The 144,179-nt window shown below is 42.0% G+C and overlaps 1 protein-coding gene across 2 annotated transcripts; it reads right to left on the bottom strand.

Annotated features, from left to right (window-relative positions):
• Positions 1 to 81,216: 81,216 nt before the first annotated feature.
• On the bottom strand, positions 81,217 to 142,801 carry LOC115104440 (inactive phospholipase C-like protein 2). Of its 2 annotated transcripts, XM_029625844.2 has the most exons (8): positions 142,697 to 142,788; positions 142,438 to 142,495; positions 141,382 to 141,823; positions 100,288 to 102,771; positions 95,757 to 95,960; positions 89,242 to 89,317; positions 84,686 to 84,795; positions 81,217 to 81,848 (listed from the first exon to the last, which is right to left on the bottom strand). In XM_029625844.2, exons 3-8 carry the CDS (start codon positions 141,628 to 141,630, stop codon positions 81,642 to 81,644), a joined length of 3,330 nt encoding a protein of 1,109 aa, XP_029481704.2. In that variant the 5' UTR covers positions 141,631 to 141,823; positions 142,438 to 142,495; positions 142,697 to 142,788; the 3' UTR covers positions 81,217 to 81,641. The 2 variants fall into 2 exon arrangements, 1 of the variants encoding a protein (XP_029481704.2); XR_010461110.1 differs by lacking the exons at positions 81,217 to 81,848; positions 84,686 to 84,795; positions 89,242 to 89,317 and adding exons at positions 90,450 to 90,607; positions 91,361 to 93,022 and having other exon boundaries at positions 142,438 to 142,801.
• Positions 142,802 to 144,179: the final 1,378 nt, after the last annotated feature.

Genomic DNA, 144,179 nt, shown 5'->3' with positions numbered 1-144,179 from the left:
CTGAGTGTACAAAACATTAAGATCCTAATATTGATTTGACCCCCCCTTTTGCCCTCAGAACAGCCTCAACTCGTCGGGGCAAGGTGTTGAAAATGTTCCACAGGGATGCTGGCCCATGTTGACTCCAATGCTTCCCATAGTTGTGTGAAGTTGGCTGGATGTCCTTTGGGTGGTGTACCATTTTTGATACACACAAATGTTTAGCGTGAAAAACCCAGCAGAGTTGCAGTTCTTTGCAAAAAAACAGTCATATTTGGAGTTAAAATACTGATAAAATCTCAAAATGAATTTCTCGGTTTAACATCTTTGCTGCAACACAAAGCTACTTTCTGAAACAATACAAAAGCAGGACTATAGCTATGCTATTCGTTTGTGTTGGTTCTTGCGTGAGGTTACGTGGTGGAAAGATTTAATCTGATGCGTTATTTATGGTGTGTGATTATTTATTTATTTGATTATTTTGTAAATGATTTATCTATTGAATTATTAATTCATCTTCATGACATGCCTTACATTATTCATGACTTCATTTGAGATTATTGCATCTACATGCCACATTGTTGTAGTGTAGGATCGCCTTTTCACATCAAGTCAGACAAGGAAATTAAATCCACCTCTGAGGCTATTTTGTCTTGAACTGAGGAGAAGTAGAGAAATGATCCTGTAAAAGGATGCTATTTGCATACAATCTGTGGTCACACTGGAAAGAGATGGACACATTTGTCTTGTTCACATTAAGGTGTGATCTATATACTGTGTTGTTATATCCTTCTTTTGTGGCAATATTAGGTCACTATTTTCTTCATTTCCTGACTAATCAAAGTTTGTGAATCCAATATGGAAATGCAGGAAGTGTAGAATGTAACTTTAATGCAGAATGTGCTTACTTTTTTAAACACCTGAGGAAAATGAATATGATAATCAGCTGGTTGCGTGGTGTATTGGGTGCCATTTTGTTGAAGGCCTGTGTCCTGTTGCTTCCTGCATTTAAATGGGTCTCAACAAAACGACGAAAGCTGTGTTGTGTGATCAAGACAGCTGTCAGATAGACAGAATGTGGGGCATTCATTAATTCTCTATGCATAGAGCATGATTCTAAATACGACATGTTAGTCCCAAACTGTCAGTAGCCTACATGTAGAGAAATATTAGAATATTAGAGTCTGCTTTGGGAGGTTGGAATCTTTTTAGAAACTCCACATGAGGTGCACTGATGACATTTTGCTTCATATCAATTGACATCTCTGTACATGACATGCGGGATCATCACTAGCTAGCTAGCAAAGTACAAAATGAAAGAAAGTTGTCATGTTCTATTGAGAGGGAAGAGGTGCATCATCCCAGACTGATTTATGTGTAGCAGAGATAAGAGTCCCCTGACAACACACAGTAGCAACATGATGTTCCCGTTCATCACTTCTCCATTGCTGGGACTGTTGTGCATATATGAAGTATAAAATGCCACTTGATGTTAAAATCGTAAAACTGTCTTAACCATTTGTAACTGCTTACTTTTGGTTGAATTTGTTGTCGTGTTACAGATTCATTCTCTATAGAGACATAATTCCTTGTAATATAGTGTAATGGCTCACTCATTTGAGCGCAATTTTTTTTTTTTTTCGAAAAATACTTTTCTCCTTTCTCAATCTAAATTGTTAGTCGTTACTGGAATAGTTTAAGTTCCGTATGTGAAGCATTGTGAGATCAATACTTATATATTATATATAAACAATATATTATATACAGTATGTTCAAAATATATAATGAGTATCTACATACTGTGTATTTGTGTGAGTTGACGAGTTCACTTAAGATGAGATATGTAAAATACTATAGAATATCCAAAATAACAAATAAAATGTCTTGAAGAACATCTGCCTAATGACATTTCCTCAACTCTTCTCATTTGAAACTTGAGATTGACAGTAAAAAAGTAGATGAAACAGTAAATCATGCAACATATTGTAAAATGTATTTCTGTCTTCTCGCGCTCTATAATGAAGCAGTCATTATGATTATTTTATAGGACTGAAGTTTTTTAAAAACTACAAGAATGCATTACTCTGCATAATGAACAGATGTTGTGGCAACAAGCACATACATTATGCATAAAAAAATATTTCAATTTTGATTGTAGATGCTGATTTATTGAGACAAGTCTAGCTTACAACAGTAATGGATTTAGGATATGCTTTTGTTGTGTTATTTCCATAATTAATAATAGGGAGGCATAACATTATATATGCTTTGTATTTATAAGGATGAGAACACTTTAGCTATAATAAATAAAATGCTGCTCGCTAAACTTAAAAACCAAACCAAGTTAATTATACATAAAACCTAAACCATTCTCACAGAAAAAAATGCCTAGTTTTAGAAATGGTGTTGTTTGGGCTTTGCTTCCTGCTTTTTAAGGTTCGTTCTCCATTTCCGAATGTGATTAAGAGACTAAGTACAATCACGTTAAATTTGACAGAAATCCCTGCAATAGCTTTAGTGGTAAGATCATGGGGCAAAGTGTGTAATCTGTAGGGTACTTATGAGAGTGTGAGTCAGTTTGCCTAGAAGAGTAGAGAAAGTGTTTGATGTTCTGGTAGTACTTAAGGTCATCACCTCATCGGTGTGGGGTCAAAGATGAACATATGAGGTACTGCAATAACCATTATGTAGAGACAGAGTCACAAAATTCTTCCAGAAATAACTTGGGAAACAGTTCTCATAGTTTTTGGTACACCCAAATGCCACATGAAGTAGAATGAAGTTTGGCTTCACACAGTAGAATTAATGATTTGAAGGCACATAGTTGGTAAATAATTGATTCTAGCCCTGAGGATGGTTAGGAGCTGAGTAAAAGACTAATAAATCATTTGTGGTGCTGCCAGTTGTCACTTCCAATTATTTCTGGGTTTGTGATAAACTGCTGCACCTGCCAGCTGCTGGACCTGCGATCCCTTGGAGCAGAAAGGGACAACTTTGCCCAAACTTTGCACCCTTGCCTTGACACAGGTCCCCCCAGGCTACTGCTCTTGAACTTCTAGGAGCCTGTGTCAAAAGAAAGATGATCAAAAGAAAGATGCACATTATCCAGGATAAGTCATCTGCGATTCCAAAGTTAGTTTAGAGACGGCTTCATTTGTTACAGTGGTATGAGTTTGGGTACTCATTTGACATGCCACAGTCAGTTTGGAAAACTGTTCAGCCAGTCCAATATGTCTTAGGGATATAAAATGTACAGATTTTTTTGTGGAATTTGTGTAAAATATGTACCTATTCAGTCAGCCAGGGATGACACTGAAGTTTTCTGAGAAAGATTCGACTTTTTCCCACTTGATGATCCAGCTACAATAATGAACCCTCAAGCGCCCTCGATAACCCAGGAGCATTCAATCCCCCGGAGGACATCTTGTCATAGCATGGCTCACGGAATAGTATTCCACATTCCACATATAAAGAGAGAGTGATTCAAATGTTAATGAACTAGTCCTTAAAGAAGGCGACCTCCAACGCATTTGCCACCTGTGCTAGAGCGAGGCATAATGGCCCTTGAAGTCGGGAAGTGTTGCGCAAACAGTCCTCTACACCAGGTGCAATCAACACTCCGGGAAAGGGTCTCCGGTTGGGAAATATCCATGTGGGAGCCTTGTATGGGATCTTATTAGGTAATGACAGAGTAGGAGGTAATCAAGTTGAGATTGTTGTTCTTCCGAAAGAGGACAAAAGGAACCACTGGAGTTGAGTAGCTGATTCTTAAAAAAATACAAATATGAATATATATTTGAATTGAAAGCAGTATTTTTTTTTCTCGGGTACTGTGATGGATCTTATGGTGGTCTTAATTTATTTTGTTCGCAGTTGCCCCAAACGATTTTCTTTCAACCTGGTATTTGATGAGAGAAAACGCCCTTATGTATCTGAATTATTAAGCTTCTTAAAAACAGGTCTATCACCCCCCTCCCCCCATTTCTTGAACATATAAATTACACTGATTAACACTGTTGTACATTCACATTTATTTTCACTTTACTTCAATACAACAGATTGCATATTGTAGCAATGTGAGAATGTGTCTAGGTGTAAAAACATGTTTAATTCTGTGCAACAACAACACTTTGCCATTGTTAACATATCTGAGATGTGTCAAAAATGCTCATGTTTTGTCACACGTTCAAATTAAACTAATGCACAATGTAAAACAACGGAGAGCTTGTCAAGTGGATAATTACAGAGTTCCAGATCACAAGGTTCTGCAGACCCACTCTGAGGAATAGTGCTTAGAGCCCTGAACTGAATTGCTTCTATAGGAAGACACTGTGTTGCATCGTTGGATGTTTGAAGAAGACAGAGCTCTTACATTCTCTTTTATAAGATTTATAAATACATTTTTGCCTTTGCGATTAAACCTAATTTAAGTATACTGTATCAGAAGCAAAACACTATTATTGCTGTCTGTGGACAATAGGAGAAGATCTGCTATATAATTTTATATAAAGACAATTATTTGATATAAAGGGACAGTTTGAGTAGAATACACATCATGTTTGCCACATGACTCCTATGACTAAGTAATGTTGTCTCTTTGGTTGTAATGTACAATGCTAACATTGTGTTTGACAGGTGATAGATGGAGAGTAGGAGAGCGTTAAATAGACAGTAGTGCAGTGCAGTCCATCTGTGAGGCTGAGCCAGAGATGGAAACACAGAATGTGGTGGGAACCCCAGAGGAGAAGGAGCAGACTCCAACAGCATTAGCGAGAGGTGTCCCTGCCTTCACCACAGCTTTCACGCTTCACTCCTCCTCCAATGCAAATGAGAGGCAACACAAGTTATCCATTTGAGATATCGAGGTGGTATAGAGATAAAACATGCACTTACGCACCCCGGTCATGAGAATAATCAGCAAGGGACCGGCAGTCTGTTTATCTGTCACCCGCATTATTGCAAGCAGTCGCTCTCTGCAGGTGGCATCAAATATTAAAGTGTAACCTCGTTTCGCTAACTGACCAGAGCAAACTTGCCACTTGTGTGTGTCCTGGGTCGGGCAAAAGTGAATGATTTATTGATGTTGTTTTTTAACAAATGGGGTGCCTGTCCCCTGTTTACAGTGTGAAGGTCTCTGATTCTCATTCCTCTCTGTGCGCTTCCTGAGATTGGAGCTTTGACCTTGTTATGACATCATTGGGGGGGGGGGGGGGATCATCCCCTTTTCAAGCTCATTTAGGGCGCTTTCACATATCCCCTTATGATCCGGATCCTGGAGCGTTTGGTACCCTGTAAAGCATGTGTGAAACGCAAGCGAACCCTGGCTGAAATTAATCCTGGACCTGCGTGAGTACGGGGTGCGTCTTTCTTTTCCCCAATGCAGTTAAGCCAAAACCACGCCCCCGTTATTCAGCAGGGCATTCTACCATGCTTTGAGCGCTCTCCAAGTCTCCAAGTCCGGACGTGAATATTTCAGTCACTGATTAATAACATTTGCACTTGTATTTCAAGATTGAAAAATACAATAACAATGTTGAATGATTGGCTAATCAATATTTGAGAAATTATGAATAATACGCATATGCTTTTACCTGATAATAGACTACTAATGATAATATAACAAGTTCAAATACCGAGCTAGTAACATTATGTTAGCTGACCTTCAATTTAGGGAGACATTTTTACAACTCATTGAAACTGAAAATAAATACATGGGCAAATGTTACCAAACATGACAATAATAGGCCTGCATTATGGTAGGCAGCTAATTGTTAAATTACACTTTCCACCCTTACCTTACCACTGTCTCTGTGAAAACACCCTTAAGAATACCCTCAATTGTACTTTGAACAGTCAATCAAAAGAGGAGTTCTGAAAGTGCTACTAAAACTACATGTATTCTGTCTTTTAGAGGCATAACACAATCTAATAGAGGAGATAGATGTGTAGTTCTCACAATGGCAGTGTGTCACGTTTTTGTTTATTGAATAGAGTTTTGAGACAAAAGTAACCAACAGGTAGATAATAGCTGATGCCTAGTTAATCATTCAATTTGTTGCCATATTGTTCCCTCTTGGCTCCTTGTGGAGCAGATAGTAAAGTGTATCATAGGCCCACAGAAAACAAACCTGTTACAGCACTATCATAAATGTATACACTGAAGCACAAAAGTAAAAAGCACGTGGTCTGATTCTGAGCAGTGCTTCTCTGGCGCGGGACGTCAGCGCTTCATAGCTTGCCAGGGAAGCTGGACACGTCTGTGCGAGATATGTTGATGATTTGGAGTGAGTGGCGGTGAAGGGGAGGGAGGGAGGTCGGCAGGCAGTCATCTGGGATCTGCGAGGAACAACAGCATTGCTCCTGTGCGCCTGCTCCCTGACACCCCTCTAATCTGATAACGGATGAGGACAGGTTGCTTTCCCTGTACCTGGCAAGTACCTTCCCAACCTGCACAGGCGGATTTCTGTGGATAAGGCCCGGTATTGGCAAACGCAGGGATCCTCTGGAGAATAGTTAAAGGGTGATTAATCATTGTTTAGGCACGGAATGCGCCGGGAAGAATGGGAAAGCACCATTCCACACACTCGGAAGCAATTAATCCCTGTGATCTCCTCCAGGTTTGTCTTGTAGATAAGTCAGGGTACAAAACTGTTCCTAATTCATCAACCCACTCATGCCATCCGGCATAAAACACACCATTTATTTCCAATCATTTATAGTCAAAAACATTTTTTTTTTAAAGAGTGACTTTGGCACATCCAAGTGTGCCTTATATTAGCTTCATATAAACTAAGTACCCTAGATTACAATGGGAATCTTGTTTTATTGTGCACATCTGGTGGAGTCACAATGCATTTTCGGATTCGCTGGCTGAATTTTTTAGTGATTGTGGCATAAATCATTTTGCTAATCAGAAACATAAGTGACGTGGAGCCATCTCCCCTGTTTGAAACAAAGGAACAACATATGGCTCAAAAAGCACTCAGGCCTTTTATTTCCAAAGCATGTAACCTGTGTGTAAACCAACATTATTGGATTGATATACATTTTTCTTTCATTCTGGGAATTTCTTCCCTATCTCCTATCCTCACCAATGACTTCAATAGTGTATTAAGAAAACATATCTTCTCCGTCATTATATATTTTATTCACAACTTGAGTGCAGTTATATTAAACATAAGACATCCTCATGGTCTGTTTTAAGATGAATTAATGTACTGTACAATACATTTTCACTTAAATGTTATAAAAACAGATAGCATACTGTTTATACGATCCCTGTGCATAAATACATCGAACGTCACAAAGCTACAGTTAACTCCTTTAATAAAGTGCATTGACAGACGAATCTAAAACGACACTGATATGAAGAGATTAATTCCTTTATTACAAGTGTGCCTCTTTCTGGGTCTCTGTGCATAGTTTCCAAAATCAAATTTGCCTGTTAAAATGGGGGGAAAATAGACATGGGTGCCAATAACAGTCAAATGGCTCCTGTTTTAATTGCATCATTACATACCCAATATCAGCTGCCTGCCTGCCAATATCAATATTGCCATAGCATGGGTGGAATATAGATGACCCAGGGTATGCGTGGGTCTTCCATGAGTGCCTTCATGCCAGGCTCATCCCACTGCCCGCTGTGCAGGGAATGGAGAAGTAGGCAGGATTGCAGCTCGTCTTCCTAATGTCCCCCCATATTCCCTTAATTGCTGACGGATCTTGTTTGGATTTTGATGGCAGCTCGGAATCGCTAGTTGCAACACATAGGAATTGATAGGTCTGCTGGGAAGTATCATGTTACTCTAACTGTGTGTGTGTGTGTGTTTGATGTTGAAAAATACTGTATACAGAGCAAGAAGGTATGTGCCTCGTACAGGCTTTAAGTGTGTCCTGAACAGGGGTCTTGAGTGCTGGAGTAGTGTATGTTATCCATGCTGCGTTCATGTGTAGCCTACAGTGCAACATAATGGATGATGAGAGGACCACAGCCACAGAAGTGTTCCTTACCAACAACACCGGTGTTATAACAGAGTAGATGAGGCCTTTAGTCTAAGAGATCTAATGACTGTTATAACTTTCGACTTTCCTGAGAAAGTATTCTATTGCAGGTATACAAAAGGGCTAATTTGCAGTCAGCACAGCAACTGTGTAAATATGGGACAGTAACACAACTGCTTTGAGGAAAGCAAATTAGATCTTGGAGGTCCCACCACGAAGGCACTTCACATCTTCACATTAATGCATTCAGGACTGGAGAATGAAAGGTAATTTTCCTCTTTAAATATTACATTCTAGCTTAAAATGTAGACCATAATTAGAGCTCCCTAATGGCGAGAGCATCCAGTTTGTCCGTTTTAGTTAGGTTGTTGTTTACCTATTAATTATATATAATATCTCGTCATATAGTTTTGATGCTAACAGATGGCGCACGGAGCTAGCAAGGGTTAGAAGCAGGCTAGGACTTGGCAATGTGCTGTAGTTTATTAGTGAGATCCATCCCTGCTCTAATCCACTCCCAATCTCACTTCCTCACTATAAGACAACATGCTTGTAAAGTAGATTAGGCTATGTCACAATCAGTCAAATGTGGACACCTTGTCATTTTTGGAGACAAAGTTTTTGACTTAACATCACGACTGCAAGCAAAAAAGTGGTAGAAGCGTATTCTAACGTCACTAACTGTGTTCAACTTTACCTTGCTGGTTAACTAACTAGGCTAACTGTGTGGCAAAATAATGATTTACTTACTGTTAGTTAGCTACCACACAGCCAGGACTGGGAATTGCCAGGGACCTCATGATATGAGATTATCACGACACTTAGGTGCCGATACGATATGTATTGTGATTCTTACGATTCTATATGTATTCGATACTGCGATTTATTGTTCTAAACATATTGCTCTTTTCACACTGAGTATACCAAACATTAGGAACATCATCCTAACACCAGCCCTTTTGCCCTCAGAACATCCTCAATTCATTTACATTTAACATTTACATTTAAGTCATTTAGCAGACGCTCTTATCCAGAGCGACTTACAAATTGGACTCTACAAGGTGTTGAAAGCGTTCCACAGGGATGCTGGCCTATGTTGACTCCAATGCTTCCCACTGTTGTGTCAAGTTGGCTGGATGTCCTTTGGGAGGTGGACCATTCTTGATACACACTGGAAACTGTTGAGCATGAAAAACCAAGCAGCGTTGCGGTTCTTGACACAAATAGGTGCGTCTGGCACCTGCTGCCATACCTCGTTCAAAGGCACTTAAATATTTTGTCTGGCCATTGTCTCAAGACTTAAGAATCTTTCTTTAACCTGTCTCCTCCTGTTCATCTACACTGATTGCATTTTTCAAGTGACCTCAATAAGGGATCATAGCTTTCACCTGGATTCACCTGGTCAGTCTATGCCATGGAAAGAGCAGGTATTCTTAATGTTTTGTATGTCTGCTGCAGAGAGACAAGAGCATGAGAAAATGAGCTTTGATCAGTCATGGTAATTAAAGTGCTGAAAACATGGCTCACTATTTAGAAAGAAGATGGAGAACAAGCTATAAGATGAAAAATACTGGAGTTTTGGAGCAGGTACAGCCCACTAGCGTTAACTAACTCTACCTACTTGGAGTGAAATAAAGCAATAAGGCCCGAGGGGGTGTGGTATATGGCCAATATACCATGGCTTGGGGCTGTTCTTAGGGACAACACAACCCCTGAGGTGCCTTATTGCTATTATAAACTGTAATTAGTGCAGTACAAATACATGTTTTGTCATACCCGTGGTACTGTATACGGTCTGATATACCACGGCTGTCAGCCAATCAGCATTCAGGGCTCGAACAACCCAGTTTATAAGTATCAATATAATATTGTCCAAAATCATATTGTGATGCCTCCAAAACCAATAAGGAGTCTCCACTAATGTTTATATTTGTAACATCTCCAAGTGTACTAGGGGGTGCTTATATTTGTCAATTTTCACTCCATGTGTGGTTTTTTGTGTTTTTTTGCATATCCCAACTCGCCTTGAGACGACCTCAGAGAGTGGGGTCACAGCCAGCGAACCTGAAGCAATTAGGGTAAAGTGCCTTGCTTAAGGGCACATCAACAAATGTTCACCTTGTCAGCTTGGGGATTGGAACCAGCAACCTTTTCGGTTACCTGCTCAATGCTCCTAACCTCTAGGCAACCTGCCACTCTACTCTGAGGTGGGCCTTCAGTCGCAAATAATGATGCACCGATATGACATTTTTAGCCGATACCGATATCCAATATATTCCTTGACAAAAAAACACAATACCGATAACCGATATTTAACATTTTTGCTGTCTCCAGACCAGGGACTGTAGTGACGCCTCTTGCACTGAGATGCAGTGCCTTAGACCACTGCGTCCATGTGTGTGTATATTAATAAGAATATGTACATAAAAATATATGAATGAGCGATGGCCGAACGGCATAGGCAAGATGCAGTAGATGGTATAGAGTACAGTATATACATATGAGATGAGTGATGTAGGGTATGTAAACATTATATAAGTGGCATTGTTTAAAGTAGCTAGTGATACATTTATTACATCCATTTTTTCATTATTAAAGTGGCTGGAGTTGAGTCAGTATGTTGGCAGCAGCCACTCAATGTTACTGATGGCTGTTTAACAGTCTGATGGCCTTGAGATAGAAGCTGTTTTTCAGTCTCTCAGTCCCCGCTTTGATGCACCAGTACCGACCTCGCCTTCTGGATGATAGCGGGGTGAACAGGGAGTGGCTCGGGTGGTTGTTGTCCTTGATGATCTTTTTGGCCTTCCTGTGACATCGGGTGGTGTAGGTGTCCTGAAGGGCTGGTATTTTGCCCCCGGTGATGCGTTGTGCAACATAATCTGTTTCAGTAGCTATAGTTAGCTATGCTGCAAGGAGGCATAAGGACTGCAGATGTGGCCAGGGCAATAAATTGAGAGACGCCTAAGACAGCACTACAGGGAGACAGGACAGACAGCTGATCATCCTCGCAGTGGCAGACCACATGTAACAACACCTGTACAGGATCGGTACATCCGAACATCACACCTGCGGGACAGGTCAGGATGGCAACAGCAACTGCCCGAGTTACACCGGGAACACACAATCCCTCCATCAGTGCTCAGACTGTCTGCAATAGGCTGAGAGAGGCTGGACTGAGGGCTTGTAGGCCTGTTGTAAGGCAGGTCCACACCAGACATCACCGGCAACAACGTCGCCTATGGGCACAAACCCACCGTCGCTGGACCAGTCAGGACTGGCAAAAAGTGCTCTTCACTGACGAGTCGTGATTTTGTCTCACAAGGGGTGATGGTCGGATTCACATTTATCGTTGAAGGAGGCCTGTACTCTGGAGCGGGATTGATTTGGAGGTGGAGGGTCCATCATGGTCTGGGGCGGTGTGTCCAGCATCATTGGACTGAGCTTGTTGTCATTGCAGGCAATCTGAACGCTGTGCGTTACAGGGAAGACATCCTCCTCCCTCATGTGGTACCCTTCCTGCAGACTCATCCTGACATGACCCTCCAGCATGACAATGCCACCAGCCATACTGCTCGTTCTCTGCGTGATTTCCTGCAAGACAGGAATGTCAGTGTTCTGCCATGGGCAGCGAAGAGCCTGGATCACAATCCCATTGAGCACGTCTGGGACCTGTTGGATCGGAGGGTGAGGGCTAGGGCCATTTGCAGGTGCCTTGGTGGAAGAGTGGGGTAACATCTCACAGCAAGAACTGGAAAATCTGGTGCAGTCCATGAGGAGGAGATGCACTCAAGTACTTAATGAAGCTGGTGGCCACACCAGATACCAACTGTTACTTTTGATTTTGATCCCCCCTTTTTTCAGGGACACATGTTAAGTTTGCTAAGTTTGCTGAAAATAAACGCAGTTGACAGTAAGAGGACATTTCTTTTTTTGCTGAGTTTAGCTGGGTGCCATCATCTAAAATAACCCTAATCTATAAGACAGTTCATATTTGATTGATGGTGGTTGGACCCATTTATGTGAAGCTGGCCACAATAAGGATTAGCCACAATAGTGGACTTTGCGGTTAGCCTTGGAAATAACAGTTTAGCATAATTCTATGATTTGTATTCATTTACATCACTGTTAATGACATACTTTTATTTTCAAGGAAAACTGCAAATTACACTATTGTGCCTAATCCTTACTGTGGCTAGCTTCACAACACTTAACCCGGTCCGGTCGAGCCTCACTAGCCAGATGAAGCTAGCTGGCTGCTTATAACGTTAGCTTTGGGCAACAAGGTTAAATAGCTGGTTAGCTATTTATTTTCATGAACTGAAGTTCAATTTCAATAGGCGAACAACAAGTGGCAACCTAGCAAGTACTTGCTCACAAGGATTCCTAAGTCATTGCTAAGAATAATGAAAATGACTGTTGTTTCTACTGGTCATTGTTTTCAGGCTGGTTTATTTGGTGCTAGCTAGGTACCAAGCGGTATTGTAAACACATCGTTCGTAGCATGGGTTGCTTGTTTGCAGACTTTTTTGTACAGCTTTGACAGTGCTACTGTATATTTTTTGACATGCAAAGACCCAAACAGCGTTCCATAGTATGTAAGTTGTGAAGCTAATAGCAGTGACACTATTACTGTGTAACTCAGGTAGAGCAACATCTGAAAAATAGTGCACTTGGTAGTGTGTACCGGTGCTCGACCAGTCGTCTAAAGCCAACATCACCCACAACAGAGAATGGTTGATTGTCAAGGGCAAGGAAATCTATTATCTTGGTTTTAATGGATTTCGCCTTTGAGTTGTCTCACTGAAATGTTCTTACTCTTTCAAATGACTGCTCGACTTGTTGACTGCTTGATCCACACAGCAGACATTGTGTGGGCTAGGTTAGGAATGCTGTGTTGCACGTGTAGTGCAAAATGTTACATGGCGTTATTACGTCATATAGGTTATATAGGTACTGTATGCACGGTAGCTTTGACATCGATTTTTAACATCGTCGTTAAACTAGACATCTGCCGATATCGATGTTTGCATTTTTAGCTAATATCGGCCGATTCCGATATGTTCACTGATATATCGTGGATCCCTAGTTGCAACCAATAGCATCTGTCTGGCTACTGAAAATGCATTCTAAAAAGCTAGTTGTCCCTGCCATAGGGGGAATTGAGTGATTGAATCAAGTTTCTTGACTCACTTTGTTCTTCAGAGAAATGTATATTTCATTGATTTCATAGATCATTTGATTGGCATAACTAACTGCATGTTTTTGTAAAGGCCATTTTTTTATACTTCAGTTATTCTCTTCCATGTTTCTCTCTGCCCTGAGAGTGTAATAGGACTTAGGTGATGGATAGCTTTGAACCCTTAACAATGGCTCCAGAGCAATTTATTTACTAACAATCCCCATTCTTCATAATGTGACATGACATGCCTATTAGATGCATGAAGGCCTCCTTGAGTTCATGGGATAATCTTTTTTTTCTCAGTGGAGGTTGAAGGTTACAGTTTAGTCAGGAAGGACAAACATGCATGCAAATGCAAACTACTTTATAGAGCCATTTGTTCAGTAAAATTATGAATTCAGATTTACATCTAGTTGCCCAAGTGCTTTACCATTGACTTCTTTACCTATGACGGAAGTAACAGTTTGACAATAGTATGATAAGAATGGGGACTGTGTCTGTGAAGCATCAGGAGTTGAGTCATGTTTGTGTCTGGCTGTTGTTGTTGCATCTGCTTTAACTCTGGGGCTGTATATCTGGATCTGGCTGACTGTTATTGTTGTCTCTTGACGATGGTTCTGTGATTGATGGACGAGGTCCAGGACATCTCGATCGACAGCTGTTGATAGCTCTGAAATGGAGAGCAGCAGTCGGAGCGTAACAATGAGCTCATTGCTCTCTGGGCCTGGTTTGGTCGCCAGCTGAGAAGCCCCGGCACAGGGGCACCTCATGAATTTCAACTTGGGCCACAAGCGTGAGCAGTGAGCACACATGGCGACTACTGTGCTAGGAAAGAGAGAAAGTAATCAACTACTCGCTCTTCAACTACTCTCCTTACTCATCCGTTCTGTTGAAAGACACGAGATTGTAGTTTATCACGTAAGCATCTTACAAACATCGGATACAGTCAATGACCAGATCCCAAGATGAAGTCAAGACAGAGTTGGAGCCTGAGATCCCATTCAAGGAAAAAGCATTAGTCTCCATGGTATAATGTTATAAAGTCATACACTGGAGAAGACCTTGCAATAAGCTGTTGTTCCATGGATTTCATACTCTACATATCCTCAGAGGTTAGAACCGAAGCCAAATTTGTATTCTGGTGGAGTTGATTTCTCCCCAAGCTTAATTAAGGTACATTCTAAATTGCGGTTCATCATTTGCTTTATATAATTTTAAAACAAGGAATTATGTGGCAGCTGTTTATTTTTTATATTAAAAAAGAAAACATTACACTGGATGATTTGGCATCTCCGTATTTTGTGTCTTAGCCCCATATTATGGGAATTCTTGGTTTGTACAATGATTAAATGCTTAATAAAAAATTAATTGTTGTTGCCAACATCTGTATTGTAGGACTAACGACTCACTGGAGTGTGTGAGTATTGTAAAGTTTCCAAACACGTTGTTCAAAAAAAAACTGGAAAGTTCACCGAAGAGTATGCCTTCCTCATTACCAATCTACTTCTGCATCTGCGATTAGACGGAGAACATCTTTAATTGCTTTAAAATCTGAATGCATGATAAGAATGGATTAATTTGATTTTTCTTTTTCTACAAGTAGCAGATGGTTTATGTCTTCATAATGCTCATGTTGTAAAATGAGATCCCCAGCTTGTCTGTGATTGGTCACTGTTAATGAAGCATACTGTGCTGATTATTGATTTAGAAAATGAGGATGACACGAGTATTGTGTGTTGCTGTAATAAATTAAAGATTATGCTTTTTTTAATAGCCGGCAGAAACACAACTTAAATAACGTAAAATATTAGATTTTCCATTCAGGTGGTCTCTGGCACGTCAAAGTAATTTTATTGTTTATTAAAAAAGATGCACTTTTATAGTTGCCGCTAACAAGCAGATGGTCGACTTGACTTATTTGTGTTTTGTGTTTCTGAATGACCGATCAGATGCATGATGGGAAATGCAATGAGCTGCTTGTCAGGAGAGAAACAATTCACAGGAGAGGGGCCTCCAAAGCTGTGTACATTCCCAATTTACTCCCCAGTTTTAAGGTTAGTAATTTTTTTGCATTACTATTGGCTGTTGCGAGAGCAGCTGTTCCACAGCCCCTTCCCTTCCGAATTACCCTCCTCACACTGACAGACAGGCAGGCAGCTGATGGGGAGACTGTGTGCATGCGGAAATCCCGTTGAGCCATGGAAATAATGTTGTGTATCAGAGGGAATGACTGGCTGTCCTAGAGGATGGGCTGAAGGTCCAGCTTGGGCTTCAGGGGGTTGAAACCCAGTCTTTGTGAACACCAAGGGGTGGTCTGGGTTAATATGGAAAGCAGGTTGCCTCTTGTTGGCCATGGTTTGTGGAGTTGGATTGGAGTTTGCTGGTCTTTCCACTCAATAATCTGATTTAGTGTACAAAATAAGACCTGGAAGTTTTTAACTCCCTAAAGTGTATTGCCTTGGATGGAAATGAGATATTGAAATACAGACACTTATTCACAATACTTTTGGGGAATAGTTATTCTCTTGTTTGTGTAATTGAATTGGCAGGTAATCAGTGAGTGGCAGAGGTGTGAATCTAAACATGTTTTTTGTTTGGACCCAAACTTTAACCACTCGCTACCATGCCTAAACTTAACCTTACAGTAACCCCTAACACTAACCACTCGCTACCATGCCTAAACTTAACCTTACAGTAACCCCTAACACTAACCACTCGCTACCATGCCTAAACTTAACCTTACAGTAACCCCTAACACTAACCAATCGCTACCATGCCTAAACTTAACCTTACAGTAACCCCTAACACTAACCAATCGCTACCATGGCTCAACTTAACCTTACAGTAACCCCTAACACTAACCAATCGCTACCATGCCTAAACTTAACCTTACAGTAACCCCTAACACTAACCACTCGCTACCATGGCTCAACTTAACCTTACAGTAACCCCTAACACTAACCAATCACTAGCATGCTCAATACACACATATATAATCATTTAACTATGCACAAACAAATTTAACTATGCACAAACTCATGAAATAGTGTTGGTCAAACAACATGGACTTGTACCAGGGTAACACCAAGGAATACTCTTCCTACAGTAGGCACATATTATTTCAAAGCGAATTGCTGCATTTGCTTACATCACTGAAAACCAAAGAAGTGCTCATCAGCCCTGTCCTCGAGTAAAGGACGTCCCGCTGCTTGCTTAGCAAGTACCTCTTCCTCCTGATTCGACCTCTGCCTTGCTAGCACACGTGACCAACCTCCTGAAGTTTCTTGCCAGACGGTGCCATGCGAAAAGCTAGCAATTCGGTGGCGACACTTCAGGCTGAGGAGTGAGTATCACACATAACCATTAGCTACATTCACCCCTCAAACTTACTCAACAGCGACCCCAGCGTTGAGCTGAGTGCAACTGTAGATCCGGGTCACAGCATCACTGTAAAGGACGGCACGCTGCTTGCTAAGGTACAGTGGTGTAAAAAGGACCCAATTGTCATACTTGAGTAAAAGTAAAGATACCTTCATATAAAAGGACATTGAAAGTCACACAGTAAAATACTACTTGAGTAAAAGTCAAAGTATTTGGTTTTAAATATACTTAAGAATCAAAAGTAAATGCAATTGCTAAAATATACTTAGTATCAAAAGTAAAAGTAAATGCTATGAATCATTTCAAATTCCTTATATGAAGCAAACCAGACGGCACAATTTTCTTGTTTTTTTATTTACTGACAGCCAGAGGTACACTCCAACACTCATAAATAATTTACAAACGAAGCATTTGTGTTTAGTGAGTCCGCCAGATCAGAGGCAGTAAGGTTGACCACGTGTTCTCATAATAAGTGCGTGAATTGGACCAATTTCCTCTATTAGGGATGCACCGATTTGACATTTTTGGCCGATACCGATATTCAATATTTTCCTCGACAAAAAAAACGATACCGATAACCGATATCTAACATTTTAGCGGCCTTTTAAGCGTTCTAGTACAGTTAAATAGTTGAAACACACACACATACTTACCAGAAAGTTATTTTGTTGGCATTTACATATGTCCCCATTACCAGTATAACATAATCAAAACGGCAGGGTAGCCTAGTGGTTAGAGCATGGGACTTGTAACCGGAAGGTTACAAGTTCAAACCCCCGAGCTGACAAGGTACAAATCTGTTGTTCTGCCCCTGAACAGGCAGTTAACCCACTGTTCCTAGGCCGTCATTGAAAATAAGAATTTGTTCTTAACTGACTTGCCTGGTTAAATAAAGGTAAATTAAAAAAACTATTTCTTTCACGTACTTGCTGTGCTGTTTCTTTGTTCAGTTTCAACCAGGATTTCATCATACATGTCAAGCAGTGAAGTTTCAGCTCTGTCTGTCCTTGGACTCTCTTTCTCATTGCGCACTGTCACTGTGTCCATTTCCGTCTTGTCCAGCTAGGTCTGTAACATTTCACGTAAACCATGTTTCTTGTCTGCATCGAAGTAGCGGTCCTTGTACCTAGCATCAAGCATGGTGGTGACACAGTAAAGAGGCTCAGAGAGAATACCACCTAATCACTTGTTCACAGCCTCCAGTACTTTTGCAAGTTTTTACCCCACGGTCTGTGTCAGCAGTTTTGTTGAGCAGGCGTTTCAATGCCATGACAGAGGGTATCATGTCTGCTGCAGACGCAGTGGATGAGCTTATTTCTCCAGTCGGTTGTTCGAATGGAGCGAGGAGTGTGTTCATGTTTCAAACATGTTCTCAAATGCCATTGAAATGGCAGCAGCGGTATGAGAAACAGCACATTCTTGAACATGCAATACAGCTTTCCTCAGTACGAGATCCTTGTCGACCCACTGTGCTGTCAGACTCAGCATGCTCATGGAGCTGACATCGCTGGCCCAAATGTCAGTCGTGAAGCTAATAGCAGTGAAGCCCATAGCAAATAGCTCATGGATGTGCATTTCAACAATACTGTGTAACTCCGGTAGGGCAACATCTGAAAAATAGCGCATGCTTGGCAGTGTGTACCGGGGCTCGAGGTGCTCGACCAGTCAGTGAAAGCCAACATCATCCACGACAGGGAACGGTTGATTGTCAAGGGCAATGATTTCCATTAGTTTGGCTTTAATGGATTTCACCTTTGAGTTGTCTTGCTGAAATTGTCTTACTCTTTCAAGTGACTGCTCTACTTGAAGTTGTTTAGTTGTTGGAAGTGTGCGCTTAGTATTTTTCTGCTTTTGTTCTGTGTAGCTCTGTATTTTTCCTGGTGTTGTCACGTCATCTACATACTTTATATAGGTATGCACGTCATCTACCTACGTTATATAGGTATGCACGTCATCTACCTACTTTATATAGGTATGCACGTCAGCTTTGACATCGGTTTTGCACATCGGCGTTAAACTAGACATCGGACCAATGCCAATGTTGGCATTTTTAGCTAATATTGGCCGATTCCAATATGCTTACCGATATATCGTGCATCCCTATTCAAAATATAACGAGTACTTTTGGGTGAAGGGGGAAAAAGTACATATTTTCTTTCGGAATGTAGTGGAGTAAAAGTAAAAGTTTCTAAAAAAATATAAATAGTAAACTAAAGTGCAAATACCCCCAAAAATGACTTAAGTAATACTTCAAAGTTATTTTACTCTGTTACTTTACACCACTGCTTAGCGAGTACCACTTCCTCCTGATTCGGCTAACAATTTGGCAGTGCAAGTGAGGACACTTCAGGCTGAGGGATATGTTTCACACATCCCCATGTGCTACACTTGCACGCTCTTATCTTCATGGCTGTCTGTATTGATATTCAGTGCAAACACTTAATGGTATCTTTAGCTCTGTGATGTCAGCCCTCCTTGAATATCCTGCAGTGGCGTTTTACCACCTGTTACTAATCGCTCTGTGAATCGTCACCGTGCGACTCATGATTCAAACCAACAGTGGGCGCCCCCAAAGTCCCTCCAGGAAAGCAGCAGCCGGCTGCGGTGCAGTGTTTGCAAAAGCCAAGGGACCGGCTTCATGTATTTTTTTGCATCATTAACTATTTATGAGTTGCCACTTCATGTTATTTACACTGGACTGATGGTAATGCTATTCAGAGCTGAAACACCAGGCAGCGTCCCACTTGGGGGGTAGTAGGGTGGGGGGGTGGGGGGGAGCAGCATGTGTGACTCCTTTACATATTGTACAGAAACGCTACCTGCAGACGTGAACACGGAGTAAATAAAAAGACACTGACAGGATGAGCATCGTGGAAAGTAGGTCTGCTACAGGACAAACACATTTTCCATTCAGTTGGACTGTGGTCATTCAAACCGTCTCAAGATGACCACAACTGGTGCAATTGAGCACATGCACACACATGCACGGAACACACGCACACACACATGCACGCACACATGCACACACACATGCACACTGTACACAGGGACACACACATGCATACTGCACACAGAGACATAAAAAGCCGCAAGGAATTTTCAGTTGACCTGGTTTATCTTTTGTTTTCAACCACGAGTTGAATTTGTCACCAGTTTTTAGAATTTGAGTCAAAAGACAAGAAAATGTGTCACGTTCATGCAAAAGTTCAAAATACTTTCACCCTGCTCATATTTGATACGTCTGCATTTAAGAGGCTCTTCAGCTGTTTGGAGTTTTCCTCTTTTATCTTATATTTCGCTCTTGAATTTAAAGGCCAAAGCACAATATGTGCCGTTAACTAGAAATTCCTCAGCACTGAAATGTGTCAATCAGTTTCGCAACACGGCATGCAAACTGCAAATGGAACACTTGCTCAGTGTCCAATCAGACAAACAGCTGTCACACTTACTCTTACTGAAGCAGATGCTCCAGACAAAATGACTGGACTTGCAAAAATGAATGAATGAATGAATTCAGATTTCATTAATTATATGCCATGCCTGGCATAGTTGAAGAGTTCCCCTTTGTACCTCAAATATGGACAAATGAAGAAGTATTCGTGCATGTTGGTATAGATACACCAAACTGTTTGTGCCCTCTTTGAATCCAAAAGGACTATAGTTGGAAGCATTGAAAGGCACTATATGTATTATGGCACTCTGTGTGTGAACATATTGCCACTGTCAGCCCTTCAATGCTGTGCTCCAATGTAGTGTTGGATTGAAAGACAAAACACGGTACACCTCTCCCTCCACAGCTCCCAAGAGCTCCACTTGTTTGCCTGTTGCGTGCCAAAGTGCTACCTTTAGGGTCTCTTACAAGAGCTGTTCATTTCATGAGACTGTGTTTGTATTCTCTCTTAAAGCTGTAAAGAGCTCAATCCCCAATTTGGAACACACTATTTCTTTAGTGGCTGAGAAGGTGATTGCTTTTGCCTCCAAAGGTGCTGGTGTGACCTCAGGTACTGTATGGTACACGCACCTTCTCACCTGCTGATACACGTGGTCATATACACACACAGCGTATTCTCAACCCTCCAATGTTCGCATCCACTTGCTCTCACCTGCATCCTCTCGATAGCGTTGAGCTCAGCCACAGTAAGTGCCCATGAGGGTCTTCGTGTTGGCTCATTAAGTTCTGCACTCTTGTCTGTAATTTATGCTCTTTCAACACACAGTTTCATGCTCTTAATATTGTCAGTGTTCCGCCTGCAGAGGAAAACGACGAGAGTATCGTCAGGGAAACCCCCTGGTGTTATTATTTTGTAATGTACAAAGAGTATAATTTGACCAATGTGATTTTGGATGTTGCAGTTTCTTTCCACAAAAGCCTGAGTCATTGTACTATGACAGAGGTTCCTTAATCCAGTGGAGCTCAGGATTCCCTTTGAACTCTGCTGATTGTGGGCTCATTTTTATTAAGTAAGTTTGCCACTATTGGTGGCAGTCGCTGAAGCTTCAAGGAGTCGTTGTGACAAGCGACGCCCAATAGCTTAAATTGCCAACTCCCTGTACTACCACGACTATAATTAGCCCCAAATTAACAAGAAATGTTTTCTTTGGTGAAATTATTCAGAACATTTATTTCACTTGTCAGGGGTTTAGATCAAATTGTTGTTTTAATGTTTAATTTAGCAATCAACGGCAAAGAACTTCTCTGGGTTTCCCTTACAGATGGCTGTATGCATGGATTTATTCCCCTTTAAGTGTTTCATCTTTTTTTGTGTGTAGTCAAATGATTTGATTTGTTAGATCCATTGTGTTATGGAGTAGCAGTTACTTCCAGAGATTATAGTCACTGGGAAAGGATTGTAAACATCTACAACTGCAATATGGATGTAAACCGTGTGAACGTCCAATGATCATCCAAGGCAGGTATCAGAAGCAACTCTCTTTAAGTACTGACAATTCCACGGCCTCCTCTGATGTATGTAATAACACTTGGGTTTGCCACAGCAAGTGCCTTTGGATAAGGGGTTCTCACATTATATGACACAAAACATACTAGAAACAATGTGTTATTAGTAGCTGGTGCAGAATTGTCAAATTGCATGACATAGCTTCTCTGGGATAGGCTTAGGCAAATATGACATCAAATAGAATGTGGATCCATATACAGTCTTCAACCCCCAAACATTAATATGTGAGGGGAAAATAATGCTACAACTCCCCCTACATCTCCCCCTCCCCCTACTCCCCCTACATAAAATACCCAACACAAAATGTAAGACCAAATGAAACTAATGTATGTTTTATTAGATCAGTGACAGTCTATTGGGATTGTATCATAGCCTATTGATTGAAATAAAAATGAATCCCATGTCGATTCATTTCGTGGCAAATCCAACCAATTGATTGCTGATGAATTAATTGAAGATGACATTGTGTCTTTGGTTGCAGCACAATGGAAGTTTGTCACTTTAGTGGCAGCTATTATTAAAAGAGCAGTAACCCGAGGCGACTAAGTAATCTAGTTGTTACACTCTAAATGCAGACCGTGTGTTAATATACAACAAGAAGGAAAAATACAGCTCCAATTTTGATTTGGCTAGATTGACGTGCAGATAAAGCTGATACAGTATAATACAGTGATGGTATGACAATCTTGATGTTCGTTTTATGTAGATGAATCATTTCAAATCCTTTTATCGATGACACCTCACGGAACATTTATGTTATGCTCTTGTTAATCCTGTTGAATATTTTCTTTCGTTTTTCTCTCTTACTTGTCTATATTTGTCTTGTAAATAGGCTACTGAATATTTATCCCTGTCGAATTACAATATAGCTCAAATCTCATAATGTGATTAAATTCTTAAATGTTTTCTGCCTGTAACGTTCTTTAGCCTATTTGTTATTATTGTATTAGTTGTATTGACAACTATTGTTTTGATTAAGGTGATTATGCGACATGATATTGTATTGATACAACACGATTGTGTGATCATTGTACAGGTCAATTTATATTGTAGATCTAATGACCCATTCATTTAGTATCTGAGAACACTGAAGAATACTGAATACTGTACGTGAGGTCATATCCTCACAGAGAGATCAATCAACAAGGGCAGTCCTCTTGATAGTATTGCAACACAGTAAACCAAGCTATACAGTACAGTGCTTTTATCAAGATGCTTTATCCAGAATAAAACATTTACCTTATGACCTCCAGTGGAACAGTAATCTAAATCTTTTCAGGGGAGGGGGTAGAGGGATTACCCTCAGGTATTCCTTAAAGAGGTGGGGTTTCAGGTGTCTCCGGAAGGAGGTGATTGACTCCGCTGTCCTGGCGTCGTGAGGGAGTTTGTTCCACCACTTTTATCAAGATGCTTGAATAAAACACTCTATATAAATGTAGCCTCAAGGTAGGAGCGTTGTGCCAGTAACCAAAAGGTTGCTGGTTTGAAACCTGGAGCCAACAATATGAAAAATGTGTCACAAAATGATCTTTTGGTATTTCTTTTCATTCATCCACTGTTGATATAGTCCCAAAAATGTTTTGCATATCAGAAGTCAAGTTTTCAAGATATTGGCCTTTCAAGAAGCAAAGTATCGCTGGCCACATCATCATGATGATGATGCAAAATTATAGAGCGAGAGAGAGAGAGAGCACATAGACATACTGTCTTTAAAATAGAACATCTTACCAATCATGCCAGTAAACCAGCTACTTAAATTGCTTTTCTTTTCCTGAATGTACATGCTATATCTTAGACCGTATCTCCCACTGAACGCGAGAGGGTGAAACTGCAGATGTGCTTTGATGGTGTTGTGCGTTGAGGCAACAGTGAAGCCTCACATTATTGTAAACACTACAAATGAACACAGTGTCATGTCCTTTAGTAGGTACGGTACTTTAGAACTGATCTCAGGCTTGATATGTTTCCCAGTATATCAACCTTGGCACCACCTTGGTACTGTAGGGCATTGGGCTCCGCCTGTGCAGGTTTGGGTCACAGGGGGGAGAGAACCGTGCTGGCCTGGTGAGCATTATTAAGTTTTCGGTGACATGAATTATGATAGATTATTGGTCAATAATTTAACATGTGCGTTAGATGGACTATATTTACAGGACCACCTGATGTTGCCTGAATAGAGGTTACACTATAGGGAGTAAATAAATAATACATCTCTTTTAGGCTGTGCTTTAATACCATTAAATATTCAGCTATTTGGATGATTGAATTTACTGCTAAATTACAGCTTCCCTGTTGATAGGACTAGGCGGAGAAGTGGCCGGTGTGTGCTGGGATGGGAAACCGGCCAGAAGTGAAGCAACGCACGCATGCACATGCACACACACACACGCGCGCTCTCTCTCTCACACAGACACGCACCCGCACATACACACACACATACGCCCACCCCCAGGTGGCATATGCCAGAATAGACTGGTTACCTGATGATACTGTATGCATCAGTTGGCACATCTAGAATAAATACAGTACTATATTAACCCATGGTGGGCATGTTTCAGTTAGAGATTATTCACTGAATTGATTGCTTTCAGTCTCGCAATAGAGGAATAGTTTTATTTTGCAACGCTGTATTAATCATATGATCCAAAATTATAGTAATACATCCACCTTTTTTAGACCATAACATGCAGTGTGATGATCATACTGTCCAGGGAAAGAAAAGGCACTGCTTCAAGACCTGATTCAGCTCCAACTCTACACATATTGTGTTTACCTGAAAGATTTGGCTTGGTATTGATATTTAGCACAACAATGATTACCAGCAATATTTTGGCATCCCGCCTCTGATTCCGGAATTGGTAACTAAAATGAGAAATGGTGCAATTAGAGGGGTTCACATACATTATTTAGCTCTCATTAGCTTCCTGTGACATTGCAGGCTCCGGACCAATGAAAAGTGTTGGCCGGGCTTAGGCAATTAGTACAATTAGTGGTGTCGGATTTGGCGTTGGTTCAGACCACATGGCCCGGAAGATACCAGCCTGGTGTCACTTGTGTAATTTGTAACTTTGCATGGGAAATAATGGGTTTGACTGGGGGTAGAGATGTGTCAACATATTATTCTGTGTAACAAGGGTTGTATCATGGGGTACAGGTTTCCTGCAGGTTCCTGGATGGTGGGGGGGGAGTGGCCATTTTGACTCTGATGATGAGGAATAGGGACAGAGGTCCAACCAAGTGCTAATTAGCAGTCTGGGTTGTGTTTGTTTTCGTTAACACATGTTTATGCTGATAAAGTTGGACTTGCCAAAAAATCCCAGTCCCACGTTGGTGCCCGCTCAAGCTGTTCTGCGTTCTCCTTCAGGAATGATGGGAAGTCTTGCTCAGTGCCACTGGTCACACTTGTAGTGTCAGTGTTAATCAGTGATTACTAGACATGTTACAGTGTTTTCTTCAATCAATAACTGAGATTGATCATTATGTATAGATGTAGGATCTGAATTTGAGCCAGCTTGCTACAGTAGGAAAATAGTCCAGCAACAAGAGGAAATGTGAATTTCTTATGTAGATTATAGTTAATGGACATTTTGTTGATCAATGGACATTGATACATTTTTCGTTATGGCAAATCAAGTCTGACATTTTAAAGTGGAAATTACAAACTTTAGAAGCCTTTTTAAAAGTAAAATACGTTACAAGTTTGCATTTCCTGCACAAATTCTCAGCAACAAAAGAGGGATCAAATTAAGATCCTATACATGGTCAGTGATTAAGCATGTCTAGCAATCATAACTTGTCGTGAAAAGTCCCATTAGGTTTACCGTTATTTAACAGTCCACCTTAAGTCATATTACTATGTTATTCCAGACCTTGGACATGAAGTTCACATCCTGCTTCAAGTGATTAGGTCCAGATTCAGTATAAACTCATGGCTGAACATTATTTAAGAGGTCTGTTAACATTATGAGTGGGGGAAAAAAGAGCAAACCAAGTAAACAGGTGTTGTGTACTTTAGAAAAAGCTAAAGCTAACGTGTTCCAGAATAGCGAGGCATAATTATACTGTGCTGGATTATGGAAAACATTTTGCATGTTAATTAAGCCAGCTATGTTCATTGATTTTCTGTTATAATACTTAAATTCACCATTAATAATTCATATTTCTGCCAGCCCTTCCATTTTTCACACACCTGGGTTGTTGTTGATTTGAATTAAGTGGATTTAAGATGTTTCCTCTAGCAGTGTCATCGCAGGGGATGGCTATTAACTACATTATGTAAAATAACTTTTGACAGTTTTGACACCCACATTATTATTATTATTTGTCATTTATAAATGAAACATGACACATCTGACTTGTTCTTTACATTCACAGATTAGAGGGGAAATGAAACACTCTTCACAATATTAGTGTCACGTCCTGACCATAGTTCCTTTTTTATGTCTCTGTTTTAGTTTGGTCAGGGCGTGAGTTGGGGTGGGCATTCTATGTTTTGTAGTCTAGGTTTTGTATTTCTATGTGTTGGGCCTGGTATGGTTCCCAATCAGAGGCAGCTGGCAAACGTTGTCTATATTTGAGAACCATACTTAGGTAGCCTGTTCCCACCTGTGTTTGTGGGTAGTTGTTTTCTGTTTTGTGTGTATCACCTGACAGAACTGTTTCGTTTGTTCGTTTTGTTCTAGTGTTCAGTTTCTTTATTAAATCTACCATGGACACGTACCACGGTGCACCTTGGTCCTCTTCACCTTCTTCCACCTATGACAACCGTTATAGAACTACCCACCAAAAAAGGACCAAGCAGCGTGGTCACCAGGAGCAGCGTGTAATGGACTCATGGACATGGGAGGACATTCTGGACGGGAAGGGTTCCTACACCTGGGAGGAGATCCTGGCTGGAAGCGATCGCCTCCCATGGGAACAGGTGGAGGCAGCCAGGAGAGGGGAGGCAGCAGGTACAGGGAGCCAGCGCTTTGAGGGAACACGGCTGGCAAGGAAGCCCGAGAGGCAGCCCCAAAATGTATTGGGGGAGGCACACGGGGAGTGTGGCTAAGTCAGGTAGGAGACCTGAGTCAACTCCCCGTGCTTACCGTAGCGAGAAGTTGACCGGGCAGGCACCGTGTTATGCCGTGAGGCGCACGGTGTCCCCAGTGCGCAGGCATAGCCCGGTGCGCTACATCGCAGCTCCTCTTATCGGCTGGGCTAGAGTGGGCATCGAGCCAGGAATAATCAAGTCGGCTCAGCACATCTGGTCACCAGTGAGTCTCCTCGGCCCGGGTTATATGGCACCAGCCCTACGCACAGTGTCCCCGGTTCGCCAGCACAGCCCAGTGCGGTCTGTTCCACCCCGCCGCACTTGCCGGACTACAGGGGGTATCCAGCCAGGACAGGTTGTGCAGGCTCGGTGCTCAAGACCTCCAGTGCGCCTCCACGGTCCGGTCCATCCGGTGCCTCGTCCACGCACCAGGGCTCCTGTGGCAGCCCCACGCACCAGGCTGTCTCTCCGTCTCCTCCCTCCAGGTGCTCCTGCCTGTCCAACGCTTCCAGAGCCTCCCTCCTGTCCAGCGCTTCCAGAGCCGCCCGTCAGTCAGGAGCTGCCAGAGCCGCCCGTTAGTCAGGAGCTGCCAGAGCCGCCCGTCACTCCGGCGCTGCCAGAGTCGCCCTTCACTCCAGCGCTGCCAAAGTCACCCTTCACTCCGCCCTTCACTACTCCGGCGCTGCCGGAGTCGCCCTTCACTCCGGCGCTGCCAGAGTCGCCCTTCACTCCGGCGCTGCCAGAGTCGCCCTTCCTTCACTCCGGCGCTGCCAGAGTCGCCCTTCACTCCGGTGCTGCCAGAGTCTCCCATCTATTCGGGGCCGGCTGACGGGGTCCCCGGAGTCGGCGGCAAGGGTCGCCTCTCCAAAGGCGCCACCTAAGTAGGCCCAGACTAAGGTGGAGTGGGGTTCACGTCCCGCGCCAGAGCCGCCACTGCGGACAGATGCCCACCCAGACCCTCCCCTATGGGTTTAGGTTTTGCGGCCGGAGTCTGCACCTTTGGGGGGGGGGGGGGGGGGGGTACTGTCACGTTCTGACCTTAGTTCATTTTTTATGTCTCTGTTTTAGTTTGGTCAGGGTGTGAGTTGGGGTGGGCATTCTATGTTTTGTAGTCTAGGTTTTGTATTTCTATGTGTTTGGCCTGGTATGGTTCCCAATCAGAAGCAGCTGGCAATCGTTGTCTCTGATTGAGAACCATACTTAGGGAGCCTGTTCCTACCTGTGTTTGTGGGTAGTTGTTTTCTGTTTTGTGTGTATCACCTGACAGAACTGTTTTGTTTGTTCCGCTTTGTTGTTTTTTTGTTCTAGTGTTCAGTTTCTTTATTAAATCTACCATGAACACGTACCACGCTGCACCTTGGTCCTCTTCATCTTCTTCCACCTAAGACAACCGTTACAATTAGCTCTAACCCTTCAGAGGGTCATCAGCATCATATGGTTCAGTGGAACTAGAAAGCTAGAGTCAAAAAATTTATTTTTTAAATGTCCTTTCTCAGGTTTTTGAAAAGAGGAGACAAGATATTTCTTCTCTACCAACCTCACTTCCAGAACTACAAACTAGTAAATAAAATAAAATCAATGTTATTTGTTACATGCGCTGAATACAACAGGTTTAGACCTTACAGTGAAATGCTTACTTACAAGCCCCTAACCAACAATGCAGTTTTAAGAAAAATACGTGTTAAGAAAGTATTTACTAAAATAAACTGAAGTAAAAAATAAATGCATAAAAAATAATAATAAACCCAATCTTGGTAGGCTGTTTGTGTGCACCAGTCAGTTTACAGTTTACTTACGTATATCATATTTCTAGGGAGGCGAGTGTGAGAGACAAACATCGAATTAGCCAAAACTATCAGTTCGTGTTTTTTGGCATGCTCTTGAATGCAGGTGAATGAACGATCCCTGCTTGTCCATTTCATCTTCTAACCCCATGTTTAACAAGATAGACTCTCGTCCTCACAGCCTAGGAACCATGTCCTCCTGCTGGCAAGCTAAATGACTATATCCCTCAAGGAGCCAACCTGTGAAACAATGATGGAACAAACAAGCAAACAAACCAACAACAACGGCCACCGCCGCAATCAAGTTTGTCCTTGAATTTCCACACCTGTGCTCGTGGAACGTGGCAAGGCCGTTTGTGAATTGGAGGAACGCGACATGTTTGTCCAGCGTCAAATCTGCGCGTGTTTATCCCCTCGTTTTTCCCAGCATTGTTTGTCTTCTCTTTGTGGCGCTGAAACGCTCAAATTGCATTTCTCAGATGTTTGTTCCCTGGAGGTGTGCGCTTGGCGGCAGGTGTCTGCGGGAAAGAGAAGGGGGGTGGGGGGGACAGAGAGATAGCGAGAAAGATCTCCCACTCATTCCCCACAACAGTGTTGAATTTATGCTGAGATGCTTCATACATCTGCCATAGATGCTCCTTAGCAATGTAAATGCATGCTGATGATCTTGCATTTTCAATGTGGCACTCTTATATGCCTACAACGATTCTGAGTTAATTGTTTAGCAGAGGAACTGAAACTTCTAAAAAAAACTGTTTTGTAAGTGCATCTTCTCGTGCAATATGGCACAGATTCTTTCTCAGTCTTAATTCAAGATACTTAAGGAAACAGCTATAGATAACACCAGGGACATTTACACCACCAAATGCAGCAGAAACCGCCTCCATTATTAACCAGATTCTCAATTCAATTAGCTAACCTTGACCTGAGCTTTATTGTATTCCTAGCAAAGAGCATTACAATACATAGCTGTCAACTCCTATCATTTGAGCAGTCCCTCTGCAGGCTCTGAATAGCATATAATAGATATTGAACTGTAAATTTGAATTGAAAGCCCGGGTCATTGTGCCTCATTGACTTTAGACCACAAAAGCCAAATGATGTCTTAGTTGAGAGAAATATATCAAAGGATATCAACAATTATGAGTCATAAACACGCCCGGAGACGTGCCTGGCGGGCGTATAGCAGCGGGAATTAGCATGTTGAGCTGATAAATATGCATGTAAAGACGCTCCCAGAGGAATAACATGCGTGTGATTGATAGCTTTGGAATTGAAGGATGTGTAAATTCCTTTTATTCTGTGGTTGTGTTGTTGTACTGCCGAAATACATCTCACTTGTTAAAAGTTTTACCAACTTTATAATCCTTAATGCCACATCTGTTTTCTGTCTTTATAGCGCCTGTAAAACGTCATTAAATTATTACCACCAGCTGGCCTCATTGCACAATAACCTCACTTATCTGTTATTCTCCAGGAATACTTTTGATTTATAGACCCTCTTAGAATAAATGATATTTTATACATATGTATATATAAATAAACAAGGGGAAATGTGTTCTCTTAAATAATTCATGAGTTTTACTTTGAATAAGTTACTTGGTAGAAGTTTGAGTTGAGCTTGTATGATAGATTTGATGCTAGATTCACCCTCTGTGGATGATGGACTGAGTATATGATATTGATGTATAACTATTTGCATGCTTTTACATACATTCAAATGGATATACATGTGGAATACAGTATGTGAAAATTAGCATTTTTTGTCATATGCAAAATACCTTTTACATTTGGAATAAACATTATTTCCAGAATATTCCTAAATGCGCTTTACTGTGGATTGTATAGTATTGCGATTTAGATTTGGATGTCTTCATTCTATTCATCAAAATCCTTCTTTAAATGAAAAGTGTTATAAAGTTCTTAAAATGATATGAGATTTCAAGCTCTCTGTATCATCACAACTCAAATCAAACTCTCCTAAACATTTCCCCTCTGAAGTATTCCAGCACCCCCTAATGTCAATATGACGTTATAGAAATGAAATGAGAAAGCATGTCCAAATAGATAAATAGAATATATTTCAACACCATTTACATTAAAACACCCCATTGCTTTCTAATCTTATAGTCAACATTGTACAAAACAGTATTTACATAATTGTAGGGAAAGGAATCAGTTCAACTTTGGCATTCTTTGTGATTATGGGGGTGCAGATAAGCATGCAGCAAAGCCCTGGAGTAGCAATAAAAGTTGTTTGTTTAGCTGCTATACAGTCTGTTTATTTCTAGCTACACACAGAGGAGGTAATGATATATTATTGCTCAAGGTTAAGGGAGCGTCAACCTGCATGTCCTTTGAGCACGGTCCTCTTGGGTTTCAGCTTCATAAGAGCTCAAATACAGGGAGGAAAAGCAACCATGTAAAGATTAATCAGACCTGTCATTTCCTTGAGGTGTTACTTTTGCATTTTGCATTGTTATTACTATTATCTATATTTGTATCTTTGTTACAGTTTTCTTTCAATTATATGATCTTATAGTGTTGGTGGTCATTTTTTACACTATATCAGCCATCATAATCACATATTCAATTAGTAGTGATTCCAGACACCTTGGCACTCTGCATCTCACTGATTCATTGTATATTTTTCTGTCAACCATGATGTTTGATTTTTTTTTACTGGTCACAACAACAAAACACATATTTTGGCAGAAAGAATTCTAATTAAAAAGGAGAACACACACACACCTATAGCATCAGTCTGTAGCTGGGATTAGAGAAAACCATGGGCTTGGCCAGGTTTCCATGTCAGAAGCAGTGTGTTTGTGGGCTTAAAGAGGCTCTTTTTTCACATCCTGCTGTTTCCCCGTGATAATTTCACATCCATTTTCTTGCATTTAGGCATTAAACCCTCAGAAGTTAATTCTTTGTGTTTGTAGTGTATGAGACTGCACATTGGGGTTGAGAAACACACTCTACTATGGGTTCTCTGTAGAATAGCACACACAGTGCAAACCAATAATCCCACTGAGAGAGGTTAAAAAACATTACAGCCAATTTGTTCTCCAACCGTCCTCTGATTTGGCATTTTGTTGTATCATTTAGAAAGTTGATTTGATCTGTTATACATTTGGATGTGCATTGATGATGAAGTAATAGTTATTAAAGTTATTGCAAAGTCGGTCCACCTACAAACCAATGGGCCTTATAGCCTGTAGACTCACAACCTGATCTCAGAGCATTTCGTATTATTGTGTATATAAATCCGAGGCACTCCATTTTGTATGATATGTTACGATTTACAATTTGTATTATATGTTACGAATTAGCAAAGCGTACAATAAGGTACAAATTCACAAAACGTATGGTATTTTTCGAATTCTAGCTAGGTGACTAACTGAAGCTAGCTGGGGTTTAGGGTTGAGGTCAGGGTTAAGTTTAGGAGTTAGGTTAAATGGTTAGCTAAAATGGTTACGCTTAGGGTTAGGAGAAGGATTAGCTAAAAGGGTTCAGGTTAGGGTTAGGGTAAGCTAACATGCTAAGTAGTTGCAAAGTAGTTAAAAAGTAGTAAGTAGTTGAAAAGTTGCTAATTAGCTAAATGCTAAAGTTGTCCGGGATGAGATTCAAACTCGCAACCTTTGCGTTGCTAGACGTTTGTGTTATACACCCACCCACCCACGTTTTTGCCTTAAGTAACCATGTGTCTTATGTAAGTAACCATACCAAACGTAACATATCATACTAATTGAAGTGTTCCAGATTTACATGTATTATGTTACGTCTAATCTTTGAGACCAGGCTGGTAGACTGCACAGTGTGAATACCTTCCCTTTAATTTGTTCCAATAAAACAACTATTGTTCATAAAATGTCCTTGTCGGTATTAAATGCATTGGCTCCATAAAGCGTCGGTTCCGTCCCTGTGCGGAACCCCTCGTTCACGACAGCACTTGATACCCGCTCTCACTCCTACTATGCCCTGGTAGTTCAGTACATTGTCTCTTCTCCACTCACACAGAGGAACAGCCATCCTCTGTGTACGTGTGTTTGTTTTTCCTGATTGGTAAACACACTCATTTGGTGAGAGTAGCACAGCATCTGATTTCCCATGGGGCCCCTGAGGGCCTTGAGCACTACCTGTCAGCACACCTGAGCTCCTCTCCTCTGCATTACCCAGCAGTATCGCTGACTCCACCGCCTGTGCTCACACAACCGGCAATACAAACAGGCACAAGGTTGCCTTGAGAGGGGCATCAGCATCATACGGCTCAGAGTTAGTTAGGGGGCTATAACTAACTCACCAGGGGAGGTGGTGACCATGTATGGTGCTGTTCAATGTTTACTGCGTGCTGGATTGGGGAGTAAGTTGTTATTTTAGTGACCAAAATGTGCAATTTGAACTCCGACCTGTGAGAGGAAGCAATACTTAACACAGCGTCTAGTCTGCTGGAAAGCCACACAGAGAAGATGTTCAGTAAATATCATGAAGATGTCATTTATGTCCACTACATTGTATGTGAATATACAGTATTTTGACATTCTGAGGCTAGTCAATGGACATGTAAAGACATAGGCTATATAGTATTATGCTGTCACGTGCAGGATTCATACTGTGGCAAACGGAGTGTTTGATGTTCCCTCTGAGCATTGCCTACTTACTTATCATGACATCTCCTGCCACAGCCAGCATTTCACACCTCCTGCTATGTGTAGCATTGTCATCTATTTTTAGGGGCAAAATGTCACAATATAACCAAGACTTAATTTACAAATTAAGAACCTGAGAAATAGATATTTTCAATGCCTCAGATCTCTGAGAGGTGGGAATATTTTGAGATAGTGTTGTGATCTAGCATATTTTTTTCTATTTTACTTAACTTGCCCTTTTGATAGTTAGACTGATACTCATTCTTTGCACAAACCACTTATAAAAGTATAACAGATTCAGTGTGCAAACATCACCTCTATGGTATTTTACAAGGGGTTGAGGAATAGTTAATCTGGTTGCTCATATGTTCTTTTACGGTGGTGCAGAACATGTCAAATGCTGAAGATGATCATAATCAGATCATGTCATATCTCTGAGCTGATTCAAAACTTTCCCACAATACAGCTGGCATGTCACTCAGGTCTGGTTTATCTCATTAATCCATGTCACCTACACGTATCTTCAACTGTCTAAACAGCACAGCCTTGGTTATTGGCTTCAATAGTTACAGTGTCAGGAAGAGGTCACAATCTGAGGGTTGACTGTACACACAAATAGGACAGGTTGTGAATGGATGAACATGCTACTCTCTAAGGACAGAATCATACATATTAGTAAACTCTGCAAAAAAAGAAACGTCCTCTCACTGTCAACTGTGTTAATTTTCAGCAAACTTAACATGTGTAAATATTTGTATGAACATAACAAGATTCAACAACTGAGACATAAACTTAACAAGTTCCACTGACATGTGACTAACATAAATGGAATAATGTGTCCATGAACAAAGGGGGGGTCGAAATCAAAAGTAACAGTCAGTATCTGGTGTGGCCACCAGCTGCATTAAGTACTGCAGTGTATCTCCTCCTCATGGACGACACCAGATTTGCCAGTTCTTGCTGTGAGATGTTACCCCACTCTTCCACTAAGGCAAGTTCCCGGAAATTTCTGGGGGGAATGGCCCTGGCCCTCACCCTCCAATCCAACAGGTTCCAGACGTACTCAATTGATTTGAGATCCTGGCTCCTCGCTGGCCATGGCAGAACACTTGACATTCCTGTCTTGCAGAGAACAAGCAGTATGGCTGGTGGCATTGTCATGCTGGAGGGTCATGTCAGGATGAGCCTGCAGGAAGGGTAGCACATGAGGGAGGATGATGTCTTCCCTGTAATGTACAGCGTTGAGATTGCCTGCAATGACAACAAGCTCAGTCCGATGATGCTGTGACACACCGCCCAAGACCATGACGGACCCTTCACCCTCAAATAGATTCCACTCCAGAGTACAGGCCTCGGTGTAACGCTCATTCCTTCAATGATAAACGCGAATCCGACCATCACCCCTGGTGAGACAAAACCGCGACTCGTCAGTGAAGAGCACTGTCTGAGCACTGATGGAGGGATTGTGTGTTCCCGGTGTTACTCGGGCAGTTGTTGTTGCCATCGTGTACCTGTCCCGCAGGTGTGATGCTCAGATGACCTGATCCTGCGCAGGTGTTGTTACATGTCGTCTGCCACTGCGAGGACAATCAGCTGTTCGTCCTGTCTCCCTGTAGCGATGTCTTAGGCGTCTCACAGTACAGATTTTGCAATTTATTGCACTGGCCACATCTGCAGTCCTCATGCCTCCTTGCAACATGCCTAAGGCACGTTCATGCAGATGAGCAGGGACCCTGGGCATCTTTCTTTTGGTGTTTTTCAGAGTCAGTAGAAAGACCTCTTTAGTGTCCTAAGTTTTCATAACCGTGACCTTAATTGCCTACCGTCTGTAAGCTGTTAGTGTCTTAACGACTGTTCCACGCGTAAATGTTCATTAATTGTTCATGGTTCATTGAACAAGCATGGGAAACAGTGTTTAAGCCCTTTACAATGAAGATCTGTGAAGTTATTTGGATTTTTAGGAATTATCTTTGAAAGACAGGGTCCTGAAAAAGGAACGTTTCTTTTTTTTCATAGTTTATATTCATACTGCAATGTGATCAAATCTTTTGCCATGATAATTATGAGTTCAAATGTAGCTTTCCACTTGGTTTAAACTTTGTGCAAGGCAAGTACACAGAGTGGTGTCATGACGTTGCCCTCTTTGGGTACAGCAAGCCCCATCCCCCTCTCCATACCTCCTGTGGTCAGAGAGAGGTCGTAAATTCCTGAGGATCACCTCATGGCCACACAGTATAGAGATAGAGTGAAGTTTCATAGAGAACAAAGGAATTTCTTCCACCTCACAGAACTCGAGGTCCGACAAATTTCATGTTCCGGAGAAAGTATAAAAGATCGGTGACGAATCCAGCTACGAACTGGTCCGTTTGTTACAACTTGGGGAAGCTCATGGGAGACGGTGTGGCCACATTACGATAACACTGTTTATATAATAGCCTCAGATATGATTGTTGTATAAGATGAATGAGTGAGTATGATACTGTTTACACAATTTTACAATGTGATTTTGGACTGTTTAATGAAGGAAAACTCAAAAAGGGAATTGGAGTTAACTAAATCAGAGGATAGCCCCTGAGCCCAGTTAGGGTCATGCATCCTGGGACAGGCCCTTTTCTGCAATTCCGAATAAAACCCAACTTTGAGAAATTATCACCAGACCATGTTTCTCTCAATCACGGGAGTACAAAGGTTGCAGACCATTGCTGAATCTTTTAACCATGCCACATCGATACCGACAGAATAAGAACAAGTCTTTGATATTAATTACTAGTCTGCAGCTAGGAATTCAGTATCATTGAATGTGAAGAACGACAACCACCGAAACATCCATCTACAAAAACATGAATGAATGTCGCTCCGAACTATCCCCTCTAACCAAAACAGAGAGAGAGAGACAGATAAAACTCTCCAACAGAAACAAACTTTTCAACAAAGATCCCAACAACACACTGAGCGTAAATATATATATTGATTGCAATTGTTCCCGAATGAGTGAGTGTTCATGTGCAAAGGATTAACATTTCAATTGTTATAATTATCAACTTTGTAGTGTCTCATCTCAGTTGAACCCCACTTCCCCTTTTGTCTAACAAGCCGCAATGCCGGTTTAGCCCACTAGGGCACATTCCCCTATCATTTCTTGTAACCATATTTACCTTGTTTGTTTGTATATGCATTTCTGTGAATTACTTAGTTAGTAATAAATACATGATTTAAGACAATTGATGTATGGATGACTCATATTGAAGACTGGGTTCGTGCAGATAACTAACTATTTACAACGTTTGGAATGAGAGTAACGTGAGGTAAAGTAAATAATTAATTAATTTGAAGACTAATTGATCAGATAAAATATCTGAAAAGTTATTTTAGGAAATGATAACTTTGTAATCTGAATATTTTCCTTGGTGCCCCGACTTCCTAGTTAATTACAGTTACATGATTAATACATTTGATCGCGTAATACTAATTACAGAGAATCTTTGATAAAAACTCAAAGTCTTCATTTAATGATAGTAAAGACACGACAGTGGCTCCATGGACATTGCAGTGAGCAGATGTGTCCCTCCCCCACAAAGACATAGACCCAACTTCTCAGTGTAGAAACTAGAGCGTGACTGCAACATTTGAATATGAAATAGCAACAGATTTAGTTTCAGACACCTTGCACTGTGTGCAAACAAAGCCACCAATTCTACCAGAGAAAGGGAGAGAATTTAAAGCGTCCCTTTGTCATTGTTCAGAACAGTGTTGTCTTTGTTTCCACTTGTCTCCTTTTCTTGAGAGAATGGGATGAAATATTTTTAAACAGTAATTACCTGGCTGGGATCCGGCAGAGAGAGGGATTAATGGGTGATTGTGGTGCATCAGGTTCTGCATCGTTTGTTAGAAGGTAAGAAGAGGGAAAACGCTACAGACTGTATACAGCAACAATCAAGGAACAGCCGATTTCTGGTGTAACCGTCTTTTCTTTATCCAAGCACAAGTCTCACGCCAAGTCCATCACAAATGAACAACACCGATTTAGCCCCCCGCCTCCCTCCAAATCCATTTGGAAGATGATTCTGTTTTTCCCAATCCTGTTTTTTGTGCTATATTTTACCTTCATCGTTTATGCCTGTTTGTCTCACAACTTGTTTCAGAGTACAGAATTCCACAAATGTGTAATCATGTCTCTGTGTATTTTTCAAAAACCCTGTTTGGGTATAATTGACAATCGAAAGCCATTTCCAATCAAATCAAAAAATCGAATCAAATTGTATTTGTCACATGTGCCGAAAACACCTTACAGTGAAATGCTTGCTTACAAGCCCTTAACCAACAGAGCAGTTTTAAGAAGAATACCTCCCCCCAAACAATGATAAAGTAACAAATAATTAAAGAGCAGCAGTATATACAGGGGGTACCGGTACAGAGTCAATGTCACATGTGCTCCCTCTCCGGCCTCTAGGTCACCAGGCTGCTGATTATTGTGCACACCTATCACCATGTCTGTGCCTTGTTTGTATTTTGTATTATGTTTCGTTTATTGATTAAATGATTCACTCCCTGAACTTGCTTCCGACTCCCAGTGCACACGTTAAAGAATAACGCCTCACCAAAGGGAAGCAGGGAGTGTTTTTTTGTGTGTTGGAGGTGATGTTGGGTCCGGGTGTCAGTACCGGAGCTACCAGGTTGGCCTCAGACGGTTCGTTGGACTCTCATGCCTCAGCTGGCTCGACAGGTTTCCATACCTCAGCGGGATCGATATGCTCACATGCCTTTGCTGGCTCGACAGGCACACATGCATCAGCAGGCTCGATAGGCTCCCATGAACTGGTTCCTGTGCCTCGACAGAAGCAAACAGGGAGTTTTCATCCAGCTTGTCAGGTTCTCACAGGTTTCTGCACCTCAGCGGGGTGTCCTGTGCGTCCTAGGTTGGCGTCCTGTGGCTGGAGCCGCGCGCCAGGGAGTGGGTACTGTCATGTATGCTCTCTCCGGCGCTCTAGGTCAACATGCTCCCGCACCTCATCCAGATTGACAGGTTCCCGTTCCTCAGCAGAGGTGACTGGTCAACTCCTGATCCCCAGGATCGTCATTTTGGTCGTCGTCTTGCTGCTGGAGCCGCGGGTCGGGGAGGGGGAACTGTCACGTGTGCTCCCTCTCCGGCATCTAGGTCACCAGGCTGCTGATTATTGCGCACACCTGTCACCTTCATTACGTGCATCAGCGCCTAATGACACTCACCTTGACTCCATCACCTCCTTGATTACCTGCCCTATTTATGTCACTCCCTTTGGTTCCTTCCCCTATTGTTTCTGTTTCAGTTTCATGTCTGTGCGTTGTTCGTGTTTCTTGTTTTGTATTAGATTTCGTTCATTCATTAAATGTATTAATTCCCTGAACTTGCTTCCCGACTCCCAGCGTACACATTACAGTCATTGTGCCAGTTAGTTGACATAATTGAGGTAATATGTACATGTAGGTAGAGTTATTAAAGTGACTATGCATAGATAATAACAGAGAGTAGCAGCAGTGTAAAAGAGAGGGGGGGGGGCAATGCAAATAGTCTGGGTAGCCATTTGTTTAGATGTTCAGGAGTCTTATGGCTTGGGGGTAGAAGCTGTTTAGAAGCCTCTTGGACCTAGACTTGGCGCTCCGGTACCGCTTGCCGTGCGGTAGCAGAGAGGACAGTCTATGACTAGGGTGGCTGGAGTCTTTGACATAACTTGGGCCTTCCTCTGACATCGCCTGGTATAGAGATCCTGGATGGCAGGAAGCTTGGCCCCAGTGATATACTGTGCCATACGCACTACCTTCTGTAGTGCCTTGCAGTCGGAGGCCGAGCTGTTGCCGTACCAGGCAGTGATGCAACCCGTCAGGATGCTCTCGATGGTGCAGCTGTAGAACCTTTTGAGGACCCATGCCACATCTTTTCAGTCTCCTGAGGGAGAATAGGTTTTGTCGTGCCCTCTTCACAACTGTCTTGGTGTGCTTGGACCATGTTAGTTTGTTGGTGATGTGGACGCCAAGGAACTTGAAGCTCTCAACCTGCTCCACTACAACCCCATCGATGAGAATGGGGGCGTGCTTGGTCCTCCTTTTCCTGTAGTCCACAATCATCTCCTTTGTCTTGATCACATTGAGGGAGAGGTTGTTGTCTTTACACCACACGGTCAGGTCTCTGACCTCCTCCCTATAGGCTGTCTCGTCATTGTCGGTGATCAGGTCTACCGCTGTTGTGTCATCGGCAAACTTAATGATGGTGTTTGAGTCGTGCCTGGCCGTGCAGTCATGAGTGAACAGGGAGTACAGGAGGGGACTAGCACGCACCCCTGAGGGGCCCCTGTGTTGAGAATCAGCGCGGCAGATGTATTGTTACCTACCCTTACCACCTGGGGGCGGCCCGTCAGAAAGTCCTGGATCCAGTTACAGAGGGAGGTGTTTAGTCCCAGGGTCCTTAGCTTAGTGGTGAGCTTTGAGGGCACTATATTGTAATTATTTCGCCACTATGGCCTATTTATTGCCTTACCTCCCTTATTCTACCTCATTTGCACACACTGTAAATATACTTTTTCTATTGTATTATTGACTGTATGTTTGTTTATTCCATGTGTAACTCTGTGTTGTTGTTTGTGTCGCACTGCTTTGCTTTATCTTGGCCAGGTTGTAGTTGTAAATGAGAACTTTTTCTCAACTAGCCTACCTGGTTAAATAAAGGTGAAATAAAAAAATAAACGCTGAGCTGTAGTCAATGAATAGCATTCTCACATAGGTGTTCCTTTTATCCAGGTGTGAAGGGGCACTGTGGAGTGCAATAGAGATTGCATCATCTGTGTAATCTGTTTGGGCAGAATGGAGTGGGTCTAGGGTTTCTGGGAGAATGGTGTTGATGTGACCCATGACCAGCCTTTCAAAGCACCTCATGGCTACAGACGTGAGTTCTACGGGGTCGGTAGTCATTTAGGCAGGTTACCCTAGTGTTCTTGGGCACAGGGACTATGGTAGTCTGCTTGAAATGCACTCATAACTTATGACATAATAAGCAATATAATTAGACTAAGCTAAATCTGGGCTTGATAGCCAGATAGCTAGTAAGCTAGTAACTGCAGGCTAACTATGCAGAGTATTGCATCACGGGAGACAAAATTCACCCTGGGAATTGTAGTATGCTATTGACGAGGGCAATGCAGACGCTTCAAAATGCCAAACAAGGAATTGTGCAGTATGACGAACAAAAACGATAGAACATTTAAATGTGTAGCAAATATTATAATTTTACAGTGCATTCGGAAAGTATTCAGACTTCTTGACTTTTTCCACATTTTGTTTCAGGTCTCTCTAGAGATGTTCAATCAGGTTCAAGTCCGGGCTCTGGCTGGGACATTCAGACACTTGTCCCAAAAACACTCCTGTGTTGTCTTGGCTGTGTGCTTAGGGTCATTGTCCTGTTGAAAGGTGAACCTTCGCCCCAATCTGAGGTCCTGAGCGCTCTGGAGCAGGTTTTCATCAAAGATCTCTCTATACTTTGCTCCGTTCATCTTTCCCTCGATTCTGACCTTAACTGAGGAGTGGCTCCCGTCTGGCCACTCTACTTTAAAGGCCTGATTGGTGGAGTGCTGCAGAGATGGTTGTCCTTCTGGAAGCTTCTCCCATCTCCACAGAGAAACTCTGGAGCTCTGTCAGAGTGACCATTGGGTTTTTGGTCACCTCCGTTCTCCCCTGATTGCTCAGTTTGGCCAGGCGGCCAGCTCTAGGAAGAGTCTTGATGGTTCCAAACATCTTCATTTTAAGAATGATGGAGGCCACTGTGTTCTTAAGGACTTTCAATGCTGCGGAAATGTTTTGGTACCCTTCCCCAGATCTGTGCCTCGACACAATCCTGTCTCGGAGCTCAGCGGACAATTCCTTTCACCTCATGGCTTGGTTTTTGCTCTGCCCATATATAGACAGGTGTGCCTTTCCAAATCAAATCCAATCAATTGAATTTACCACATGTGGACTCAAATCAAGTTATAGAAACATCTCAAGTATTATCAATGGAAACAGGATGCGGTTCGAACCCTCAACCCTCTGGCCCGAAGCCCAGCGCGCCATCGATTGTCCCACAAAAGCATGCTCGAGTGGCAGAGTTGACATCTGCACTTATAAACCAGGGTCACTACACAACTACCTCCTTTCAAAGAGCGCGTCCTAGCACACAACCTCACAGGATGCTGTCTTATAGGAACACACTCACCGGCCAAGCATCCAGCTTATCGTTCCTATCTTTCAACACTCACTTTCTTTACTTATCCGTAATGTGTACAGTATTTATTGTCTGTTTGTTGACTGCGATGGTCAACCAGATCATGATTATGAGGCTTCCTACATCCAGAAATGTTCGTTCTACTCTGTCATTTGGGGAATTTTGTCCCTGTAAGCATTGTCTCTGTAAGTTGTTGATAAAGTGACTACTTGTTTGAAAATGAGGGTCATGGAATTCCTTTTCTTCTGCGTGACTTTCATCACTTCTGTTCAACTAGCTGCAGATTTGCGAAATTGTTCCTCAAAATGAGCATACTTCAATGTTCAGGTGAACTTTCTCTTCATGTGCAGCATCCTACTAGGTAATGAATCTAAAGGTATTATCACCTTATAGTGGGAAATGCCACAGTTTGAAACATCAGTGGTTGTTTTGGCAGAGCTTCAATAGACCAAACAAAGCTTGGAGACAGAAGAAAATCAAAGCACAGTTTTGACTGTTATAGAATTGTTTTGTCTAGTCTTTGAACAGAGACAGGGAAACTATCAAGGTTGTTTTTCGTTTGTGAATTTGGTTTAATTGCTAATCTGTTCAGTGAAGCTGTTCTGTGTAAGTTCCTGACCTTAGTTTGTATTGCAAGTTGAGTAACAAGGAAATGAGTGACACTTAACATTACTGGCCTAATACCGGAATGAATAATGTGGAATGAAGACGTTAAATAGCCCTCAACTAATTGATACTGTAAAATACAGTTGGTCTGCAAGACAAGGACAGTCTAAAACAGGACAAAGGATTCACTACGATGTCAGATACCTTGTACTTTTTGACTTTTTTTTACTATATTTTGTATTCACCCTATCTTCCTTTTTAAAGGCTTGAAAGAAAGTTTCACTCTGCTTTCTGCCAATAAAGGTCTGTTTTTTTTATTCATTACAGAAGCAACATAAATAAACTTGATTTATAGTAGGCCATAAAGCAGTGCATCCCATAACCCGCCAATGCAATCTACACTCTAATTACAACTCCAATCATAAAAGATCAGAAGAAAATGTAATATAAACAAAACTTCACATTAAAGTAAGCAATATTGTAATGATGAACACAGATGGAACGATGCCTTTAAAGTTGTTTTTAAATTTATCGGTAGATATCACAGATTATTATAGAAAATTGTCAGAAGTTTTGATGTAGCTAATTGTGATGAAAGTTCCAATTTGGGAAAATACACAGGATATTGTTTAATTTCTCTGGTGCCACTTTCTTTAACCAGTGTACATGTCAACACGTGAAAATATAATTAGATGAGTAAGATTAACGCAATTAAAAATATATTCTGAACAAAAATATAAACGCAACATGCAGCAATTTCAAAGATCTTACTCAGTTACCCTTCGGCCCACCCACTTGGGAACCAGGCCCATCACCCCTAGCAACAGCGCTGCTGGACATTCCTGCAGTCAGCATGTCAACTGTACAGGGGCATGCAAAAGTATTCACCCCTTTTGGCATTTTTCCTATTTTGTTGCCTTACAACCTGGAATTAAAATTGATTTCTTGGGGGTTTGCATCATTTGATTTACACAACATGCACTTTGAAGATGTAAAATATTTTTTCGTGTGAAACTAACAAGAAATAATAAGAAAAAAAAACTTGAGGGTGCATAACTATTCACCCCCCCCCCCCCCCCCCCAAAGTCAACACATTGGAGAGCCACCTTTTGCAGCAATAACAGCTGCAAGTCTCTTGGGGTATGTCTCTGTAAACTTGGCACATCTAGCCACTGGGATTTATGCCCATTCTTCAAGGCAAATCTGCTCCAGCTCCTTCAAGTTGGTTGGGTTCCGCTGGTGTACATCAAGATTCTCAATTGGATTGAGGTCTGGGCTTTGACTAGGCTATTCCAAGACATTTAAATGTTTCCCCTTAAACCACTTGAGTGTTGCTTTAGTAGTATTAGGGTCATTGTCCTGCTGGAAGGTGAACCTCCGTCCCAGTCTCAAATCTCTGGAAGACTGAAACAGGTTTCCCTCAAGAATTTCCCTGTATTTAGCACCATCCATCATTCCTTCAATTCTTACCAGTTTCCCAGTCCCTGCCAATGAAAAACATCCCCACAGCATGATGCTGCCACCACCATGCTTCACTGTGGGGATGGTGTTCTCGGTGTGATGAGAGGTGTTGGATTTGCGCCAGACATAGCATTTTCCTTGATAGCCAAAAAGCTACATTTTAGTTTCATCTGACCAGAGTACCTTCTTCCATATGTTTGGGGAGTCTCCCACATGCATTTTGGAGAACACCAAACGTTTTTGCTTATTTTTTTTAAGCAATGGCTTTTCTCTGGACACTCTTCCATAAAGTGCAGATCTGTGGAGTGTACGGCTTAAAGTGGTTATATGGACAGATACTCCAATCTTCACTGTGGAGCTTTGCAGCTCCTTCAGGGTTATCTTTGGTCTCTTTGTTGCCTCTCTGATTAATGCCCTCCTTACCTGGTCCGTGAGTTTTGGTGGGCGGCCGTCTCTTGGCAGGTTTGTTGTGGTGCCATATTCTTTCCATTTTTTAACAGTGGATTTAATGGTGCTCTGTGGAATGTTCAAAGTTTCTGATATTTTTTATAACCCAACCCTGATCTGTACTTCTCCACAACTTTGTCCCTGATAGGTTTGGAGAGCTCCTTGGTCTTTATGGTGCCACTTGCTTGGTGGTGCACTTTGCTAAGTGGTGTTGCAGACTCTGGGGCCTTTCAGAACAGTTGTATATATACTGAAATCATGTGACAGATCATGTAACACTTAGATTGCACACAGGTAGACTTTATTTAACTAATTATTTGACATCTGAAGGTAACTGGTTACACCAGATCTTATTTAGGGGTTTCATAGCAAAGGGGGAATAGAAATGCACGCACCACTTTTCTGTATTTTATATTTTGAGAATTTTTAAAAATAAGTTCTTTTTTTCATTTCACCAATTTGGACTATTTTGTGTATGTTCATTACATGAAATCAAATTAAAAATCCATTTAAATTACAGTTTGCAATGCAACAAAATAGTAAAAACGCCAAGGGGGATGAATACTTTTGCATGGCACTGTTTACTCCCTCAAAACTTGAGACATCTGTGGCATTGTATTGTGTGACAAAACGACACATTTTATAGTGGCCTTTTATTGTCCCCCCGCAAAAGGTGCACTTGTGTAATGATCATGCTGTTTAATGAGCATCTTGATATGCCACACCTGTCAGGTGGATGGATTATCTTGGCAAAGAAGAAATGCTCACTAACGCTTTTTGTGCATATGGAACATTTCGGGTATCTTTTATTTCAGCTCATGAAACATGGGACCGACACTTTAAATGTTGTGTTTATATTTTTTGTTCAGTATATATACACTTCACCATCATATTTTAAGTGCGAGCGCAATTTTTCTGTGTGAAAGGGATTGTCATTGTTTTACATGTTCACTGATAAGATAGTAATGCAGGCTGGAGTCTGCAGTGAAGTCGACATTAATGTACTCTTTGGCAGATGCAGGGTACAGATCGAATGCAACAATCCCAGTGCGTTTCACTGCCAGTGGAACCAGTTCTTTCCAGACAAAGAAGTCACATCAGAGGGGTAATCAGACACAGCGTTACATGGGAATTCAACATGGATATCTGCCATTAGGATCGCAAATCAACAACAACAACCAGCAGACAAATGAAGGAGAACAAAAAAAGATGTGCAGATAGAGGAGAAGTGTTCATCTTCTGTGTTGTGTCTAATCCTGTTGAGAGGTGTAAATACCTACCTTATCCACCACCTTACAAAGTGCCATTCAGTCACTCTCTGGTACAAACTCAAGCAAAACAAGATGTCTACCTTCAACTCCCCGTTAACTAGTGACAATGTCAAAGTGGGTTGTACAAGTCTATACCTTGCCATGTAGATGAAATGCAATTAAATGAGCAACTATACAAACACATATAAACATGTCAATGATGCATTGTAGTAGTTATTTACTTGTTGTTTATCTACTTAGGTAAAAAAAAAAAAATGTTTAAATGATCGCTACAGTATCTTCATATCCACAAGCATGTCAATCTGATTATGCAATCTATTTTCTGACATTAAAAAAATAATCAAATTGAACAAAATTCTTTCCCTTTATCCATCCTCAATTATAGGAGAATTATTAACATCTGTTTATACAGACATCAGGATAAGTCACTGGTGCCTTAATGGCCTCTCCTGTTGTCATTTATGTGGAAAATGAACAATTAACCAGATATAGGATATATTTTCTCCGAATTTCATCCAACATCCAATTATTTTTATGTTTACTACAACAAAGTTCAGCGTATTGACAGTCTTTCGCTGTTAAATTGACGTTGGTGATGAGACATATCTGCTTAGCTAAACGAAAGGTCATTAAAGAAGGCTGTACAATGACAGGTGGACACAGGACAGTAAGGAAATGCCATCTAAAGCCATGAAACAGCCTCAAGAGACCCTCTCAATCTGAAGACAAAACATTCATGTGTGGTGTTCAGTATATCCTTGAGTGAATGCCACTGGAAATATTGTTTGCTGACTATACAAATACTTAGCTGGACATCACAAGTGATGAGCTGCACGCACGCATGTACGTACGTACACACACACACACACACACACACACACACACACACACACACACCCTTGCTGACATCATATTGTCATGCCCTCCAGCACCCCGCAGGTAGCTGTCTCAGACATCCTTCCGCTACAGAGCCATAGATCATTTGAAAGATCCAAAAGTTACAGTTGACCAACTGCCTTCTTGGCTGAGAAATACACACAGGGTGTGTGTGGGGTTTTATCGACAAAGCCACCATCTGGTGTCAATGCTTTAGTCATTCACCATGACCAATTGTGTTATTAGATTATTGAATAATTACTGGGTTGATCATGACTACACACAGCATGCATTTTCACTGTCTTAGCTATTTTGTCAGAGGTCAAAGCCAGTGGGAATATTCACGTGACAAGTATAAAAATAGATTAGATAGAAGGTTAACAATCATTCATACACGTCTGATTGTTTGTCAACCAAATTGATAAGTTGGATTTAACCAGGCTTTCTAGACCATGTTTGATAGTTATATCACATAGTGTCAATACACTAATGTAGCTTTCAGACAGAATATTCTCTTTACTGGACTGAAGGACGGCTCTAAATTAGTTCTTAGCTACAGTATGACTCACATACTGTTCTGGGCAGTGAAGGATATTTTATTAATGAAGTCTGCACTTTGTTTCAGGTTAAATTCAGCCTGAAACGGTAAGGATCTATCGTTAACACCACCCACTGCCACACCACCGAGGTAGAATGAACTAAATGGTATTTTATGTAGGAAACTTCTTTGAAGTGGATGTCAGCATGTATTTTGCCAAAATCCTATCATGAGTAGTCTGTCGGTTGTGAGCAGATTTGACAGTTTGTGGTTTACACCAGTGAGATATTGGTAGACATTTTCACCCTCCCAACTTCTCAAGAATGTTACCTCTTTTGAGGGCTTGAGCTTCAAAGAACCCCCTCATATTGCACTTTAACTGTTAGTGCAACAAAAGATGCAGGAAATAAATTGACCTTTTAGATTCGTACGTAAGTCACGTCTGCAAAAACAAGGTACAGGTGGCATCCAGAGTGAACCTGAATCGTTTTACAGAATACTGTCCCTGGTTTAGGTGAACACTTCTGTTGAATTCCGTTGACCTTTTAAACATGATTTTGTATTAGCAGCAACATTGTAATCTCCTGATCCTGTCGACTCCAGATGATGGTGTGGAAGCTGAAGAATAAGTATTACATGTAAGAACTAATGAAACAACTCAATAAGTTCACAATGACGTGGAGCAATTCATTTGACGGGCGTTTACGAATTATTTTGGTGAACGCGTTTGTCCTTTAGCTTGTGTAGGGGCTGTGTTATATTCCTGTCATGGGCCCTTACGCTCCACAGGGAGTAAGAAAGAGGAGAAGAAGTGACTGAGTAACATTCATGTCATGTACGCCTCTTTTTCATACCACCACTTTATTTTGAATAGTGAGTTGAAGTGCTGGGTCTATGGACTGTTATCTTGTCATCCGTGTGCGTCCCTAAGATGTATTTGACAGCTTCTCTGACTTTAAGGCTGAGGGTTTTATTGTAGTTTGAGCCTCTCATTGAAATGATTTATGTGGATGGCACAGATGTTGTTCAGATCCTGCTTTTTCATTCAATTACTGAATCCATCTTGCTGTTTTAATGATCCTATGAAAAGCCCATATCCCTCCTCTTCGACTCCTCTCTTCAGACCATATTAAGGCCCCTGATGGCATGGCAATGTTGTTATCAGGTGCTTCTATGTTGCTCAGAAGTGAGTCGACTAAGGTTGGAAGATTTTGAATAAAACAATTAAAGGGACAATATGCAGAAATCACTCTGCCATTTCCTGGTTGCAAAAATTCTAATAGTTCACCTAATTTTCATAACAAGCAATGTATAGTGTAGAGAATCATTGTAACACCTAAACCGCTGTGAAATATATTTTCAGTAACCAAAAATATAGTATTTTTAGCTGTTTGAAACTGGTGTACAACACCAAAAGTAACAGACACAAAAACTAAACGTAACAATAGAAACATAGAAATATCGCACATAGAACAGATCTACCGCTTCATAGACTTGCTTTCAATGAGAATGGAACAGAAATATGTCACATTTCTATGCGAATTTGGTCGGGTTACCCAAAAAGTTACATATTGCAGCTTTAAAGAAATTATACCTGTCTTACTTGGGTTAATGACAATAATGGCCTTTTTATCTGTTATAAATTATATTAATGGTAAATCAGTGTAGTTGCTTTGTTGCAGGTTTTGTTCAACCATATGTAACGTGAATAGACCTCTATAGGCCTACTATTTTTCTTGCTTTAAGTGTAAATGATATGATTTTTGAAGGTTAAAAGCATGGTTTTGAAGGTTAAAGACAAGTTATATCTCTCCTCACGCATCGTTGAAACAGAATTTGCACTCTCTTGTCTGTCAACTGGTTTATGAGTGTTTGTTGGCATAACAAAATGCACTGCCTCCCTCAGTTCTCCAAGCAGTGCAATACTCTCCTGTGAAGATCTCTCTTCCTGGTCCTTGGGGTATCAGATTCCAAGCAGAAACTAGCTACCTGCTTCCTTTTCTCTGGGTGTTTTTGTTTTTCTCTCTTAAGTGGCGGCGCTCTCCACGGTTCCAGGAGACCTCATGCATTTTTATTGCCATCTGGAAAATTCCAACAGGTCTTAACAAGAGGACTCACTGTAAAAATCTGCTTACTGTAAAGCAGTCATTTGACTGGCCGAGACCCAGTATGAGAGAGAGAGAGGGAATAAAAAGCACAGGTTAAAATAACTTGAATCTCCTAATAATCTCAGAGAGAGAGAGAGAAACGATGTGTGTTTGAATGTCACACCACAGCAGATAACCCACTAAGTATCCCTCTTCCCCTCCCTACCTCCCTCCTTCCCTCTTCCTCCCCAAGAGCACCAGAGTTTGATGAGTCGTCCCAGACGCTAGCTGACATTTTGTCCCCACTCCGACCGGATGCTGCATGAAAAATGCAGTCAAGCAAGGAGCCAGGAGGAATACCCAGTCCCCCAGTGTGTGTCTCTCTGTGGGGAGTGCAAGGTGAGCAGAACTTGAGCTTGTCATGGCTCCACGCTCCTGACAAACATAAGTAGATGCTAATGGCAAAATCGTGACAGAGCAGAGTCCCACCACCATATGGCTAATTGCCACAACAATATCTTCTGTGTTATTAATCACGTTTTCATAGCGTGCCATGATAATTGGAATAATTAGAGAGGGAGAAGGCACTGGGATGCCTCTGCGACAATGTCCCCTGCTCGCCAAAAACAGACCTGCAAAATATGTCACTTTTCCCCTTACCCTTCACCTTGTCCTCCCTTGGTCCTTCTTATACCCCTTCCCCTTCATCCTCTTATTGTCTTTCCCTCCTCTATTCCACCTACCTCTATCCTTCCTTCCTTCCTACTCTTTCCATCTCCTCCCTTCCTCCTCTTCCTCCTCTTTTATCTCACTAATCGCTCTCTAGTTCCCCATATCCCATGTTGTTTACAGTTTTGCTGTGAGGAATGGAGGGAGTAATTAATGAATACAGTTCCTTGCCTGTCACGAGGACCTTGGTTGCTAACTTGCTGCTATCTGTGGGCTGTGGTGCGGGCATCTCCGGTAGCTGAATGAGGCCACATGCCCCACATATAGACAATGGAGGAGATATTTTTTAACCCTTTCTGGTCCAGTTCGGTATGTGCTCTGTATGTTTGTGATGGTAATAAATTTCCTGTGAATCTCAGTGGACATTCTTCAGACATTAGTATCTCAGATTGGCCATATATAGGCCATGTTTAATAGTGCAAAGAAACATTCAGATGCTTGAGGTAATGTCCCTGTAAATCTCTCAATGTTTGTGCAGGAGCAGCCTCAACGTCTCTGCTACTCAAACTGTCATTTAAATGCCTAACTTTATTGATTCTGCCAGTGAGTCAATCAATAGAACATCTGTAGCATTACAGCTATTTCCGTCCCTGATGGCTACTTCTGCCAAAATAACCGTAGAGAGATCAAACTTTTTCCAGTCACTCGTAATGAAGACATCTTCCCTTGACCTGCACGACCTATGTCTGGAAATAATGAGAGGAGGGTTAGGATAGATCAACAGAGAGAGAGAGAGAGAGAGAGGGAGGGAGGGAGAAATAGAGACTGTTACAGATGAGTCATGGGCATTTGGAGCAATAAGCCTCAGAAAGATAGAGAGCATCTGCCATTATAATGTTCTGTAGGAGAGGTCAGGCAGAGATAGAGAATACAGCACTGTTGTCCACAGTGAATGCATTATGAGGAAATGATTTAACCATTGTTTGTTGTCAAAGTTATTACCAAATCACATAGTTTGATACTCGGCTGAGAGCAATAAATGAGTGTACAGTATGTTTTCCTACTCTCCAAAATGAAATGTGAAGTAATAGAGTTAACCCTCTGAAGCCATTATTTTTGAGCTCATCCTGTAAGGCACTGATTTAGGCCTAACGTTTGACTGAAAAAGTAGTTTTGGCTCCACATTCACTGTTGTCTCTAATCGCTTGAGGTCTCGTTAATGACTTGACTCTTCATTTAAACGAGTCCCATCCCCAAGGCCTCTTGTTAACACCATTCACATCTTGCTCAATATCTTTTATCAACACTTCAAACCACGTTGCCAAAGCCCTGCTATTTTTTGCTCCCATCGTCTGAAGGGGAAAAACCCATTGCAGATTGTCTGTGACATGATCTGTTTATGGTTGACTAGCGGAGGTGTGGATTATGCAGAATAAGCAGAAAGAGGGTGTAACACACAACTGGAGGGAGGGGCCAGTGCTACTCTTCTCTCCCCTCACTGTTGTATCAGACAGTAAATGTCAAAGCAGCTGCTTCTCTGACCATAAACCAGAGAGCTGGGCCCATAATTATTTCTCTGTGGAGTGGAAAAGATCCCCAACAAAGACCTCCCCTGGGAGAGGGTTAGTGCTATCTGGGATCCTTGGTACATCCCTACCCAAACCCTAATCTTAACCACCACCCTAACCATAACTCTTACCTAACCCTAACCATAACCATTTTAAATGTAAACTTTAATGGGTTAGGGACGTCCCAAGGATCCCGGATAGCAAGGTCCCCTGGGAGAGAGGAGGGGATGGAGGCTTGGATAGGTGTGGGCTGATTTTGGCACAGCCACTGGAGGGTGATACGGTAGTGTTACTGTATTGTAGATAGAACTCCAGCAACACAGGCTAACATGGTAACCCAGTAAGACAGAGCTAACTGAAATGGTGACACTTCCTGTAATATCCGTAGATCCAAGATGCAGGCATTTTGTATGGGAGCATTTCCTTCCTATGTGTATTTTCTGTGATGCTTGCCTTCTTGTATGAGACATATTTTATTACATGTTCTACAGTTTGGTATGATTGAATGTTTATCCATTAACAGCACATCAAAAAGCATAGGTTAAAAGAGATGTTGTAATGTGTAATGTGGCTCTGAGAGTACATGGGAAGGCTTTCCGTCTGCTGTTGAGTGTCCGCTCTGGGAGATAGGCCTGTGTGTTCACCATACAGATAGCAGCTCTTCTCTATAGAGGTGAGCTCTAGGTGCCTCCACATATTAGTTTGCTTTCCACTTAATGAGGCAGCGGAGCATGAAGGTCCAAGCACTGCTAAATGCTGTGTTCATTAAACCAATGGTGCTTAATGATGACGGTAAAGACAGCCACGACCTGCTCTGCTCGGCTCACTCCTGCTGGGGACTGCCATTACGGTTACAGCCAGCCAGCTGGAGGACAACATGGGAGGGTGTTCTCCCTGGGACTATAGGCTGCCACAGGGACATCTAGCAGGGATAAATGACCACACCGGTGTAACAGTTTTGCTTCCGTCCTTCTCCTCGCCCTTACCTGGGCTCGAACCAGGGACCCTCTGCACACATCAGCAACTGACTCCTTTGAAGCATCATTACCTATCGCTCCACAAAAGCTACGGCCCTTGCAGAGCAAGGGAAACAACTACTTCAAGTCTCAGAGCGATTATCAGCGAGCACCCCGCAAACTAGCTAGCCATTTCACACTGGTTACACTGGCAATGGTAGTGTTTTTCAAGTAGAGATGAAGTACGGTTGTTTGTGAAAATAATGGATATTGGTTTATAGTTATTGTTTTGAGTTTACTTGAGTAACTTTAACGGGGTAATTTGAGTCGTGCTTGATGTATTTCATGGACACATGCAGGATTTCAAATTGCATTTGAATATTTTCAGGTTAAAGAAATTGTCATCATAAAATGTAATATTTGTGCTTTTTAAGGGCGACATCACCATGTGTGTTGTGCAATGTTGCTGGCTAAAAGAGGTAACATGCTTACCCAGGATTCAGCTCTGCATTCACAACCACCTGCACTATACCCTGTTTAAACTAAAGTTACTCTGTGACAAAGTGCAAAAAGCCACCGGAACAAAAATATCCTCTTTCCAGTAGTATTCAATCTTAGCCCACTCTGTGTATTTTGCTTGAAAGAGTGTGGACATTGGAGTCTGTGGACTGCAACAGTGCCCACACACTGCCAGCCATCACCATGGGCTATGTGCTTCATGCAGATCCCAAAGGACAAACTAATGTATCCAAATATATTTACAACAGATGTTGCATTTTATTTTTCATGATAAAAACCCATTTTAGAAAATTTACTTCATAATGGGTATTGCATGTTTTTTTGTGTGCGTGCGGGTGTGTGAGGGTCTTCAAGTATAGCGAGCGAAGTACCCCACCTACTGGCGGTAAATTGCAAAGAATTTGCTTATATTGACCCTGAGTTGAAATGAAATCGATCAAAACAAAGTTTGAATAAGCTGTGAGTACTGTATGCCAAGTTTGCCTACTATGTCAACTGTCATCGTGCCATCTGGAATGTTGATACTGCAAGTTAAACTGTTGTCAGGTGATGGTTCATTTGATAGGCCTATCCCCTGGTGTTCATGAGTAACATGTTCTTTGAAACAAATTAAGAAAATGCGTGATTAAATCAATGTGTTAAATCAATGTTATTAAATCAAATCCTTAAACATTTTGCTAATTTGAAATTGGATTAAATCTGAATCAGATAAAACAACTATTCTGTACAGGAACGTATTCAATCGGAGTAATAAGTAACCTTCAACTTCACACCTTTGAGTAAGTAGTTCAAGGACTTTGACGAAGAACACTCTTCACAAGTCTTCATCAAACTCTGACGCCGGTATGTGTGCTTGTGCATTCTATCACTTGTGTTCTAATCACCTGAGTCTGACTTGGATGATTAGACAATGGGAGAGGGAGAGAAGGGGGAAAAATTAAACAGAGGACGCATGGAGAGTAAGAGAAATAGAGGGGGAGGATTAGGTAAGGAAGAGAACAAGTGGCGCTCTCATGGAGCCTGATGTGGCTAGAGAGAACGAGAGAGAGGCAATAGAGAGGCGATAGAGAGGCAGAGCAAAGGAGAGCAACGCGGGCTAAGTGAGCCCTTTATAAATGAAAGCAGATGCCTGGCATTATGAATTTGTTGGGTCGCAGATGGAGCGTACAACGATGATCGTGATCGCTCACTCACAAGCCCTCGACTTGTACATGTTTCCCCCCTGCTGAAACACAAAAAGAATCATCCCAGAATACAAGCGAGCAGGGCGATGAGGAGGAGGACCTTTCAAACGAGTGATTAGTGAGCCTAACAAGGCCCTTCTCAACGAAGAGGGGAGAGAAACACTTCACGTCTTTCCCCCTCCCTTTCCTCCCTCCCCTGCTTTTTTTAAAGCCTGAGCATTGATTGATCTTGGCGTTGGTGCTCGGTGATTGATTGGATTGCCTGCGGAACATCATCTCGCTAACTCTGCGAGAGGGGAGTTTGTCAGTGCAATTGATCTTTTTGTAAATGAAATGTTCCATTTCCAGTGCATTTTATTGTTAAATGCAGTTCATTAGCTACACAGAGATTTATCACCAGTTTTCCAGTCTTCTCCAGTCTCGTCAGTGATGCTTTGATTTCTCTAAAGAGAGTTGAACTGAGGAAAGGATGATAGAGGAAGAAGAGTGATTTAAAGTCAACTGATGCTGGGTTCAAAACAACAGGGAACTCAGGGAATAGTTTTGAATGGTCATCCAAGTCAGAAACATCTTTCTAGAGCTCTGACTTTCTGACCTGAAGATCACTGACGTCATGACTTGAGCTAACTTTTTCCCGAGTTCCAAGTTGTCTTAAAAGACTAATTTGGTACAACATTGCTGCAACTTCCTCGAAATACCCAATATCCTGCTTCTCAAAGTTCGTACAACTGAAAAATTACATTTTACAATGCATGTAACTGTGGCATATACAACTGTCCTTGCATAATATGCGTCTCTCTGTTTCTGTCTCTATGGCTCACACGCACGCACACACACACACACACACACACACACACACACACACACACACACACACGAACATACACAGCCCAATTAAAAGCTGTCATTTGAAGAAATCTTGGGTGTCCTCGGCTTCCTGTCTCACCAGATGTTATTGCGCACCTGCAGGCTACAGTGCTACTCTCTCTCTCTCTCTCTCTCTCTCTTTTATTCTCTTATTTCTTTCTGCACTTCATCCTTACTGTGAATAGTCTTTTTAATGCAGTTGGCCCTCTGGGGACCGGCTGGCGCTCTGAGTCCCAGACACATCAAGGACAGAGCTGCACCTCTGTTTGCCCCTGTCAAACAGTCTGTGTGCAAGGACAATTACAAAAGCAAACTGGAGCCACTGGGTTTCCACAGAAGTACAGGCATAATGCTATGAGTTATGAAAAGCAACCGCTTGTTGATTCATTAGTAGGCAGGCCTTCTCTGTAACGCGTGTGTGTGTAATAATACTACTTTGGAGTGTGCTTATATTTGTCCTATTTCACACACGTACAAGTGTACATTAATATGCAAGTGTGAATTGAACATGTGTTTTTTGCATATCCCAACTCTCCCTGAGACACCTTCAGAGAGTGGGGTCACAGCCAGGGTCTGTCATTATCAAAGGAGAGTGGGGTCACTCAAGGGCACATTGACCGATTTTTCACCCTGTTGGCTCTGAGATTTGAACTAGCAACCTTTCGGTTACTGGCCCAAAGCTTTAACTGCTAGGCTACCTGCCGCCCTGCGTGTGTGCATGTGTGTGTGCATGTGTGTGCGTGTGTGTGTAAGCCACTTTTGTGCTGACTTTGACAGTAATTGCTGTGATCAAGTCTCTAAAAGAGTGCAGGACTGTTATAGACACATGCACTTGTTAATAATCTAATTTCATAATGTTGTGCATGTTTTGTAACTCATCAAAACTCGGCATACTTGACATGGGTAATTAGCAAGCTGCTAATGTTGGACAGACTGTGTGCTTGAGCTATACCACCTATATTAGTTCTGATGTACAAAACCACCCACACTCATTAAGTAACACAGTAGTGCACAGTACATGACAGTTATTATAGTGCTTAACACTTTCTTAGCTTAGTGTAGATGCAATTTGATATTTAAGATGTAAGAGACATCATTTTGGCCTACCACTAAAATGCCGTATGATGTACATCGTAAAATCTCACAGTATTTAAATCAGAGCCTGCGGTTTAATTTGATTAGAAAAGGGACACATTGGAAACATCTTGTCTTCCACACTTGGTTTTGGTGATTCTTGCAGTACCGCGCGTCCTCAGCCATAACAAATAGTACACGTTGTCACAGACGTAGCTCCTCGTAGGGCTACACGGGAGCCTAACATTGCGCTCATCCATATTCATCCCTTGGAATTGGGGATAGTGACATATGGTTGGTACTCTTGTACATCCCCCTGAACGAGAGACACACATTCGAAATTGGATTTAACACTTGAATTCCCCGTTGACCAGCGCGGCTGATACAATTACCATCCTGGAGATGCCACACACACACACACAGGGCTAATCCAATTAGAACACAGCCACTGTGTGTGTGCATGTGTGTATTTATGTGCGTGATTAAGAGAGAGGGAGAGTCTGGTTCTGGTACTAATTGTTCCAGTTGTGGACTGGTCAAATCACTCTCCAAGTGAGCCATCCCTCATCTCTGTCTTTCTTTTCCCATCTCTCTCTCTCTCTCTCTCTCATCTATACTGTTCTTCATCTTCTATACTGTGGCACTTTGGTTACCCCATGCAAGGGAACTTTTAGCAATGTCTCGCTGATAAGAATCAATTACTTTAAATGATCAATGTACCTCTACGTCATAAACAGAACCAATGCATGAATGAGTGCCATGTGTCTGCTGGGCCGTAGACGAGCAGTAGATGGGATATTTGCTATGTCTCATCCATTTATCTCTGTCTAGCTCCTGTTACAAGTGATTCTATCATGGAACAGAGGGAGCCATAAGCATCACATGTTGTGGACAAGCTCACCAAGTGTTTGCACAACACATGTTGTACCTACAGTACCAAAAGTTTGGACACACCTACTCATTAAAATGGTCTGACGGTGAAGTGGACAGACTCGGTATTCATAACCCGAAATAAAAAATGATCTCACTACAATACATTTTAACAGAAAGTTAGAAAATATAGATAAGATCTTGCTACTATTGTCACACCCTGATGTGTTTCACCTGTCTTCTCCACCCCCCTCCAGGTGTTGCTCATTTACCCCATTATTCCTGAGCATTTATATATTTATGTTGTTTTTTTTACCCCCAATTTCGTGGTATCCAATTGGTAGTCTTGTCCCATCGCTGCAACTCCCGTATGGACTCAGGAGAGACGAAGGTCGAGAGCCATGCGTCCTTCGAAAGACAACCCAGCCAAGCCACACTGCTTCTTGACACAATGCCTGCTTAACCCGGAAGCCAGCCGTACCAATGTGTCGGAGCAACAGCATACACCTGGCGACCGTGTCAGCGTGCATGCGCCCGGCCCGCCACAGGAGTCGCTAGAGAGCGATGGGACAAGGACATCCCGACCGACCAATACCTCACCTAACCCTGACGACGCTGGGCCATTTGTGCGTCGCCCCATGGGTCTCCCAGCTGCAACAGAGCCTGGACTCAAACCAGGCTCTCTAGTGGCACAGCTAGCACTGCGATGTAGTTCCTTAGACCACTGCGCCACTCGGGATGCCCCCTGTGAATTTATACCTGTGTTTTCTGTTTGTCTGTTGCCAGTTCATCATGTCTCGTCAAGCCTAACAGCGTATTTGTCCCGTACTCCTGTTTCTCTCTAGCCCTTGTTTTTCTTTTTTTTTTTTTTTCAATTTAAAGTTTTATTAAGTTCTTGTTTTTCAATCAACCAACAAAACACATTCCACATTCACAGATGTGACAGGCTTTAAAAAAATAAAAAGTCAAAAAATAATAATACATTTGAAAAAATTAAAATACAATTAAAATGAATGATAAAGTCAAATAAAAGCATTTATTTTTCTTAATCTATATATTTTCCTTGGTACCTGTATATACATACATACATACATACATACATACATACATACATACATACATACATACATACATACGCACATATACATACACACACACATACGTACTCAAAAACTAAATTAAAATAAAAACACACACAAAAAAAAAAAACATACCACTTGCAGCAGCACTATCAAGGTTCTTATCAGCTATTTCAAGCATTCGCTGAGACGATGGGCCAATAATTCCTTTTTAGGTTTTACAGTACCTTACACAAAATGTATCTGCGCATTTCCCTAGTCACCCCGTTCACTCTGTCCAGTTTGAAATATAGTTGAATAGTGGGGACCAGAGTCTATCAAACTTGGGCTGTCTCTTGTGGAGGTCATAAGTGAGCTTTTCAAGAGGAAGGAAGTCAACAATCTGGTCAATCCACATTTTAAATGTAGGGGGGGTATTAGAGGCCCACAATAGAAGAATACATTTCTTAGCAAAGTATGTAATAGTCATAAGCAAATTTTCTCTGTCAGGATCAAGAACAAAGTCCTGCTGGGCATTAAGAAGATAGATACATGGGGTCATATCAAACTGTACCTCTAGTATTTTCTGTGCAGCGGTATGTACAGATTGCCAGAATCTGGCAATCTCCCTACAGCTCCAAAATACATGCATATAGGTTCCACATTCAGAGGTACATCTTTTACAGTTAGGAGACATATCTGTTTTCATTCTATGGAGTCTCAAAGGAGTATAATAAAATTTGTACAAAAATTTGTAATTAGATTCTTTCATTTTTACACTGGTAGAGGAGCAGTATACCTTGTCGCAAACCTCCGCCCATAACTCATCACTAATAGTCAGACCAAGGTCCTTTTCCCAGATTATTTTCAAAGGAGTAAAGGAGGAGCTTCCTTTCTCAGAAAGGAGTCTATAGATGCAAGATATTTTGCCTTTAATGGATTGTGCTGTGACAAGAAGGGTTTCAACTTCGTTCAACTGAGTTCTAAACCTCCTCTTGGAGGTAAATGAGGAAATTACATGTCTAATTTGAAGATATTTAAAAAATGGGATCTTGGCACGTCGAATTCACTGCAGAGCTCTTGAAAGGATTTCAGTGTAGTGTTTTTCTGATGAAATAGGTCTGAAAAGGTCCTGATTCCTAGAGTATGCCAAAGATTAAAGTTGGCATCCCTCAGGGCTTTTGGCAAGTCTGGGTTGCCTACTATAGGCGAGTGAGAACATATTTGGGAGGAAATGCCCAGGTATTTCTTACAGTCCCTCCACGCTAGTAGGGTGCTGTAAATCACAAAGGATTTGGCTATGTTGCCCACTTCACTAAAGTTATTAATGAATATAATTGAGCTTAAGGGCAATGAACCACAGGATTGGGCTTCTATCTGAATCCACGTTGACTCTTGTCTGTTTGTGATCCATGTTAGCATGTTGCGGATTTGGGCAGACCAGTAGTACAATTGAAGGGAGGGAAGGGCAAGGCCACCTTTAGATTCGGGTTTTGATAAAGTGGAAAACTTGATCCTAGGTTTTTTATTGCCCCATATAAATTTGGTGATGCTTTGGTTAGTTGTTTTGAAGAAGGAAACTGGGAGATAGCATGGGAGCATCTGAAATAAGTAGTTCAGTCTAGGGAGGACGTTCATACGGATTACATTAATTCTTCCTACTAAGCTAATTGGGAGGGAGATCCAGGTTTGGAGATTGTTCTTGATTCGATCCAGGAGTGGAAGATAATTTTCCTTAAAAAGGCTATTCAGATCTGGTGTTATGAAGATCCCGAGGTATTGAAACCCCTGTGTTTTCCATTGGAAAGGACAAAGTGTCTTCATAGAGCTGGTGAGTGTAATATTGAGAGGGCAGACAGTGGATTTGTGAAAATTGATCTTATAACCTGAGAACTTGCCATACTGGGCAATTGTGTCTAAAATGAGAGGGAGGGATTTCTCAGGGTTGGATATGTAGAGCAAGACATCATCCGCGTAAAGCAAAATCTTATGCTGCAGGCCACCTGCAGAAACACCCATAATACTTGGATTGCTCCTTATCAGCTCTGCCAGAGGCTCCGCCCCCAACAAGTAGAGCAGCGGGGACAGCGAGCACCCTTGTCTTGTGCCCCGCTCCAGAGGGAATCTGTCAGAGTTCAGTCCATTAGTAGTCACCATGGCATTTGGATGAGAGTATAGTGATTTGATCCATTTAATAAAATTTGGGCCCATATTGAACTTTTCTAAGACTGAAAACAGAAAGCTCCACTCCATCCTGTCAAACGCCTTCTCAGCATCCAGTGAAGCCAGCAGGACAGGGGTCTTTTGTGCGTTTACTTGATCAATAATATCAAAAAGACGGCGAATGTTATCAGAAGAGTATCTGTCTCTAATAAATCCAGTTTGGTCCGCTTTTATTATTTTGGGAAGAAGAGTGTTTAGTCTTATGGCGAGCAATTTGGTAATTATTTTATAGTCGAAATCCAACAAGCTTATGGGCCGGAAGGACGAGCAGGATAGGGGGTCCTTGTCCTTTTTTAGCAACACTGTAATGCGAGCTGTGTGCATTGAGTCTGGGAGAACTCCGTTTTTGCAAAAATCCTCCAGCATTGGCATGAAGATAGGGCTGAGCTGGGGCCAAAAAGCTTTATAGAACTCTCTGGGGAATCAATCTGGGCCTGAAGACTTATTAGGTGGCATGGAGGTAATTGCCTCCAGGATCTCCTCAGGAGTGAAGGGGGAGTTGAGATCTTCCTGGTCGGTCTCTGATAGTTTAGGTAGCGAGATTCCCTCTAGGAAAGAGTGGAGTTCTGCCTCCGTGTGTTTTCTCTCAGAGGTATATAGTTTGCAGTAAAAATCATGAAAAGTTAAATTGATCTTTTTTGGGTCATATGTGACCTCGTCCTCTGCTGTTCGGATAGCCATGATTGTACGCTCTGACTGCTCCTTTTTTAATTGGTTAGCAAGCAATCTACTGGGCCTATTGCTATACTCATGGTATTTCTGTTTAGTAAAGAAAACTTTTTTTTTTATCTCCCGAGTGTAGTCCAAATTCAGTTTGGCTTTGGCTGCTTTAAGATGACTCCAGGAAGTGCTGTCTAGGGATTGTTTATGTATTTTTTCACAGCATTCCAGCTCCCTCTCAAGATCTAGCCTGTGTGCTTCCATTGCTTTTTTCTTAGAGGAAGCATATGCAATTAGATGACCTCTTAGTGTGGCTTTAGCAGCGTCCCACATTGTGGCCGGAGAAACAGGGGAATCTTTATTGTCTTGTGTGTGTAGTTGTCTATCCATGTAGTTACTAATGTATGGAACTCGTCATTTGATAGCATGGAGGTGTTGAATTTCCAGCTCTTTGACCTCGGGATGTTTTTGCAGAGGTCAAAGCGGAGGTGGACAAAGGCGTGATCTGAAAGTGCTATGGGTCCGATTGTACAAGTGGCTGAATTTATGAAACTCTTTGGGATAAAAATGTAATCTATACGGGAGTAGGTGTTATGGACATTAGAGTAGTATGTATAGTCCATAGATGAGCTATTATTCTCTCTCCAGATATCTATCAGCCCCATCTCTTTAGTAAGAGAGTTCAACATCTTTGCAGATCTAGGATTTGTGGTGGGGACTTGAGATGATTTGTCTAGGGTTGGGTTAAGGGTACAATTAAAATCTCCGGCCACCACACCAAAGGAGACACAATGCTCATTGAACAGGGTTATAATTTTTGACATGAAGGCAGGAGTATCTGTGTTAGGGCGTATATGTTTAATATAGTAATTGGTTGACCATATAGTGACCCAGTTATCAAAATAAATCTCCCCCGGATCAGATATGTTTTTGTCTATTATGAATGGAACATTTTTATGGATAAGTATGGCTGTGCCTCTACTGTTTGATTTGAAAGATGAGAAATACACCTGTCCCACCCAAGCTCTGCGGAGTTTGGCATGTTCAGCATCACAGAGGTGTGCCTCTTGTAATAGCGCAATGTCTGCTTTTTCCTTTTTTAGAGCACATAGTATCTTTTTCCGTTTTATTGCATGCCCTAGAACATGGCAGTTCCATGTCAATAGATTTAAGGTACTAGTCATCGTCATCGAGCAGTAATCGAACTTTAGTGCAAGTCATCGCTGGGTAAAAGTGGATAGTAATTACAGCTGCGTTCACATAAAAGGAAAATAAATGGTGTACATAAAATAATAATCTCTGAACACCCCAGCCGAGTTCCCAAACAACTCGACACATCCCGTTGGATCTATTACACCCCCCCCCCCCCCCCCCCCGCTCAGAAATGCCTCATCCTCTCCACCCCGCATTGAGTAAGTAACACAGTTGCCCTCGTCCAGACCTCAGTAAAAGAGGGTAGAAAAATAAAATCAATAGCCCAGCCTACATATACCTCCCCCAAGGGACATAGGGAACCCCAGGTAATAATAGGAACATCAAAAAAAAACAGGGAAATAAAAGTAGGCTGAAACATTAGTAGGCCTAGGTTAGGCTATAACAGCCCATCCCTCTCAGTTAAAGGAAAATAAATATAAATTGGACGGCTGTAATGACATTTAGGGGGTGGGTCTCTGGATATCGGCTATATGTCGTCTTACCTCCTTTAGTAATGGCATTAATCGCATTTAGTCATTGGTCTGTTTCTCATTGGCCAGGATTGTCTTTCAAAAAACGTTTTGCCTCTTCGGGAGTTTTGAAGTGTCGCAAGGCTCCTTGGTGAAGAATCCTGAGCTCGTTTGGGTATTTGAATCCCCTGAAGATGCCTCGGTCAATGGAGTATTTCTTCACTTCACAAATTCTCGGCGCTTTCGGCGTATTCCAGCTGACAGGTCCTGGTGTAAAGCGAGTTTGGCGTTTCCCACTGTGATGGTGTTGTTTTTCGCCGCCTGTAGGACTCGTTCCTTGTCGGTGAATCTCAGGAAACGTATGGTGATTGGGCGCGGTGGTTGTCTGGCTGCTGGTGGGGGCCTCAGTGCTCGGTGAGCTCTCTCGAGTTCTATGGGCCTGTCGGTGGGCAGGTGGAGCCACTCGGGAAGTTTGTCTTGCAGGTAGCGGATCAGTGGCATGTTTCCCTTTCTTTTCGCCCAGATTGAATAGAACACAATTATTCCTTCGCCCCCTGTTTTCCAGGTCCTCTGTTTTCTCTTCCAGATGCTCGATTTTCTTTTTAGCATATGCTATTGTTTCCATGGCATCTGTCAATAAGTTTTCCATGGATAGGATTCGCCCCTCTGCCTCGTCCAGGCGCCCCGCGTTTATATCTTGTTGTTGATGTCAGGCAATGCGTTTTCCAGGATTGTCACCTCGCCCCCTATCGCACTGAGCTGAGAGTTAATGGCATCTAATTTGGTGTTTAGTTCTGTACGTTGGGATCTCAACTCAGAGAGGATGTCTTCGACAGAGTGCGAGGTTGGCATTCGTTGTGCCTCGTGGGGGAGCGGGTTCTCTTGCTCCTGGCTAATGGCGCTAGTTTTTTCTGAAGCTAGCTTCTTCTTGGAGGCTTTTTCCGTTGCTAATACTCGAGTCCGGGTAAAAATGTCACCTGTAGTGTCGCCTTTTGTAGCCGCCATGACTTTTTCTTACTAAAGCTAAATGAGTGTGAACTTGGAATGGAGGTAAGATTAGGAATTGGAAACTACTTGTGCGGAGCTCTTAGTTCACGCGGCCATCTCGTTCAAGGGTCACGTGATCCCCCTAGCCCTTGTTTTTCTAGTTTTTCAAGTTTTGAACACTCTGCCTTCCCTGACCCTGAGCCTGCCTGCCGTTCTGTACCTTTCTGACTCTGCCCTGGATTACCGACCTCTGCCTGCCCTTGACCTTTCGTCTGCCTGCCCCCTGTTTTGTTAATAAACATCTGTGATTCGAACTGTCTGCATCTGAGTCTTATCCTGAGGTCTGATAACTATGTCTATTTAACTCTTTAGTCATATCCCAGTTTACCTATTTGCTTATGGCCTTGCCTACACCTAGGGACTAAATATTCAATTTTATTTGGAATGGCAAACCAGACTAAAATAAATGGGCCTATTTATATAATGAATATGAATTCGGAGGGAAGAAATGTTTAAATATTAAAACATTAGACCTCTCATTAAAGGCTTCAGTCATGCAAAAGTTATACTTTAATCTGAACTGGTTCTCTAGCAGATTAGTTCAAATGTAATATTTCTTACATTGTTAGCCCAGTGTTATTACATACAGCCGGAAAGAACTATTGGATATCACAGAGCGACGTCAACTTACCAACATTACGACCAGGAATACATCTTTCCTGAAGCAGATCTTTTGTTCGCACCACCACCCAGGACATTGGATCTGATTCCAGAGGCCAACCCAAAACAACGTCGCTGCAGAAGAAGTAGACGGAGTGGCCTCTTGGTCCGACTTCGAAGGCATGTACACCACCCTCCACTTCTGAGTATAATTAATCGCCAAATGTCCAGTCTCTAGATAACAAGGTAGACAAAATTAGGGCAAGGGTTGCTTTCCAGAGAGACATCCGGGATTGTAACATTCTGTGTTTCATGGAAACATGGCTCTCTTGGGATATGTTGTCGGAGTCGGTACAGCCATTGGGATTCTTTATGCGTCACGCCAGCAGAAATAAACAACTCTCTGGGAAGAAGGGCGGGGGTGTATGCTTTATGATTAACGGCTCATGGTGTAATCATAACAACATACAGGAAGTCAAGTCCTTTTGTTCACCTGACCTAGAATTCCTTACAATCAAATTCCGACCATATTATCTCCCAAGAGAATTCTCGTCGGTCACAGCCGTGTATATCCCTCCTCAAGCCAATACCACGACGGCCCTCAAGGAACTTCACTGGAAACCATACATCCTGAGGCTGCATTTATTGTAGCTGGGGATTTTAACAAAGCAAATTTGAGAACAAGGCTACCTAAAATCTATCAGCATATTTATTGTAGCACTCTTGCGGGCAATACACTGGATCACTGCTACTCTAACTTCCGCGATGCATGCAAGGCCCTCCCTTCGGCAAATCCGACCACGACTCCATTTTGCTCCTTTCGTTCTATAGGTAGAAACTCAAACAGGATGTACCCGTGACTAGAACTATCCAACGCTGGTCTGACCAATCGGCATCCATGCTTCAAGATAGTTTTGATCATGCGGACTGGGAAATGTTCCGGGCAGCCTCAGAGAATAACATCGATTTATTCGGTTGATTCGGTGAGTGAGTTTACAAGTGCATTGGAGATGTTGTACCCACTGTGACTATTAAAACCTAGCCTAACCAGAAACCTTGGATAGATGGTGGAATTCACTCAAAACTGAAAGCGCGAAACACTGTATTTAACCATGGAAAGATGACTGGGAATATGGCTGAACATTAACAGTGTAGTTATTCCCTCCGTAAGGCAATCAGCATTCAACACCATAGTACCCTCTAAACTCATCCCTGGGCCTCAACCACGCCCTGTGCAATTGCGTTCTGGACTTTCTGACGGGCCGCCCCCAGGTGGTGAAGGTAGGAAACAACATCTCCACTTCGCTGATCCTCAACACTAGGGCCCCACAAGGGTCAGCCCCCTCCTGTACTCCCTGTTCACCGATGACTGCGTGACCATGCACACCTCCAACTCAATCATCAAGTTTGCAGATGACACAACAGTTGTGGGCTTGATTACCAACAACAACAAGACAGCCTACAGGGAGGAGGTGAGAGCACTCGGAGTGTGGTGTCAGGAAAACAACCTCTCACTCAACATCAACAAAACAAAGGAGATGATTGTGGACTCCAGGAAACAGCAGAGGGAGCACACCCCATCCTCATCGATGGGACAGCAGTGGAGAAGGTGGAAAGTTTTAAGTTGCTCGGCGTACACATCACGGACAAACTGAAATGGTCCACCCACACAGACAGTGTGGTGAAGAAGGCGCAACAGCGCCTCTTCAACCTCAGGAGGCTGAGGAAATTTGGCTTGTCACCTAAAACCCTCACAAACTTTTACAGATGCACAATTGAGAGCATCCTGTCGGGCTGTATCACCGCCTGGTATGGCAACTGCATCACCCACAACCGCAAAGGCTCTCCAGAGGGTGGTGCGGTCTGCACAACGCATCACCAGATGCAAACTACCTGGCCTCCAGGACACCTACACCGATGTCACTGGAAGGCCATAAAGATCATCAAGGACAACAACCACCCCAGCCATTACCTGTTCACCCCTCTACCATCCCAAGGCGAGGTCAGTACAGGTGTATCAAAGCTGGGACAGAGAGATTGAAAAACAGCTTCTATCTCAAGGCCATCAGACTGTTCCATCACTGACACAGAGAGGCTGCTGCTTACATACAGCCTCTAAATCATTGGCCACCTTAATAAATGGATCACTAGTCACTTTAATAATGCCACTTTAATAATGTTTACATTCTTGTATCACTCATCTCATATGTATATACTGTCACGCCCTGGCCATAGAGAGGCTTTATTCTCTATGTTGGTTAGGCCAGGGTGTGACTAGTGTGGGCATTCTAGTTTCTTTATTTCTATGTTTTCTGTTTCTATGTTTTGGCCGGGTATGGTTCTCAATCAGGGACAGCTGTCTATCGTTGTCTCTGATTGGGAATCATACTTAGGCAGCCTTTTTCCTTTGTATTTTGTGGGTAGTTATCTTTGTTAGTGGCACTATAGCCCTAGTAAGCTTCACGGTCGTCTCTTTGTTTCTTGTTTTGTTGGCGACATTTACATAAATAAAGGAAAATGTACGCTCACCATGCTGCACCTTGGTCCGGTCATTTACACGATGACGTCTGTGACAGTGTGTACAAACTTTTGACTGGTACTGTAACAATTTCCCCAATCATCTTGAGGGTAAAGCCTTTCCTGTTGTGACATTTCTGATGAAAACATCTGCTTTCGAAGAATGTCACTTAAACAAACAGTATGAGCCCGAATCAACAATTCAGCAAAGTAATTTCACAGTTGGATGCAGTGAAAACAGGACAGATAACACCACCATTGCTTAAATGTGTGACATTATAAAATATTTTGTGAAGGAAATGCTACCTGCAACTTTCATAGAAAATGATATGCTCCACATTCACAGTTTATGCTCTGAAAATTGCAGTCAGTTCAAGAAAGCCAAAAACTAATAGTTCAACTAGGGCATGTTTTTAGAAAGAGGCATCATAGAATTCCCTTCACTGCAAGCATCGCAAGAAAACAAGATTTGTAAAACATGTCAAACTTTCAGCGGTCAAGCTTTAATGTCATCCATGTTCCAAAGAGATTACCTGTGAAGATAGACAGGCCAGCAGAGAGCTGTTTACCCAAGAGCTTGAATCTATCCTGCGTATATAACATACACCACTCTGAATTATCTAGAATTTTTAGCATTTTCAGATAATTAGCCATTTGTGAAATCGTACACACTACATGGCAAGCTCTGGTAAATATCGACTAAACTCAAGTATCAAAATCAATTGTGGGCTTTACCTTAGAGAAGGACCAAGAATTCCTGAAGCAAGCTGTGTTCTATCTGGTATCATACGAAAAGAAACACAGTGAAAAAGTACTCAATTTTCTTCACAAAGACAAAAGTAATATGTGCTCTGACAAATGCACAAAGAATAACTCATCTGTGTCTTAACTTCTAATTTCAAAGGCAACCAAAACTCTTCCATCTCCACTTACTAAAGAGGATTATGACATATTAAGCAAGTGATTCAATGACCAAATAATTTAAGGGTACAATTATCTTTTGATGTCACATCTGAAGGAACAATTTGTGTTCATTTCCCCCGCAGTCTTTGTGAGTCGCGAATGACAGTCTGTTTTGTGACAGCAATGAGGTTATGCCAAATGTGCCTGGAACCGAAATGGTGCACTATTGGTGGCGTTTTGATCATGTGATAGTGATAATCTATCAGCTGATCCACCCAAACAGCTGAAACTGAGTATTTCTGTCTGTAATAAAGCCCTTTTGTGGGGAAAAACTCATTCTGATTGGCTGGCCCTGGCTTCCCAGCCTATGCCCTCCCAGGCCCACCCATGGCTGCGCCCCTGCCCAATCAAGTGAAATCCATTGATTAGGGCCTAATTCATTTCAGTAAAATCTTTGAAATTGTTGTATGTTGAGTTTATATTTTTGTTCAGTATAAATATGCTAGCATGAAACAAACTAGTTTTTGCATGATATGAGATTGTTCTGCTGGTGACATCTTCCTCTTACTAACAAGCAGTCGAATTGCCCTATTCTTTGTCTGTAACAGTGAAAGACACACGTGATCAAAAAATAATAATTCTACCAGTATTCAAGTCTCCCCGCCCAGCGCCCACAACCAGTGACCACTGCATACAGGTCAGACAAGTGCACTCTTGGGGCGTGTGGGCGGGGATGGGGAATTTTCAGAGATTCAAAATCTTATGAAATTAGCTAGTTTAATGTGCAATTCGTTACCTTTAAAAATAAAAACATTTAAGAGACTCAAAATAAAATCCACCGAAGTGCGAGGGCACTTTTTCATAAGAGGACCAAAGGGCAGGTGCTTGGGCCCTATCTGTTCACATGCCTGGTATTGAGCTAATACAAGCTGCCCAGACCACCTGACACCTGAGACAGAGGTAATACAGCCCGCATTACGTCACCTTACCTGATATAATGGATCTGCTTGTTTGGGTTCATTCCCTACCTGTATGTGTGTCTGTGCTGATGAAGGGGATACGGCTCAGTGTGTGTGAGTACTGGGAGGCAGGTATTAGCCCTGACAGATCGCACCGTTAATTGCTAATTGTGTTTCTCATTAGGTGCAGGGGTGACAGGTGTTGTTAGTGTGTTGTGAGTTTTCCGGTGCTCTCCCATGACTTGTGCTAACTCCCCCCGTGCTCCACCGCCGATCCACGCTCTAATGGCTCCCCCGAGATCTGCCATCAGCCCCTGCCCTGGGCTCCATGCAGCGAGAGGTCGACTTTAGATACTCTGTAACAGCCGTGCGTGAAGTCGCAGTGGGATGTGGTTTCCTGTATTCTTTTGTTTGTCAATTCCCTTTCACAAATAGACTCAATCTATTTTTCTCATTGGTTTGAGTAAAGTATTATATACATAATAACATTTGAACTATGGTTCATGGAAGCATATGGGTTCTTAAGGTAAAGGCAGAGAGGCCTTCTGAATATTTCAATGTTGTTCCTTTGTTTTGACATCTTGGGCGGGGTCTCATTTTCATACTCTAACTGTATACTTGACATTGACAATGCTCTCTTTCCTTTTTCTGCTGATACTTATACTTATTCAAAGAATACAACACCAACCAGCTATACTCAATGGTACATAGTGGTCCATAGTTGCTTGCTTCAATGAATCCCGAATAAAACAGTATTTTGTCGCGCGCAATCAGAATAATTTACTATGGAGATAAACCCTGTTCTCATTACCTTTCACATCACAAGAAAGAGAGTTCTAATGTACATATGATGTGAGGGTTTCAAATTAATATTAGAAAAGGGGTTCCCCAAGGCTCCAATTTAGGGCCTGTTTTGTTCAGCATTCATCTAAATGATATCGGCAAAGCTGTGAAATACCATTTCACTGCAGAACATATGACATTCTATAAAATGTGGACAATACAATGTTTGAGTTTCCATAGTTAGTCCCCTGACATTACACAAATTGTGTTCCTACGATGTCCCAAACTGTTTTAAAATAGTAAATAAATCGGCATGGCAAAAAAAATCCATGCCTTCTTCTACATTATCTTCCTGGATGCAACTGGCTTTAACCCCGAGGTCTTGGCCTAACCACATGGCTGAATCAGTGGGTCAGTGGTGGCAGTGATAGCTTTTCTAATAGAATATCCTGGGTTGATTGTTTTGGTGATTGATAATTATTATTGTTGCTGAGACCCTGGTGTCCCCGTTTACCTCTCCTTGCTCCTCTGGTGAGCTGTGTTTTCACCGGCTACTAATTACAACCTGAGGCCCTGTCCCCACACGGCCTGAGTCTGACACGTCCCCCCAGTGTCACCTCTGTGTCCCCCACCACTGCCATTAGCCGCACTTGGCAGCCAGTATTAGTCCAGATATTAGCGCCTCGCCGGCCCACCTGCTGCCCTTATGGGACACTCTCATTGCACCCCTATGTGTGTCTGTTCTGTGCTAGTGGGGAATCGGGACTATCGGGGCACATTGCGTTAATAATAATAATTACCCCCCAGGCACTATCCCAGTCCCTACGTACACAGTCCCGCTAACGAAGTGTCTCAGTCAGGGTCCTGTGCGCCTATAGCCCTTCCCCAGGGAACGGCATGTCTAGTCCACACAATGCACAATACCGCCAACCCCTCATCCCCTGATCCCCTCCTGCTTTGTTAGATTGACCCCCCCCCCCCTCTTTCTCTTTCTATGCTCCCTGGTCTTCCTTTGATATCACCTGAGTGGGCTACTCTTGACTTTGCCTCTGTAGCAGACGCTCCCTCCTTCGCTCCCCTTGTGAGAGTGACTCCAGGAGACCCCCCCACCTCCTTTGTCGTGAGATCACTCTACCCCTCTGGGTCTTTTTATTTTCCTGTTCGCACAGCAGATCCATCCAGTGCCAATTATCTCATCATTTCCACCAACTAATTCACCATCAGCCTCAGCAGTGTGCCCTTCTTTCTTGCCACTGCAAGTTATTTGTAAGGTATATGATGTAGTGGTATATTTCCATAGAAATGTCAATAGCATTTTTTTTTATTGCTTACTTACCTCATGTTTACTTCGGATTAAAAATGCTCAGTGGACAGGACAAACATCTTGTTATATTGCCCAATGCCGAAAAGTGTTTAACCAAGCTTTTGAGGCCGACATCAAGTGTTCTGATTTAGCTTCTTATGCAACAATTTAATTTATATACACTGAAGAAAAATTTAAATGCAACATGCAACAATTTCAAAGATTTGACTGAGTTACAGTTCATATAATAAGAAAATCAGTCAATTTAAATAAATTCATTAGACCCTAATCTATCGATTCCGCATGACTGGGAATACAGATCTGCATCTGTTGGTCACAGAAACCTTAAAAAAGGTAGGGAAGTTGATCATTAAACCAGTCACTATCTGTTGTGACCACCATTTGCCTGATGCAGCACGACATATCTCCTTCACATAGAGTTGATCAGGCTGTTGATTGTGGCCTGTGGAATGTTGTCCCACTCCTCTTCAATGGCTGTGCTAAGTTTCTGGATATTGGCAGGAACTGGAACATTCTGTCGTATCAGAGCATCCCAAACATGCTCAATGGGTGACATGTCTGGTGAGTATGTAGGCCAGAGAAGAACTGGGACATTTTCAGTTTCCAGGAATTGTGTTCAGATCCTTGCAACATGGGGCTGTGCATTATCATGCTGAAACATGAGGTGATGGCGGCGAATGAATGGCATGGCAATGGGCCTCAGGATCTCGTCACGGTATCTCTGCATTCGAATTGCCATCGATAAAATGCTATTGTGTTCGTTGTCTGTAGTTTATGCCGGCCCATACCACAACCCACAGCCTCCATGGGGCACTCTGTTCACAACATTGATATCAGCAAACCTCTCACTCACATGTCTGCCATCTGCCTGGTACAGTTGAAACCAGGATTAATCCGTGAAGAGGACACTTCTCCAGCATGCCAGTGGCCATCAAAGGTGAGCATTTGCACACTAAAGTTGGTTACAATGTCGAACTGCAGTCAGGTCAAGACCCTGGTGAGGATGACGAGCACGCAGATGAGCTTCCCTGAGACGGTTTCTGACAGTTTGTGCAGAAATTCTTTCGGTTGTGCATACCCACAGTTTCATCAGCTATCAGGGTGTCTCTCCTCAGACCATCCCGCAGGGGAAGAAGCCGGATGTGGAGGTACTGGGTTGGCATGGTTACAGATGGTCTACGGTTGTGAAACCAGTTGGTCAAATTCTATAAAACTACATGGGAAGCAGCTTATGGTAGAGAAATGAACATTTCAGTTCTCAGGCAACAGCTCTGGTGGACATTCCTGCAGTCAGCATGCTAATTGCTCGCGCCGTCAAAACATGAGACATCTCTGGCATTGTGTTATGTGACAGAACTGCACATTTTAGAGTTGCACCTGTGTAATGATAATGCTTTTTAATCAGCTTCTTGATATGCCACAACTACCAAGTGGATGGACTATCTTGGCAAAGGAGAAATGCTCACTGAAAGGGATGTGAACAAATTTGTGCACAAAAGCTTTTTTTTGCGTATGGAAATGTCTGGGATCTTTTATTTTAGCTTAAGAAACATGGGACCAACACTTTATATGTTGCGTTCATATTTTTTTGTTCAGTATAGATTCAAAATATAATAAAGTGCCAGTGTCAACTCCTTTCGGAAAATCATGAATATCTATGACAATGGAACAACCTTCTACTGTACTTCAAATCATCCCATTCTGTTAAAGCTGTGATAGGTGTTAACAATAGACAGTACCATAGATCTCTGAGGTGTTCCTGGAGTGCCATGATGCCACTCACGCTGATCCCTCCTGGAGGCTTGGGCGGGTGTCAGTGGACGCTGGTACGGTGCACAGATCTGATTGAATGTGACAGGAGATCCCCGAACAAGGCTGAAGTGTCCAGTCACATCTTTGTCCCCATCACACAGACAGATGTGTCGAGTAGATTTAAGTGATGTACTGCATGTCTATACAAGTTAAATCTAATTTAATATGTCACGCACGTCCTACTCAAACTCTCAATGAGGTGACCTGGCAGAACATGACAAAACAGTCTGTGATATGATTTCTGTAACATTGTTCTCAACGCCTTTGTGTGGTGTGGATTGACACCATTACATACTGTGGTATGTATTCTCCAGCTTTGTCTTTTCACTATCGCATTGGTCTTTTTCTAATGATAAGGGGAGGATTCCACAGTAAACTGAATTTGAAGTTGTTTCAGTCACACTTTATTTGAATAGCCCCATATTGATGATCTACAGATGGTCACACTAGCAACAAACTATCCGTTGAAAAGCAAATGCTTGCTAAGGTTACGGTTCGGGTTAGGTTTAGAATAGGGGTAAGGGTTCAAGTTAGGGCAAGGGTTAAGTTTAGGGAAAGGATAATGGTTACGGTTAGGGCTAGTGTTCGTGGATAGTTAGTTGAGATGTTGTTGACAGTTATTGAACATCTACTGAACATCTACAAACCATCTACTCGGGACTATCCAAATAAAGTGTTACTGTGGTTTCTTTTAACAGACGTTCAAGCTATCTATACTTTGATTGATGTATAATTTGTCCATAATAATGTTTCACTGCCATTCTGCTCCTAGTTTACTCCTTGCCGTTCATCGTGTCACTTCATCACTTAAATAGCCAATAATCTGTGCAACACAACAACAGTCTATTTAGATCTTCTCTTTCTTCTGGCAAATACTATTTAAACAACCTGGTAAACATGTCTGTCTTAATTCATTATTCTCCTCCCCATCATGATCAAGCCTCTCGATTTAATGAGGCAAATAGATATTTCTGCAGTGATTGTCTCTCTCCCTCAAAGTATTAAGACTATTAAATGGACACATCTGTTTTTAATTAGGAGCTAAAGTCACCTCGACGCTGCCTTCCATTTTAATGTACTTTGAGCAGTGATTTCATCATGCCCCCCCCCCGACAAACAATGCAGTGTTTCTCTGCGGCTCTCTGTTAAACAATGGCCTAAAATTAGATAAATAAGGAAGGATGAAACAATTCTACCGGCATACCAGAGACACTGCAGTACACAGAAAGGCCTATCCAGGGTTTTGTCCAGCAGTATAATGACATACATTAGATAATTGTCCCATCCTTCTTTATGTAATTCTAGACAATAGCACTTCAGTGATTTGTCCATAGAGAGAGTAGGCAAAAGTATAGGCTGTTTTGGTTTGGTTCCTGTTGCTAAATCAAATAAAATCAAATTTATTTATACAGCCCTTCGTACATCAGCTGATATCTCAAAGTGCTGTATAGAAACCCAGCCTAAAACCCCAAACAGCAAGCAATGCAGGTGTTGAAGCACGGTGGCTAGGAAAAACTCCCTAGAAAGGCCAAAACCTAGGAAGAAACCTAGAGAGAAACCAGACTATGTGGGGTGGCCAGTCCTCTTCTGGCTATGCCAGGTGGAGATTATAACAGAACATGGCCAAGATGTTCAAATGTTCATAAATGACCAGCATGGTCAAATAATAATAATCACATGCAGAACAGTTTAAACTGGAGCAGCAGCACGGCCAGGTGGACTGGGGACAGCAAGGAGTCATCATGTCAGGTAGTCCTGAGGCATGGTCCTAGGGCTCAGGTCCTCCGAGAGAGAGAAAGAAAGAGAGAAAGAGAGAATTAGAGAGAGCATACTTAAATTCACACAGGACACCGGATAGGACAGGAGAAGTACTCCAGATATAACAAACTGACCCTAGCCCCCCGACACATAAACTACTGCAAATCAATGTTGATTGGTCGCATACACAGTTTTGCAGATGTTATCGCAGATGGAGCGGAATGCTTGTGTTTCTAGGTTCTATGTGGCCTAATAGCATCTTTATAGACACAAATATCAATACATTTTTTTTGGTGGCCTTACAAATAATGCCAAAATATCAGTGGTCCTCAAGGTGCATAAGGATCTACTGATCATTTTAGGGAAACGCAGTGCATTGTGGGATGTTGCTTTTGGTTAGTTGAGGAGGGAAGCGGGCAGATGTGAGACTCCGGGAGGCGGCTCTCAGAGCCAGGTCCCTGTAGAATAACCCATAATTGGATGCAGAACTCATGAGTATCTTCTGCGTAGGGATGCTGTGGCGCTTGACTTAGCTCCACCTGCCACCTAGTGGAGTAGACGAGATTTTGTGAGAGAGACTGTTGTAGCTCAGGCTTTTACGATTTAACCAGTGCATACGGTATATGAAAGCTAGTATCTCAGGTCTTGTGCACTAGATATTAGTCTGGCCATTTTGAGTAACTGAAACCATTTGTTTTTCCTTTTGAAAGGCTTTGTTGGTGAGGTGTTCTTGATTTTTTTTCTGCAGCTGACAATGGTAGAGATTGAAAGGCATGTAATTATCTATGTGGAACACATGCTGTGTATTTGTTTGGGGTCTGAGTTCAATGGAACAGGTTAATTATGCACGACATTGTGTCTTGTTAGGTTGGCCAAAGTGGGCTAATAGACAGGCTCAGTCCTGCATACTTGTTATACCCTATAACAGATACAGGTGTGTTGTGAGAATTTGAATTACAAGTTAGCCTGTTGTGTATGCAGGCAGAGAAATAATTATCCACAGGGCAAATCATGTTTATTGTAGATTGTCTTTCACAGAGGAACCCAAATGAGTCTGTGCTGTTCTTTTAGCACCCAAACAATATAAGATGACTTATGTGCTCGTTATAGAGGAACAACATGCGAATATATAACCCACACATCTATAACTGACATCCCAGTCAGTATGCAACTGTCCACCTGTATGGATGTCTAAATCCTGTTCATGATATTCCCTTGTGACAAAATTGTCTGCAGTATCGCCTAAGGCCACTGAAGGTCAGTGTAACACCTCTTATTGAAACGTTCTTAGAGGGATGTGGAGAGCATTGATTATTACCTTAAACATCACAAGCACATGACAATGATACCATCGTTTGGGTACTACCAAACATGCTCTAGTTTGGAAAGTACAGCTGTTTTAGTTGTTTGGTTGTGTCCCACATGTTCGTATATTTATTTTGGTAGGCTACTATACACAATGTACAAAACATTTGGAACACCTTCCTAATATTGAGTTGGACCCCTTTTGCCCTCAGAACAGCCTCGATTCGTCAGGGTATGGACTCTGCAATGTGTTGAAAGCATTCCAATGGGATGCTGGCACATGTTGATGCAAATACTTCACATAGTTGTGTCAAATTGCCTGGATGTCCTTTGGGTGGTGGTCTATTCTTGGTACAGACAGGAAACTGTTGAGTGTTTTTTTAAAAACAGCAGATTGGCAGTTCTAGACAGACTCAAACTGGTGAGCCTGGCACCTACTACCGTACCTCGTTCAAAGGCACTGAAATCTTTCGTCTTGCCCATTCATCCTCTGAATAGCACACAAGTAATCCATGTCTCAATTGTCTCAAGGCTTAAAAATACTTCTTTAACCTGTCACCTTATCTACATTAATTGAAGTGGATTTAACAGGTGACATCAATCAGGGACCGTAGCTTTCACCTTGATTCACCTGGTCATGGGTGGGTTGTAATGTTAGCCTAATGTGATCTAGGCCTTTTTTCTAAAAATAACTTTGATCCCTCCCCTAAACACCCCGACCCACACTCCTTTTCACATTTATAAAATCATTAATGGGTAGGCCACATATGAATTCTATATCCAGTGAATTTCTTTTTGATCACTCAAAAGCTTTCACAAGTCCTTTAAAATGTGTATTTTTGACTCAAGCAAAAACGATCTGAGGCCTAGAGGAAGAGAATCGCTCATGTCTGAGGATGACATTGTCACAGTTTTCAGTAATGAGTCACTCAGAGATCCAGTCAAGGGGAGATAGTAATGATGTTTATCAAAGAAAGTAGAAAAATTGGTGTGTTTTCAACCCCCACTCTGTCTAGCCTGGAATACAAACTGGAATACCCTGTTTTACTTGAACAATTTAGATTCCAGGCTACATTATAATAAATCATTGATTAGATGTATATAACACTTTTTTACCAACTGAGGTACTCAAAGTGCTTTACATAGTAAGATAGAAACTCCACCACCAATGTGCAGCAGCCACCTGGGTGATGTACAGCAACCAGCATCTGATCTTCCATCCAGGGAGCGATCAGGACCGACCCTGCTTAGTATCAGAGGTAAACCAGCAGTGGGATGCAGGGTGGTAAATGTGTCCTATTGAAACAATAGATCATAAACCAGACAGGAACCAGCTGCTTCAGCAATTACGTTAATATTCTTCCTCACGCTTATTGGTTCACCCACCATTCTAATCGAGTAAGAGGGAACAAGACGATCACACACGGTAACTGATACTGTAGGTCATTTCCCTCTGGTTCGATTGAGAACAGAACAACAATGTACCATCCAGAAATAAAGTGTTATAACATTTTCATAGCCCTTTATGTTTGTATAATACGTTGTTCTTCCTTTGTGATTAATAAGTGTGGGTAGGATCAGGTGGTTCATCACGTCCCGGTTCAAATCCCGGGATACTGCTTTTGTCCAAGGCAGAAGGATGAATGACTTCACCACACCATCGAACCATTACATCAACTGTTGTCGTGCTATGTCCTGTACGTCTGCATTGTCCTCTGAGAATGTGGCGTTATGTGGAAGTCAAAAACAGAACACAGTTGCAGTTTGTTAGGGAGCAGGGAAAGGAAGCCAGGGCTAACAGCACTGCACCAGCCACCAGCCCACACAGAGGCACGATGTTCATTGGCAAGAACAAGTAGTTATTGTGTTGTGCCATGATAAACCTGAGTTCGTCAACGCTGGGTTCTTTGTCAAGGTTCTGCTAGGTTAGTTACCAAAAGGATGCACAGTATTCCTCCAACACATTTTAGGGTCAAGATGGTAGCTGGGATTCTTGATAGTCTGACATGGCATCGCCACTTCCCAGGTATCTCAATTGTATGTTGATATGTAAATACATGACTGTTTTATGATCCGTGTGCATGGTACACATTGTTCGACATGACGAGACAACTTCATCTGTGAGAGAGTGTGAGCACATTGGGTGGTCAAGCTAACAAGGAGAGCTGTTCAATGTTATTTTGACAATGCAAAACTTGAAACTCTTGATGTCTACTTTACAGTTTAACTAGACAACTTGTTAAAGAATAACATAAACACAACACCCTGCAGACCTGGCTTGCATACATGTGTTCCATTAAGCTTCTCTTGAGATAAGCACACAATTTCTCCTGTATAGCTTATAGTTGAGGGGGAAAACAGGGTATTGTTCACTACATTGTTAGCAGCAGACATTCCCTGGACATGCCAGCCGCTAGCTAAACTGATAAGCAGCTAGCTATCTATACATCTCTTTATGTGGAGGCAGAAAAAGACTCTCTGTGTTAGCATTAGCTTTGTAAGTGCTCTATTTATCTGTTTGTGGGCCTTTTTCTCTGAATACTCTTTCTAGTCTTGAGGCTTATGCCCCCGGTCATGATTGCGGTGGTTAGTCTGCAGAGAGGCGCATAGCACTAAGTGCTCTGGATGAGCAACACAGGCTTTCTACAAAGGGGACCGTGGAGCGAGAGAAATCCGCTCTGGGACGTGCAGTTTAGTGACTGGCAGAGCATGAATTATTCAACGTGGGAAGATAGTGTATCTTTCTAATACAGGGCTACAGTTTGTTCAGCTGCCTCTGGTTATTCCTAGAGAACATTGCAAAGAAGCCTGACCCATAAATCAGTTATGGATCAAAAGGTCTCTTTTCTCTGTGGGTTAAGAAACATAATTGCTCTTGCTCAGAACAGTGGCAGGGGTAGAATAGGAGTTTGAGTGAGCATTTAAAAGGGATGAATGTGGATCGATGGGAGCAGAGCTGAGAGAAGGTACTGGTTGACCTTAGCGCCATAGCCTTATATCAGACTGCTTCTCCAGCAGTTCAATCCAAGGCATCTCCATGCCATCACGCCGTGGCATGCCGGCCAGATGCAGCTCCATAGCATGAGGCCTGGTCCACAGCGAGACCAATGGCCTCCACTGCTTCATCATGAAGACCACAGGGAGACTCTCTTCGCAGGCCAGACCAGCGACCAGAGGATTGCACGTACATGTAGTCTACAGTGGCATGGAAGCACAACTGCATATAAACAAAGCAAATATAACACATGAGAGGCTGTCTGTCCTAAAGCAAACATTGGGTAGTTCATTTATTAGCCAACGCATCACCCACTAAATATCTAGGTCTAGACCTTTCACAATGTTACAAAGCAGATCTATTCCAAACGTTCAGATTTATTCAACCTCGCTGGTTGTTGACGTGATCTGCAAGGCCCCGTCTTGTCTGTGGAGCGACTGATACTAACCAGACACTGTTTGTCACGGGCATCCAGAATGGCATTCGAATGGAATCCATTCCCTTCTCTTCTTTGTGCTTGTTCAACAGTAAGGTTTTTATTAGTTTATACACAGGTGGCCTTGAATTCAGTTGGTTATTTAAAAAAAAACATTATACCCAGATTTGAGTCATTGCTATAGATGGTGCAGCTGAACTGAAATGAATCCCAAACTCTCATTATGAGGACTATGTATAATTTATAAAAAGTATGACAAAAATACTGTTCAAAAGGTTCATCCTCAACATCACCGGGGGCACACTAGCTGCCCTCCAGGACATCTACAGCACCCGGTGTCACAGGAAGACCAAAAAGATCAGCCACCCGAGCCACTGCCTGTTCACCCCACTACTATCTAGAAGGTGGAGTACAGGTGCATCAACGCTGGGACAGAGACTGGAAATAGAAGCTGTTTCTCTGCCCATTACCATGCCCTGAACCTTAGTCACGGTTCTAAACAGCTACCACCATGTACTCCTGTACACCCTGCAGAGACAGAGACTGCTGCCCTGTGTACATGGTCATTGAATACTGGTCACTTCAATAATGTTCACATACTGTTTTACCCACTGTACATACTGTATTCTAGTTGTGGCTTATCTTATATAACATATTTTCTATTATTTGTTAAGGATTTTTTATATTTTTTATTGCATGGTATTACTGCACATCTACAAGTCAGTGTACGCGACCAATACACTTTGCTTTGATCTATTCTAAATGCTACTGTGTGGTGCTGTACTCCAGTTTGACTTACTCAGGACTCTTTCTGATTTTCTAAGAACATGTCCCGGGGCCTTTGTCCTGTGATGTGTTGGGGTGCTTGTTTTTCTGTGACGACAAGTGACCACCACAACGCAGCGGTCTATCAGGGAAAAACAAATATAGTGACAAAAAAAGATTGTCTGTGTGTGTGTTTGCATGGGTCATCAGCTGTGCGTGCATGTCTGTGTGTGTGTGCGTGTGTATCTGGGAACATGTGCCAGTCACGTCTGTGGTTCGCTGGATATCCCAAGGCTCTTTCCACTCCTATCAGCACACTGTAAACTAATCTATAGCGATCCTTCAGTTCCTCCAGCAGCTCCATGTGATGGATGGGATATCCAGACCCTGCAGTCTCTGTCGTCTGCCGTCTGCCCTTAAACAGTAATAGCATGAATACAACAGAAAACAGCACACTGTAGAATGTTAATGAATGTTCATACGGTCAGTCATTGAATCTGACACCAGACACCATAAACGATTTGACGTAGTTTATTCTGAAGGTTTTGGGAATTAACAGATAAGAGCAAAACCGGTATTCAGTTCAACCATTGGTAAAAATGGTTAACAACAGTTATAAATACAACTGTCACGACACTGAAGTTCATGAATGACTTTTTGTCCCAGTGTGGGCCCAGTTAAAACACTGGTGGTGAGATCCAGAGGTAGTGGTGGGTGGCTAAAGTTGACTAGGAGCAACACTGTTTCAGCACTGTGGAGAGAATGAACAGGGGGACAAATACAAAACTAGAAGCAACTGGTGGGGAAAAGCAGGTTAAGATGGATGTGAGGAAGAGCGTCTCTTTCCTCACCATCCATCCCCTTTGTTGACTGATTTGTAGCAATGAGGCACAGTCGTACATGAAAACGTATTCATGAATAGGGTGCTAGTTTGTTACCAGGACTGGTTGAGAAGCTATTATGACTTTGTACATCCCACTCAACCCTCTCAAATGAATGGTGAAATGACACCAAAACGTAGGCCTAACGAGTAATCTCTCCATGGTTCCTTCCCAAAGCAGTTGCTAGTTGTGCTTGAGACTCGACTGCCACCCTTTGGACCACACACTGATGTTTAAAGTCTCTATCCGTCCCTCGGTCTCGACAAAGGAACAGTGGGAAAGTGTCAAGGACACCTCCATTTCACATCTGCACAGACAAATAAAATAGTTATTTTTCATGGACGAGCCATTTCCTTTACAAAATAAATCTTATTTCTCAAGAATACAATAATAAAATGAAGCACGTTGGGAAAAAAGTAACAGAACTCCATATATACACATACTATTTTGGCAGACAAAAACATGAACAAGTTCATTATTGTAAACAGCGCTCTCCTCCCTTTTCTTCTCGCCATTGTTCCTCTTCCTGTTTCCTATTACATTCACAGCTCTAGGTTCTGGTTGGTCAGAAACCCGTAAATTGTGCTTAAGAAATCCTTGAACCGTTCAGAGCGGCTCTCCTAAGGTCAGACCCTGGGGTCTGCCTGTAAATAAGTGCACTGTCTCTACAGTAGGTCACTGCTTTAAGACTGTCCCGTGGCTGCAAGTTCACGTGGCCCTCCTAGTTGACCCGCAACATCTTGCTGTTGGACGTTGAGGTGGGCAGGAAGGGTTAAGGGCTTTTTGTGTGGTACCGGGTTAAGCAAAGGGAGGTTTGAGTGGGACTGGGGTGGGAATGGAATGGTTGTATACGGCGCTGGAATAAGAATAGTTGTGTGGCAACGGCACTAGAACAGGTATACTGTAGTCAGGTTTGTGTGGGACTGCGGTAAGGAGATTTATGTATGCCACTAGGGTAGGGAAAGGTGCTTGGGGGTATGAGTGCCACTAGGGTAGGGAAAGTTGCTTGGGGGTATGAGTGCCACTAGGGTAGGGAAAGGTGCTTGGGGGTATGAGTTCCACTAGGGTAGGGAAAGGTGCTTGGGGGTATGAGTTCCACTAGGGTAGGGCAAGGGGCTTGGGGGAGTGCCACTAGGGTGGGAAAGTGCTTGGGGGTACTAGGGTAGGGAAAAGGTGCTTGGGGTATGAGTGCCACTAGGGTAGGGAAAGGTGCTTGGGGGTATGAGTGCCACTAGGGTAGGGAAAGGTGCTTGGGGGTATGTGTGCCACTAGCGTAGGGAAAGGTGCTTGGGGGTTTGAGTGCCACTAGGGTAGGGAAAGGTGCTTGGGGGTTTGAGTATGAGTTCCACTAGGGTAGGGAAAGGTGCTTGGGGGTATGAGTGCCACTAGGGTAGGGAAAGGTGCTTGGGGGTATGAGTGCCACTAGGGTAGGGAAAGGTGCTTGGGGGTATGAGTTCCACTAGGGTAGGGAAAGGTGCTTGGGGGTATGAGTTCCACTAGGGTAGGGAAAGGTGCTTGGGGGTATGAGTTCCACTAGGGTAGGGAAAGGTGCTTGGGGGTATGAGTTCCACTAGGGTAGGGAAAGGTGCTTGGGGTATGAGTTCCACTAGGGTAGGGAAAGGTGCTTGGGGGTATGAGTTCCACTAGGGTAGGGAAAGGTGCTTGGGGGTATGAGTGCCACTAGGGTAGGGAAAGGTGCTTGGGGGTATGAGTGCCACTAGGGTAGGGCAAGGGGCTTGAAGGTATGAAGGGTTTAGGGCGTAAGCCTTCAGTTGTCCTCCTCAGAGAGCTCGTCCTCCCCCATGGCTTTCTCGGGGATGGCGTCCAGGCTGCGTGGTCGGGTCCTGGACTCGGAGCCTGCCGTGCTCCCTGAAGGCCCGTCCTTACTGAGGTTACAGGTGAGGGCGGCGTAGTGGATCTGCTTCAGGCTCTCCTGGACCTCACTCTTTGCGTGCTTCAGCAGGTCCGCCTGGCCCTGGAGGGAAGGCAGGGACATGACAGGAATGGCAATATACAGACAATGGAGCATGTATCAACAACTTGAATCTCCAGTTTAAACAGAAAGACAAAAGGGTATAACCAATAATACTTTAAAAAGGTCACGAAGCGAAAGAGTAGTGTGGTACTAACTGTTTAATCTTAGTTGTATGCGGTCAGACATTGGAGTCCTACACCTCCCCAATACCCAAGGAGCGTAACCGCTGCTTCTGTGTATAATGAATTATGCAGCGTAGCCAAACACTCACCAGGCACCAACTCAATTTCCCAGGGACCATGTATAAATGATGAGCCCAAACGCTCATGAGGTGAGCATGCAATTAATGCATGCAAATATCACAAATAAATATGTGGAAGGTCATTCCTCGATAATTAGCACTTGCATTGACACAGGGATTAAATGAACGGCATGAAGACAAATACATCAGACTGAGTGTGTACAATCTAACTAACTCAGACATAGGCTCTTACTCCACCGCGCTGCATCTGAAAAACAAATGTCAATATAAACCTTATGTCCCTTCTGTAAACAAAATGTTTTCCTCATTTAGTGAAGCTCAACTGCACTGTGGAATCAGAATCTCTGAAGTGTTTGCTCGGAAGTTGTTTCTTGAATTTAAATTCACTACCTATGCCTGCCCTCAATAAAACAAAACATTAAGTTAAACCTCTTACATGTAACTAAATGCAATCGAAAATGTAATCTATGTAATCCCAAGAAGTAATTATTTATCATGAGATAAACAATAAACTAGTAGTGCTGCATACTCCAAGATTAAACTCTCACCTTTCTGTTAAAAATAGTTATACATTGCAAAGGTGTAGTCACTTTCGAGGACACAAGCTCAAGTACACAGATCATATTTTATGATTATTTCCTATTCAACAAAACTGTATGAATAAGGCTTGAAATAAAAAAAAAAATCAAAACTATTAAGAGTTCACCTTCCTTATAATTGTAAAATACATATTGGTATATTTCGTGTTAGAGAAAATGTGTCTGTTTTCTAAAGGTCTCTCTTGATCAAAACGTCTGTCCCCATCACTGTGAACATCTCACAGAGTTCTAGCTTGGCTGCCTGAACTTGTTAGGAACTCGCCTTTCATCTCATTTTAATATTGTCCATCTATGACAAAGTATGTTCTGTCAATCTATTAATTATTTGAGAAATATCACATTTCCATAAGTAATCAGACCCTTTACTCAGTACTTTGTTGAAGTACCTTTGGCAGCAATTACAGCCTCGAGTCTCCTTGGTATGACGCTACAAGCTTGGCACACCTGTATTTGGGGAGTTTCTCCCATTCTTCTCTGCAGATCCTCTTAAGCTCTGTCAGGTTGGATGGGAAGCTTTGATGCACAGCTACTTTCAGGTCTCTCCATAGATGTTAGATCGGCTTCATGTCCGGGCTCTGGCTGGGCCACTCAAGGACATTCAGAGACTTGTCCCGAAGCTACTCTTGCAGTGTCTTGGCTGTGTGCTTAGGGTCGTTGTCCTGTTGGAAGGTGAACCTTTGCCCCAGTCTGAGTGCTCTGGAGCAGGTTTTCATCAAGGATCACTGTACTTTGCTCCGTTCATCTTTGCATCGATCCTGACTAGTCTCCCAGTCCGTCGCTGACGGACACCCCCACAGCATTATGCTGCCACCACCATGCTTCACCATAGGGATGGTGCCAAGTTTCCTTCAGACGTGACCCTTTGCATTCAAGAGTTCAATCTTGGTTTCATCAGACCAGAGAATCTTGTTTCTCATGGTCTGAGAGTTGTTAAGGGCCTTTTGGCAAACGAGCTGTCATGTGCCTTTTATTGAGGAGTGGCTTCTGTCTGGCCACTCTACCATAAAGGCCTGATTGGTGGAGTGCTGCAGAGATGGTTATCCTTCTGGAAGGTTCTCCCATCTCCCCAGACAAACTCTAGAGCTCTGTCAGAGTGACCATTGGGTTCTGACCAAGGCCCATCTTCCCTGAATGCTCAGTTGGCCGGGCGGCCAGCTCTAAGAAGAGTCAAGGTGGTTCCAAACTTCTTCCATTTAAGAACGAGGGAAGCTACTGCGTTCTTGGGGACCTTCAATGCTGCAGAAATGTTTTGGTACCCTTCCCCAGATCTGTGCCTCGACACAATCCGGTCTTGGAGCTCTACGGACAATTACTTCGACCTCATAGCTTGGTTTTTGCTCTGACATGCACCGTCAACTGTGGGAGCTTATATAGACAGGTGTGCTTTTCTAATTCATGTCCAATCAATTGAATTTACCACAGGTGGAATCCAAATCAAGGAGTAGAAACATCTCAAGGATGATCAATGGAAGCAGGATGCACCTGAGCTCAATTTTGGGTCTCATATCGAAGGGTCTGAATACTTATGAAAATAACGGTTTCCGTTTTTTATACATTTGCAAACATTTCTAAAAACGTGTTTTTGCTTTGTCATTATGGGGTATTGTGTGTAGATTGCTGACGATTGTGAAAAAAGTCAAGGGGTCTGAATACTTTCCGAGGGCACTTTAGGCTTCAGACAGGAGTTGACAGACAGTCTGAAGAGCAAATTAATGGTAGGAGGGACATCCCTGCTGCAAGAGGTGTCAGATGTCATATCCTGCTTCATACAGGCAGATGAGATACTCCTGTGTCTGAGAATCAGGGCTACCTCTTAATGCAAACCATTTTGATCTATTTTGTCCACAGATCGATTTTTACGCAATGGTTTTAAACGGTTTACTGGTAGCTAAAATAGATTAAACAAAAGCTAAAAACTGTCACACAAAAAAGATTGCAAAAACAAATTACTCAAACTAGGTGGTCATTATCCTTACCTTGAGGATGGTTATGTTCCAGGTGAAGCTCTCCACAGCCTTGGCCAGCTTCCTGCCCTTCAGGCCCTCCTTCACCGCCATGTCATGGAGGTTCTCATGGAACTCCATCGCTGGGGAGAGAGGGGTCAGGGGACACATGAGTTTTACACTGTATTCACACACATTTGTCCCAGAGGCTAGCATTGACGTACAATGTTCAATGCATTTATATGCTAGGTTTGCATGAAATGCCAATTGGGGTTTGGCAAGTGTCAGCACTATGGGGGAAAAACCTTAAGTTATAAAGCCTCCACACATTTGGTTTCATTCTTGACATGTGAGACAATGATAAAACACCAACACACATTAGATGATCATACGTTAAGTATTCAACCGTCTGTCTCTCAGTGTGCACACAGTACTAGAACTACCTGGTTCAGTTTCTGTTTTCATTGTCTATAGAAATTACACTAGTCTGAAAACAGCTGCCCAGCAGACAACATGAGGACGGAAGCAAGGCTGGTGAGGTCAAGATGGAGTGAGAGACATCTTCTCTTGAGAGTGTGAGAGAAAGAGAGAGCAAGACTAGTATGGGCAGGGCAGACAGACATGACATCCCCTCACTGTGGATTAGCATCAAGGCACTGAGCAGAGGAGGGACTTGTCTCCCGAGGAGCTTTGTTCCTCCTCTCCTTCCCCTCTTTCCTCCTCTCTCTCTGACGGAGTGCTTCTCTCCGTTAGGATACACAGACGAACATTGCTGGGTGTTTGATTTGAGTCAGGTTGCAGTGGAGTCCACAACATCAGGGCAACAGCTGAGGGTCTGGCCGTTAAGGTGCTCGGTATACTACTAATAGCTTCACCAGACTCAGCTGATGGCGCACACACACACAAGCTGAAACGGTCGGACTGAGCATGCTCAGATCTATCGCGGCGCTCTATCAGCTCTGGGTCGGTTCCCAGCCCTGTTGGTGTTGTTTCCATGGCAACACCAAATACCGTACATGTGAGATATACGGTGGGGTGGGTTGGATGTTGATGATGATTCTGAGGAGGTCTGTGATATTGGCACTTCAGCAGTTAGCACATACCTGACCTAGATGAAGAGTCGAGACTGAGAAAACGGCCAAAGGAATGTTCACAAATTAGGCCCTGGCTGAGGCTAATATTGTATTCGTTTACAGAGAATGGTTAAAGCATAGACTTTAAAAAACAAATTAATTGGACCATACACTGTGCTAATAATCTGTTACTCCCAGCCTTTATGATTTTGTTCACTGTGAAACATCGTAATGATTATCCCCCACCCTGAGGTGCTGTGCTGCTGCAACTACAGTCACTGCTGTTGTACTCATGAACCATGACTGTGCTGGACACACACACACGCACACACACAACCAACTCTCAGCAGGGGTTGCTTAGCAACGCAGTATAGAGTTGGGGGTGTGTGGCGGGGGACTAATTCTGTCATTCTGAGCAAGCCCTTTCAAACGCAATTCTCGGCAAGCTTATGCTCGCTGACAGAGACTGTATGGAGCCACCAAAGGTTCTCAGTCACCTTTGACAGTCCATAACTGAGCGGCAGGTAGGAAAGGGTTTTGCCGTGGCCAATGACAATACATCAGGGATTAGCTTCTTTAGATGGTGTAATCTTCTCCCTCGTATACCTGGAGCTCAATAACTGTCAGTACAATGAACTTGGACCACAGTGCCCAGTCAGAGGATATATTCATGAAACCGTTTCCCCAACCTGTATTGTAGCCGAGGCTAAATGTTGGTATCAAACGGTGGCATGCGTGTACAGATATGTTATAAAAGATGATCTGCCTGTTTACTAGCTTTATTAATAATGGATTGAATCGCAAAAGCAACACATTGATGAAGTGTCCCCAAACCTCCTGAACAGATGATGCATTTGACCCTGTAGAATATCACCTACTGTATTTAATGGCCACAGGTCATTACTGTAATGGGGCTTTTCCATTCATTTTATGTTCCACATTTTCTCTTTAGCTTGTTTTCTTGGTAGCTTGTAAAAGTTAACCTAGGTGGGATCTGTTATAAGCATTACTCTGTCCATTACTCTTTTGGGGTTCAGCTATTGAGTTGTCCCAGATGTTATTTGGTACCTGTGTGAGTGTCAAGTATTGCATTTGATCTGTGCGCTTCAGACAGTAAGTAGTGAGCTTTGTTCATTGTTACCCAGGGGGTCTTTTGAGGCGGGTTGTTCTCTCTGGATGGTTATGATGGATTACACAGAACTCCAGTAGCTGTTGCTGGAATGTTCTGCTCACTGTCCGGAGGGAATACAGTTTGTATTGACCCATTTTCCACTCGCACTCACAGCTGACAACACGTATCGATGAAATTATAACGTGATTTTCTCGTTGCTTAGTTTACCGTCTGCTGTGTCCTATTTTGCAAAATGTTGGAGGTTGAATCCAGCCCAGTAGATTTGATATGATGCCTGGTAGTGACCAAAAGCCTTGGGCGGCCAATGTGGAAGTCCATGTTTAACCTGTTAAGTAGTCATGTGTGCCCATATTAACTAATAAAACAATACAAATTCATGAAACATTTCCTACCTTCACTAGCCTATCGTTTTGGCTTAACTGAGTGGCCTAGTTAGGTAGAATTTGAAAGAATTTCTGTATTTGAGGACTCACATGTTAGAGTGAAACGGTGCTGAAGGCAAAAAAAAGTTGGTGCTATGCTGTTTGTTCTGATACACAACTGAAAACCAAACTTAAAAAATGTTCAATGCACTTGATATACTCCTCAAAGAACACACACCTTACCCGAGTTTGAAATGATGTCAGTGCTTATAAATGTAACATAATAAATTGCTGCATTTGTGAATTGAGTACTTGTATTCGAGTAATTAGTAAACAAATGCAAACCTTAAATCGAGTACTGTGTACGTGTGCCCATCCCTAGTTACTTTCAGGTTCATTTTCATAGACATTTCAAAGATTAGAGGAAAATAACCATACATTGACAAAGTGTGATGGGTTCATATCAACTTTGAAGAGGAATGCTTTCAGACTATGGACACAATATACTGTAATACTATAGATCTAACGAGCACCAAAAGTGAGCACAATTCCGTATCTCCCTTCTTCCCAGAGTAAGAGATGTTTTTGTTGTCTCTTTCAGCACCGTTCCTTCAGGCAGTTCACACCTTAACTCTCAGACTACCAATGTCTCGGGCAGCAGCTTGAAGGCAGGTCCTATTGGTGTTGTGATGAATACTAAGAGGAGATGACGGCGAGAAGCCATTGATTTGCGACACACACCTCAGTTAAAGAAGACACTTCTCCACCCCCTTGATGAGCCAAGACAACAGACTATGAATATTGTATATGTCATCCATCTGGAAACCAATAAATCCCAGCCCCCGGAACGATGGCCTGTTTTTCCTCACTCGGCGCTCCAAACAAGCTACTCCATGAGAAATAAAACATAAACAAATCTTAGATGGGAAACGTTGCTGAAATGCTCTGCATTAGATGAAAGACACAGACGTCTAAATGATCCTGTCATTGAATATGATTTTATTTGTACTGTAGTAAATCTACAGGTCAATTTTATGCTGCATTTAAAGCACACAATTTAGTTTTGCAGTTTGCACCGTTAGAGGTCTTTCCACCTTGTCGAGTTCCCCTCATAATGGGGGGGGGGAAGAGAGGGTGAACATTCTGAAAGCTTCTCAAGCCAAGACTCTCCCACCTTGGAGCGAGTAGTGGAGGGTGGGATCTCTGCCAGCGTGTTCCATTGATGAGCTGCCAATCACCCTATCAAGGCTCCAAGATCCTTCCGATCCCCCACGCCCCAGAGCAGAATGGATTAACACTGCCCCTGTTCAAGTCAAGTCATTATGCAGGGCCAGAAGGCTATTCTCACAGAGACTCTCACCAGAGGAGCGGGATAAACAGTGCTAAGCGCACAGATATAATACAATTGCAAGAGCACACAAGCTGCAATATTCATATCAAAGTGCAAACGCAGAATTCTAACAATGAGATCAATTATTTTCCAATCAATTGCTCAGACAAAAAAAACAACACTTTTTTTAATCCATTCTGGTAAATTATTCCCTTTCAATTGTTATTAGATGGGCTTGATCTCATTCTGCACGTCTTGTAGCGGTGCGGTTCCTGGTGGAAACCAGGCATAAAGAGACCGCAGCCGCCTGCCAGTCTTTGATGTTGTTCTGTTCAGAACCTGGGTGTTTACCACCTCAGCTGCAACACTCCTAATTAGAGGAGCAGCGAGGCCCGATGCCGTGAGAATCATCAAAAACCAGGCAGAACCAAAGCAGTGTTTCAAAGCAGCCGGGTCACAGAAATGAGCATGAATCAAATGTTAATAACTCTTATGTAACAGGGCCGGCATAAATCAGTCCATCTTTTTTTGTTAGCTGCCGCTCTCTATGGCAGACTTCAGATGGGGGGGGTGGGGGGGGGTGATTGTATATGAAAGGAAGTAGGGAAGATCTGAGGGACAGTGGATCTTTGCAGAGAAATGGGCTTTTCATGCTAAACATCGCTCTTTAGTCATCTCTTTCCCTCTCTTACCTGCTTTCTGGGTTAGTAGTATTCGGTCGTAGGCTCCCTCGGAGTTCTCCAGCAGAGTCTTGCTGGTCTGGATCATCTGTCAGGAGAGGAGAAAGCAGACAGTCCAGTTGAACCTCTTACTCCCTTTACAGCAGCCTGGCATCCTGCGGTAGTGAGCTATCTTCATTTTTTGGCGGGTTTGCGGAGTATGTATCCAGTGCAAGGGAGAAAGAAGCCTTGGCCCTTATTACAGAGATAGAAGGGCCAAGCAGCGGGAGTTGTGCTGAGGCACGGTAAAAAACAGAGGGAGGAGAGTGTATCCGAGTATGTTATTGAAATTTGCAAGACAGCTAGGGTATTACAGTAATTGCATGTTATAATATGACGCTCCAGTCCTGTTTCAGAGTTGGTCTGAAAACATGTGATTTCAAGAGTAGGTTATTATTGTTTATTACAGCAATCTGTTGTAGAGAGGATAGGCCTCGTTCAGAGGCGTAACACAGCCTTATCTGTGGCATTACAGCTGGGTAGCGGACCGCTAAATTTAGCTCCCTGCCTTAATTGAGTGCACACACTTCTGACCTCCATGACTGTGTTAAAATTGTCATGGTGGCTCTGATCACAGAGGCCCATTTGCACTTCTAATGCCTGACCTAAAAATAAAACACCCCAAAATACATCCCTGGTACATCGGGGGTATTTCGGGAGGTTAATGATGCGTGTGTTTACTGTCATGGATCCTGGTAAATACCCACTGCGTGACCCAGAAGCCGTACACACGGATATGACCATCTGGATCTTTCTCCCTTATTACCGTCTCTCGGAGTGCAATTAATACGATCATCTGAAGGAAATGATGTATCATCTAAAATTAGAATAGGTTTCTTAATGCGATTCTGGGGCGAGATGACACAGTTACAGCAGCCTTCCGTTTCAATTAGTGGTACGGGTGTTGGGCTTTATATTCGCTGCTCTGGCGTAATTGACTTCTACATTCCCTCAGTGACTTAAGAGCACTGCAAGGTCACATAATAAAAGGCAGACAGTCTTGTTCCATTGCCAAGGCAGACCGGGCGGGACCTTGGGGTGGGGAGCGTGGGCAGCTGTTTCAGCAGAGATCCAGTTGCCAAGTCAATCTCTGACGGTCGGCCGGTGACCCAACAACATGCCCCCGAGATCGATCCCCGTTGCTGTGCCAGATTTCCAGCCAGTGAGAAAGAAGAGAGTACCTATTTAGGAGCATTGAGAGCGATGTGACGGGCGCTAAGGGGATCGGCAGCACTGTGACTGTGTGTCTGTGACAGCTTGTCCATGGTGGACTGCTGGGCTGGGCGTTCCACTTCAGGCAGTGAAAATGGAGATGGTTTCAAACAGTGACTCCAGCCCTCTACACCCAAATGGGGATATTAGGGAAAAAAACTAATTAGAACATGTTCTTTGGTGATACATCAATTTGAAAATTAGGAGTGATTTACACAATTATTTGAAAGCCCTGACAATTAACAATATGGCCTATATATTTATTGAGGTGGGCATCAAACCTAGTTTTATGAGGGCAACCCAGAGCATTCCTACAGTCTGTGATGAGTGTAACACGTCGTGACGAAGCTGAGGGAGGCGTGCGGGGTGTGTGAGGGAGGAGGGGGGGCTGTTTGTGACAGTCCACAGCTGCAGTAACAGGGCTGGAGGCTGTCAGGCACACTGATTACTTTACTAATGGGTGAAGAAATTATAGCCTTGGTGACAGACACAGCAACATCGGGAGGTATTTATAGTGGATTGAGAGGTAAGTGGCTGAACTCAACGCTGGCGTTGCTCACTAAAGACTAGCTATGGTGGATGTGTATTTAGTGGTGCTACTGGGAGTGTTTTACAAGGCTTCAAAATGGCAATAGTTATCATTAACAAACTAGTACTTTGTGACACATTGGTACTTCCCTACATTTTTTCTAGAAAAATCGACACAATGTACAACACAAAGAACAACACGAAGAACAACACATTCAATTAAGATAATTTCTGCAGAGGAGCACTGTGATGATACTGGAAGAGTCCACATGTTCTTTTCCTCTGCAAACAAAACAAGTAATGATTAGAAAAACCAGACAACCCCATAGTAAAATAGTGTATATCTATTTACCTAGTCGGTTTGATGTTGTGTGTCCTATGAGAGAAATGTTCCTCTCAAAGTGCATTCAAGTTATGACTGCCATAGGGAGGGAAACCTGCAACCTGACAAGCAGTCAATGCACAACAAGTCTTCATTCAATCGCAGGGGAAAATGGCATTTTTTAAAAAGAGGTGGATCCCGGCTTTCCATTCATACTTATTTATTTCTCAACTCCTAAAAATTCTGAAATGCACCATTTTAAACGCAGAGTTTTTAGCAGCGTCATGGTTGAGCACAATACCGCTCAGCAATTCACCTCGAGTGCACAGGGTCAATTGTAGGGTAACTTGGAGTGACTTCAATTGTGATGAGACAGATTACATACAGTTGAAGTCAGAAGTTTACATACAATTATGTTGGAGTCATTAAAACTCATTTTTCAACCACTCCACAAATTTCTTGTTAACAAACTATAGTTTTGGCAAGTCGGTTAGGACATCTACTTTGTGCATGACAAGTCATTTTTCCAACAATTGTTTACAGACAGATTATTTCATTTATAATTCACTGTATCACAAATCCAATGCGTCAGAAGTTTACATACACTGAGTTGACTGTGCCTTTAAACAGCTTGGAAAATTCCAGAAAATTATGTCATGGCTTTAGAAGCGTCTGGTAAGCTAATTGATATCATTTGAGTCAATTGGAGGTGTACCTGCGGATGTATTTCAAGGCCTACCTTCAAACTCAGTGCCTCTTTGCTTGATCATGGGAAAATCTAAATAAATCAGCCAAGACCTCAGAAAAAAAATTGTAGACCTCCACAAGTCTGGTTCATCCTTGGGAGCAATTTCCAAACACCTGAAGGTACCACGTTCCTCTGTACAAACAATAGAACGCAAGTATAAGCACCATGGGACCACGCAGCTGTCATACCGCTCAGGATGGAGATGCGTTCTGTGGTGAGAAAAGAATGCACTTTGGTGCGAAAAGCGCAAATCAATCCCAGAAGAACAGCAAAGGACCTTGTGAAGATGCTGGAGGAAACAGGTACAAAAGTATCTATATCCACAGTAAAAAACGAGTCCTATGCCGACATAACCTGAAAGGCCACTCAGCAAGGAAGAAGCCACTGCTCCAAAACCGCTATAAAAAAGCCAGACTACGGTTTGCAACTGCACATGGGGACAAAGATCGTACTTTTTGGAGAGATGTCCTCTAGTCTGATGAAACAAAAATAGAACTGTTTGACCATAATGACCATCGTTATGTTTGGAGGAAAAAGGGGGAGACTTGCGAGCCAAAGAACACAACATGTATTTGGCTAAGGTGTATGTAAACTTCCGACTTCAACTGTATTTGGATGAGCAAGAATAGTGGCAACCAGGGAAAATGTTGGGGGAATAAAATGTAACATGAAGTGGTTTCTGTGAGAAGCACAGGCAGGGGGCATGTCAGCAATAATTATATTTATTCATTTTCTCAGTCCTTCTACATAAACTGTACACGACTTGATCTTCTTTCACTTCATATTTTCATCAAAATTGCTGAGGACACGCAAGAGTCAATGTCTAACACTTAACTCATGATCCAAACTTCACTGACGGCTGCCCATGACTCTCAGTGAGTGAGACACGACTCATCTGTTCGCAGGTTAGTTAGCACATTACCGTCATGCTCTGTGTGGGGGTTCTAAAGTCAAGAGAATGAGACATTATGAATACATTAGGTAAATGACATGCAATGCTAATGGTGTACTAATGCAGTCTGTACCCTTTGACCTGTGTTTCTGCAGTGGATAATAAGCTTCACCAATACTTCTCCAGGATTTCTGCTTTGTGCACAGCACACTGCAAACATGTCTGACACAGAAAACAGCTGGTGTCAAACAGAAATATCAAGGTATGAATATTTTAAAGCGTATTCAATACATATTCAGAGAAAATAGGCTACAGATTTGAGGATGAAATATCAGATGCTCCTAAAGTGTTTTTCCATGGCCACGTTGGATAATCTAGCAGAGCTTTCATGTTGTTTTTATCTTGCCCACTGTATTGTAGCAAATAGAGTAGATAAGTAATGAAATATTCAAAATGGGGGACGAAGGGAATTCTATAAACACTCGTATTATTAAGGTACAGAGGGGCAAAAAAGTATTTAGTCAGCCACCAATTGTGCAAGTTCTCCCACTTAAAAGATGAGAGAGGCCTGTAATTTTCATCATAGGTACACTTCAACTATGACCGACAAAATGAGAAAAACAAATCCAGAAAATCACATTGTGGGATTTTTAATGAATTTATTTGCAAATTATGGTGGAAAATAAGTATTTGGTCAATAACAAAAGTTTATCTCAATACTTTGTTATATACCCTTTGTTGGCAATGACAGAGGTCAAACGTTTTCTGTAAGTCTTCACAAGGTTTTCACACACTGTTGCTGGTATTTTGGCCCATTCCTCCATGCAGATCTCCTCTAGAGCAGTGATGTTTTGGGGCTGTTGCTGGGCAACACGGACCTTCAACTCCCTCCAAAGATTTTCTATGGGGTTGAGATCTGGAGACTGGCTAGGCCACTCCAGGACCTTGAAATGTTTCTTACGAAGCCACTCCTTCGTTGCCCGGGTGGTGTGTTTGGGATCATTGTCATGCTGAAAGACCCAGCCACATTTCATCTTCAATACCCTTGCTGATAGAAGGAGGTTTTCACTCAAAATCTCAAGATACATGGCCCCATTCATTCTTTCCTTTACACGGATCAGTCGTCCGGGTCCCTTTGCAGAAAAACAGCCCCAAAGCATGATGTTTCCACCCCCATGCTTCACAGTAGGTATGGTGTTCTTTGGATGCAACTCAGCATTCTTTGTCCTCCAAACACGACGAGTTGAGTTTTTACCAAAAAGTTATATTTTGGTTTCATCTGACCATATGACATTCTCCCAATCTTCTTCTGGATCATCCAAATGTTCTCTAGCAAACTTCAGACGGGCCTGGACATGTACTGGCTTAAGCAGGGGGACATGTCTGGCACTGCAGGATTTGAGTCCCTGGCGGCGTAGTGTGTTACTGATGGTAGGCTTTGTTACTTTGGTCCCAGTTCTCTTGCAGGTCATTCACTAGGTCCCCCCGTGTGGTTCTGGGATTTTTGCTCACCGTTCTTGTGATCATTTTGACCCCACAGGGTGAGATCTTGCGTGGAGCCCAGATCGAGGGAGATTATCAGTGGTCTTTTATGTCTTCCATTTCCTAATAATTGCTCCCACAGTTGATTTCTTCAAACCAAGCTGCTTACCTATTGCAGATTCAGTCTTTCCAGCCTGGTGCAGGTCTACAATTTTGTTTCTGGTGTCCTTTGACAGCTCTTTGGTCTTGGCCATAGTGGAGTTTGTAGTGTGACTGTTTGAGGTTGTAGACAGGTGTCTTTTATACTGATAACAAGTTCAAACAGGTGCCATTAGAGGAGTGGAGGACAGAGGAGCTTCTTAAAGAATAAGTTACAGGTCTGTGAGAGCCAGAAATCTTGCTTGTTTGTAGGTGACCAAATACTTATTTTCCACCATAATTTGCAAATAAAATAATAAAAAATCCTACAATGTGATTTTCTGGATTTTTTTGTCTCATTTTGTCTGTCATAGTTAAAGTGTACCTATGATGAAAATTACAGGCCTCTCTCATCTTTTTAAGTGGGAGAACTTGCCCAATTGGTGGCTGACTAAATACTTTTTTTGCCCCACTGTACATTGATTACGGTGATGTGTAAGGCGTAATAGGTCTGTATTGAAATAGCCTCAATGACACATTATAAACTGGGTGTTTCCAGCCCTGAATGCTGATTGGCTGACAGCCGTGGTATATAAGACCGTTTACCATGGGTATGACAAAACACTTATTTTTGCTGTTCTAATTACGTTGGTAACCAGTTTATAATAACAACAAGGCACCTTGGGGGTTTGTGGTATATGGCCAGTATACCACGGCTAAGGGCTGTGCCCAGGCACTCTGCGATGTGTCATGCTTAAGAACAGTCCATAACCGTGGTATATTGGCCAATATACCACAGAACCTCATGCCTTATTGCTTAATTATATAACTTCAGTCCATTGTCAACATTGATTAAATTAATTGATTAAAACAACCCACCCCTGCCCTATTACCTAACCCTCTTACCCCCATGTTACCATTCAAATCCCACTACACCCTCCTCTTGACTTGATTAGAGTCAAGCTAATTTTCTAGGTGTTTTGAGGTTGTTTTTACAACCAGCACATTAGTAGTGGTCTAAAATCTCAGATTTCAAGTCCTGGTCCTAAAAAAGAATGTCCTCTATCAACTAACCTTATAAAACAAAGGAAATGTAAAAAATAATAATAATAATTAAATAAGAAAAAAACACGATACTGTTCAAACAAAAGTCCTCCTGTACTCACCATGTCATAGGCAGTGACCACCTTCTTCAGGACATCTGGTAGCAGGCCCTGGGGCTCCATGGTGGGGTACTGGTCCTTGAGGTTGAACACCAGGAGGGGGTTGTTGTCAGCCCCCGTCAGCCGGGAGGACAGGGCCAGGATGCACTGCTTCAGGTTGGCCACTGCCGAGAGGCCACACAGTTCCTTGAAGGGCACTATGGCATTCTGCAAAGGAACATGAAAGCTTGGGTTGGTGTCCGTTTGATGATGAACTAAAGACTGTTGTTGTATTGAAGACAAAGAACACGGGACAAAGTGGAAGATAAAAAAACAACTCAAGCTTTCATAAATGGACAAGATGCAGAATATTGTACTGCAGACTAGGGATGTGACAAATGAAACCATTTTGTTAAAACGATAAGAAACATTCATCAAATTCCATGTGAATTCACGATGCAGATGTGCTGCTGCCTGCAACGGTTTGGGTCCCTTTCAGATGGTTAAGCATTAATGTACCTCAATTCCACCTCGCAATGTTTGCATTTCCTTCTCAAAGTATTGCCTACAGGACTTTGCCGCTGTCGCTTGCCTTTCTCAGCCATTTTTCCAACTGTTAACAACAATGACGTAGTGGTGGAGAGTCGACTTCAAAATAACGTGTCAACTCCCATTTCTGAGTGTCAAGATTAAATTCCGCTAGGAATCGACTCCTAAGATTTTGTATTTTGGGAATGGAGGAGTTGCCGTACTATTTTGGGAGTTGCCGTACTTCCGAAAACACTTCTTTCATAGCGAGCTAACGAGGGACGGAGAGAGAGGGGAGGGGCACAGTATAGGCAGGTCGACCAACAGGCAGACAGAGTCAGAACTGTGCACTTGGCCTAGGCTATTTATCGGCAATCAAAAGCTCTATCTCGCAATGCAATATCTCGCAATTTCTTGGCCTGCAATGTCTCGCAACTTCAGTAAAGCAGGGCCTATCATCAATGAAAAGGCTAGGATATTGAGATGAGAGAGATGCAACACGTCACTCTCACACAGTATCTGCACATATGCATGGGTTCACTTCACACTGTTCACAGCGTGGTAGCCAGGGCAGCAAAACAGTAGTGAAGTGCCTCGTGCTTCAAAGCTCTTAGTTGTTGAGGAAATTGACCAACTATGCTGTTTACTTTCTGGATCTACATAAAAATAAAAATAAACTTTTCCGGTTAGGGATTTTTATTAATGTTAATGATCCCAATTTCTTTAACGTTAAAACATTCACACCCCTAATGCAGACAAAGTTGCAAAACATTATTAGCCTCAAGGGTACTAGGGCATGAATGACAAGTGAATTATTACAGTTCAGAGTTCCCATTTGTTTTCATTTCAGTTTGGTTTTTAGTCATTTAAGATAAAGATCACTGCTGTGACAAAGTTCACTTGAGTAATTATCTCATTCAGCTGGTTCGTTTGATTCATTATGAATGAAGATCAGTGATTAGATGATTCCTAATGTTTTCAATTATCTAACGCAGAAAATAACAACTGAGCTCTGTTAAGTTACCTAAGTTAATGTGGCCTATGTAGTTACTAATTAACAGGCTAGAAGCAGAAGTATAAGTACAGAGAAACACCCTGTGATAGGAAGTGGTTAAGAGTACTTCTTACCTCCAAGAACCTTTGTTGGTTTTTGTTAGTCATTCGATAACACACACACGCACGCACAAAAATCCTAACCTTCCTGTGAAAAGCCCAATTTAAACAGTGTGTAAACAACCGGGAGGACAAACAGCCACAGAGAGAACGCCCAAGATGTGTTAGTCTCAGGGCCAGTGGCCTGTTATCACATAATGACTGCAATGTAAACAGAGTGACCAAAATAAACCCTAATACACAATGCACCACCACAAAAGACCAACCACACAGTGGGGGAACAATCGTCTATGCAACTTCCTTCTGACACATTTCTCAGTATTGCTTCAGACCAGAAAAGACCAGCTGTTTGAAGTAGGCTAGCTCATGGGGGGCCCAGTGGGAACCTAGTGAGCACACAGGAATGCACAAAAGCAGATGTAGGTGGATAGTCTGAACAGGCAAATTGTCATGTGGGTAGTGGGTAACAATAGCCTACTGTTCATCTTTTGGTCGATATCTTTCTGTTATGTCCTTTTTCAACCAATAAAAGATTGATCATTGCTGCTAACAGTTTACCGAGTGAAAATTTGAAGTAAAACACCATATGTGTTTTTTGCTCTTTTGAAAATAGGTGACGCACTAGTCTCGTTTCCACTCCACTTCAACATAATTTGTGGTAATTTTTCCTTTAGACAGCATACAGTAATCTCCTTCTAGAATTATTACTGACAAGCCCATAAGCGCCACAGTGCAGCATTACATAACACGTTTTCCATTTGATATATTAGAAGGTATGCTCATAAGCCACTACCTGGATATCTGAATATCAACCCCGGGCCTCAGCGCTCCAGTGGGGATTTCACCAGTCTGGCTCTGAGCTGCGAAGTCTCCTCGAGTCTGTCTCGACTGTTGTGCAATACACATGGATTAGATCAAATCTGCTTAAATCAAGTTTGGTGGCTTTGTTTTCTCTTGCCAAAGGGAGCTTTATTTTTAGATGCTACACAGTCTTTGTAGTAAATCTCACTGTGATCCCCGCTTGACTCTAGGGGTCAGTGTTCATATTCTAACAAAAACATTCCCATGTAGGAGGATGAGTAAATAAACTTGGATTCAAACGACTCATCCACGACTTTATTAAAACATGCACATTCCCTGAAAAATATATGACATAATGTAGGCTAGCCTGGAAAATAGAAACTAGGAATAAATTGGTGATTTTTTACAAGTCAATGCTTAGGGATGGATCGGAATTTACACAATGGTTACTCAGGCCTACCTGTCTGACAGACAAAATTAGGCTATAGGCTGCTATAGCCATAGATTTGTCAGTCAATTCCTCCACCCATCACGCATTCTTTAAATATCCTACCCCGTGTCAGTGAAGGGCTGTTAAGTTAAAACCAACACTCGGAATTGAGAGGGTATCTATCATTTTTTTAAATGGCAAAAAGCACAGGCCTACCCCTTGTTAGCTTAAGATTTTGAAGAAAATTAAATTGGATCCGATTATATAAAGTGATCGATAACAGTGCTTTGGTCCGCAATGTTTTATGCTAGAAACAAGCTGTAAAATATCCAGGAAAGACATGACACAGATTATTCCTTTCTTTGACATTAAGAGGCTGAGCTACAACCTTCTATTGCCGATGAGACAAAACAGACTTTGGTTGGGAAGTCATCTAAATCTATCACTATCAATTGATTAAACTGTTCACTATGTACAATAGAAGATGTTTAAACCCAGACAGCTTTTAGCTAAAACCTTCTGACCGTCTCTTGTTGGGTTAAGCCACAGAAGAAAAGTAGCCAGCAGTTAAAGCTTACATTTGTATGTGTCGGTAGGCCTACTCTGTCTGGGGTGGAAAGGTAGGCCTACTCTGTCTGGGGTGGAAAGGTAGGCCTACTCTGTCTGGGGTGGAAAGGTAGGCCTACTCTGTCTGGGGTGGAAAGGTAGGCCTACTCTGTCTGGGATGGAAAGGTAGGCCTACTGTCTGGGGTGGAAAGGTAGGCCTACTCTGTCTGGGGTGGAAAGGTAGGCCTACTCTGTCTGGGGTGGAAAGGTAGGCCTACTCTGTCTGGGGTGGAAAGGTAGGCCTACTGTCTGGGGTGGAAAGGTAGGCCTACTCTGTCTGGGGTGGAAAGGTAGGCCTACTCTGTCTGGGGTGGAAAGGTAGGCCTACTCTGTCTGGGGTGGAAAGGTAGGCCTACTGTCTGGGGTGGAAAGGTAGGCCTACTCTGTCTGGGGTGGAAAGGTAGGCCTACTCTGTCTGGGGTGGAAAGGTAGGCCTACTCTGTCTGGGGTGGAAAGGTAGGCCTACTCTGTCTGGGGTGAAAAGGTAGGCCTAACTTTTAAAATAACCATGATCAGATTCCTAATCATTTGCAAACAGGGACAGCTTCGTTGCAAACCAAGTACACCGATTTGGCATTGGAGAAATATGATAAGATGAACACATAAGCTATCGCTCAGTCCATTCTTAGCCTGTAATTTTGGTCATTGTGTGGTATTAAAAAAGATTATGTAGAATTGCCTGACATTTTTATAAAAATTATATATTTTTCTCAGACCTGCAAATACAATAATAGATTCATGCAATGCTTTTACTATAAAGGAGATATTTTCACTTCTACTGTTGTCCATGGTGGTCTGTGAGCCCACAACTTTCTGGCCCTCAGCCCTGTGCGCTATAAAGAATTCCTGCGTTGCCATGCGATGCTCTGGTCTGTCCAAGACGTGAGGGTAAACAGTAGACATGTTCTCTGCTATCCACTTTGTTTTAATTACTATTTTGGGTATAGGGGATGGTCACTTATTAAAAAAATATTTAAAATATGTTCAGTGAGCGATTAGGTCAAATTTATTTTTCATTTCAGAGAGGTCCAATTTTCTCCATGTAACCCTTATTACAAATAATGTTCACTCCCTTACCTGCATGTTTTCTCTGAGGTCGGTGGCTTCCCTCAGTGGCAGTATGGCTGTCTTGAAGATGTCGTCCACAGCCTTGATGACCAGCACTCTCATGGTGGCGTACTCCCGACTTCTCTTGCCCTTACGCACAGAGAGTCCCCTCTTGTGAGGCTTGCCCCCGCCCCTTCGGTTGGTGATGGCCACATGGACGAATAGCCAGGCGTGGGGAAGTACTTCCCCCGTTAGGGATTGTAACGGTATGTGCCGGAATCCCGGCTGGAGACACTCGAAGGGGATTGTGTACTGGCCGATGAACTCGTCGCCAATGTAGTCATCATCAAGCACCACGAAGCGCACCATGGCTAGCTCAGGTAGGTTTATCTGAAACTCAAAGCTTTCATCAAACAGTGGGTTCTCCCCATTCTGATTGACAGTTTTAGTCCTTTGCTCTGCACAATCAGCAGGGATGCCATGGATCTCCACATAGACATAAGGGTCAACAACATCTCCTTTGGAGCCTGAGCCTTTGGGTTTGGGGAAGTTTTGTCCACTTATGATCTTTATGTGCAAGAGCTGAGGAGACACACCAGGTACTGAGTCTTTAGTGTTGGCACTGAAATATGACACCTGCTCCCTCATTATGGCTGGTCGCAGCACATACCCACAGTTCCCATTCTGACGGAACCAGCCAATGTTTAGGTCCATCATCAGGCCGGGGGTCTGGTAGTTCATTGCCACGATCTGGCAACCACACTTCCAGAAGTCCTGAGGGTTCATGTTACTAGAGTCGATCCGCATTGGGCTGGGGTAGACTCTCGCCAATAACTTCTTGTTGTAGTTAACAAAGTCGCCTGGAAAGTCATTGGCACAGCGACTGGCAAAGACCTCATTGAACGAGCAAAGTTCCCAGTGCTTCTGGCTTTGGAAAGCTGTTGGGAAGTCTTTGAACGCAATCGATTTACACAACGTTACCAGGTCAGAGAGGTCCTTGGACAGCTGGAACTTTTTCAGTGGGATGCTCTGCTGTTCGTCGGCTTCAATGTTCATTCTTTGTGACATCTCAGCCCCCTCATCCTCATCAGTCACTTCACCCTCCGAGCTAATGCAGGTTGTGCCCAGCTTCTTCCCCTTCAGCAGGATCTTACACTTGAGGTCAAAGGGTGAGGGCAGGTAGCTGTCTTCAGGTGAAGGTGGAACCATGTAAATCTTGTCACCAAGAATCTTTTTCAATTGCTGAAACATGACCCTCTGCTGCTTTAAGGAGCAGTGGTTCTCCAGACACAATATCAGGGGAAAGTCAGATGCAACAAAGGCATATTTGTTGATGACGTCACAGACACTGCAGAAGACTATCTGCGAGGTCATTGTGTGGCCAGTGTAAATGACAGGCTCATTATCTGGTCCATCCCAGACATCTAGTTCTACACTTCGACAGCCCATCTTGAGGGCACGGATGTACCCTGTAATGTCAGAGGGGCCTCTAAACTGATCCTCGATCAGGTATGTGTTGTGGGAAGCGTTGATGTAATAGTGGGACAAGGGCTGGTTCATGTCCTGACACACTGTTTTTTGTTCCGGGTCAAAGATGTGGCACTCTGGCGACATGAGATAATTGGTAAACCCATCAAGGGAGAGCCAGCCCTTGAGCTGCCCCTCTTTGGAAGGTTCATAACTCTGAATGACCTCCAGACTGGTGTCTTCACTTACTTGTGCCATACCCTGCTCAGCCTCCAGAAACATAGTTAAGTCCTTGGTATCTAGAAATTCCTTGTTGCTAGAGAACTGGACAAGAAGGAAATACATTTCTGGTCTTGTGCAAAGGTCATGAAAGACTTCAATGAACTCCTCCTTCGTCACACCACATCCCACCTTATCTTTAGATTTGTGAAACTCCTTAAACTTGAGTTCAATCTTAACGTTTTTGAGTCCAGGGTTTAGGTTTTTAATTAGCTGCACGGCAGCACATAGACTGACGTGCTTGCTGTTGTTGGCATCAGCCTCCTCAAAGAGGTCCCCGAGCCAGGAGGAGCGCATGTTGTTCTGGTTGCTCTCAATCATATTCAGTGTGTGTTTCCCATAGGATATCAGGTATCTAAGCCCGGTCACCCATATGTTGGCCATATCGGCAGAGTTTGCAACCAAGTCCAAAGACTCATAGTTCTCCCCATAGATGATCGAGAAGGCACAGTCCTCTGATATCTGATCATATATTCCGTTGGTCCTAAACGTTTCTGTGTTTTTCCCTGTCCGCACCTCTTTGATGGACTTGACATCAATTTTGGCTTTCTCTGACTCTTTTTTGGAAGGTTCCCACCTTAGAGACTGCATGTCGGCGTCCAGGAGGAAGTAGCGGTGGTAAACGCGGGAGTTGGAGCGGACCTTCTTCAGTTCAGAGCCGTCCACCATGGCGTTGATGCAGTCGCTCGCACTGCTGATCTTCTTCTCAGTGGGCATGCTGCTGAACGAAACAGTCTTCTTCCTCTCTCTGCGCTGCCTCGAGCCATCCTGAGGAAGAAAAGCAAAAACCTGAATACCTGTTCTGTAAACAAGCAGAAAATAAGTAAATCACTTTAGATTTAGAGGTAAAAAGAGGAGCAGGATACTCTTTAAATCACTTCTCTGAGCTGGAAGCAAAATATTTAATTTATGAGATATACTATAGGCCAACTCAAAAAGTGAGAGTATTCCTGACTCTGTATGACTAAGCATTTGAGCATGTGTCTGCCTATTGAAATGGGTTGATTATTTCACTGCTATTTGCTATGAAATCTGTTTAACTCCTTAGCATTCCTTGATGATTGGAGCTGCCTAATGTCAGTGTTTGACTTCTAACTGCAATTCTTTTGGGGCAGCTGGTAGCCTAGTGGTTAGAGCGTGGTTAAACCAAAAGGTTACTGGATCGAATCCCCGAGCTGACAAGGTAAAAAAAATCTGTCCTTCTGCCCCTGAACAAGTAAGTTGGCCTACCGGCAAACAGTGGGTTGTCATTTTAAATAAGAATTTAAGAATAAGAATAAGAACTTGTCTCGTTAAATAAAAGGTAAAAATTAAATAAAAACTTTAAAAATTGTGAGCATTGCTTTTCACGGAGAAAATTATTTACTAAATTAATCTCTATTAAACAGTATTTTACCTCTCAGGCTTAACCCCAGAGTAACTATGTATTAATTAAACACAGTTATGATTTATTAGTTTCAGAAGGACCAAAAAATAAGATAGCCACGACGAAAATAGCCACGAGGAACATTGTGAAGTATAAAACATAATGTTCAAATATTGGGCATAATGCAGCGGTATGGCAGCCTGCTAATTCTCTTTGTCCATGTTGCTGCTGGTGATGGCAGGCCTTTATGGTCTAGAGGTCATCAATGTTTTCTTTTCAGCCCTACCTCGCAGAGACTAGAGGGAGAGAACTATCGAACTAAACTCGGCTCAATAAAATTAAATAATTAAAACATTTGTGAAATGCGTGCAGTTAAATTCTTGACTCTGGGGAAGCAAATCACACTCCAATCAAAGAGGAAGCGGCCAGTATATGGGATATAATCAGTTGTGCTTAGGCAGTAGGGATGGGGATTTGAAATAATTTCACTATATGAATAGTATCGTGAATTTTTGTCATTTATTTGGATATTCTAAATACGTGTACGTTTTTAACCTGAGTACTGCTGCTGCGCGAGGGAGAGGCTCAAACAACCTTTTATTGGTTGTGTGCACAGATTTGCAGATGTTATCGTAGGTGCAGCATTTCCAATGTTATTTATAATCCCATACAACAGTACCGGTCTTGACTGGAGTAGCCTAGAGAAGCTATAGTTAGCTAGGCTAAATGCTGGGCTTTCTCCCCAACCCCATTCCAACAATATCCTACCTGTTGGTTGCTCGTTGTAGCCTACTCCTTCTCATTTTGCAAACTGTTAATTCCATAATTGTATTCCATCTTGCATTGAATTAGTGAACTCTCTACATGTTGAGCCTCTTTGCCACTTCGATTGGCCAACATAAACAACAAGCCACACATGACACCTGAAGGCTACCGGTCATCTAGCTGTCTTTTTAACGGGGCACAGGCAGCACACCAGGTTAAGATGAATTACATCCTCTAAGGAATGTTGCCAAGCTATCCCAGTGTCTATAAATATTTGACCTTGGATAAGTGCTTCATACTGAAACTATAGGCTGTAGAGAGCTTAAAATAACTTTAGCAAAGCTCTAACTCAGCTAAGAGGGAACATAAACAATTGTTAAAAGGGGCATGTTTCAGTGGGTTAATTCATGCATCATAATTCATAATTTCTCACTGTAATATACAGTATCTACTGCCGTCCATATCACTCTTAGTATATCCTGTTTAAATTAATCAAGTGTACATACATATAAATTGCATTTGGATTACTGTTACAGTGCTATTCAGGTTTGTTCCAAAATTTGTTGATATCTCGTGTTTGTTTTTTGGGGGGATTATTTGACATTTTACTGCATTGTTAGGCGCTAGTAACATAAGCATTTCACTGAACCCACTATAACATCTGCTAAATTGTGTACGCATACAATAAACTGATTTGATGAGATGCTAACAAAGAGGTCAAAGCAAAGTTGAGAGCAGCATACCATATATGGTGCGTCACATGATGTGAAGAACACTGTTTGTTGACATATCTTGTGTATACGTCTTTCCTAACTCCCCCCAACCCCTTCTATTTTTCTTGAGAACTGAGGACCGTTACCTTGAAGAATCTCCTTGAACAATTGTGTTGCTCGACTTAAAGTGCCCGTCACAGTGCATTCTGGGTGAACCACAATGAGTCCCCCCCTAAAAAGGATACAGCCCACACAGATCTAGTAGTGTATTGGCCACGTGCGTGACATTTCCCAAGTAGTCTGTGTCATTGTTGTGTTCCAGCACCTTTATTTTTAACCTTTCCACATTCATCCAGATTCAAGCTGAACTAAATAAAACATGAATTCTGCATCAATTGACTAGCATCAGATGAAGTCTTCAATGCATGCTGAAAGTGCCTGACTTATGAGTGAATAGATTCCATTTCCATGAAAAGATTAATGACATTACTAAGAGGTTCCAATTTGTTTTCACCCAATATTTTGGCCAATTGGAAGTTTAAAATGGGCATTCAAAATACATAGACAAGCGTGCGGCTGGTTCTCATGCAAGTTGTTTATACTGAAATAAACAGCATGCATATGGAGCTTTAGATGTGGGGAAGGCTTCAGCGCCCATCGTCCTGCAACCAGCGCACTGCCATCCCTGATCGAATGGCCTGCGACGTTCAATGTCCCTGTGCCTGCCATGTGATCTTGCCCATGCTTGTGTGCACTTACTAAAGAGTAATGGCTCTCATGAAAGTCTATGTGCTTCTCCCCCAGGGCAAAGGCCATTGAAAATGTATTACCTTTGGGTCAAGAAAAATCTGACTACCCTTGTTGTAGAAAGAATTGAATGACAGACATTAACTGCTGAATATTAAAGTTTATGATTGACTATGAGCACCACCAAATATATTTGGAAATAAAAACATATAAAACACAACATGTAAAGTGTTGGTCCCATGTTTCATGAGCTAAAATAAAAGATCCCAGAAATTTCCCATACACACAAGCTTATTTCTCTCAGATTTTGTGCACAAATTTGTTTATATCCCTGTGAGCATTTCTCCTTTGCCAAGATAATCCATCCACCTGCCAGGTGTGGCATATCAAGAAGCTGATTAAACAGCATGATCATTACACAGGTGCAGTTTTGTCACACAATGCCACAGACGTCTCAAGTTGAGGGAGTGTGCAATTGGCATGCTGACTGCAGGAATGTCCACCAGAGTTGTTGCCAGAGAATGTAATGTTAATTTCTCTACCATAAATTGCCTCCAATGTCGTTTTAGAGAATTTGGCAGTACGTCCAACCGGCCTTACAACCGCAGACCAAGTGTATGACGTTGTGTGGCGAGCAGTTTGCTGATGTCAACTTTATGAACAGAGTGCCCCATGCTGGCCGTTGGGTTGTGGTATGGGCAGGCATAAGCTACGGATTTGATCAATGGTAATTTGAATGCACAGAAATACCGTGAAGAGATCCTGAGGCCCATTGTTGTGCCATTCGTCCACCATCATCACCTCATGTTTCAGCGTTGTAATGCACAGCCCTATGTCACAAGGATCTGTACACAATTCCTGGAAGCTGAAATGTCCAAGTTCTTCCGTGGCCTGCATACTCATCACACGTCACCCATTGAGCATGTGTGGGATGCTCTGGATAGACGTGTACGACAGTGTGTTCCAGTTTCCGCCAATTTCCAACAACTTTGCACAGCCATTGAAGAGTGGGACAACATTCCACAATCAAGTCTGATCAACTCTATGCAAAGGAGATTTGCCACGTTGTGAGGCAAATGGTGGTCACACCAGATACTGACTAGTTTTCTGATCCACGCCCTTGTCTTTTTTTAAGGTGTCTGTGACCAACAGACGCATATCTATCTTCCCAGTCATGTGAAATCCATAGATTAGGGCCTAATGAATTTCCTTATATGAAGTGTAACTCAACAAAATCTTTTACAATTGTTGGATGTTGCATTTAGAATTTTTTATTTTTTTTTACAATGCATTCCTATCAACCATGTTGAATGGCAAGCTAGTTTGAGTGGAAATTCTAACATGCTTTGCTGATGAAAAAAATTATAATAAAATTTTTGTCAAAACGGTTGCATAGCCTAGAGTTTCAGTTGATTTTGTTGTAACACTTGAGGTTTGGAGACCAATTCTATTATGCTATAAGATTTAGCTTAATAAGAATCACAGGCTGTGACAGACTTCATAGCCTACAAACAATAGTAGGCAAGGTCACATATTTTCTTTAGTACGGCATATGAAAGTCTTGACCCGTCTGATTCTGTGGTTCCTCATCCTGGTGAAAGAATAGCAACAGCATCCTGACATTTTATCTATTCTAGTTGGCTACTTCCTGCCCCTCATTATCATACTTGAGGTTGAAATGAGACAAAAGGGAAGGCCACATTAAGCCATGAATGCACTTTTAAAAAGACAGACAAGCCTCTCTGTAGGCAGGGCTAGAGCTTTTCTTTCATTCTATAGTCTGCAGGTGTACACAGAGGGTTAAAAAGGTGCAACTCAGAGGATTTCATGTTCAAAACAGTGCTGGGAGACATGTTCAGAAATGAAATGATCCTCCAATACACTCTATAGGCCTACATCTCAATTGTATGACCGGATTCCAAAACGTAAACCATTGTAAGCATGTTTGGGTGGTATGGTCCACAGATTGTAGCCTATGTATCTTCTACCTTTGAGAAAGCTTCAGTATTTCATATGATTAAGTGGCGATTGTGATGAAGAACTGCTGGTGAGCTATTTTGTTTAACACCATTACTGGCAGAGGTCTAAACTTCACTGTAACCCCCACTCGTCTGGTCTTGTAGATAAAGGAAATCAGCACATCTTTGTTTACAACCTACACATTAGCACATCTTTACACATTATACATTAGCACATCTTTACACGTTACACATTAGCACATCTTTACACGTTACACATTAGCACATCTTTACACGTTACACATTAGCACATCTTTACACATTAGCACATCTTTACACGTTACACATTAGCACATCTTTACACGTTATACATTAGCACATCTTTACACGTTATACATTAGCACATCTTTGTTTACAACCTACACCTTAGCACATCTTTACACGTTACACATTAGCACATCTTTACACGTTACACATTAGCACATCTTTACACATTAGCACATCTTTACACGTTACACATTAGCACATCTTTACACGTTACACATTAGCACATCTTTACACATTAGCACATCTTTACACGTTACACATTAGCACATCTTTACACGTTATACATTAGCACATCTTTACACGTTACACATTAGCACATCTTTACACGTTACACATTAGCACATCTTTACACGTTACACATTAGCACATTTTTACAAGCTACACATTAGCACATCTTTACAAGCTACACATTAGCACATCTTTACAAGCTACACATTAGCACATCTTTACAAGCTACACATTAGCACATCTTTACACGTTACACTTTAGCACATCTTTACAAGCTACACATTAGCACATCTTTACAAGCTACACATTAGCACATCTTTACAAGCTACACATTAGCACATCTTTACAAGCTACACATTAGCACATCTTTACAAGCTACACATTAGCACATCTTTACAAGCTACACATTAGCACATCTTTACAAGCTACACATTAGCACATCTTTACAAGCTACACATTAGCACATCTTTGTTTACAACCTACACCTTAGCACATCTTTACACGTTACACCTTAGCACATCTTTACACGTTACACATTAGCACATCTTTACACATTAGCACATCTTTACACGTTACACATTAGCACATCTTTACACGTTACACATTAGCACATCTTTACACATTAGCACATCTTTACACGTTACACATTAGCACATCTTTACACGTTACACATTAGCACATCTTTACACGTTACACATTAGCACATTTTTACAAGCTACACATTAGCACATCTTTACAAGCTACACATTAGCACATCTTTACAAGCTACACATTAGCACATCTTTACACGTTATACATTGCATAACAACTCATCATAGCTGTTTTAACAAAGCCAGTCACAGAGAAATGAGTTGAAAGTTTAAAAAATAATAATAAATTGTCCAGTCATTATAAATGTGGCTTGGCTCTGTGCGTAAAAAAAAAGGAGGACTGTTGCATCACTATTGGTTTCAAACACCAAATTCTAGATTGAGGAGCGCAATATAAAAATATTGGCCAACACTGCATTAGATTTAAACAAACTCATCCACAAGCGTATGCTGTGGTTAAGGAAAAAACATTAATACGTAGATTATCACAATATTTTGCGATTTTATATTGACTCCAAGTACCGATTTGTAATGTCAGCGATCGCTAGTCAGGTGTACCTGCCCCAAAACTCTGGTATATCATCCTATAACTAGTTCCACATCTTTTTCATTGTTTTAAATGGTGAGCCAACATGTTTTGTGTACTTTTACCTCTCATGGCTTTCTACTGTCCCTCTGCAGCAGACATGTAGTGAACAATGTGTTTGAAACATCAAATCACAATAAAATCACAGTATCGAATCGCAACACATAAAATTGTGATACGTAGAATCGCAACACATCGGCACCTAAGTATTGTGATAATATCTAAATCATGAGGTCCCTGGCAATTCCCAGCCCTAGCTAGGAGAAACATTGTCTCTACATGAACAAACTCTAAAATGTTACTCGTGCCTTCAATTATTTTGGCATTTCCAGGAAAAGCCTTTATTTAACTAGGAAAGTCAGTTAAGAACAAATTCTTATTTACAATGACCTACCCCGGCCAAACCCTGACGACGCTGGGCCAATTGTCCGCTGCCCTATGGGACTCCCAATTCTGGCCGGTTGTGATACAGCCTGGAATCGAACCAGGGTCTGTAATGAGGCCTCTACCACTGAGATGCAGTGTCTTAGACTGCTGCGCCACTTTGGAGCCCCAAGACATCTTTTGAGAAGGAAAGGAAAAGTGGTCGTTTTTGCTCTTGGCAACTAGGATCATACTCATACATCACGGCTAGCCTGGTTGTCATAAATGGTTAGAAACATTATAGCTTTGATACCTCAGGGCATTTACATCTGCAAAACCTTAAAAGTCAAGCTTATCAGCTGGCAAAGTCTATGTGGAATTTATGAGTTAGATTTAACCTAGTCTACAAATGCAGGTGAAAGTCTCAACCATGACATTCTTCAGGGTTTGGCAGCATGAAGCCATGAAAACTGACTTCAAGGAATACATAGCCTTCTAGAGACAAATTCATCTCTTGTTATCAACACGTCACATCTGGTGACAGGACTCTGGCCGTGTTGATCAAACACTCTCACCCTTGCTCACCCTTGCTCTGTGGTGTAATTGAAGAGAAGGCAGGCTGTACTTTAATGGGTACTAATCAATCTCAGGGCCCCACCACTTCATTTTTACCCCCTGCAGAGCCTAACCAGAGTTTCACATGCATCTCTGTGCTGTGAGGAAGGATCTAATCGAAAAGTAAAGAATTCAAAATAAGTACATCACTCCTGACAGAACTGCTACTGGAGGAGCTTTCCTGAGGCTTGGAAAAAGCCAAAATACATGACTGAAGATAATCCGTGTGATCTGGACAAGAATCTTGACTTTGTCTTTGGAAGGAGTCTTCATTCGTGTTGGCCTTTAGGTGTGGCTGCTAATCAGGATTTCCTCTTGCGCTCAGTGAGGACTGGCTTCAGCTCCCCCAACTGTGGTTATTTCCTGAAAATACAATTCTGTGTCTTATGTAATGGCCAAAGTCAGCAGGATGTTTTTTAGTTACTTACATATGATTTCATTAAGACTCAAAATGATCCTGAAAGGGAAACATTTCTTGATTCTAAAAGGAAAAAGAATCCTCAAGAACATACTTTTTGGGGATGATACATTTACATTTTTAAGTCATTTAGCAGACGCTCTTATCCAGAGCGACTTACAAATTGGTGCGTTCACCTTAAGACATCCAGTGGAACAGCCACTTTACAATAGTGTATCTAAATCTTTTAAGGGGGTGAGAAGGATTACTTTATCCTATCCTAGGTATTCCTGAAAGAGGTGGGGTTTCAGGTGTCTCCGGAAGGTGGTGATTGACTCCGCTGTCCTGGCGTCGTGAGGGAGTTTGTTCCACCATTGGGGGGCCAGAGCAGCGAACAGTTTTGACTGGGCTGCGCGGGAACTGTACTTCCTCAGTGGTAGGGAGGCGAGCAGGCCAGAGGTGGATGAACGCAGTGCCCTTGTTTGGGTGTAGGGCCTGATCAGAGCCTGGAGGTACTGAGGTGCCGTTCCCCTCACAGCTCCGTAGGCAAGCACCATGGTCTTGTAGCGGATGCGAGACTTCAACTGGAAGCCAGTGGAGAGAGCGGAGGAACGGGGTGACGTGAGAGAACTTGGGAAGGTTGAACACCAGACGGGCTGCGGCGTTCTGGATGAGTTGTAGGGGTTTAATGGCACAGGCAGGGAGCCCAGCCAACAGCGAGTTGCAGTAATCCAGACGGGAGATGACAAGTGCCTGGATTAGGACCTGCGCTGCTTCCTGTGTGAGGCAGGGTCGTACTCTGCGGATGTTGTAGAGCATGAACCTACAAGAACGGGCCACCGCCTTGATGTTAGTTGAGAACGACAGGGTGTTGTCCAGGATCACGCCAAGGTTCTTAGCGCTCTGGGAGGAGGACACAATGGAGTTGTCAACCGTGATGGCGAGATCATGGAACGGGCAGTCCTTCCCCGGGAGGAAGAGCAGCTCCGTCTTGCCGAGGTTCAGCTTGAGGTGGTGATCCGTCATCCACACTGATATGTCTGCCAGACATGCAGAGATGCGATTCGCCACCTGGTCATAATGATAATAATGATAACGACAACCATACAATCTCCAATGTTTCAATTTAGCCTACTTGCTCAGCAGAGATTCTTACTTTTTTGCTTCATTACCAGCATACTGGTCCACAATCCATTAATAGATTCTAACTGGATATTAAAATGTCCAATTTCTGAAGCAACACAAAATCTCAGTGTTTTGTTATTCTACGATGATGCTGTATCCAGAAAATCCCAGGAGTCTTGCTGACCTGAGGTGCTGTCGTAATTAAGAATAACACAGGCCCAATTATCATCACGCGTAGGCCTGCGTTGGCAAAGCAACCATGCTGAGAGGTCCACACCTGACTCACTCTTGTGTGTTGGACAATTTGCGGAATCCAAGTAGGTCATAAAATGCAGACGCCAACCTCACCAGTGTATGAGAAATTATATTGAAATTCTCCCTTTATTTCCAGATACTGGATGTCCTGATTTCCTTTGCAAATGTATAGGCCTAATACATGGGCAGGTCAGATTCTGCAAAGGTCTACACCTGGAGTTCCTGTCATTTTGTACATAGATATCAATTGGGTATTTCTGGGAAAAGTAAAACCACAGAGACATGATGTTCAATAAATGTAATAACATAGGCCTAGCTAAACCTGTGCAGGGCTTAGCGTTGCATGGGGAGATGGAGAGTATTTTTGTCTCCCTGCATTACATTTGAGTGTGTTCAGCTGCCAAAAACTCCCGTAGGATTCTGAATTCCCTAATAGACTGAAACCCCCTTTACTGGTTCAATGAGCAGTTCAGGACTGTCTGTACATCTGAAGAATTCACAGGGGACTCATTACAGTCCAGACCAAATGCATTGTATAGAGCTAGCAGTCTTCAGCAAGAGACAAACCACAACTGCTGCATAATGTGATCATCAATATTAGTCTACATCTATTCTAGGCTAAATACTATAGAATCATCAACACCGACGTTTGACTTTATAAAACGCTTTAAACATTCAAATGATAATGTTACCAAGGCACATTCAACAGCACAGCACTAAACTACAGAAGTGCAGGTAGGTTGGCAGCTAAATATGTAATCTTAAATCTTATTATAGCATAAAAAGGGGATATTGCTCATCATTTTGTCCCTTATCAGGCACTCGTCTCAATAACATCAAACGTTCAAAAGGGAAAAGAGCATTGGCTTTGATACCTGAGCCCAGACTGAACTTTGCCCCCACCCCGAAAAACAACGTGAAGAAGCCTCCCTATGTGGAGAAGGCTCGTGCCCCACACTCTGTGACCTCATCTACCACTCTCACCCTTCAAACACCAGGGTTCATTCACATCCACAGAGCAGATTGAGACCATAGTCACATGTTAAAGAGCACATCTGAAAACAGCCATTAGGAGTCAGCCATGCTGGCTTAGGTTTTACTATATAAAAGGGTCATTTAGATGCATTAATAGGCTAGGAGTCGCCGTTGCTCCACAGCGCTCAGGACCTCAGACTGGGGCAAAGGTTCACCTTCCAACAGGACAAAGACCCTAAGCACACAACCAAGACAACGCAGTAGTGGCTTCAGGACAAGTTTCTGAATGTCCTTGAGTGGCCCAGCCAGAGCCCGGACTTGAACCCGAACAAACTTCTCTGGAGGCCTGAAAATACCTGTGCATCGACACTCCCCATTCAACCTGACAAAACTTGGAGAGGATCTGCAGAGAAGATTGGGAGAAACTCCACAAATACATGTGTCAAGCTTGTAGCGTCATACCCAAGAAGACCCGAGGCTGTAATCACTGCCAAAAGGTGTTTCAACAAAGTACTGATTAAAGAGTCTGAAAACTTATGTAAATGTGATAGTTCAATTAGCAACATTTTCTAAAAACCTGTTTTTGCTTTATTATGGGGTATTGTGAGTAGATTCATGAGGGGGGGGGAAACCTATGTAATAGATTTGAGAATAAGGCCTTTATTTAACCAGGTAGGCAAGTTGAGAACAAGTTCTCATTTACAATTGCGACCTGGCCAAGATAAAGCAAAGGAGTTCGACACATACGACAACACAGAGTTACACATGGAGTAAAACAAACATACAGTCAATAATACAGTAGAAACAAGTCTATATACGATGTGAGCAAATGAGGTGAGATAAGGGAGGTAAAGGCAAAAAAAGGCCATGGTGGCAAAGTAAATACAATATACCAAGTAAAACACTGGAATGGTAGATTTGCAGTGGAAGAATGTGCAAAGTAGAAATAAAAACAATGGGGTGCAAAGGTGCAAAATAAATAAATAAAATAAATACAGTAGTGGAAAGAGGTAGTTGTTTGGGCTAAATTATAGGTGGGCTATGTACAGGTGCAGTAATTTGTGAGCTGCTCTGACAGCTGGTGCTTAAAGCTAGTGAGGGAGATAAGTGTTTCCAGTTTCAGAGATTTTTGTAGTTTGTTCCAGTCATTGGCAGCAGAGAACTGGAAGGAGAGGCGGCCAAAGAAAGAATTGGTTTTGGGGGTGACCAGAGAGATATACCTGCTGGAGCACATGCTACAGGGGACTTTACCTAGCAGGGTCTTGTAGATGACATGGAGCCAGTGGGTTTGGCGACAAGTATGAAGCGAGGGCCAGCCAACGAGAGCGTACAGGTCGCAATGGTGGGTAGTATATGGGGCTTTGGTGACAAAACAGATGGCACTGTGATAGACTGCATCCAAGGGTATTGGAGGCTATTTTGTAAATGACATCACCGAAGTCGAGGATTGGTAGGATGGTCAGTTTTACAAGGGTATGTTTGACAGCATGAGTGAAGGATGCTTTGTTGCGAAATAGGAAGCCAATTCTAGATTTAACTTTGGATTGGAGATGTTTGACGTGGGTCTGAAAGGAGAGTTTACAGTCTAACCAGACACCTAGGTATTTGTAGTTGTCCACGTATTCTAAGTCAGAGCCGTCCAGAGTAGTGATGTTGGACAGGCGGGCAGGTGCAGGCAGCGATCGGTTGAAGAGCATGCATTTAGTTTTACTTGTATGAGCAATTGTAGGCCACGAAAGGAGGGTTGTATGGCATTGAAGCTTGCCTGGAGGGTTGTTAACACAGTATCCAAAGAAGGGCGAGAAGTATACAGTTTGGTGTCGACTGCGTAGAGGTGGATCAGAGACTCACCAGCAGCAAGAGCGACATCATTGATGTATACAGAGAAGAGAGTCGGTCCAAGAATTTAACCCTGTGGCACCCCCATAGAGACTGCCAGAGGTCCGGACAACAGACCCTCCGATTTGACACACTGAACTCTATCAGAGAAGTAGTTGGTGAACCAGGTGATGCAATCATTTGAGAAACCAAGGCTGTCGAGTCTGCTGATGAGGATGTGGTGATTGACAGAGTCGAAAGCCTTGGCCAGATCAATGAATACGGCTGCACAGTAATGTTTCTTATCGATGGCGCTTAAGATATCGTTTAGGACCTTGAGCGTGGCTGAGGTGCACCCATGACCAGCTCTGAAACCAGATTGCATAGGAGAGAGGGTATGGTGAGATTCGAAATGGTCGGTAATCTGTTTGTTCACTTGGCTTTCGAAGAGCTTAGAAAGGCATGGTAGGATAGATATAGGTCTGTAGCAGTTTGGGTCAAGAGTGTCCCCCCCTTTGAAGAGGGGGATGACCGCAGCTGCTTTCCAATCTTTGGGAATCTCATACGACACGAAAGAGAGGTTGAACAGGCTAGTAATAGGGGTGGCAACAATTTTGGCAGATCATTTTAGAAAGAAAGGGTCCAGATTGTCTAGCCCGGCTGATTTGTAGAGGTCCAGATTTTGCCGCCTTTTCAGAAACATCAGCTGACTGGATTTGGGAGAAGGAGAAATGGGGAAGGCTTGGGCGAGTTGCTGTTGGGGGTGCAGTGCTGTTGACCGGGGTAGGGGTAGCCAGGTGGAAAGCATGGCCAGCCGTAGAAAAATGCTTATTGAAATTCTCAATTATAGTGGATTTATCAGTGGTGACAGTGTTTCCTATCTTCAGTGCAGTGGGCAGCTGGGCGGAGGTGTTCTTATTCTCCATGGACTTTACAGTGTCCCAGAACTTTTTTGAGTTAGTGTTGCAGGAAGCAAATTTCTGCTTGAAAAAGCTAGCCTTGGCTTTTCTAACTGCCTGTGTATAATGGTTTCTAGCTTCCCTGAAAAGCTGCATATCACGGGGGGCTGTTCAATGCTAATGCAGAACGCCATAGGATGTTTTTGTGTTGGTTAAGGGCAGTCAGGTCTGGGGAGAACCAAGGGCTATATCTGTTCCTGATTCTACATTTCTTGAATGGGGCATGCTTATTTAAGATGGTTAGGAAGGCATTTTTTTTAAATAACCACTGACGGGATAAGATCAATATCCTTCCAGGATACCCCGGCCAGGTCGATTAGAAAGGCCTGCTCGCTGAAGTGTTTCAGGGAGCGTTTGACAGTGATGAGTGGAGGTCGTTTGACCGCTCACCCATTACGGATGCAGGCAATGAGGCACTAATCGCTGAGATCTAGGTTGAAGACAGCAGAGGTGTATTTAGAGGGCAAGTTGGTTAGGATAATATCTATGAGGGTGCCCGTGTTTACGGCTTTGGGGAGGTAACTGGTACGTTCATTGATAATTTGTGTAAGATTGAGGGCATCAAGCTTAGATTGTAGGAAGGCTGGGGTGTTAAGCATGTTCCAGTTTAGGTTGCCCAGCAGCACGAGCTCTGAAGATAGATGGGGGGCAATCAGTCCACATATGGTGTCCAGAGCACAGCTGGGGGCAGAGGGTGGTCTATAGCAGGCGGCAACGGTGAGAGGCTTGTTTTTAGAGAGGTGGATTTTTAAAAGTAGAAGTTCAAATTGTTTGGGTACAGACCTGGATAGTAGGACAGAACTCTGCAGGCTATCTTTGCAGTAGATTGCAACACCGCCCCCTTTGGCAGTTCTGTCTTGTCTGAAAATGTTGTAGTTAGGGATGAAAATTTCAGAATTTCTTAACAAATTGTGGAAAAAGTCAAGGGGTCTGAATACTTTCCGAAGGCACTGGGTGTGGGAGTCAGTCTGTAGCAGAGCCCAAAGGCAGTGCAGAGGGCAATGTGCAGTCTAGGATGAAAGTGCAGGGTGCATAGACTGAGTGGGAAGATCAATGTGGAACAGGTCTAAAGAAGCATGATATGAAGAAAATGTAGCATACTCTGAGTTGTCTTTATGTTAGGTCCTGACATGGCTATGCCAAATGGCTGTGCTCTACACTAATTAATTTAGCAGACAAGATTTGTTTAGAATTCCTTGGCATTATTTTATATGATTTTATAGTATAAAAAATACAATTGAACAAAACTGAATGAAATAGAAAGGATATTTTCTCCAAACAATTTGAGGGAGTGCACACATGAGGCTATTCTGTGTTGAGCGGTTAACAAAGAAATAGGTACTGCCCCTTGATTAATTTAGAGTTCTTAATGTAACTTTAGTTCTACAAAAGGTGGGCTATATGTTTAGATTTTTAATACATTGTATGGCTGCATGATGCAACTAATGATGATTTGAAAATAATTGCTTGAAAGGCATGAGCTCTGCTGTTTTTTTTTTCACAGGCTGTACACACTTCATCAGTCTCTCATACAATGATAAGCACTTGATAATGCCTCGAATTTCACAGCGGCATCCCCTTTGTGTGGCTGTAATGCACCCTAAAAAATCCATGCCTTTTGCGGCCAGTGGCCGTTGTACCCTTGGCCTGGAATGCTGCGTTGTGCCCTTCTCCCCGAGTGTTGCGCGCTATGAAGCACCTCTCACTCACATGGCACTCCATCACGTGATCAGGTCTTTCTCACAGGCTACAAGTGTAGACAGACACATCGGGGACGCAACTGCACGCCTCATCTAATTCCGAGGTGCATATTGAAGATATTGGAAGAACTGTCCACATTTTCTTTTCGGCAGCCAACAAGATGAGTAGGCCTAACGAACAGCAAAAACACCAGCCTATGTCAATCTATCCACCATAGTACAAAAGTTGACCTTTTCTATTCTGTGTGAGAAATAAATATCCCAAGCCGTCTGGGACAGTTGTGGGATGCGATAAGATCCCAAATGAATACATCCACCAGCATAAAAAAAATGTTTTGACGCAATGTGGCTGATATAACAGATCAGAACGTTTAGCTTAAAATGTTGATAGCCAAATAGTTTATTTCTTCATATTATAAGAGCAGAAATGTGCACATGGCAGTATGCTATAAGCATGAATGTTCCATTAGCGGGAAAACACCATTATAAAAAGTCACCGCAAATGTGATTATGCATGTAATACTTTTTTTATAAAGGTGCATTTTTATGGTGGAAATGATGTTCCCTAAACTTGAAACTCACGCACTGCTTATGTATGCCAGTTAGGTTCCACACCCTTTGTAAAGCGGATTCATGTGCTTAATTTTAAGAAGTTATTTACCCACTTTAGTGATACAAACCTTATCAAAACATATAGGCCTATGGACTATGAGGTGTGCAACTATGATTCGACAAAGTCGCAAAAAAAAAGGCAGTTTCTTGCCTTATGCTGGGCATTATTCACAAGTTATATGTCATTCATATTGTCACCCATCAGATTATTCTTGATGTAATCTTGTCTTTACATATACTAAATAATGTGTGAAATGTGTTTTGATTTACAATGGGCCATTAATCACGCACCTGTCTCGAATCAGGGGTAGTGGGAAAAATACACTTTACACGGGGTTCATTTTCATGCCAGCCAGGTAGGCTATACTCCTGTTGTAAAGTTAAGCATTGTTCTTAATATTAGGAAAGTTGAGAAAAAAAGGGGGAAAAAGTAGGCCTAGCCTATACAAAGCTGATAAGATACTCCTCTTTTTAGTAGAGGCAATCACTCTGTTTTCACACGCAATTGTATAGCCTATAGAAATTATGCGCAACATGAGCTCATGATTAGATTTTCGATTACATTTGCATTGATGTCAGAGTGATTAGAGGGACAAACGAGTGCTGAGTACCAGGCAGTCAGCAAGTTTGGTAGGCTACTAATGACCATCAGCAGCATGAGAGCTTAAAGAAGACTAATTCCATGGAATTTGACTGCCTTCGTGACCGCCGGTGTGGCGGCAATACAGTCACCGCAACAGCTCAACTCCAGGTGGTAATACTTATAGCAATTAGCATACCTGATCATATGAACCATGCATAGGCTATATGCATAGGCTATATGCATGGTCCAATATGTTCAAATAATTCTAACAACAAAAATTTGAATCATTTCTAGAGGTGGGAATATAATTTCAGATGTGTCAGCATCATTTTATTTTCATTCATTTTGGAGTAGAATGTCCTGTTAAAAAGTCCCTATACATGACAATTATCTGGGGGGGATGCCGGAACCCCAAAACAAGGGGAGCGGGGACGTGGTGAAATAAAACGGATGGCAGTTGATGAAAATAATTCAGGAAGTCAGAAGATCAAGTCAGGAGATCAAGATTTCGCCAGTAAAGTGACATGATTGCACCAATGTTGTTTGACGTAAAAAGCATACAGCGCCACCATAAGATTTTTTGCACAGCTCTGGTACACTATCAGCCCGGTATAGCTGGAAGCCTGGTATATCCACAGCAGCTTCAGGTGTGTCGTCATTTAGCCAAGATTCAGTGAAACAGAAATGACAGAGAAGTCCTTTTTTGTTCTAATCAGAAGTTGTAGCTCGTCGATTGAGGCGAGTAAACACATATTGGAGAGGAAATGACCTTGGGAGCAGGGCACGGCGACCTCGCCTTCTCCCCGGCGTTTCTCTCCCTCATTCTCCGACGCACAGTCGCATAGCCTAAGTTAGAAATCCGACTCGTGGTCTGTGGTTTTCAGCAGTATATTGTCAGATGAGGACAGAATCTCAGGACAAAAAACAGCTGGTAATGTGTCCCTATTATTCAGTAGCTCATCCCGGGTGAAAGAAATTGCAATTCAAAAGTGAACTAACAAAAACAGTAAACACAGAAGCAGCTCCAAAACCCTGATGGTTTCCTCACTGGGTGCCTCACACAAAAGGCACACATGTTGTGGTAATTATCTGGGCCTGGTTCTTTTCTACTGCAGTATTCAGATTTTCCATTTCAATTAGTTCACAGCTACTTCAAAAACATTGACTACAGTGATAAATTCACATATGAATGTGAGTGTTCTATGTAAGACTAAGTAACGTGAGTGTTCTAAGACTAAGTAATTACCAACCCCAATGAATTGGGCCATTTCCACTACACCAGTGTTTCCCAACCTCTGTCCTCGGGACCCAAAGAGGTGCACGTTTAGTTTTTTGCCCTAGCACTACACAGTTGATTCAAATAATCAACGCTTGATGATTAGTTGAATCAGACGTGTAGTGCTAGGGCAAAAACCAAAGAGTGCACCTCTTTGGGTCCCGAGGAGAGGTTGTGAAACACTGCAATACACCAACCACTTCTTATTTCATAACGAACATACAGCCCTTGCGTGATCAAATACTGAGCTTTAGGAAAGCAGAATGACAAAGGGCCAAGCTGGGTTACCAATCAGACAGGCTTTACAAAACAGAGACAGGCAGTCAGAAGAGAACTGCTGCAGCAACATGACGTCGATAGAGCCCCTGAAGCTACCCAAATCCAAATGGATTGATTTAGCTCCAGTCAAGCCCCGATGCACTCCTCACACAGAGTGTGATTTGAGTGATGCAATCAATGGATACATCACTAGTGTGTGAGGAAGCTAAGCAACGTCACAGACACTGTCACAGCTATTTTATCAAGAGGTTTGAGTCCTTTAATCCAGTTATTTTTTATTATCTTTTCACATTATAAAAAAATGTCCCCCGTCCATTTTATTATTGTTTATTAAGATAGCCTATATTAAATCTACCATCTTGATTTTGTTTAATTTGAGGGACCTAGGATTTTTAAGCTCAATTCCTGCAATTCTATGTGGTTTAACAAGACTCATTACATATTTTAGGTAGGCCATTTAATGATGATCCTAATAATAAAGAAATGAAGAAAACAAAGTCTCGACAAGTTTTCCCCAAATGTTTTTCCGCTACCAAATATATTTTATATGAACCCTCAATTTAATTATACATATTATTTTACAGAAAGTGAATAGATCAACTGATTGCGACAGAGTCACACATTGTATAAGATGACTTCACAAGGAAAGTTTAAAAAATATATACACTTTAGAAGGTCGTAGCTCAGCTTCTGAACATCAGACACAAACCAAAGACAAAAACCGCTTGTTTCTAGCCTAAAGCGTTGCAGAGATAGAAATTGTATAAACCGATCTACAACGATTCATAATTTAAAACACATTTGCCCCTCAAATCAAGGAAAGTCCTGTGACCCACCAGGAAACTTTGGCGGCCACCGGTGGGGGGCGAGACCCATATAAGGGCCTGACATTAACTATTTTAGATACAAAAATCAGTCATCCATAGGACAAGTAGCACCATTTTTACATCATTGCAAGATGCAAGGTACCACTTCACAAAATGAAATGCGTTACTATATTTTTAACATAGAGAATCAGACAAAAATGGAGGCTACACTCCGTCAATTGGCTTCTTTGCATATTCCAGCCGGTCTCAAAATACAACACAACCCTTTTAAAGGCTCTCCTGAAGGATGGTTGGCCACCCTTGGTAGCCTATAAAATATTTCAACATTACAATCAAATACTTTTTATGCCTTTATAGAATAAGTCCCTCCAGGGATTGAAATTGGAGGCAATAAAAAAGTGTATTTGGTTCAAAACGGGCTCTGGGGACAGTTCTGGGAGGACAGATCGGATCGTTTAGCTTAAAACATGTTGATGAGTTTTATATTTTCATATTATAAAGCTCAACAGTGCACACATGGCTGTAGGCTACACGCGAATGTTCCAAAATGCAATTAGAGGGAAGACGCCATTCTCAAAAGCTATGACTAGGATTATGCCTTCGGCTGCTGGACAATAACATTTAAAAATGATATTTTTTTTAAACAAAAAAATGCTGGGTTCAATAGCATGTTAACTTCTTAAGGTATAGGGGGCAGCATTTTCACTTTTGGATAAATAGCGTGCCCAATTTCAACTTCCTGCTACTCATGCCAGGAATATAATATATGCATATTATTATTAGATTTGGATAGAAAACACTCAAAACTGTTTGAATCATGTCTGTGAGTATAACAGAACTAATGTAAGCAGGCAAAACCCAGAGGACTACCCATTCAGAATTTTTGTTTTTTGGGTCTGTCTGTTCACTGAGTTCTCATTGGCAAATTATATTTCTTAGGAACATCTTTTCAGTTCCGATCGCTTCCACTGGATGTCACCAGTCTTTGGAATTTGGTTGAGGTTATTCATTTGTGCAATGAAGAAGTAGGCCATCTAGGAACTGGGTAACACTGTTGAGAGTGCGCAAGACGTGAAAAGTAGCATGGTTTGTTGTCTTCCTGTATTGAACACAGATAGACCCGTCTACAATTTGATCGATTATTAACATTAAAAAATATCTAAAAGTTGTATTACAAAAGTAGTTTGAAATATTTTGGCAAGGTTTATAGTTTAATATTTTGTGGTGACGTTGCGTTTTTTGGAAGCTGTTTTTTTCTGGATCAAACGCGTCAAATAAATGGACATTTGGATATATATGGATGGAATTAATCGAACAAAAGGACCAATTGTGATGTTTATGGGACATATTGGAGTGCCAACAAAAGAAGCTCGTCAAAGGTAATGCATGTTTTATATTTTATTTCTGCATTTTGTGTAGCGCCTGCAGTGTTGAAATAGGCTACCCTTTTTGTTTACTATTGGGCAATCATCAGATAATAGCTTCTTATGCTTTCGCCGAAAAGCCTTTTAAAAATCTGACATGTTGGCTGGATTCACAACGAGTGTAGCTTTAATTGAGTATCTTACATGTGTGATTTAATGAAAGTTTGATTTTTATATCATGTTTTTGAATTTGCCGCACTGCATTTTCCCTGTTTTTTGCCCAAGTGGGACGCAACCGTCCCCATATACCATAAGAAGTTACGTGTTTATAAATGCTGAGAGAATTATTTTATCAAGGTCAAATTTGAAACAAGGTAATACATGCTTAATGAAATGACAAACATCCAGGTTTTAAACAATTATGATTAAATAGTTTTAAAATGCTGACCGCCTCCGCTCATATTTAAGTTGTCCCAGACAAGCGGACAAGCATTAATGTCAAGCCCTGCCCTAGTTGGGAACCCCTGCTTTAAATCTGACCTGAACCAGATTTGTATTACAATGTGATGAGAAACAATAGCCAATATGGGAAATGAAAGGTAGACCTATGTGCAATATCAAGATCTCATCAGTTATAACATTGATTTACGATGAGAAAGTGTGACCACTTACAAGAAAATGAAATAAAAAATCTTTATAAAATGCATTGGGTAGAAGCCAATTAATCCTGGTATAAATTCATATTTTATTTTATTTATTTTTATTTTACCTTTATTTAACCAGGTAGGCAAGTTGAGAACAAGTTCTCATTTACAATTGAGACCTGGCCAAGATAAAGCAAAGCAGTTCGACAGATACAACGACACAGAGTTACACATGGAGTAAAACAAACATACAGTCAATAATACAGTATAAACAAGTCTATACAATGTGAGCAAATGAGGTGAGAAGGGTGGTAAAGGCAAAAAAGGCCATGGTGGCAAAGTAAATACAATATAGCAAGTAAAACACTGGAATGGTAGTTTTGCAATGGAAGAATGTGCAAAGTAGAAATAAAAATAATGGGGTGCAAAGGAGCAAAATAAATAAATCAATTAAATACAGTTGGGAAAGAGGTAGTTGTTTGGGCTAAATTATAGGTGGGCTATGTACAGGTGCAGTAATATGTGAGCTGCTCTGACAGTTGGTGCTTAAAGCTAGTGAGGGAGATAAGTGTTTCCAGTTTCAGAGATTTTTGTAGTTCGTTCCAGTCATTGACAGCAGAGAACTGGAAGGAGAGGCGGCCAAAGAAAGAATTGGTTTTGGGGGTGACTAGAGAGATATACCTGCTGGAGCGTGTGCTACAGGTGGGAGATGCTATGGTGACCAGCGAGCTGAGATAAGGGGAAACTTTACCTAGCAGGGTCTTGTAGATGACATGGAGCCAGTGGGTTTGGCGACGAGTATGAAGCGAGGGCCAGCCAACGAGAGCGTACAGGTCGCAATGATGGGTAATATATGGGGCTTTGGTGAAAAAACGGATTGCACTGTGATAGACTGCATCCAATTTGTTGAGTAGGGTATTGGAGGCTATTTTGTAAATGACATCGCCAAAGTCGAGGATTGGTAGGATGGTCAGTTTTACAAGGGTATGTTTGGCAGCATGAGTGAAGGATGCTTTGTTGCGAAATAGGAAGCCAATTCTAGATTTAACTTTGGATTGGAGATGTTTGATATGGGTCTGGAAGGAGAGTTTACAGTCTAACCAGACACCTAAGGTATTGAGTGATGAAGAGAGAGATATTGTCTCTAGAAACATCATTGAAACCAGGAGATGTCATTGCATGTGTGGGTGGTGGAACTAATAGGTTGGATAAGGTATAGTGAGCAGGACTAGAGGCTCTACAGTGAAATAAGCCAATAAACACTAACCAGAACAGCAATGGACAAGACATATTGACATTAAGGAGAGGCATGCTTAGTCGAGTGATCAAAAGGGTCCAGTGAGTGGAGAGGTTGGTTGGGGGTCACGGCGATTTAGACAGCTAGCCAGGCCATCGGTAGCAAGCTAGCATAGGATGGAGGTCTGTTGTTAGCCACCTCTTGCGTTCCGTCAGTAGATTAGTGGGGTTCCGTGTGGCAGAGGGGATTAATCCAAATCACACAACAACAACAAAAATAAGAACAATAGATATAGTTATAGAGGCCCAAGAAGAAAACATAATAATAATAAAAATAAATAAATTGTCCAATTGTCTATTCAAATAGCAGCCGGTAAGACAGCTAACGGTTAGCAGGCCGCAGATGGGAGTTCAGGTAACGTCGCGACGGAGGAGCCAGCCGGATCTCCTTCGGGTAGATAACGTCAGCAGTCCAGTTGTGAAGGCCCGGTGGGGCTCCGCGTAGGCAGTAAAACGGGTCCGGATAGGTGACTGCAGCCCAGGAGTGATTGATGGAACTCAGGAGTGATTGACGGAGCTGGCTAGCTCCGGAATAATTGATGTTTGCTCCGGAATCGACGAAAGCCGATAGTCACACGGATAGCAGCTAGCTAGCTGTGAGATCCGGGTATGAATGTCCAGAGAGCAGTTGAAATCCAGGGACATGGAGAGAAAAATTGGTCCGGTATGTTCCGTTCCGAGCCGCGCTGCGCCGTACAAAACTGGCGATAGATTTTCGAGCTAAAGGATAGCTGATGACCACAAACCGTGGTTAGCTGAATACTAACAATTTGCCAGTAAAGAAGCTAACTAGCTTCTGAACTAGCTTCTGGGCTAGCTTCTGGCTAGTTTCTGGCTAGCTTCTTGGAGGATTACAGATTTGAGGTAAATAATACTTTTTTATAAATATAAATTGGTGAGGCGGGTTGCAGGAGAGTGTTTTGAAGATGAGTTGATGGAAAATAAAAATAAAATGTACGTGAAAAAAGTTGTAAATATATATATATACAGGACACGACAAGACGAGGACAAAAGACGTCTGAACTGCTATGCCATCTTGGTTTGATATACACATTTTAAAATGATTATATAATTATATAATTATATATATTATATAAGATTATATAATCTTAAAGCCCATTCAAAAACAGTATGGGACGTAAGGCAAAATGTGCAGTCATCGTAATTGCATAGGTCCAAACCCATGCAAGCAGATAGTGTAATGACGAAGTCTATGGTTAACACTTGTTAGAGGCAGTTTTGTTAGCCAATGCTAACTTCCTTCATACTGGACAGACAAAAATGGTATCCACGATTAATCTGACTCCTACCAAAATCCCAAAGTATCACTTTAAAAAAAGAGGCAAGCAGCAATAAATCATAGGTGTCATGTCACACAATTTATATCCACGAAGGAGTGAGCAGCTTCAATATAGTTCAGCATCTAATAAGTCATCTTTAATGAGACAAGCCTAACTCATCCTGCTGGAAGGCTTCTTAACACCACAGTACTGCACTGTGAATAAAATTGGTCCCTACTGCTTAGTTTTTGCCAAGGGTATCAAGATGCCCAAATCCTGCATAAACTTTATTGCGATTACGGTTTTGCCGATTTAATGGCTGCATAGCTGGAAGAGCCCTAAGGTCCAACAAGAGAAGAGGACAGCGCTGGGGCAGAGGAAATGTGGTCAGGTCAAAGAAATCCATATGCCAATCATGAACAAATTAGGATGTGAGAAGAGAAATCTTGTGAGATCAATAATTGTACTAAAGTTGTAGAGTACAATGCCAACACGTCGTGACAGTGACTGCCTTTCTTGCGTTCAATCACAGATCAAAATATGCCGGCTGTGTTTGAGATCGACTAGCCTACATTTCAGTCGGTGACTGCAGACTGAGCAAAATGTATGCTATCGAATAGTTGTGTCATATCCTGGGCCAACTCTTGAAGATGTATGGCAGGGGTCAGTAACAGGCGTCCCGTGGGTCAAAACCGGCCTGTGAGTGGTTTCCCCCCCTCCAAAGATTTTTGTAAAAAAACAAACAAGACTAATATCAAGGATTTCAGTTTTTCTGGGGAAAAATGTGTGTGGGGGGATCACCAGTAAACATTTCTACCAAGTATTCCCACAAATAAAAAGAGAGATGTGATCATGTCAATGTAAAATATTTACAAAATTATTATTTTCAAATATAATTTATTTTTGGGATTACTTTTTGTACATTTTGCAATGTACAAATAATTATGAATTCTCTTCCGGACCCCGGAACATCCGCTCTACAAAAATCAGACCGGTGCTAAGATCTGTTAATAATTGAAGGTGTCAGACATGTGTATACCTGTGTTCACACTCTTATGCACTTCCCTTCCATTAACGGTGGTCTACTACAAACTTTACCCTGGTAAAGCCACTTGAGTACTGCCAAGTCATCTGTGGTCCCCCTGAAATAACAGGTTATAGCCGGTAACTCTCCGTCAAGTCCCCAGCCCTGTAAATGAGTGACATCTTAGTGGATAAATGAATAAATAATACTGCAGGCTTGGTAAAGTGTAGCGAGTCGTCTGGAACAAATACAGCACACAGTGAGCAACTTGAGACAGCACCCAGACCAGGAATGGTGACAGAAGATCTTTAATCAGTGACAAAAAAAATACATGCCGTTGGAGCCCAACCAGAGCATGGCATTTTGGTAAATTAAGCAACACTCAAAACAGTGGCACGTAATATTTTAACTGAAAAGGTAATGCCATAAGTCCTCATGGTGGATAACAGCATGTGGTTGGGTAAAATGCCAGTGTAATCCTGGTGTGGTTAAGCAGGTGCTGAGAGACAGTACGTAAGAAAAAAATGGCAGTAAGCCTGACATTCCAATTTTCTCAAGGGAAGTTGGTACATGGGGGATAGACAGTCTTCCAGTGGTGTGTATTTGTGGATGCGAAGGGTAGCCAGACTTCCCCCCAAAAATTACCAAGAAAGAAAACATTGCAAATCATTTAGAATCTTTCATCTCTGTGTTTCATAATTTTCCTTCAAATCACAGGAGGCTGAATGTATCTCACTTGAGAAAGCATTTGAGCGAGCGAAACAGCACCCCTCTGTCTCTGTAGGCCATCTATCTGATGCGGTCTTGACTGAAAGCGTATGAAATTGTTGCAGCCCGTAGCATTGAATGCAAGGGAAGCCAGCAAGTATTTGGCCTCTCTTGATTAAAAAAAATAGTATAAAATAATAGCCAATCAGTTTGAGCTCAACTGCCAATGGTCTTGGCACCCCCCCCCCAAAAAAAAATATATATATATATATTTTTATTTTATTTTTTATGGTCAATGGAAGCCAGCTTGGGTTTGGCGTCACTCCTATCAAATCGCATTGAGAGCAAACGTCAGACAGAAACAACTTGAATTGTTGCATCTCGATGTGTTGTCCTCCGGTGGCAAACTAGCTAAAATTGTCCCTTTCCTAAATTAGCCATGGAAATAGGCATTTGGACTATTTGGTATTTTATTAGGATCCCAATTAGCTGTTGCAAAAGCAGCAGCTACAGTTCCTGGGGTCCACACAAAACATGAAACATAATACAGAATGATAAAATACAAAACTACATAAAAACATTTTTAAAAGGCACACGTAGCCTACATATTAATGCATACAAACTATCTAGGTCAAATAGGGGAGAGGCGTTGTGCCACGAGGTGTTGCTTTATCTGTGTTTTGAAACCAGGTTTGCCATTTATTTGAGCAATATGAGATGGAAGGAAGTTCTGTGCAATACTGTACGTATTCTTGAATTTGTTCTGGATTTTGGGACTACGATAAAAACCCTGGTGGAATGTCTGGTGGGATAAGTGTGTGTGTCAGAGCTGTGTGTAAATTGAATAGGCAAACAATTTGGGATTTTCAACACATAAAAAGAAAAAGTGAAGCAGTCAGTCTCTCCTCAACTCTCAGCCAAGAGAGACTGGCATGCATAGTATTTATATCAGCCCTCTGATTACAATTAAAACGTGCCGCTCTGTTCTGGGCCAGCTGCAGCTTAACTAGGTCTTTCCTTGCAGCACTGGACCACACGACTGGACAATAATCAAGATTAGACTAAACTAGAGCCTGCAGAACTTGCTTTTTGGAGTGTGGCATCAAAAAAGCAGAGCATCCCTTTATTACAGCCAGACCTCTCCCCATCTTTACAACCATTGAATCTATATGTTTTGACCATGACAGTTTACAATCTAAGGTAACACCAAGTAATTTAGTCTCCTCAACTTGTTCAACAGCCACACCAGTTTTTTTCCATCATTCCTTATATCATTGATCTTGGCTTCATAATAAAGTTTCTTCTTTTTGTTAAGTTTAGTCCCATCATTTCTCAATTTGCAGTAAGTAAGCCAGTCAGATATACAGCCAGACTTATTAGCCCCTCCTTTTGCCCCATCTCTTTCAACTCCTCATCAATTCATGGGCCCTTAACAGTTCTAACAGTCAGTTTAACAGATGCATGTTCATGAATAATTGGAAGAAGCAAATTCATAAATCACATCAGACCAACAAATATTTTTATCATCCACATAAGAATCACAGCAAAATCTTTTGTATGATCTCTTATACACTATTTTAGGCCCATCTGTTGGAACTTTGTTTTTCCTGGATAGACCACTATATTGTGATCACTGCATCCAATGGGTACGGGATACAGCTTTAGAACAAAGTTCTACCGCATTAGTAAAAATGTGATTGATACATGTGGATGATCTTGTTCCTGTAGTGTTTGTAAACACCCTGGTAGGTTGAATAATAACCTGAACCAGAGATTACAGGCACTGGTTACAGTAAGAAGCCTCCTCTTGAGCGGACAGCTTGATGAAAACCAGTCAATATTCAGGTCCCCAAGAAAGTAGACCTCTCTGTTTACAGCACATACACTATCAAACATTTCCCACATATTATTTAGATACTAACTGTTAGCACTTGGTAGCCTATAGCAACACCTCAAAAGAAGGCTTTAGATGTACAAAGTGAACCTGCAACCACAACACTTCAATAACACTTGACATGATCTTCTCTAAGCATTACAGGGATAAGGCTCTGAATATATACAACAACCCTTACCCCATACGCATTTCTGTCTCTTCTAGAAATGTTATATCCTTGTATTGCTACTGATGTATCATCAAATGAATTATCGAAGTGAGTCTCAGAAATGGCTAATATATGAATGCTATCTGATGTTAGCAAGTTACTGATTTCATGAACCTTATTTCTAAGGCTACATATATTAATAATGGGCTATTTTCAGCCCTTTCCTGGGTAGCTTATCAGAGATAGACAAAGCAAGAGAAAAAAAATATACAGTTTGAAGTCAGAAGTTTACATACACTAAGATTGGAGTCATTAAAACTTGTTTTTCAACCACTCCACAAATTTCTTGTTAACAAACCATAGTTTTGGCAAGTCGGTTAGGACTTGAATGACAAGTAATTTTTCCAACAATTGTTTACAGACAGATTATTTCACTTATAATTCACTGTATCGCAATTCCAGTGGGTCAGAAGTGTACATACACCGAGTTGACTGTGCCTTTAAACAGCTTGGAAAATTCCGGAAAATTATGTTATGGCTTTAGAAGCTTCCGATAGGCTAATTGACATCATTTGAGTCAATTGGAGGTGTACCTGTGGATGCATTTCAAGGCCTACCTTCAAACTCAGTGCCTCTTTGCTTGACATCATGGTAAAAGAAATAGGCCAAGACAAAATAAAATAAAAACAGAGCTCCACAAGTCTGGTTTATCCTTGGGAGCAATTTCCCAATGCCTTAGGGCACCATGTTCATCTAAACAAATAATAGTACGCAAGTATAAACACCATGGGACGACGCAGCAGGCATACCGCTCAGGAAGGAGATGCGTTCTGTCTCCTAAAGATTAACTGTTTGGCCATAATGACCATTATGTTTGGAGGGAAAAGGAGGCTTGCAAGCTGAAGAACACCACCCCAACCGTGAAGCACGGGGGTGGCAGCATCATGTTGTGGGGGTGCTTTGCTACAGGCGGGACTGGTGCACTTCACAAAATAGACGGCATCATGCGGGTGGAAAATTATGTGAATATATTTAAATCAACATCAGTCAGGAAGTTAAAGCTTGGTCCCAAATGGGTCTTCCAAGTATACAATGACCCCAAGTATACATCCAAAGTTGTGGCAACATGGCTTGAGGACAAAAGTCAAGGTATTGGAGTGGCCATCACAAAGAACTGACCTCAAACCTATAGAAAATTTGTGGGCAGAACTGCGTGTGTGAGCAAGGAGGCCTACAAACCTGACTCAGTTACACCAGCTCTGTCAGGAGGAATGGGCCAAAATTCACCCAACTCATTGTAGGAAGCTTGTGGAAGGCTACCCAAAACGTTTGTCCCAAGTTAAACAATTTAAAATGGAATGCTACAAAATACTAAATTGGGTGTATGTAAACTTCTGACCCACTGGGAATGTGATGAAAGAAATCAAATCTGAAATACAGCCCAACACCGTGCAGGACGTTTTTCATTTGCCAGAGAACACAAAGATTGGCAAATTCGCCACTTGCGCCCTGTGCCCTTCACAGATGAAAGCCGGTTCACACTGAGCACATGTGACAGATGTCACAGAGTCTGGAGACGCCGTGGAGAATGTTCTGCTGCCTGCAACATCCTCCAGCATGACCGGTTTGGCGGTGGGTCAGTCATGGTGTAGGGTGGCATTTCTTTGGGGGGCCGCACAGCCCTCCATGTGCTCGCCAGAGGTAGCCTGACTGCCATTAGGTACCGAGATGAGATCCTCAGACTCCTTGTGAGACCATATGCTGGTGCGGTTGGCCCTGGGTTCCTCCTAATGAAAGACAATGCTAGACCTCATGTGGCTGGAGTGTGTCAGCAGTTCCTGCAAGAGGAAGGCATTGATGCTATGGACTGGCCCGCCCGTTCCCCAGACCTGAATCCAATTGAGCACATCTGGGACATCATGTCTCGCTCCATCCACCAACGCCACGTTGCACCACAGACTGTCCAGGAGTTGGCGGATGCTTTATTCCAGGTCTGGGAGGAGATCCCTCAGGAGACCATCCGCCACCTCATCAGGAGCATGCCCATGCGTTGTAGGGAGGTAATACAGGCACGTGGAGGCCACACACACTACTGAGCCTCATTTTGACTTGTTTTAAGGACATTACATCAAAGTTGGATCAGCCTGTAGTGTGGTTTTCCACTTTAATTTTGAGTGTGACTCCAAATCCAGACCTCCATGGGTTGATAAATTTGATTTCCATTGATAATGTGTGATTTTGTTGTCAGCACATTCAACTATGTAAAGAAAAAAGTATTTAATAAGAATATTTCATTCATTTAGATCTAGGATGTGTTATTTTAGTGTTCCCTTTATTTTGTGAGCAGTGTACATCCACAGGTACACCTCCAATTAACTCAAATGATGTCAATTAGCCTATCAGAAGCTTCTAACTCCATAATATAATTTACTCCAATTTTCCCGGCTGTTTAAAGGCACAGTCAACTTAGCATATGTAAACTTCTGACCCACTGGATTTGTGATACAGTGAAATATAAGTGAAATAATCTGTCTGTAAACAATTGCTGAAAAATGACTTGTGTCATGCAAAGTAGATGTCCTAACAGACTTGCCAAAACTATAGTTTGTTGACAAGAAATTTGTAGAGTGTATGTAAACCTAAGTGTATGTAAACTTCCGACTTCAACTGTAGGTTGTAATATTGCTTTTTATCTGGCTTCCCCAGTGATTATACCCACGCACCACTACTGCGGTCTCCCCTAAAAACGTACTACTGCTCCTCTGATGAAAAACGGACCTATGACCAAGTAGCTTGGCATGACAATGGGTTGGCCTTCAAACTTTCTATTTACCAACACATATTTTCCGGCTTTTCACTGACAGCATACTAGGCCTAGCTTCTTTCATTTTAACAGAGGCAAAATATTGCCGCAGTGCTTAGTTCCTAACATTATTGCAGCCATTTATATAGCATGGTGAAATATTAATTACAAAAAACAAGATGCACAGAGCATGTGTGACAATTATGTATGCCTACCTGCATCCGATGGCCGATTACTGAAATAGCAATCATAATATAGCCTTCCCAATGATAAGTAATTATAGGATTAATGACGCATTGCTCCCGCAATCCATTTGCTCCATGTTCACTTCATAGCTTTTAGGGCTGACCCCATTAAGTCGACTGGTCCAATGTTTGGTCGATAGGCTGTTGGTCGACCAATATTTATTTTTACTCAAGCAGTGGAAAATATTTCTTTTAAATATGTATGGTACACGAGGCACCAGTCTGATTCACGCCTGTCTGAGTGGACTAATCCATTGCAGAGGCCGCAGGGATGGCACACCAGTAGTACATTTACCATTAATTCCCACTATTTTTAATCTACAATGTTTGTTTGGTTAAGGTCATTTCTGTTAATGCATTCAATATATTATTACTACAGTCTCACCATTGTCCTTGTAGGAGTGGACACATTGTTTGCAGAGCACACAACCTAGGCTACACTGATTTATTTAATTCCATTTACAAGTTGTCAATTTATTCATTGTCTTTTGTTTGTACTGTAGCGCTCCTGTCAATCTTGACTGCGGACACACACCTGATTATGCATAGAAGTAAGCCTATAGGATACCTGGCCTGCACACAAATGCAGGCCTATAAAATGTGCCCCTTTGGGGATCTAATACTAATTCTCAAAGTAATTTTTTCTTCTCCTCAAACGGCAAGTAAACAAAGTCTGTTTTTACATCCATTGAGAATGACAATAGTTCCTCACTGTAGCTTATTTGAACATTCTTTCCAGCTCTATCCCTTTAGATAAACACTCAGAAAGGGGAAAAAAAATGTCATGCCCTGATCCTGTGGAAATATCAAAGTAGGCCTACCTGATTACTTCTTATCCCACAAATATCCTACAGCTGTGTCTCTCTCCGGAGCTCACTGGCACAGGAAACTGAGGGCCCAGAATATTTTAATAGTTGACAATGTTTCAAGTTCCTTGCAGACAGGCCATGCTTAGCCAAGGACAGGATATTTATTTTTATCAGGATAATATCTACCTGCGGACTGCAATGTTTATTTGTTGGCTTTATGTACGCCATTTTTACATATCGGCAATGGCAATAGAAGTTAAAAGTTTTCAAATGTAATCTTCATTCAAGTAGAAGAGGGTCAGAACAGGTTTTTATTATTCTGGTTAGGCTATATTAAACTCTGGCTCCATCTTTAGTAAATTTGTGTGTCTTCATTTAAAAAATTGCAGTGCTTAAAGCATCAGACAAACGCAGTAGCCTACATATAGTTGATTTTATTCAAACATAGGGTGTGTCTATATATGGAAAGAACAGACGACTCTCGGTCGACCAAGATTTTTTTGTAGTCGGGGACAGCCCTAATAACTTTGCACATTTTAAATCATGAGCCAGTCTGTTGCTAATTGATTTAATTTGAATAGTAGCTAGGGATGGGCACGGTTATTCAAATATCTGAAACGGTTAGTATTTGAATACTTGTGTATTTTTTTAGGCCTAATTTAATTAGGAATGAAAATACCTTGTCTTAAGTAAATTATCCATGTGACATTGTTACATACTAGGATGACATTTGAAATTCCTAAATGTAATAAAACAAATGTTTAAATGTACTTTATGACCTGTGTCCCATAATTTAAAAAATATATATTTTAAAAAGACATGCATACACTGGTAGCCAGCTATGCCGGTATCCTAAACACATTTCACAAATAGCTTTTAGATTTTGTCAGCCTATCAAAACTGCTGTACAGTCCAAGATTCCATGTGTAGCAAGGGAAGTGAGAGATCTCTATAATCAATGCAAACTGGAATAACAATTACAGAATTAAACGTTAGCTAAATGAGAATGAGCGAGCTACAACAAACAACCAACAGGTATGCTGTTTAATCTGAATTATGTTAATTGTTTTCAAGGACAGGGGAGCGCAGCATATTGTAGCCTCAATTACCTAGATAGCTAGCTGGCTAACTTTGCTAGCTGAGAAATCTTCTCTACATTGATTTGATGCAGTCAAGTAGGATTGAGCAATATGGCCAAAATATCATACCACGGTATAAAAAAAATTAAAAGACGGTAACATGATATTTTATGTATGTCCATCATCCATTCCGTATGATATGTTACAAATTTGTTGTGGCTAACGTTAGTTAAGTGGCTAGGGGCTAGATTTAGGGGTCAAGGTTAGAGCTAGGAGTTAGGTTAGGGTTAGCTAAAATGGTTAAGGTTAGGGAAAGGGTTAGATAACATGCTGCTAAGAAGTAACAACGCTGTTAATTAGCAAAAATTGTCCTTGAGATTCACACACAACCTTTGGGTTGCTAGATGTTAGGAGTCAAGGTTAGGAGTTAGGTTAGGGTTAGCTAAGAGTTTTAAGGTTAGAAGGAGGGTTCACTAACATGCTAAGTAGTTGCAAAGTAGCTAAAAAGTAGTTGCAAAATAGCACATTTTGCTAAAATGCTAAACATGTCCATGATGAGATTCGAACACACAACCTTTGCGTTGCAAGACGTTATACACCCACCCTGACCATGCAAACCCTCCTTTTTGTTTTTGCCTCAAGTAATCTTCCATCTTATGTAACCATAGCAAACGTAACATATCATTCCAATTTCAGTGTCCAGGATGGATTTACGCTTACCATGTTATATCTAGTCTATGAGAACAGTGACATTTCACATTCAACAGGGTTTGGTTAGCGCTAGGGTCCAAGAAAGATCAGGCATCATAAACTGTTGTAGGCTGGTGTCATGTAAACTACTCAATATCAACAAATAACCCTGATCTTGAGAAAAGGGAAGGAAAAAAATTGCTGCAAGGGATTCCTAAGCTAACTAAGTAGAAGTATAAGGCTCCCCTTGAAATATGGAGCATCTGAATTGAAAGAGAACATATTGCTTCTCCAATTCTGCCTGGACCAGAAGAGAAGATTGATTTATTTGCAGTAGACAGCTGGAAAAAAAATCCTAGGCCTACTTTTTGCTTGGATGATCACTAAAATCAGGGACATGCTCTGAGCTGTGGTTTTGGCAACAAGATACAGAAGATAATTGATAGCCATCAAACAATGAAGGGACCTCTGTGAAAAAATGATTTAGCCACAGGTTCATTCAAAAATCTGTAATTTCCAGTGGTTGGTCAAAACTGAACAGAATTTTAAAAACTGTTAGGCCAAAGCTACATTATCATTCACATGTGTAGGCCGTCATTGTAAATAAGAATTTGTTCTTAACGGACATGACTAGTTAAATCTCACCTCAAGCAGTATGATACAGTGGTTTTAATTGTGCGCGTCTACTTATGATTATATTTTGAGCACATACTGTGACCTGACCCAAGCTAGGCCTATCTCACACTCAGCAATACCACAAATTTGGAAGCCAAGTTTCAGCCCACTGTGTGTGTGTGTGTGTGTGTTAATTTGAGAAAGTGTTATTTTAAGTCCCAAACACAAGTTGTTTTTTTGGGTTATCTGTACTTCACTATTTATATTCTTGAAGTCTTTTTACTTTTACTTCACTACATTCCTAGAGAAAAGAATGTACTTTTTACTCCATACATGTCTCCCGACACCCAAGAGTAAATTGAATGGCTAGCAGTACAGGAAAATTGTCAAATTCATGCACTTATCAAGAGAACATCCCTGGTCATCCCCATTGCCTCTGATCTGGCAGACTCAGTGTTGGAGTGTGCCCCTGGCTATCCTTAAATAATTGTAAAAACATAAATTAAAATACAAATACAAATTTAAAACCCAATTGTGCTGTCTGGTTTGCTTAATATAGGGAATTTGAAATTACTTACTAGGTATATTTCAGCAATTACATTTACTTTTGATACAAGTATATTTCAAACCAAATACTTTGACTTTTACTCAAGCAGTATTTTCATTGGGGGACTTTCACTTGAGTAGTTTTCTTTAGAGATATCTTTACCTTTACTCAAGTATGACAATTGGGTATTCTTCCACCACTGCCGACCACATCCTCTCATCACTGCAGAAAAACTATTCTGCTTTAGTAGGTAAATAGCTTATTATATTACTCAGGGGTTGGAACCATTTTCAAAGAACATGAAGAAAAGAACAAACCATTTTAAGGAATGGAAACAAAAGTGATATCTAGTGTTCGAGAACAGAACCAGTTGTTTTTCTTCGTTCCAGAAATATTACACATTTCTAGTGCATCATTCTGTAATAATTCATGTAATATCCTAAACACATTCCAATCCACTTCATGTCAAGCCCCCTCCATCCCCACATCACAGGAGGCATAATAATGGCCGGAACGAAGCAAATGGAATATCAAACACATGGAAACCATACGTTTGATGTATTTGATACCATTCCACTCCAGCCATTACCACAAGCCTGCACTTATCTGACCAATCAAACATGTAAACAAATATCTTACCCGTTCCACAGAAAGCTGCTCTCTCTGAAAATTGGTGGAGTAAATGTAAAAACCATGTTGATTTCAAAGGTTAAAAAATTAAGGAAAACGTTCAATGGGGATTTGCGCTCCATAATACAGTTGAAAATCAGTGTTCATGTTATGAGTGTGGACAGAAAGTGAAAGTGCCCGTCTTCTCATTGGAAGTGCTTAGATCTTTCATATAAATTCAATCTTGAAGGCTGTGCACAATTAATTATACAGTGAACAAAAAATAAACACAACATGTAAAGTTTTGGTCCCATGTTTCAGGAGCTGAAAAGATCCCAGAAATGTTCCATACACACAAAAATATTATTTAGCCCAAATTGGGCACACATTTATTTACATCCCTGTTGGTGAGCATTTCTCCTTTGCCAAGATAATCAAGTCACCTGACAGGTGTTGCTGTTTAATCAGCTTCTTGATATGCATGATCATTACACATAAATACAGTGACGAGATCCTGAGGCCCATTGTCGTGCCAAGGCCATGCTAGGCAAAGCTCCGCCTTATCTCAGCTCACTGGTCACGATGGCAACACCCATCCGTAGCACGCGCTCCAGCAGGTGTATCTCATTGAGCATCCCCAAAGCCAACACCTCATTCGGCCGCCTTTCGTTCCAGTACTCTGCTGCCTGTGACTGGAACGATTTGCAAAAATCGCTGAAGTTGGAGACTTTTATCTCCCTCACCAACTTCAAACATCAGCTATCTGAGCAGCTAACCGATCGCTGCAGCTGTACATAATCTATTGGTAAATAGCCCACCCATTCTCACCTACCTCATCCCCACAGTTTTTATTTATTTACCTTTCTGCTCTTTTGCACACAAATATCTCTACCTGTACATGATCATCTGATCATTTATCACTCGTGTTAATCTGCAATATTGTAATTATTCGCCTACCTCCTCATGCCTTTTGCACACATTGTATATAGACTCCCCTTTTTTTTCTCTACTGTGTTATTGACTTGTTAATTGTTTACTCCATGTGTAACTCTGTGTTGTCTGTTCACTCTGCTATGCTTTATCTTGGCCAGGTCGTAGTTGCAAATGAGAACCTGTTCTCAACTAGCCTACCTGGTTAAATAAAGGTGATTTTAAAAAAATAAAAAATTATAATAATTCATTCGCCGCCATCATCTCATTGCTCAGCATGATGATGCACAGCCCCATGTTGCAAGGATCTGTACATAATTCCTGGAAGCTGAAAATGTCCCAGTTCTTCCATGGCCTGTATACTCACCAGACATGTCACCCATTGAGCATTTTTGGGATGCACTGGATTGCCGTGTAGGACAGCGTGTTCCAGTTCCGGCCAATATCCAGCAACTTCGCACAGCCATTGATGAGTGGGACAACATTCCACAGGGCACAATCAACACCCTGATCAACTCTGTGCGAAGGAGATGTGTCACGCTGCATGAGGCAAATGGTGGTCACACCAGATACTGACTGGTTTTCTGATCCACACCACAAGGTGGAAGTGGAGAGGAGAGGTGTAATATGGCAGCACAGGTCTAAGACCTCCAGCAGAACCCACTGCTACTAATGGGAGCTGTCCATTTTAGCTCTGGTCTGACAGGGCCAGCATGATTAGCCTGGAAATTTGCCCAACGCTGATTTGCATATGGACCAGTGTTGTATTATACCAACTTGTCAAGGCTTGCAAAGAAGGCTGTTATTGTGTAGTCTTACAGTCCCTTATTGCGTTTTGGACATTGGTGGTAAGCCACGTGATAATTTTCGACTACCTTCGGACCAGTCAGTACTAACACGACGTGTGCATTAAGCTTTGTTCAATAGCAATGAGAGGTTTGTCAACACAGAAGGTTTCCCTAGACCAACCAAGAGCTTGGTGAGTGAAAGTATGTGCAGCAAATATTTTTTGGGGGGGTAAATACAGAATTCTCTGCTCTCCAATACCTTTCAATAGACATAATTGAACTATTAATTTGTAGTTTTTTTTAACCTTGAGTCACAGGAGTGGACATCAGATTAAATAAATAGTTCTTCACAGCTGGGAAGTGAGACAGGTCCTTGTGTGGTGAGAGATCACTTGGAAATTTACAAGGCAGAAATGTCAATGTTACCTTCATCAATCTCCAGGCAGAGAGAGAGTCAAGGTTCAACACTTTCAATGTGCCAAAAAAGTGCTGCCCACAAAACCTGGCTTGAAAAAGAGCTTAACTGGAAAGAACCATGTTCATTGCAGGCAAATTAACAATACCACAATGAAAAGGCTCACAATGAATAACATAGTTGATTGAGATTTTGGACAATAACAAGTGCGAGCCTCATCTACAAGTAGGACCAGAATTAGCTGATCAAAAGATATTGATGCAACTTCAGTCACAGTGGGGACTATCCATTCATAAGGCTACACAGTTGACTTGCAGATATGATAAGAAGGCTAGAGCAGGGACGAGCAACTCCAGTCCTAAGTGGTTGTCTCACCTTTCCCCCCCAATCCCTAGCAAACACATCTGATTAAACTAATTGCAGTCAAACTAAAAGATCACTCGTTGATTATTGGAGTCAGTGTTAGCTGGGGCAAAAACATGACACCAATCAAGCCACAAAGGACTGGAGTTGCCCATCCCTGGGCTAGAGTGTAAGCCATAAGCAGCTTAAAATCAAAAGATGCAAAGAAATAAGGGATAGACCTACATAAGCTGTTTCCATTAACTTGTCCAGTGATTTTATTGTTGTTGACATTTAGAAAGTTTGCATAGAAATTGCAACAACTGCCTATGTTTCTACTTGTGACAAAAACAGCAGGCCGTAATGATGTCACCCCCCTGCCTCCAAACATTTTTAACATTCGCAAAAACCGTGTGCCGAATAAAACAATTAAAGTGTTTGAACTGTTTCCAAAATCCATTTAGGTAAATTGTGCATTAATAAATGTGACAGCCTTCCCACCTACAGTATGTTTCATGTCTCAGGTAGCCCGCAAAGGCCAGCATGGATAGAATGCAAGAATTTACTCATATTTGCCATATTCTAATCATTCTCATGTGCCAACGTATCGCCATGGTCTGTGCCATTGTGCAGCTTGCACTCCTGTAGAGCTGAAATAATTGGGTTGTGAAACTTGCATCCAGCCAACCAGAAAAGCAAGGCGAAACAATTCAGGCATTCTTGAAAGTCAAGACAATCCTTGTTCTGCAAAGAAACATTTTTATTTTTGCAAGCAGTAGACATTTAGAATTAAAATGTGTAGTGGAGCTTTATAGTTGTGTGACATGTGCCCAGAGTACCTTAAATTATTCGGCAATAATTTATTCTGAAAAACTGTTTCCATCATAATTCCTCACAATAAAGAAAGTTTGACAAAAGACAAATCCACACATTGAATGGATAAAAAATGTTGTCGATCTTTAGAACATTTCTTCAATAGCTGCTGTTTCTATTACACGTTGCAATGTGTTTTTGTTGCGACATTGCTTTAATTGAATAAACCTGGATCAATGGAAACCTGCCTAATGAGCAGCAATAAGCTAAATACAAAAATGCTGTGAGTTTAGCAATGTAATAGCCTCAGGCTACACTTGAATGCAATTTGTAGGCCTATTTAGGGATTTGTAGCCCTCACTTTCAGGGAAAACAAGTCAAACGAACAACCTTGCAACACAGTCAATATGAGGAAATAAGTGAATGCATCATTTCCTTCATGAGGCCATCTGTTGTCTAATATAGAGGCCAACTGACAACGCTATTTTAATGAAGACAACGGAATACAAAGCTGAGAAGTCTTAATGAGGAAAATCCTTGTCTCGTGATGAACTGCTTACAAAACCAATGTGTTCAGACAACAATGGCACCAATTTCATTTGGAAACTGTTCTTAACCACAGGAATTGGTCCTGACTTTCCCAAATGTGGAATGGCAACATATGGTAAACGTCAAGCACTCAAGATTGTTGTTTAAAAGATGTCGCAAACGGATCACTTTGGTCTCCAAATTCAGTTCATGCAAAGCATTCAAGCAATGTTTTCCAACAGGACGCATTTGTAAGAACGGCTGTAACCTAGACATTGTTGTCCCATACTCCCTGTGTCTTCATATTAAGGTTTCATCTTCAATTTCATAAATGAGTTAGTGAGGACTTGGCCTAGGATATTTTTAAACAATAGTATTCAATCTGATAATGGAGGTGTATCCCCTCCTAGTAGTCGCCTATCCAGAATTCAGCTAAATATCTCAGATATTTACCATGAGCTGACAACACAGAAGTTAATTAATTTGCTCTGAATGGTGAATTGACACTTGCGATGAAATTCAGACAAGACCTATACTTTAACCTGACTGTTTGCATTGTCACTGTGTGAACAGTGTTTTTTGGGATTGCAAGTGGTCGTATGGTCGAGGTTGCTGAACCAATGTGCATAACATGTACACTTCGTGGAAGATCAAAGTCTAAGGATGCATCCACTATGCTAACCATCTAGCCAACCATGCATCCCTCTTCGCGTTTTCAAATCCGTATTACAAATATGATTTACCTTTATAATGCTGCTCCTGCGTGGTATTCCAGATTTGGAATCCAATCCGACAGAGGAGTTGTTGGCTGTTTCAAGCCCTGGGCTGTCAGGTAACGTTTCTGATCCAACCATGTTTGCCGGTATCCCACAGTCCCCATTGAAGACCGATACTTCGCACTGCGTCTTCCCGTCTGTTTGATCACAGGGCAAAGCCACAGAATCCCCAGTATTCGATGGAGATGAGCCGTCGTTCTCTCCAAACTCCGCCATAGGCACTCCACGCACACAGAAAGACCAAGCGTAGCTGTCAACCTGCAATGTAGGTGTTTCACTTGCAACGCTGTTGTATTTATCCAATGTCCTGGCTTGCTAGCTACCTCGTTATAACATCTGCACAAAAACGTTCCGTATCATCTTTCGGTCCATATTTGACTCGTACCTAATGTGCTCCAAGGATTGTGCTCTGTAAAACAAAACACATCAACAATAGACACTGAATATCAATAGATTCAACGGTTCAATGCTAGACATTATCATCTGAAATTGCATGCACACAAGATGTCTAATAAATGTGACTTTGAATAGTAACTGACTAACGTTAGCTAATTACATGCAAATAGTGCAATTGCATTCAATGGAATTTTCAATTGGCAAAGCTGTCGGTATAACATTGCAAAATTATGTTTCATAATGGATGCATTAGCTAGCGTTAGCTACATCGTCTCATTTGAAATTGTCTGGTTAAGGCATTCGATAGTTAGCAGCCTAGCTAAGCTTCGTTAGACAACAAGTTAGCCATATTTACAATCGTCACGGATAGACGTGGCTGGTTTGTTAGCTGCTGTGTATATCTAGACTAGAGCTAATTTAGTTATCGCTAGTTAACGTAGTCAGACATCCGTACTCTGCCATGATACGTGAACTGACAAATTAGCCCACATTTCATAAACTTGCCAATAGTTAGCTAACATTAACTAACCTGGCAAGCGAATACTAGAGCCAAATATGTTCTAACTAACCCTCTCGTATCTGTTCTACAGCCACCCATGCAACATAATGTCGTGTTATCACACTTGCCTTGCTTGATAAAGTCTTGTAGAAAGAGAACAAAGTTCCATTCTGCTGTGCTATCCAGCTGCAACGACAAGACTACTGTTCAGTCCCTGCACCACCAGTTGCTGCATTAGCTAGCTTGCAATGTAGCTAGCTTGTTAACAAGTAGTCACCGACTAAACCCAACGGTCAATACATTTGCTATCTAAATCAAATGTATCTAGCGAGCTAACCGTTTAGAAAAATTCGAAAAGTGAACGAATTACTTGTAACGACAACGAACCTTCTTTCAATCAAACTTTGCTCATAAAAAAAAGGTAATCGATCAATCCGGTTCTCTATAATTACACTAGATGACTGATGAGGGCACTGTTTTGATGCCACCGCCCCTACGTCCTGGCACGCACCCAACACAGTAAAAACAAAATAATTTTGGAAGCTATACAAATGCAATTATTCATGTCTAAACCATTTTTTCCCACGTTTATTCTATTACAGACACCTTCATACATACTTTAAATATATATTATGTGAGTTAAACATACTTTTTATATATATATATATTTTAATGTATTTAAAGTATGATTTTTGAAAGTATTAATGTTACTGTCCCCACTACAACAACAAATACTTATGCATGTAATTTTGTCCTTGACATGTTTAACTGAAATACTGTATAATTCCATTCATTCCTATGGCGGACTCCGTATTCTGGGGAGTGCCAATATGGTCGACCGGTATTTTCTAAGTCCCTCATTGGCCAATACGTAGGATATACAATCCAGGGTTTATTTTTCGTGCATTCGGAAAGTATTGAGATCCTTTCCATTTTTCCATATTTTGTAACGTTACAGCCTTATTTAAAAAAAAAAATAATAATAATAATTCCCTCATCAATCTACACACAGTACCCCATAATGACACATTAAAACATGTTTGTCGGAATGTGTGCAAATGTATTAAAAACAAACAACAGAAATACCTTATTTATATAAGTATTCAGACCCTTTGCTATGAGACTCGAAATTGAGCTCAGGTGCATCCTGTTTCCGTTGATCATCCTTGAGATGTTTCTACAACTTGATTGGAGTCGACCTGTGTTAAATTCAATTGATTGGACATGATTTGGAAAGACACACAACTCTCTATATAAGGTCTCACAATTGACAGTGCATTTCAGAGCAAAAACCAAACCATGACGACAAAGGAATTGGCCGTAGAGCTCCGAGACAGGGTGGTGTCGATGCACGTATCTGGGGAAGGGTACCAAAAAATGTCTGCAGCATTGAAGGTCCCCAAGAATACAGTGGCCTCCATCAATCTGAAATGTAAGAAGTTTGGAACCAAAAAGACTCTTCCTAGAGCTGGCTGCCCGGCCAAACTGAGAAGGGCCTAGGTCAGGGAGGTGAACAAGAACCCGATGGTCACTCTAGCAGAGCTCGAGAGTTCTTCTGTGGAGATGGGACAACCTTCCAGAAGGACAACCATTTCTGCAGCACTCCACCTTTATCGTAGAGTGGTCAGACAGAACTCCCTGCTCAGTAGACAGAAGTCCCTGCTCAGTAGACAGAAGTCCCTGCTCAGTAAAAGGCACATGACAGCCCGCTTGGAGTTTGGCAAAAGGAACCTAAAGAACTCTCAGACCATGAGAAATAACATTATCTGGTCTGACCATCATAGCCCCTGTGCCCAATAAAACTAAGGTAACCTGCCTAAATGACTACCGACCCGTAGCACTCACGTCTGTAGCCATGAAGTGCTTTGAA

This window comes from Oncorhynchus nerka, linkage group LG3, assembly GCF_034236695.1.
Source record: "Oncorhynchus nerka isolate Pitt River linkage group LG3, Oner_Uvic_2.0, whole genome shotgun sequence".
Taxonomy (NCBI): Eukaryota; Metazoa; Chordata; class Actinopteri; order Salmoniformes; family Salmonidae; genus Oncorhynchus; species Oncorhynchus nerka.
The sequence above is the reverse complement of the archived record's forward strand: the minus strand, read 5'-3'. Positions and strand labels throughout refer to the sequence as shown.

Excerpts from the sequence above, each read along its gene's own strand:
- LOC115104440 (XM_029625844.2), bottom strand. The coding sequence starts at position 141,630 with ATGGCGGAGTTTGGAGAGAACGACGGCTCATCTCCATCGAATACTGGG. Across the intron at positions 84,796-89,241 it reads ACTACTAACCCAGAAAGCAG|CGATGGAGTTCCATGAGAAC; the intron begins GTAAGAGAGGGA and ends CTCTCTCCCCAG. Across the intron at positions 81,849-84,685 it reads GGAACATAACCATCCTCAAG|GGCCAGGCGGACCTGCTGAA; the intron begins GTAAGGATAATG and ends CCTTCCCTCCAG.